Below are 144179 nucleotides of genomic sequence, written 5' to 3' on the forward strand. Positions count from 1 at the left end.
GTCACATATTTTTAACACTTAAGAATAATACTTTCATTAGGAAATCTAAGGATTCATTCATATATTAAGATTAGAGAGTTATGAATGAAGATATGACAATAAAATATGAAAATATATTTTATTATATTTGTAAGAATTATATCATTAATCCCATAATTACAATTGTCAGATGTCATCTAAATTTAGCATTAAGGCATTAACACTAACATAAAGTCATCAGAGGATCGGGATAGAGGAACACTAGCTCGAGTGATCGAGAGGCCTAAATGAGAGGCTAACGAGAGATTCACGAGAAACCTATGAAAAACTCTCAAGAGACTCGTGAGTGACTTGGGAGAAACTTACGAAAGACTAAAGGAAAAGATTTGGATGAAAAACTAGTATAGCATAGACATTGAAAAGATCGAATCAAACTTACCAATACACTCGCTTACAAATCTAGAAAAGAACCTGAAATGCTCATTGAAAATTGTGGCTCTCCATCCACCTTCCAGTCTCATCTCCCCTATAAATGAGAAACTCTTCTTCTGACAAATGTACGTCCCACAACTCTATTGGTTTTATACATTTCATCCAAAATACTAATTTAAGTATCAGAAGGCTTAAGTATCAAAAGACTAGCGAGTGAGGCTCACCAACACCCCTAACCAATTTATTTTTCTACAGGTCTTTCGGAGACTACAACCGAAACATTATCCTACATAAAAAAAATAAAAATTATTATTATATCTTGACAACGATAATAATAATAATAATAACAATTACTTTTATAATGTTAAATTACACTACACACCCTTGATTTTTGTTAAGAAGAGAGATAATTCTAACATTTGAAAAAAGATAAAGACTTTCTTAACTGTATAACTCTACCTACGCTTTTTTTTTCCTATTATTTGACAAACATTAAAAGTTTTAGTACAACAAAAATTTTCCCACATCTTCTCTTCTATTGTCTGACTGTCTTTCTCCCTATGATTAGCCATCGTTGAACCAAAAAAGGGAGAAAAAAATCAATAAGCTACTAAATTCTAACCAATTTACCAAACAAATGAAGTAGATAAAAGAAAGGGAAAAGGAAAAGAAAAAAAAAATAGAAGTATTTTTGTTATATTAATAATTCTAACAATGATAAGAAAAAAAATATAATTAAATTGAAAAGTGAAAAAAAATATTATTATTAATTTTTAAATATAAAAAATATCCATCTTTTTATTAAATATAAAAAATACTTAGTGTACACAAAATTTGGAGGTGGAGTCAACTGTCAAAGTAAGATCCCTAAGCTCCGCCACTTGCGGAGGCCCCAACGCTGCAAAATAATGCCGGCCGGCACCCACCAAACAAAACTTAGTCCCCCACCACCCATCAAAGACCCCTTCCTCACATGGGAAAATAATAACTTTTTAGTTAAAAAATTCAGTTAGTGGTACTTTAATCATACGTAATAATTATTTTTTCAATTAAGTAATATTTATTAAAATGAATAAGATAAAATTATATTAATATAAAGTTATAATATTTTTTGAACCAAAATATAGAATAATCAAAATAAAGTTGTGAAGTATTTTAAAATTGTTATTAAACTATTTGTTAATTTTTTAGAGTGCGCTAAAATACACATGCATCATTTTTTTTTATCTATAAGAACTAACATAAATTTATTTTAAGGGAGAAAAAATAAATTTATCAAGAAAAACCTCGATAAGAAGGTGCTTGACTTCTTTTATAAATGCCACTAGATAAATTTAACATATACAATAAAAAAAACTTTTGTCTAAAATTTTTTTTATATCCCATTTTTTGAATCAGTATCTTGGTCAACAAACACTATCTTAGTAAAAAAAATAGGTCCATTATCTCAAATCTAGTTTAATTTTAACACGGGATGTACACCCCTAAAAACCGTTGTTAGCAAGGGATAGAGGTCCATAGCATAAAAGGCATCTATTCACAGACTAAATAGCAGATGTGGGATGATTTCGTTCGACATTAGACACCCTAACCCAGAGAGTTTGATGCCCTAACAAGCGTCTAAGGGCTCTAACAAGCCCCTAGCAAGTGCACATGCCTACAAGACGTGGAGAACTGGATCGATCTGATACCAAATGACGCGAAACGTACACTCCTAAAAATCACAATTAGCAAGGGATAGAGGCCCATAACATATAAAATGCATATTTGCAAACTGAACAGCCAATGTGCGACGATTTCGTTGTGCATCAATTTTTAGCACCAATATTGATCAGAGAAGTCACTGAGTTCTCAAATTTGGTTAAATGTTAAGAGCGTGTACGTTATAAAATCTTTATTTCATGCAAAAATTGATGGATGCAACATAACTTGATGAATTATTAATGAAAGGCGACAAAAGTACTCCCAGGGGGCCACAAGAAGATGCAAAAACCACATGCGTGTCCATAATTATAAGCTCCCACTTCCTTCCTTCCTTCTTCCCCTATCAACCCACACGCTCTCTCTCTCTCTCTCTCTCTCTCTCTCTCTCTCTCTCTCTCTCATGCCAGATCTCATCTGCTTGAGCTCTCTGCACAAGTTTAGCAGGAAACTGTGGCAACAACTGATGAAGAAATGGAGGAAGGAGAAGAAGAAGAAGAGGAGGAGAAAGGGCAGGAGGCTGGTCTTGTCGGGTCTCAACACCTTGGCATCAGCCATAGAATCGTCCAGCAGCCAGTTCAGGCAAGTGTTCCGGTTCCTGGACGCGAACGGCGACGGGAAGATCTCTCCTCTGGAGCTCAGCCAAGTGCTGATGAGGTTGGGCCACGAGAAGGCCTTGGCCGCCGCGGAAGCCGAGAGAATGGTGAGGGAGATGGACTGCGATGGAGATGGGCTGGTGGATGAAGAAGAGTTCATGAAGATTATCGTTGTCAAAGCTGATGGTGAGATTGGAGATGATGATGATGAGGAAGATGGTGTGATGGATGCTTTCAATGTGTTTGATGCTGACAAGGATGGGTTGATTTCGGCCAAGGAGTTGCAGAGGGTGCTGCTCAGCCTTGGATGGGAGAAGTGCAGCCTTGGAGAGTGCCGTGAGATGATCAAAGGGGTTGATAGAGATGGTGATGGTTTTGTGGACTTTGAGGAGTTCCAATGGATGATGGCAAGCTCCAAATCTTGAGGCTCAAATGCCTTTCTAATTTCCTTTGTTTGCTTCTAATTCTAATGTGATAATTGAGACTCCAAATTTAAATCTATCTTTATGACTACTTATTTTCTTATTAGAATATAAATTTATACAAATGAATTCTTCTCTATCCTTATTTTTTTTCTAATTTAATTTTTCTATGTAAAACTTTTTTATTGATGATTTGACCATAATTTATCTTCTATCCTAAATTTCAAGAATCATACCTTTTAGGTTCTTGATATTGAAGCTTTTTTGATAACAACCCACAATCATTGATCTTGAGGTGTATAGATTACTAAGTTCATCCATCAGCTCTATTCTATTAATGGTCTATTACTCTACCCTTCTGAGTTGTCGGTTGCTTTTGCTTGTGTAAATGAGACGGGTGAGAGCATTTTCTTTTATTATTAGGAAATTTATAAAGGTACAGTTATTGAATGTGGTACTTACTTTGCTGTTTAAGACACACCAAACGGCAGGTGAATTAGGTTGCACATAAATGCATGCTTTGGCCAAGGTTGCCTTTGTTGCCATCTCAACCGCCTCCAATTTAATTCGAATAAGAATTACAAAAAGTAATAATTTTATATAATTTTTGTAAGAAAAAAAATATCATCATAAAATAAATTATTTTCAATTCTAAAATAATTTTATTAATACATTATATTTATCAACTGTTGCCCTTATATTTTTATTAAAAATAATAATTAAATAATAATAAATACACTTTATTTTTAAACAAATATATTTTTAACGTTGAAATAATTTTATTAATTAATTAAATAACTCAAAACACAAAACATTTATCTTTGATTAATAAAATTATTTAAATACTACAAATAAGATACAACAAATACATCATATCTAAAGATAACAAAAAAAATATCAAGTAACAGAAAATTTAATTTACCCGACGTGGGCAAATTGAGAGGGTGTGGATCCCATGGGGGTGGAATCCACGCACCCATCCCCTTACAAGCCTAGCCTACAGGCAACATATCAATCCTCTTAAAAAATACATTTATTATTACTTAACCATAACCCTAATTCTACATTTCTTTTTTCATGTCTTATGGTTCAAATCCATCATAAAAAATGATTCGTTTTGGGACTCTTGATGGATCAGAAATGATTGTTCAGAGAACCCGATTGAGTTAAAAAAACTGAGACACCCTAATAGACTTTTTCAATGTACCAAACTTTAACCTACAAAAGATAACTCACGATGTCTCTTAAAGAAATGCCAATGTATCGTTCTAATTGTCTTTTCTATCTATCCATCTGAGCACTTGACAAACTCTGAAATAACGATTATCCCTTGATGAGACTACCAATAAGCACAAGGGTCCACCATACTTTGTCTAATTTAAAGCAAATTTGATGCGACATGACCGGCCTCAATATAAAAAACATATTCCAAGAGGACAAGAAACAAAAATGGGAGTACTGGTACCGTATGATAAAAACAATCTAAAATTCAGGTTTTACAAAATCACACCTCATAATGCTTAGTTTGGTATCGTCTCCAATGAAATATCCTGTGAGACTGGATTTATTATGCTAGCATTATTTTACAGGGGATAAGGAAATTACACTCTCACTGGGGTTAAGCAAATGAATTTACACAGGACCAAAACTGGAGCAACTTCTTTTGGGGTGATTTTCATATGAATTTTGCCAACAAGCAGCAATAGAGGGGGCTACTAGGTTCAATGCGTTTTGACCTGTCCTATGGCCACCCTTGGACGTTCTCTAATTAGGGATTCCAGGAAGGACAAGAGTGCTCACCTTTAGGTGATGATGAAAAAATCATGAGAAAGCCGTTGTGGGATGACTACAACTCAATTCGTAGTCGGCGCAACTCGGCTTGGAAGGTTGGGCTGGAAGACAGAGTCCGACAAGCAAGAGTCCTTATGTCCTCCCGGGAGCAGTCCCGCGAGATACGGACCAGCTCCCAGAGAGCACCTCCACTGATCATGTCTTTGGCATTCACTTCTGGAATTATGTTTAAAAGAGGAGATTTAAGAATTGACATTGGCGTGAAATGTCGTCCGGCAAAAGAAAGGTTAAAGTCCTTACCATGTTGAGCCAAGTGGCAAAGCGCGAGCTCGGTGTGACGCCTGATCAATGATGCCTCGCTGTTGGCATTTTGCACAATCCATGGAAGCGCACCATCCTCTATCAAAAATGATCGTCCATTTTTCGTACCTGACATTGCAATTAATTAATACCATACAAAAGCCACGGCTTTATTAAGTCTTGTTCTTTAAGAATTTTTTCTTTGCCTACAATAAAATTAGGAATGATTGTGAATCCCGGATCCTAACAGCCCGAACAAGTCAATATTTTGAGTCAGAAATCAGGCCAAAACAAAAATCTGTTAATGGACATAAAAGATGCCTAAAACTTAGCATTTCCATGGCCAACACATTGGTAATAATAAGCACATCAATAGACAACTAAGGCGCTCACCATGAGTAGATGCCCGAGACTCGCATTTTGCAAAATTTGCAATTCCACGAGCAACTTGGGCCAGCACATCGGGATGTCTAGACCTCACCATTTGTAGCAATGCTTTGATGCCTCCTTCAGACCTCAGCCTTGTTTGCAGCTTTTCTGGAGGAGCAATATATAAATGAAGGAATTTAGAGTGACTCAGATTTATAGAATTGTGATTTAAAACATCAACAAAATTTTAATTTTGTTTGAATCTATCATTGACTGAGTCTGTTTTCTTCATCTACTACATTCTAGTTTATTGTGTGTAATCAAAGAGAATGAACAAATAAGTGCAAGTTGCAGAAACTGTCAGTTGTGTCTACGTGTTTATTTCACATCTTCCAATGTGTTCACCTGCCAAACTCTATCAGTATCGAAAAGTGTTCAATTTACATTTCTCAAAAGCTGTTCGTTATTAACCCCAGACGTCAACAAATTTCCTGAATTTAACGAGGGGATCACTCAGGGAAAAAATGATAGTGAACAGAAGATCAGGAAAATGCAATTGACAGAGATGAAACAGAGATACTAATATACCGTTCCCACAAAGATTAGCAATAGCTCCAGCTACCATGCGCAAAGTCTGAGGATCGTCAGCATCAGCTGCCGTCATTGCCAACAGACCGATTCCACCTTGACCCATTATAAGTTCCTGATTGGCTTCTGCAAGGACAAACAGCAATTGATGTATATGATACATGAAAAGAAAATGGACCACACCTGAGAAAAATCCTTCTCTCTCAGACATAATGACACAACAAAAAGGTTTGTAAATGAAACAATGTAACACTAACCATTCATAGCAAGGTTTGCAATTGCACCAGCAGCTACTCTGCGCACAGTTTCATCCTCCCAACTTCTAAGAAGCATCAACAAGGAAGTCAGACCCCCAGCTTCAACAATCCCTTCCTGATTTCCTTCTGCATTGTACATTGTTAGTCTGCAACATTTCTCATTAGGTGTAACAAGCTAGAAAACAGAAATCATCATTTACTAGAAATACAATCTGGACGATAGCCATTCTTTGCCAACAACTGGATCATAATATCAAGGAACTCATCAAACATGAGGTCACTTATAAAAGAATACACAATTAATCTAACAGTGAGGAAATCTGATGGAAAATTTGCACCTGATAGGCACATGAGAAAGTTTGCATTGTTTTCGGTAATTACGACAAAACAGGGAGAGGAAGACCAAAGAAAACCTAATAGGAAACCTTAGGCAAGATATAGGGTATAATGGCCTTATAAAAGATATGGCCATGGATAGAAATGGTTGGAGGCCTAGAATTCATGTACGCTAATGGGAATAAGGCTTGTGATTGCTGTTGTGCTTTGTTGTGTTTCAGTAATTATATCAATAATTCTTATACTTTGCCTCAAGTGACTACTTGATTTACTTGATGCTGAGAGGTAGAAAAATTTGACAGAAACAATGCAGTTTACAAAGCATGTCAGATAAATAATCCAAAAAAAAAAGGTGGTGCCTTGTTTCTGATGTAATGAAACAATATGCAAAAAGATGGTGCTTTCACTTCATAAGCTAGTAGGGGCAGTTGTATTTATATAGGATTCAACAACACAGCAAGAAGACCAATGAAAATAACCAACTTGCTTCATTGGATCTCAGAAAAAAGCTTTTACTATCACAAATTCCCAACTAGAGAATAATAATGAATACTTCACTGTCATCTTAAATAGAGTTCAGAAATATGAAAAACAAGCGATTCAAATCTTGAGGGATCAAGCAAATATAGACAAAACTACTTCTAAGCATATTCTAATCAGAAACATTCAAGATGAAGCTGGCATTATTTGTAATAAAGCATGAAACAGACAACAGCAAAGCAGATATCTAATAGCACAATCTTAGGAAGGAAAGAGAATGAGGACCTTCAGCTGCAAGGTTTGCCACCACTTTTACTGCATGAATCCGTACATTAGCATCTTCTGACTCTAGCAATGACAATATCTTTTGCAACCCAACTGTAAGATTGGTTGATAGGAAAAAAATATTAAAAACATATGCCTCTGACTGGATTTTCTACAAACTAGCCTAAGTTCCATTAGTACCTTGTTCATGGAGATTGCTGATCAATGATCTGTGTCCATTACCAACATCTTTGAGAGGTGAATGGCTAAGCTGAGAAAGATAATCTAAACCAGTAAAGCCATTCCCTGGCCTGCCTCTATCTAGAGGCCTAGTCTATGAACATGAACCTGACATTAGAAACGTTCAAAAGAACCCAAACATACACATGCAATATATTGTACAAGGATGGCACGCATACCTGGTCGGCTTCGAAAGTTAATTGTGACAATTGATTCTGTAATATGAATATTTCTTCTTCAAGTTTCTTTTTCTGGCGTGTTTCATCTTCTAGCAATCTTCGAAGCTTTGCTGTATCTTCAGTTCCACCTGCCTAGTACACCAAGGTAATCCATTATATCACATATTCACATGAAACCTGAACCATAACCAATTGAAGCAGAACATATCTTGCTAGAGAAAACTTAGTTGTACATGGAGAAATTATACCTCTGATGATGTACATTCAGCTAGTTGCTTCTTGAGATTGTTGACCTCCTCTTCAGCTGCTTTTCTTAATTGAATTTCATTCTGAAGCAATTTCTTGATCTCAGACACTTCCTCGCTAGCTGGGGCAACAACCCTCTAGATGCCATAAATATGCATGAGATTGAGATTAGATCAGTCAAACAAATAATTCTACCTAGTTTGAAATGTTAGATATGGTGTAGCAAGTAACCAAATATAGCAGACATAAAAATCAACCCTTATGCCTACATTATGGTACAACAGGTTATATATTCATGCACTAGTTTTGTTTCCCAGAAGTAGTAATTTGCAAAATTACTACTTAGAAGTGTGTTATCTATGTGCTTCATGGGGCACATATACTCATGCACTAGTTTTGTTCCCATGTCCCCCGAATTATGTGTTTCCCATGCATTTCATGGGGGATGCATATCTATACACTAGTTGCATTCCACTGATTCCCAACATCACCAAAAGTAGACCTTAATCAATGCAACATCAATATTGGCATTAAAACAGATAATATAATGCCTCGCCAATGGGCATTAATGAATCATAAGTTCAAAAACAGGACAACAACTGGGGGATGTGTTAAAAAAAGCATCACATCCATATTCTTCACCCATTTCAGACCCATTTACGCATTGCGTAACAAGATTGATGCACAGCAATTATGTTATAATTTGAAGACTAGTATATTTCTTGCACATAGAACAAAACAGAATTCAACAAATGCAGTACCTCTTCACTGCAAGAGCCATCAGTGAAGCCATTCTTGCCATTCTTTTGTTGATTCAGCATCCACTTTTTCTCAAGCATTTTAATTGATTCCATATAATCCATCTGACATTTCATTCTCTCTTTCTATATAGAAAATAAATATATACATTTAGTATAACCAGCATCAGTTTGCAAACATGTTTAGGGTGCAGTAGATGAAAGCATATAAAAAAAATCAATTAAATGAAACATATAAGAGCTTGTTTTTTTGTGAACTCATGATCAAGAATCAAAACTTTCTGTAACTTCTGAAATATTCATTCCAAGGGAAGAAATAAATACTTCAACTAACCTCTAATTCATCTGTAAAGTTTCTTTCAGCCTCCATTATACGGTAGTGTGCTTCTGAAGTTATTCTTTCGATTTCATCCTCAAAATACTTATGTTGCTTCTCATTCTCAGCAATAAGTTTATCAACTTGTATCTCAAGCCTTCTAGACAAACTTTTGTAATCAAATTCCTCCTTAATTTTCAACATATTCTCCACCTTCATGGCCTGTTAGAAATAGAAAAGGCCAACACATTCTCCCTTCAATAGCATGACACTAAATACTGACAGCTTTCCATATACATAAACATTTTATTAGTGGCACATGTAAGGAATTGCATAAGAAAGGCCACAACGAATCAATTATCCATTAATCAAAACATGGTACTTCATAAAAACAAGTATAGTGATTTTTTATTTAGAAAAATTTCAGGTAAAGCATTAGTATCATTAATCATATAAATAGTTACAACAGAATATTATGACCAAAATAATGCTTATTATTATTAAAGTCCTTATCATTGTTCCCAAAAAAGAGCAGGGTGAGGAGTAAGGAGTTTTCTAATATCAAACACTTTGGACAATTCTAAATGATTGAATAAATGAAAGGTTTCTTCAGGGAAAAAAACTGATAGTGAAGGAAGATAAAAAAGTACACCATATTCATAAATATCAGCTCAGATACAATTTTCTATATGGTTCAAAATAAAATAAATGGTTCTGTTTATCATGTTACAAAATCAATTAAATTTTCTCAACATATACCAAGATTTTTGCAATTTAAATACTAGAAGGATGTTAGTTTTAACATTAAATCATTAACACTTTTGAGGTGTTGTTTTTGTGTCAGATAATACCCCTTCACGCATCTTGGAAACCATCCAAATGTGTCATTATTTTACCAATTATTGTATACATTTGAACCTCCTGTGAGGAGACTGCATGGATGGAAGAAGAAATTTTTAATAAAAGAGGTAGATGAAGACCAAGAAAAACGTGGTGAGAAACTATTAGGTACAATATGAGTTAGAAGGACCTAATAGAAGATATAACAATAGATAAAGATGATTGGCGAGCAAGAATCCATGTAGCCAACGACACCTAGTGGGATTAAGGTTTGATATAACGGAGGCTGACATATCTCCACCTTAGAGATGCATGTTACAAATTTGAAAATAAAATCAATTAGAAACCAATGATAAAATCAAAGAAATGGAAATACCTATTAGTTCCTTCACCTTTAAACTTTTTAGCAGTAGAGACTCTAGAACCAAAACTTTTAATTTGTTATAGATGAAGTTCTCTAAAATAGATGGATGACATTTTGGCCACACTTCTTTCCCAAAACATATAACATTAATAATGATTTCATACTACTATTTTTGACAAAGTAAAAATAAAATATTCTTGATGCATAAAAATTAAGAAAACATTAGTTTCATTTAAACAAAACAACTACTAATAAGTGAAACTTCATTTAAACATATAATAATATATATTTATTTATCATTTTTGTTTGTGTCATGCCAATTTTTTCTTTCTTTTCTTCAAAAAATTACAATGTATGCATGCCAATATCATGAGTTCACACCTTGCCTCGTTTCTGTACTTCTAAGTATTACTTGAATATGCTATAATTTTAGCAAGTAACTAGGGCTTTAAATAATTATAAAATTTCACCTCATGTCATATTACCTAGAATATGCTTAAAAAAAGAAAAATAGTAGGTATTTCACTATTATTTAATGATGCAAACATAAAGACGCCAAACAGTAAACAAGAAAAGAAAATAACAGTATTGTTATCAACTGCACTTTATCCTAATCTAGTTAGGGTCAGTTGTACGCCATTCATAATGTCAATTGATTTCTAAAAGTCACAATGATAATACAAATCTATGTAAAAGAACAGTGTGAAAAAATTTATAAAAGAAGCCCTGCCTAACACAACCCTCTGGTGAGCAAATGAAGAAAAAGAATTTAATGGCAATTTTTAAAAAAATGAAAGTAAATAAAGGATATAGGGTAAAAAGATCTAGCACAAGTCATGTCCAAGTTACAAGAGAAGAGTTAGATGGCCACACAAGAAGTTATTTTGTGTGTGTGTGTGTGTGTGTGTGTGTGTGTAACTGTGTATTTTATGGAAGGTAAAATTTCTTGACATTTTGAGAGAGCGGGGGGAACAGAACAAGTAGTTAGCAAAAAAGGTAGAGGAAGACGCACAACAACAACATATCCAACCTTTATCCCACTATGTAGGGTCAGCTACATGAATTCTAGACTTCCATGTAGAGGAAGACGCACCAAAAAAAAAGAAGAAGAAAAGAAAAGAAAACTTATCCAGCAGCCCTTTTCTTTCATCAGCATGTTATATCATTAATAACTAGAGGATTCTACCCAAGAAATCTGAAAAGGTGAAGTGCAAAATTGACATTTGGAAACAGAGAATAATACATTTAACCTGCCTTTTAATCAGCCTAAAAGATCATGCTCGGTGTTTCCTCAAGACCATGAAAAATACAACATCAGCTAGAGGACAGAATCATATTCACCCATTGCACAAACTCTGTAGCTACTCCAATTTAAGTATAAACAGAAATTAATCTACCATTTAAAATGGAAGGTTTCAGATCTGACTACTCACTCTCTGTCCAAACAAAATGGTACTTGCAGTCTCTCCTCGATGTCGTGGAGATGGACCAATAGTTACAATCAAAGAAGTTCTTGCTGTGCCTGCCATGTATGAGAAAATTTAGGAGAAATCAATGGGTTTTTTTACTTTTTTTTAGGTTAAAGGAAAAACAAAATCCAAAACAGCACTGGTTACTATGGCCAGTGTCTAAAGCTTCCATTAGATTATGTGAAGAAGAAAAAGAAGAAGACAAACTAGAACTCTTTAAGTATGAAAATTTTCATCCTGAAGAGAGCAGGGGTAATATTAAAATTTTGGGGAAAAAGTTATAAAAAAAGTAGTTTACACATACAAACAATAAAAATTTCAATCTCATCAACAGCTTTCTTCAAGTTAAATCCAGATAATAAAATTATCAAAAAAATACCCAATTTTCACCTTCTTTTCAAATTTAGACTCAACTTTAAATTTTATCAGTTGGGGTATCCAACTGTTAATTTCATTTGAATTGTAAACTACCATTTAAGCTCATAATGCATGTCATTATCTAATGATGTGGAAATGATGACCCTCCCTCCCTCTTGTGCAAGCATAGGAAATGCAATCTCATTTCTGGCCCCAACACAATGGGGAATTCTGGTGCAAAACCCCCCATCACAGTTGGGGTCTGTTGCAGAATCCCCACCCCAGCTGGGGTCAATTGCAGAACCCCACATCTTGATGGGGGTTCTGGAATATGGTGAAGAAATAGGAGCCTTTGACGAAGGAGGCACAGCTGGACTTGTAGCAGGGTTGGTGATGGGAGGCAGCAGCACCAATGGTGTTGGAAGCAGTGTGTGTGCAGTTGGGGTGGTGGCAGGAGGAGGTGCTGTTGGCAGCACTGTTGGGACAATCGGGGTGGTGGTAGACGATGATGGTGGCATTGTTGCAGGCAAATTAAAAGAAAGGGAGGCAGTCGGCAATTGAGCATGGACGTTGCAGAGACAAAGCCCACCAGAGTGGAGCCGTTGGTGGATATGGAGATTGGAAGCAAGACATGATGGTTATATACAGTGCGTGGCAATTGAGCATGGATGTTGCAGAGCCAAAGCCCGCCAGAGTGGAGCCATTGTTGGTGGATATGGAGATTGGAAACAAGAAATGATGGTTATATACAGTTGAGGAAAGAGACAAATTTTGTAAGCAATCACAGTTCGGTGAAGTGTTAATCTGATCAGAATGCTACTCCTTTCTAATGATTGAAGTCCCAAAAAGCTTCAATTTTTTCATCAGTTAGGGTTAATGAAATGCCACCAAGGTGGGGATTCTGCAACAGACGCCCCACCACAGTGGGGTTCTGTGCCAGAACCATGGGATTTGATGGCGCATTTCCAGGGCCAGCATATGAGAGAGAGACAGACAGACAGACGTGGCAACCACCTCAGTTCAGTCTATAATTAAATATATGAAACTGAAAGTTGGATACCCCAATTGATAAAATTAAAAATTGAGTCTAAATTTGAAAACAAGGTGAAAGTTGTGTACTTTTTGATAATTTTCCTATATTCTAACGACAAGTAAAAATAAAAATACCTCCAAAGGAATCTCTAAGCAACCTTGTCAGCTTGGAGTCTCGAACAGGCACATGAGAGCTATTTTCTGCCAGTGCATTTATGCACTTGCCTAACGCACTTAGTGAGAGATTGATTGCTTTGGCTTCCTCTAACATGTGTCCTTCACTTCCTGCCATAAAGAAAAGAGAGAAATTTGTAGATGAATAAACAATACAATAAAACAAAACAAGCAAAGATCACAAAAGCCTTTGCACAGCTCTAACAGGCAGGGAAGAAGAAGATTATTGATATTCTTCATGCTAAATATTTTAAAGAATCGTGTTACAGGTGTTTTTCTACTTAGATGCTCTTCCATAAACTCATCTAAATCAATATTAGGAAGAGATAGCCCCCATCATTCACCTCCAATACTAAGTGGTGAACATGCTGGCAAGTCACTAAATATAAGCAGAATATACTTTGGCAATGAAAGGACTTTAAAACTAGCAAGTACTATTTTACATATATTTTTATAGGGAAACTGAAAGCACATCAATTTTCTTATGCACCTGATTTGTGAATTCGTTCAGAACCAGCAAGATCCACAAGAACCAGCTTGCCTTTTCGAATAACAGGTGGCTTAAATGAACTTACAGAATGGGAAGGATCATCATTTTCATTTGGAAAAGCAGCTTCTCTTCCCAAGACAGACTTCCTAACTTGTACCTGCATCAAGTCAAACCAATATTATATCCACCAATCATGTGTAAAACCACTTATTACATGATCAGATGAAAACTGGATGCCTTAATCAACGAAATTTTTTGATAAAATAACAGGTCCTAAATTCACCATTAGAATAGCATGACTGCGAGAAGATTCAGTATTCAACTTTGTGTTAGCAGCAACACGATGAGCTTCTCCTAACCGCAGCAATGCCAGAAAACCTTGCTGGTCATGAATGTCAACAATGGTAGCCCCTGGTAAAGAAACATCACCAGTTTTTGGATCTTCAACAATGGCAATATTATCATTTGATGGATTCAGGAGATCCTGAATCATCTCCATATAAAGCTGCACATGTGAGAATGAACTATTAGAAGAACAATAACAACATACCAAGCCTTTATCCCACTTCGTGGGATGGTTGGCAAAATGCATTCTAACTTCCCATTTTTTTCTATCTATGGCCTTATCTTTTGAAAGGCTCCTATAATTGATATCAAATGTAAGTGTCTCCCACCAAGTTTTTCTTGGTATTCCTTGATGTCTTTTGCTAAATATTTTTTCCATTCCATCCAATCTCCTTACAAGAGTCTCTATTGGTGCTCTTCTCAAATGACCAAACCCATCTTAATAAAAAATGAAATATTAGCAGATTTAGGAAGAAAAAACTTGACTTTTTTAATTAGTTTGACATGATGAACAATCCAAAATAGTTTGGCATCCACAACATACAACTTAAAAGAGATATATTATACATTACTAGTAAAGTTTGATAACAGTAGAAATTGTATGTTAAGGGCCAAACAACCTGCAGATATGAGACCGACACAGAATCAGTTTCCAAAGAGACATCTGCTAGTATATCCTCCATGGCACGAACCATGATACCACGAGCCGAAGTGTCTTCATCACCTAGCTGCCCGAGAGTATAAGTCTTTCCTGTGCCAGTCTGACCATACGCCATTACTGTTCCATTGTAACCATCCAGAACACTCTACAAAAATAGAAGCCACCCAATAAGAAACAGCTCTAACAAAAGCTCACAAGACTCACATAATACAAATATAAGACACAGGTAACACCATCACTGTTTAGAAAATATGGGGAAAACATATAGTTTCTATAAAGCATCCTAAGACATTAGACAGACAGATCAAAAATAAAGTTATATGCCTAACAATGCAAATCAGAAAAAATATTTTCTAGGGAGAGAAAAATTACAACCTTTTAAGTAAAGAAGGTCAGGCATTAAAGAAAGTTCATTAGTTGTGCAATGAAATGAAATTTTAAACAGTCCCAAGTAAATCCAGTATGTAGAAAACACAAAGTCCTCAACTTCATCAGATTTACTCAGTATCATAAATTTCCAAACAACCCATGACATACAACAAATTTTCAATTAAAAAATCACATTCTCCCATGCTTAGTCAGATTCCCACAATTTTCAATTAAGTAATGACATTTTCCCATCATTAGTCAGATTCCCACCTCAAGCCTTTTGCAGAACTTTGTAAGCCACACAAACTATCAAGCAAAACATGGTTATGCATAAGTAACCAACCATCAAGCTCAGAGAAAAGAAAGATTTTTTAGAACTGAACTTCTAACTCCAAGACCAACCTATTGATGGTCCAGTAACCATCATAAACCCATATAATATAGGTTGTATGTAAGTACCATCATAATACAATATAGTGGAGGTCTTATTGAGGCCATGCCTTCAACTTCCTCAGATAAGTGATTAACTTGAGGATTTTCTACACAAGCCCAAAAACATTGTCAACAAGCCCATTCAACAAAGCATTTTTAGAACTTGTGCATAATAGTGAGTAAAGAATCTCCTGAATCAGCTTCATTTTTCCTATGAATAATAAATTACTTATAGCTGTCCATTCCCATATTCTTTTCTTCGGAACGTATAATGTTGTCCATCAAAAACCACTAGCCAGATGTGAGGCATTCCTCCAACTTCCAGGTGAATTGATCCATACACCATCAAGGCACAAGTATGTTCAGTTGTCAAATGCATGATCTCACACTGCAAATCCTTCATTATACACAAAGTTTTTGGAATATTTATTAAACAAGAAAGAAAAATTATGGTTGACAAGTCCTAAAGAGTTCTTAAAGAGGCTGGCAAGTGAAGCTGCTCAGTCTCATTTAGCTCTCACACAAACAGCTCCAGTGGGGCCTAGAAGGGTACTTCCATGGCAACAATTCACTCAAAAAACAGAATAATATTTCCTGTGCAAGTGAATAGAAATCTTTTTAGATCTGAAAATGGCTTCAAACATAGAGGTAAGATGAGAGAGAAAAATAAGCACTTGGAAACATGAGTTTTCAGTTATGATTGTAGAGATTTCTAGAAGCCAAAGAAAGAACCAATTCTGAGAATATTAATTTCACTTGCAGTGCAATCACAAACCTCCACAACAGGCTTTGCAACAACTTCATAGACACGCTTCTGTGATGCAAATTCAGTGAGCACCTCATCAAACTGATAGGTATCAGAATCCCAGTTGTTTTTCCGAAGCTTCAACCTTTTAAGCTGGAAGTATAGCAAAATTTAGAAGTAGAATCATTAGAAGATTGAGTTTTAAAAAAACTGTGACCAAATGAGAGAAGTTCAGATTATTTTTCCAGACATTAGTGTCTGAAATCTCAATTGTTAAATGGGGACAATATTGTGCACCTCTGGCTGCAATTCCACACAATCTGCAAAATCTGCATCTGCCACCGACTCCTCAGCATTTCGTGGTCGCAATCTTACAGCCACTCTTACTCTTCCAGGAACTGTCCCAGCACGATCACCATATTAGTACAATCTCGTCAATCATTGTTGGGTGGGAAAACTGGAAAGGAGTAAGGACCAATGAACTAATCCAGCTAGTATAATTTCAATATAAAATGGTAATAGCAGCTAATCAAACATTATATAAAACACCCAGATACCATGCATTGATAAATAAAATCAGGATTTTGCCTTAAAATTAGTTGGTGAGAAATGTACCAACTCAGAGTTTAAGTCATAATCAGACAATAACCCATACAATTGAGGTTAAGGAATATGAGAATAAGTTATGCTGCATAATTTCTAAAATAAATTTTAGAAATTGAGGTTAAGGATAAACGTTCAAACTCCAAGTTGTGCCTTCTTTAATATAATTGATTCAAAATCTCTAAATTTGTGTGACTATCTCTGCATCCTTCACTCCTTGTGGCACCTTAAGCTTTATCTTGTACTTTTTTGCTATAGTACTTTTCAAGCGTAATGTCCCAAGTAGCTGAATAATTATATATATTGCATATATATCTACATATATCTTTTAAGAAGCTTCAATATCATGCCATGTACTAAAGCCATGGAGTCAACTGGGGCCAACCCAAGCTTGGCTAGGGTTTTACAAGCTCATCTTGATCTTGGGCTCAAAACTCCAAACCAACCAAAATGCAAAACTTGAACCAATTGCAAACTTAAATAAATTGAGGTCATATTCTGACCTCACAAGTTTTAGGAAAATGCTATGCATAACACTGAGAGCAAAGCTCTATCCTTTTTAACTTCATTGGTCCCGTATAAATATGGTACCTGCCATACTTCCTACAGGAGCTCCACAAGCCCACTCGCAGTCTCTATTAATGCAAACTCCCTATCCTCACTATGCAATGATCCTCCCTCACAAGCCTAACACTATTCAACATTTACTCAAAAGAGTTAAACTAAGTCATGGATGATTTGAATGGTGAAAGAAGGTACCATAAACACATCATCCCGATCTCCAGAAGCTTGCAATTGGAAATACTTCAGAACATCAACTTTTGGCTAATCTAGAATGAGGACTAAAAATGGAATTGTAAAATAAGTGAACCAGCAATGTCTTTCCAGTCGACAAATTTAAGTGGACCAAAGGCCCTCTATCATATTCATGCTCAATATGTTTCTACACTGAACAGACCAAAAAAAAAAAAAAGGAGAGATGCTAGTAAAAAAAGACTATAAAAATACAGTTTAAAAAGAAAACTATCACTACCTTATACAATCAAGAGTCCTTTTAAACCGAAGTACCAAAGTGCAGAAAAAGGGGCCTACCTATAGTTGTGGAGTTGAACCACCCAATGAAACCTATACAACTGTAGACATTAAGAAGCTTTGTACTTATGCCATTAATACCATAAAATATTAACTCTTCTCTACTCCGAAAATGCAGCATTACACACATGTGCCAAGATCCAAGACCAATCAGATCAACAAAAGAAGGAGCCGAATTCAAACTATGCAGATAGATAACAAGTTTTGCATTTTTGACTGCGAATTTCCACTCGAGTGAGAGCTGACAGAACAAGTTCCGCCCAGCCACATTGTCAAACCTAATCTACAACGAGAGCTCCTAGATAGCATCGTAAATGAACGTGAAGAAAAACATAAGAAACAAAGTTTCGAGAAAATATCGCGGAATATAACTCAATCAATAATTACAGGTTTCCAGATCGCAAGGTTCCAGACGACATTGGTGAATCCACAAGCCTCCTCAACAGCATCCCAAATCAACAAGAAAATAGAATTTACTAGATCGCACCGCGAAATCAATAGAGTTATCAATAGAGTAACTCAGAAGACAGTTAGCTTCCAGTCCACAGCAGCACAATAAAGTAAATTTGAAAAAAAAAAAAGAACTACGAAAAGAAGGAAGGCAAGGAGAGCGTGTAAGGAACTAACTGACCGGAGTCGTCATGGGCTGCGGCACCGGCTAGAGCGGAGCTGCTACGGCGAACAGGAGGCTTGGATTTGAAGGAAGATGAGGTTCGAAGATTCGCCGGCCGATCCACCTTCACGATGACCTTGTGAACTCCGTTTCTGTGGCCTGAAGCCATCACTCCTCCGCACTCTCCCTCTCTCTGAAACTTCGCTTTCAAATGCTAATCTTCTCCGTCATTCGATTCTTGCGGTACTTTTGCCGGTTAAAGTTGAAGCAGAGAGGTGAGAGCGAAGTGAGAAGCGAAAAGCGAGCGATTCGTTTGAGCTATTGAGAGGCTAATTTGCCGAATTCAAACAAAAAGTCACTGTGTGCTCGTTTGTGTGCGTGAGAGAGAGAGAGAGAGAGAGAGAGACAGGGGTGGTGGGGTCCACTGCATACTGTGGCGGTGATTTAGCGGAGAGGGTGGAAGAGACAAAGGCGGTCGCAGCGGCAGTGAAAATTTCAATTGAATGAATATCCATTTTGATTAAATTTAGCGCTTCAAGTCAAGTACCTCCTTACCAGTCTGTAAATATTTAATTATTTTAATTTATTTCCCGTCTTTAATCAAAATTTAAATAGTAATTTATTATTAATTTTGCTTCAATTCGTGTATATATTTTTAAATTTATATTAAACAAATATAAAATTAATTTATTAGATTGATTTAGACTAAATCAAACCAAGTCAAATCATTTCAAAAATTTAGTTTGCCCTATTTCGATGTCATCTTTAATTTTCAAATGAAAAGTTTTATGGCTCCAGACCGATTCCATGTCAAATTTTAAAAATTTTATATCTCAAATACTATTTAGATACTTAATTTTAGTACTTTAGATATTAATATATAAGTACATTGCACGTTTGTATTGATTTAATATATAATATAGCTAAATCCATATTTTTGTCCACTTTTACTCTATTTTTTTGTGTGAATTTTTATTATTTCAATTATATTTTTAAGGTATATGTTTTTAAATCAATTACACATTTCATTTAGAGTGTATAATACACGAACACTAAAAGTGTCCAAATTATCTTTCACGAGCATATAAACCCTCATTATTGAACTCTGTATCCACCATCGCTTTTCCTTTAATGGTTGATAATAAGTACTAAAAATGAAGAATAAAGTATAAGGCGAGAATTATAGCGAAAGATGAAGATGATTGTTTACATGGCATAGAGCAATTAATGGTAAAAAGACATCAAGAGTGATAAAAATATAGATATGTAAAAAAATATATATATATAGAGATCGTTGCGCCCACATGGACAGCCTAGTTGGTCAAGAAAGGGACACAAAGTGTCTTCTATGGTGAATCTTCAACCAAGACCAAGGATCGAGTATCGCAAGCGGTAGTGTGGGAGTAACTCTCTCCAAAGTGAGGGGGGCTCCTTATGCGCGGTGAGTCCGGGTCTAGCCATTGCGTCCGGCTAGATCACCATAATTAATCTCCTCCCACGTTCTGTTGAGCCGAGTATGGGGGACGTTCGGAATGAGCGATTTCATATTTTGGACCAATATAAATATCGTTGTTGACGATAATAAAATATAAAAAGACAAAGACATTAACGATGATAAAAATGCAAAGACCATCGTTGATTAAGAAAGTCTACACCACCACTATGTCATGTAAGTTGGTTATGTGTGTTCAAATTATAGTCTTAACTTTGACTGATTGGACACCAATTCCATTCTTAGGTCACTTGCATGTTTCAATCAGTTTGGTATGGGACTGGTTTGAGACTTAAATGGATATAATAATATTATTATTTATTAATAATATATAATATTATATAAAAATATAAGGAAAATATCTGGGCCTCGAAGGGAACGATTAAATTGCGCCGACCGGTCTTGTGTGGTGTCAGGGATAATCATGGCGTGCTAAATTACCATTTCAACCCTCGTTTAACCACTCTATTAAAAGAAGTGAGAGAAGACTGAGGCCCAGTAAACGGGCCCACACCTGAAGCAGGGCACGGGCTTTGTTGGGCCCAATTGGCCACACCACTTTAGCAGTCATTTCCTCATATTCCGCTACTTTTAATTTTCCTTTATTATTTGTTGGAAATTTCTAAATAGTAAAAACAATAAAATTTAAAAAACCAAGTGATTTCCTAATTATCTAATTAGAAACATTATAAAATATTTTCATCTTATTTTTTGTGTTTATTTTGTAAAATATGTTTTAAAAATTAGCTAATATATACGTAGATCTATATGAATACTGATGATAAGAAATTTCGATCACATACAAAAGTATTAAAATACTTATCTCTTTTGAATTCTTTAAAAGTGGCATGCCTGTTGAAAGCATCTTATGTCGGGCTAAGATAAATGGGCACCGTGGACCCGTAGGTCTAAGGCCTAAATCCAATACAACGAATACCAAACCCAAGTGAAATAAGTGGCTTTAAGAGTCAATTCAGACATAGACCTACACCTTTCACCAATCCACATGTTCAAATCCAACTTTTCACATGGCATGATCACAATCATCTATCAAGCTTGTATCGATCACCTACATGGCACAATTGTGGTCCTCTCTATGGCGCATATATATAAAAGTGTAAAGTCTAATAATCAATATATAATTAATATCATTATCATTATTATGTCATTCTATCTCCCGTAACTTAGAATGTTTGATGACTTATAGGAAAATAAAACCACACCCTCATTTTGTAGATTTGAGTAAGTTTTGGACAAGTTTAATATTGATGACAACCCAAAATAGCTTTGCGATTGAGAAAAATGTACTTGGATGCGATTCTCAGACAAACACACGGTGGTGATTGACTCCAAAACATCATTATACACATATACGTGTATATACATGCATGCATGTTTATTGTGTATTTATTACCAATATTTTAACCAAACGTTACGTTATACTCCATAAACGAAGTATTTAAAGTTCAACAAAATGTCTTGTTACTTATACAAATTATATTAATATAGTTGTGAACTTTATTGCTACTCATGTTACTAGCATTATTAGGAAGTTGGCAATTTAATTTTGGTCTTGCAACTGAATCATGACATTTTGATCCATTATTACTTGCTTCATAGAGTTTTTATAAATGTTATCTAATGTGAAAATTGCTCTTTTTTTTTAGATTGACAGGTCGAACACCACTAAATTCGTAATTTGTTCGTTTAATTCTTATATAGATCCTTAGTGAGAGATTGTTCAAGTCAATAGGCATGGTCACAAACGAGTCCTAGCCATTTTGTGAACGACTCGCGGTTCAGCTCACTAAAATTTTGTTTAAATTCGTTCGTTAAAGTAAACGAATCGAGATTGATGTTAACTTTAAAACTCAATTTTTTTAATGAGTCGAGATTTAATTCAGTAAAACTCAATTCATTAAATATTGCAAATATATTCAATTAGAGACTTATGAATACTAATATGCTTGATTAGAGACTTGTAAACACACTTAATTAGAAAGTTCACGAACAAGTTCGTTTATAAATATATTCATATATTTATTTATGATTTTAGAAATATATGATTTAATATAAAGTTATCTAACTTTAAATTAATATAATAATATAATTAATTTGAATATATTTAAAATTATTATATATTAATTTAATCATTTAACATAAAATAATATATGTATATATTATATTAATATTTATTTATTATTAGTCTAATTTAAAAATAATTTTAGTATATTAATACAAAAAAAAAAGAAAAAGATATAAGACATATACATACCCTTCAACTTGGCCTTTTAACCATTTGTGCCCCTAAATTTGAACGGAGACTTGTTGTCAACTTTCAAATTTAAACTTATTACACATCTCAAATTCTAAAATTGTGCACATGACATACACACGCTCATGTCTTATGTGAAAACAAATGGGATGTTGCCACATGGCATATTGACTGTGTAATGAAAACCAATGAGATATTGTCACGTGTCAGTGCAGACCAAATCCAGATCTCTGTCTTTGTACTGTCGTCGCAGTTGCAGCTACCGTCGTCGTTGACACTGACAGCATTAGAGCCTTAATCGTCGTTCGTGGTCGTTTCAGCAACTGCTGCTGCCGCCATCAACATATTGCTGTTCTCTTTATGTGATTTTCTTTTTCTTCTTATTCCTTTACACATTTACAAAAATTGTGTGGGCGACAAATCTGATTGTCGAGGCAAGCAACAGGTCAATCGCTCGCCTTCCTTGTGCTGCCATTGCCATCGCCACCATAAAAGTCTGTTGTTGTGGGTCTCTATGACCTGCATTGTTCACGCGTCGCCACCAACCGATGGAATGGTCTAATCAATCACGACATTATGGGTTTCTGTCGCCGTCAACTAATTGGTCTTACATGCCATTGCCAATTGAGTTGCCTTTTCATTATCATGGTTGATCGATTTGCTTCTTATCGGTCACGGTGATTAGACTTTTTTTTCATTTTTCCTTTCGATTGGTAACCTTAGTAGCCACCATTAAGGAAGATGGTTATTGCCGCTAATACTAAAAATGCGAGAGGTTACCCATGATAAGAACGGCGAGAGATTATTGGTATCGAAAATAAAGAAAAAGAAGATGATAGTGTTAACTACTAGTTGACATATAATTCATGGACTGAACAATGAAGTACACCATGGATCCAAAATTTTCACTTAAAATATGTAATTGATTCTGAAATACAGTTTTGAGGGGCACAGTAGAACGCCTCAAAATTGAGAGCACAAATGGTTAAAGGCCAGAGGACAAAAATGTGTCTTATCTTATGCCTAAAAAATATTATAAAAATATTACATATGAGCGTAGAAAAGCGGCGGCGGCGCAAGTAAACGGTCGCGTTTGATCTTCCCCCAAACCCTAACAAAATCCACGAACCATTTTCGGACTGCAAACGCAAATTTCACATCACCGGCACTAGCCTCGCCGAGATGCTCCCACCCGCCGCCTTATGCTCCTCTGACCTCTGCGAAGGAATCCGCACGACCGCCACCATCGTCTTGATCATGATTAGCGCCGCTATGGCGAAGGACACCATCGCAATTTGCTGAAACAACAATCATACGTGTTCTCATACAGTCCTAACCTGCTGAATCTATACATCAGTTTTTCGTTAAGGTTTCGAGTCGGAGATCGGAAATGTCGGTGGTAGCTCAACAAATATCGGCGTCCAAGACCTATAGCGTGTTATTGAGAGACTCTGCTTTCCAGTTTCGGCGTCCCAGTAGTGCCGATACCTACGAGAGGTATCGGCGCTACTTCTGTCGTATTGTTTTGTTTACAAAAATGGGTTTATCTCTTTTTTATACTTTGAGTGGCTTTTTTGACTGAAGCTATGATACTTTATAATTTTATGCTACGAGCTGCATATTGAGAGTTGCATATTGTAAAATAAAACAAGTGATTATTGTTTTTGTTGGGGTAAAATTCACTGGGTATGCAGTCATAGGATAGTTCTGTAAATATGTTGGGAAGGTGTTATTTTGACTTGAAGTCATTGAGCTTTGACAGAAGTAGGAGCTATCAGTAATACCAATATAAAAGAACTAATCTAGAGCTACGACGGTGTTATTTGTGCCTCAGGGAAAATTTTTTAAAAACTTCATTCTCAGAAAATATTATTCGGCACATGGATCTTTCATGTACATTTCGGGAATTCTGAGAAAGATACACTTGCAAGCACTTAAATCCCTGAAGAAAGTAGGAAGAGATTATTGCAACTTTAGACGTGCCCACTAAATGAGGAGATATACACCATGAGGTGCCTTTTAATTCTATGCTCAAAGCTGGGGCTAAACTAGAAATGATTTACATGATCAAGTTAGTGCTGTGGGATGCTGGGACATACCCACTGAATGAGGATACTTTACTCTATGAGGTGACTTTTAATTCTATGCACAAAGCTGGCTATAAACTAGAGGTGAAGTGCATGATGGGAACATAATTTGTTGTGTACAGTTACTATCTTCAAGCAAATTGTCATTAATTTGTAGTATTTGATACATCAGACTTGTTATCTAGAACTCGGGGTTTAATTTGTTAGATAATGTAATCTAAGAACCATTTTGGTACAGTTTAATTTTCCCTGTGGTAACTGGTAAGTAGAGGGTGCTTGATGGATCCATGCATCAACCCATAATTGGGGTTAAAGCTTGCTGAATTAAAGTTATTTACGATTGCTCATGTGAACTTTGCTGATTCTTCTGATATAGAGCATAATCCATTGATTGTGAATGCTATCATATGAAATACATATGCAGATGTGGTTCTGCATGTTCTTCTGGAAGTGCACAAGAACATTGTTCTACTCACTTTGGCATGCTTTAGAGACTATGGGTTGGTGCCTGAAGCTTATTGATGCTATTGTTGAAGGAGAGAATGGCTTATGAATGTTACATTTGTCTAAAGGAACTAGAGATCAAAAAGATTTGCCTGTATGGCCTGACAAAATTGTGGATTCAATTTACACCAGTATTGTTTATATTTGTTGCCCTGTTCTAGAATGATGGTTTAATCATCAATAATTGTACCCGGGCATGTGGATGATCGTCACGAGTTTGTGAATTATCATCAACTTGAGATAACAACAATACAACAGTTTTAAGCTAAGTGGGAGTGGTTACATGAATTTTAGTTCTTTGACCTTCTCTACACATATCTTTTGTAAGGTCATTATATCTTACGTCACATTTAGTTTGTTCACCAACTTTTCTTTGACTTTCCTCTTTCTCATTTGCAAAAAATTATTCTATTTCATCTATTTTCTTTATCATCAACTTGAGATACTAAAAATTATTTATCTAGGAGATGTAGAGAGGATGAAATGATAAAGATAATTTTCTATGCATCTTTTATTGGCAATCACCTAATGTTCCTTGATATTCAAGCTTGGAGTGATGATTTTGTTTGGAAATTCAAGTTTTGACCTGAAGGTTCATTGGTCATTATACTTGTGGTTACTCTTATCTTTATGTTGAGGCTTTAAATTAGATTTGTGCTTGCGTTGCTTCTTATGACATTTTTAAAACAACTGATAGGTAGAATGATGAACTTTTATTTATTTGAATATTTACATGTCAGATGACAGCCAAAATGTAAATGTATTTTTTAGCATATAAAAAACTAATAGCTTCTTTCAACAGAAAGTAGATGGATAAGTTGTTTTTGGCGTTAAAAAGGAGATGATGCTGACATATCATTTGATATTTCTGAAAGCTAATCCAAAGGTTTCTAAACAAGGGTGATTTTAAATGTCAAGATTAGGAAAGCCTCTTCACTATGAAGAGGGCCAATTCTTATAGTTTGTATTCTTTGCTTCATTAGTATTTTTGCTTTCTTGCTGTGTTATTTATTTATTTATTTCTTTTTGTTTTTTCACTTCTTTAAAGGAATACAGATTTAGAATCATGACTGCAACAACAATTACAAGCCTGGTCAGCTACCTGAATACTACACCTCCAACATTTACAATTCACAGTGTTTGATCCAATGAGTTTAACATTGGCTGTCAGCTAACTAACACAATCCTCCTTTATTCAGTCTTGGGGCCAATTGTGAAGATAACTCTAAAAGTGTTGAGGGGTTGGGGTTATTCAGAATCATGACTAATGAACAATATTGATAACATCTGGCTGTTATATCTGATCTTGAGAGTCAGGGTCAATGGAGGTCGTGGTTGTAGTCAGTTTACTTGAGTTGGTCACTTGAGGGGAAGTGACATGGGTGATCAATTAGGTTTTCTGTTAGAATGGTAGAATGTGCTTTTGATGGATCTATGTATAGTGTTTAGCAGGGCTGACTTGAATATTTGAACAATTCTCTTTGTGTAATATTGATATTATCATTACCATTATCAACATCTTCTTAGCGGTCTAATTTTTTAGTTTGTTATTGTGAGATCTTTAGTCATGTCTCTATTGGCTGATTTTGACATATTTCATGATGTTTCAGGCCTTTTATAACTCAATGACAACTTGGAAGCTGAAACTTTTTACTGTTGTTACTGAAATTATTTCTTTTAGCTGTGTACTATTCTAAAATAATTTTCTTTTGCTCCTGTGCAGGAAGAATTCAAAATGGAAGCCTCCACAAGCAGCTGTAATACCAAGCATTCATCTCCCTATGCGTAGCTCTGAAGTTAAGAACAGGTAACCTGCTATGCATACTTGTTCATGTTTAGTATAGGATCATTGAGGCTATGAGCTAGCCTGTATATCGACTCTGTCCCTTCCCCGAAATAACAGAGGGCAGGGTTTGAGGCCCCCCCGGCACAGGTGGCCCGTGGGAGAATGAGAAAGGGGTATTGCCAGTCCATCCTGTGGGCTGGTTGGTTCTACAGATTCAACCGTCAATGGTTTAGCATGACTTCTAAAAACATGAGCTCTGGCTCAATTTGGCGTTTGGATTCTAAAATTGATAATGAAAGTATTAAACTTCATACTATGAGAAAACATATGATGCACTAGGCTGCCATTATTTTTAAAAGACTGCTTTATGGCTTTGTACATGTTTTTCTTTTGCATTGATGCCACATTTTGCTGCCGCATTCAAATCTCTTGTATTTTGATGTGACATTTATAACTGCTTACTCTGTTTCATAATGTGTGGTGATGATGTGTTTGCAACCCTTTTCACATGGTAAGTGTCTCCACCAGCTCAAAGCCATGTGAAATCACATAGAGTGCTTGGGAAACTTCTGCCTCCAAGAACTTTCTTGTTGGACATTTGTCATAATGACCTGTGTCTGCATGCTTGAGAACAATTTGAGCATGTATATTAGTGGTAACTCTGGAATCTTTTAGTGGATTTCTGTTGAGTGCGCTTCTTCTTTTCATTATTATTATTTTTATATATCTTTTTTACCTATGTACCAATCGCAGGAAGAATTGGTATTAATTTACTATGCATGTTTGGCTTTGCAAAGTTGTGTACGGTTATACGATTCTCTTATGCATGCAGGACATACCCGGAGGACATAAAGTCTCTGAGACTAGTAACCGCGGTGAAAACCCCATATTTACCGGATGGCAGATTTGATCTTGAAGCATATGATGGCTTGGTGAACATGCAGATAGAACAAGGGGTTGAAGGTGTGATTGTGGGTGGCACAACTGGTGAAGGCCAATTGATGAGCTGGGATGAGCATATAATGCTTATTGGTCGCACAGTCAACTGTTTTGGTGGATCAATCAAGGTCATTGGAAACACTGGAAGTAACTCAACAAGGGAAGCAATCCATGCAACCGAACAAGGCTTTGCTGTTGGAATGCATGCGGCTCTTCACATCAATCCTTACTACGGCAAAACTTCCCTGGAAGGCTTGGTCTCCCACTTTGAAAGTGTTCTCCCCATGGGCCCGACTATTATATACAACGTGCCATCCCGAACTGCACAAGATATTCCTCCCAGTGTAATTCGCGCTCTCATGCAGAACCCGAATCTTGCAGGTGTAAAGGAGTGCGTTGGAAATGACCGGGTACAACAGCACACGACGAATGGAATTGTGGTGTGGAGTGGGAACGATGATGAATGCCACGATTCGAGATGGAACCATGGCGCTACTGGAGTGATGTCGGTTGTCAGCAATTTAGTTCCAGGTTTGATGCGAGAACTCATGTTCGGGGGGAAGAACCCGTCTCTGAATGCGAAGCTCATGCCCTTAATCGAGTGGCTCTTCCAGGAGCCTAATCCCATTGCCCTAAACACGGGTTTGGCTCAGCTCGGGGTCGTGAGACCAGTGTTCCGTCTACCTTATGTGCCTCTTCCTCTGGCAAAGAGGTTAGAATTTGTGAACTTGGTGAAGCAAATTGGGAGGGAGAATTTTGTAGGTAAGAACGATGTTCTGGTTCTTGATGACGATGACTTCATTTTGGTGGGCCGTTATTAGGTTTTGGTTTTGTTTTTTGTTTGGGGTCCTCTGCCCTCTTGGACAAACAATGTTTCCCTAACTTTTGCTTGTTTATTAGATTGAGTCAGGCGTATTACCATCTTGGGATTCTTTGACTGAACTAAACCGACTAAACTTATGAGTTCAGTTCGATTTTTTCTTGCATTAGTTTGATTTGCTTAATTTTTCTCAAAGTTTAGTTTTTAATTTTGAATTTGATTTTTTTGGTTAGAAGAATTAAATTTTAAAATGATATTTTAATATTTATAAAATGATGTTTTTTTTTTATCAATTATTTCAATTTTTTTTTTTTATGTTTCTTTGATATAATCAATTTGATTCAATTTATACAGTTTAAGTTTAATTTTGTTGGTTATTGATCAGTTTGATTCTTTGGTTTATTTGCTTTTCGGTTTGATTTAATTGATTAATAATTTTTAATAGATTTAGTAACAAAACTAATTATTTACACACCCTACAGTATCGATTATAAATTTTTATATTTTAAAAATACAAAGAGGCTCTTAGTCTCTTTAACTAATCTTTAGGAATAGGATGCTCCTATAACTAAATGAATGGAATTTTAATAAATAATGTTACCTGACCACAAGCTTATCAAAAGTCCATTTCTCTGCTCCCTCGGAAACCACAGTGGGATTCATATGGAAAGCCATCAGAATCACACACGCACGCAATTTAGATTAGGTTTCTCCCACTAATTATATATATTTCTCTTGTTCTTACACTAGTATTCACAGCAGGCTTGCCATAGAAGTCGTCCCCCAAAGAAATAAATATACAAACTCAAGTCTAGCCAGCCAACAGACTTAGCAAGAGGAAATTAGTGAAATCTTCAAACATCCACTTACATGCCCCTTTGCTATCCAACAGAATCATCTTGGGTATCTTCATCGTCCTCATCTACATCCATTGTATCATCAGGTCTTCTGTTATTTTCATACTCTGGGTCCTCCCTACTATGCTGTCTCTCTGCATCAGATCTTGATTCACCTACAAAATTTTCTTGGATATCATCATCATCATCATCATCATCATTGTCCTTGTCAGTGTAATCTTCAGTGTCTGAGTTAGAGACGAACCCCTTTTTGGGGTCATCTTGACCACGATCACCATCAACCGCACTGGCAAACTGCTCCTTCAGATCAGGAGCAATGATCCCAATCATTGCGCTTAGGGCTTGACGTTCGTTCTTCTGTTTGAATGCAACCTCCCCAGAAGGCGGGGCGGTGGTTTGACTCTCAGCTGCCTGAGGACTGGTGTCGGGTAAAGCTGCAGCACCTTCGGCGTCATTGTCTCTACTTCTGGGAGATTCATTTTCTCCATGGACTGACGGAGCAGTGCTGCAAGCCCAGCTTCCAGCAACCTCAGAAGCCACAAGATCAGCTGTTCTGATCGTTCCTGCGGCTTCAGTATCTTCCAAAGTGTTTTGAGCTTCCAAGGGACTGTTAGACTGGGAGTGCTGCAAATTCTCCCCAGAAATCATCAGAAGCCCCTCTGCCGCTTCCCCTAGATGAGCTTCATCATCTAGCTGCATTGTCTCCCCAGCTAATGTGCCAACCTTATTTAAATCAGTATTTTGATCGCCATCAGCTCCTGGGCTCTCTGTTTCCAGGACTCGTTCCGTCCCAATGGTGTCGCCCTCCTGAACAGGCGCAGTACCCACACCATCAATGTCAGAACCAAAGCCACCCTTAACCAATTGCCCTGCGCTTGTAAATTCTTCTTCCTGGGTGTTTTGGCAATCTTCTTGGCTTCTGACATCGCAGTCATGCTTTTCAGTAACACTGGCTTCATCACTAGATGTTTCAGCTTGACTTCTACCAAACCTATCGGTTGATGGACCCAAGCCTGTCCTAACAGCAGTATTGCTTTGAAACCTTGATGTTTCCTCTCCTCTTCCGAGTTTTCCATTCACATTTCCATTGTTGGGGTTGACATTGAGATCAATATCAACTGATGTGTTCTCGTAGTTCTCCTGATCTTCCAGTGTTCTCTGCATTGCCTTCAGCTGTTCTTGCTGCTTTGCAAATAAAACTGATATCTCCTCAGTCGTGGAATAGAATGCCCGCAGCTGAGTCTCCCTACACGAAAAACATATTTATATAATATGGTGACATGAACCGCCACTACATGAAACATCACAAAGATAAACATCAAGCAAACTTGAATTCATAATTATCAATGACCAGATACAAGCATAAAAACCCAATAAGTATAAACTATTTACGACAAGTACAAGTTACATCAACTTTGAGCAACGATCCTCTTTGTAGCCAACGCCACTCCAAAAGAGAACATTAGTTATTCAAATTTGCCAAGATGATGGATCCAATCTAGGAAATAGACTATTGGCAATGATGCCAAACGACTCGGTACTTTCTTTAAGCAAATTAGCAGCACAAAACGTATCTTTTGCCTTTGACAATATGCTCAATGACATTTTAGTTCTTGCTTTCCCCCAGTAAGATATTTAACGACCCTTGGGTAATTTGATAAATAGAGACTGGTTAGTGCTTTAATAAATGAGCAACAACTCTGGATAAATATAAATTCAAGAGTGTGCTCTTTACACAAAGGATGCCTGATGATTTGATTTCAATCAGATACCGTAATGCAGCCCGAATAATTTTTTAAAGGTGGCTGATTTCTATAACTTCCTTCTCACAATTTCAAACTGTATCATAAAGTGGGTATATAAAACAGTTATATGGTTATTTCCTTCCAGGATTTAGTGAGAACATAAAGTAAACAAAGCTGCTAAAAAGAAAATATAGCATCCAAAAACAAGTTTTTCTAGCCCCTCAACATGCCCCTGAACATTGCCGTTTGAGGAGACATTTCCATACTACATCAGAATGAGGTAATATCAACATGATTCATTTCCAAAAATACCATTGCAAACATACACTCTTTTTTGCACGTCAGAAGCTTAGCAAAAACGTTGAGGATTAGCAATTTAATTATCACATACTGACTTACACACATGAGGATGTTATCATTAATTACTAAATGAACACGAGATGAGAGACAAAATCAAATCTATACAAAGAACATATTTTGAATCCCCAATAACTTAGATTGAATTGGAAAAAGAGAATCATTCTGGATATATTTTTCAGCATATGTGAGAATTTTGAAATGATAGAATTATGAGTGAAGGCAATAAATCACACTTCCTAGTTCATAAAATGAAAACAGACCCAAAAGGCAGAGATATAGGATACAATTAAGCTTGGAGAAAACTAAATTTAGTGGCTTAGCGATCTGTAACATGTTGATGGCTATCCTAAATTGAGAGGGGAACCTGATGAATTGAACACCATATTTAACAGAAATTATTGAATGGTGGTGACCAAAAGCAATTGAATTCTTAATTCGAAACCCAGTGGAATCTTTATAGTTAACTACCAGCTTATTGCACATACAAATAACAAAAGAACCAATAGCTATATGATGTTAATGCTCACCGAAGCATAATTCTTTCCCTGGCACCTTTTAGTCTACGTCTCTCAAACTCAAGATCACACATTGCAGCATTGATTTCAAGTTCAAGTGCAGAAACCTTAGCCCAAGCTTCTTCCCGAGCTGCCTGCTACCAACATCAAGAAGAAAATCTCAGTTCATTTTGAAGGAACTTGAAAAATGTCTAAAAGAATTTCAGTGCCTCAGAAGCCCCATTGGTCACTTTAAGTCCACTAAATTCCTAAATTCTTAAGAATTAATAAGATTCCAGTACGGATTGTAAGTGTTAACTACCAGCTCAATGATATGTTAACAGGAAGATCTATAATCCAGAACTGAAACAAGAAATGACCAGCGAAACCAATAATAACTATGCACTAATCTTAACTTGCCTTTATAATGCAAGCTCCTGGGAGGGAAAAAAAACCAAAGGGCACCATTCTGATGACAAATTTGAGTAATCGTGCAAGTCAACTGCATGATTGCTTTTTAGAGACAACTTATCCAACAAAGTGCACACGCTAACAGAAAAATTCAAGCATTCATGTGATTGAGTCCAGGAGGCATGAAAAGTATGATTTGAACACCTCTGCATGCTACACTCATGGACCAACAAATCAAATATTTGGTTCACACTAAGTCATGATGAGGACAGCTGACAAGACATCAGACACTTCTGAGTATAAGGGTAAGGGAGGATGTAATACATTGGAAATGTCTGTCTTGACGAAGCATCATATCAGAGATTTGATCAGAAGGTAATATCAACTCCTACCTTTTCAGTCTCAAGCTCCTTCTTCAATTTTTTCCCTTCTTGTTCAAGTTCTTCAATTCTCTGTATTAAATTCAAAGCACCAAGATGAGCTCAGGTGTCCAAGAAAGAAATATGAACACACCAGAAACACAAATAATTGTTAGATATATATTAATATTCATTGATGCTCATACACACTTTTCTTCGACTTGCAGACACTAATTGCTCTTCACAAATTTGGGCTTCTAGCTGTCGCACTTTATTGTCAGAGATAACCAATTTCTGCCTAGTGTCTTCCTGTTTCACCAAAAAAAGTTAATAGACATACTTGGAAGATTGCAAAATTAAAAAGACAAAGGTGGACTTATCATTTCAAAATACAGCAAGTGATGCATATTTTACCAATTTGGATCTCAAAGTTTCCACCAATACACATCTTTCTTTCTCTAACTCCTGAAAATGACAAAAGTATTCACTTTTAATTAGCATTTGAGGCATATACTAATATACATAAGAATAATTAAACAGAAAAATTACCACCATACCTGAAGCTTATTTATCACTTCCTGCTGTTCCCTGTCACGTCTTAAGGCAGTGTCCTGAAAGTCGTTTTAGCTCCTCTTGAGCCTCTGCCTGAACTCTCTGTATCGATGTCTTTAGATCTACTGCAGCCTTTTCTCGTTCTTCTCTTCTTTGATCTCGCTCTTCATCTAATTGTGCCTTGAGTTCAGAAATAGATGTCTTCTGACTGACAGACACCAAAGATCATGGGATTAATTCAAATTCCATTAAAGTATACCATCTTTTTGTTAGGACTCCCATTAGTCAAGGAGAGGAGCAATAGGGGTAGCCAAGGGAATTGAGTCAGGGGCAAGAGAGTCAGAAGTTGGTTAGAGGGGAATATTCATTCACGTGGCTGAAACAGAATGGAAAAGAGGTATAAAAGGGGAGGAGGAGGAGAGAGAAGACATCTGGAAAATTGTTGAAGAAATCGTTGGAGAGTGAGACCCTCTCGAATAGGCCTGTTTTTCTTTTGTTTTCTTCCTTGTAGTTGTTAATATCCATTGCTGTAAGCTACTATAATTGAAGAGTTCCTACAGTGAGAGCTAAAATTCAATCAATTGTGTAAGATCCTATCAATTTGGTATCAGAGCAACTGATCCATGGGGGTGATTGTCTCTGAGAGAGTGGGGGATCTGAAGGGAAAGAATGGAGAATTATCAACAGTAGATTGAAGGGAAGATGGAGGGATTACAGATGGGATTAGAATCAATGAAAAAAGAGTTCCAGAGGGTACAGAACATCGAGAAAAACATGGTGATGATGATGGAACAATTTGGCTTGCTGATGGAGAGATGGGAGGATTAGCAGAAAGGGAGGACGGGGAAACAGTCGGGCGAGCACATACTGGTGGGTTCAACCCTCACTAGGGAGGCCACGCCAAAACTGGGAAATCGGCATAGGGAAGCTAGCGGTGAGTTCGATTCATATGGGAGGTCAGATGGAAGGGTCTGACGCCTGGAGATGCCAGTGTTTGAAGGTGACAACCCAGGTGGTTGGGTGTTTCGAGCCGAGCAGTACTTCTCCATGAATCAGCTATCAGATGTGGAGAAGTTAGACTCCACTGCCCTTTGCTTTGAAGGAGCAGCTCTTGCTTGGTTCTAGTGGGAGCAGCGAAGGTGACGGGTGAGGAGCTTAAGGCAATGATGAGGAATAAATTCAAGCCCACGTAGGAAGGCACAATGGAAGAATGGTTCCTGGCGCTCCGGCAGTGGGGGTCTATCAAAGACTACCACCTCTGCTTCGAGACTCTAGTTCCTCCTCTTGAGGACATGCCAGAGGCGCTGCTAGAAGGCCATTTTATAAATGGATTGAAGGCTGACATAAGAGTGGAGATGAGGGTACTGAGACCAATTGGGCCTGGAGGAGATGATGGACCTACCCCCAACGAACTGAGGAAAGGAATCTGGTGGTGCGAGGGGACCATTCCAATCCAGGCGCAATCAAGTCACAGACCCCTGCAACTCCAGCCGCCAACCACTAGCGAGTGTTGGTCTCGCCTCCCCCGGTGGCGTCACCCCGATCGACTACCACCATCCCTGGCTCCTCTCACCGGCCTCTTAATGTCGGTAAGTGGAACAATTCCCCGTTTAAACAGCTAAGTGAGAGTGAACTACAAGCTAAACGAACTAAGGGGTTGTGTTTCCATTGCGACGAGAAATATACGTTTGGGCACAAATGTAAGAACAAGAAGCTGAAACATGATAGAATTCAAGGGAGGAAGGCGGAATAGTCAAAATGGGGGAAGTAGTGGAGCTGTCTATAAACTCGGTAGTTGGTTTAACCCCTCCATAAACCATGAAGATCATGGAGAAATAGAAGGCCAGGAGGTGGTGGTTCTCATTGACAGTAGGATTCCCATAACTTTATAGCGTCAGAATTGGTGCAGAAATTGGGATTGGTCAAGTCGCAAACGAAAGGCTATGGTGTGATCATGGGGTCGGGCATAGCTGTTCAGGGGGCTGGAGTGTGTAAAGGGGTAACCTTAACGTTGCAAAATGTGGAAGTAGTGGAAGATTTCTTGTCATTGGAGCTAGGGAGCTCGGACGTAATCCTTGGAATGAAGTGGTTGGCCACTCTCGGGGAAACACAAGTGGATTAGGGCTCATTAGTCATGAAGTTTAGAGCAGGGGGGACTACCATCACACTGTATGGGGATCCTAGCCTCAGCAAAACTTTGGTAATGTTGAAGTCAATGATGAGGGCCTTTAGAGAGAATGGAGAAGGGGTGTTGTTGCAGTTGGGGAGTTTAACTACCCAAGAAAAAGATGTTGGCTAGGCAGTCCCTGGCAGCTTACAGGAGCTGCTAGCGAGTTCAGGCATGTTTTTGAGGAGCTGTGTGGGCTTCCCCCACACTGGAGGCGGGATCACGTGATTATATTGCAACCGAGAGTGTCACCTGTGAATGTGTGCCCCTACCGTACCCTCACCTTCAAAAAAACGAGATTGAGAGGCTGGTTCGAGAAATGTTGGCAGCAGGACTTATTAGGCCAAGCGTGATTACGTTTTCCAGCCCGGTGTTGCTGGTCAAGAAGAAGGATGGTGGCTAGAGATTTTATGTTGACTACAGAGTTTTAAACAAGGTAACAGTTCCCGATAGATTTCCAATTCCAGTTATTGAAGAACTATTGGATGAGTTGAATGGTGTTGCTATTTTTTCTAAGTTGGATTTGAAATCGGGGTATCATCAGATTCAAATATCACCTAATGACTGTTCCTAAGACTGCTTTCCACACACAGAGGGGCATTATGAATTTTTGGTTATGCCGTTTGGGCTAACAAACGCCCCCGCTACGTTCCAATCTTTGATGAACGAGGTCTTTAAGGAGCATTTGAGGAGCTTCGTTTTAGTTTTTTTTGACGACATTCTGATTTATAGTAAGGATATGGCTGAACATAAGAAACATTTGAGGTGTGTGTTGGGGCTCATAACAGTCCACCAGTTGTACACCAATGTGAAGAAGTGTCAGTTTGGGCAACGGGAGATTTGAGTATTTGGGGCACATCATCTCTCAAGATGGGGTGATTGCGGATAGCTCTAAGGTTAAGGCGGTAATGGAATAGCCTAGACCCAAATCCTTACGTGAACTTCGAGGATTCATGGCCATTGACAGACCGCAACTGGAAGGATAATTTCTTTGGGATGAAGTGGTGGAGCAGGCTTTTCAATCCCTCAAAAGGGCAATGACCAATCTGCCCGTGTTGGCTTTGTCGGATTTTTCGAGGGAATTCATTGTTGAAACTGATGCATCTGGGTATGGATTAGGGGCAGTGTTGATGCAACAACAACGACCAATTGCCTTTTTCAACCATTCCCTAAGCCCTAGTGGTTGAGTTAGATCTGTGTATGAGAGGGAATTGATGGCAATAGTATTTGTAGTGAGGAAATGGCGACATTACCTACTTGGGTGTAAGTTTGTTATTAGAATAGATCAGCGAAGCCTTAAATTTCTTATGGAGCAGCGGATGGTTAGCCTAGAGTGTCAAAAATGGGTCATGAAGTTGATGGGGTACAATTTTGAGATTTAATATTGTCCCAGATTGGAGAACCGAGCAGTCGATGCTCCCTCACGCCTCCCTTCTTCCACCACCTTGATGGCTCTTTCCATTCCCCAAATAGTGCAGCTAGACCAACTAAAAGAGGAGGTGAAAGGAGATGCTACACTCCAACAGATTGTTAGAGGGTACAGGCGAATCCTTCTAGCAGACCCAACTATGCGCTGGTGGATGGCCATTTGCTATTCAAGAGCAGGTTGTATCTTCCTAAAAGGTCGGGATTAATTCTGTTAATGTTGAAGGAAGGGCATGATGGACTAGTTGGGGGTCATTCTGGTTTCCTCAAGACTTATAAGAGGATAGCCACCAGTGTGTATTGGGTGGAAATTAAGCGAGACATTCAGCAATATGTCCAGCAATGTCATGTGTGCTAGCAGAATAAATATGAGGCTCTATCACCCGGTGGATTGTTGTACCCACTTCCAGCTCCTAGTCGAATTTGGGAAGATGTGTCCATGGACTTCGTCGAGGGGTTACCTAAGTCAGCTAGGATGCATGCTATCTTGGTGGTTGTGGATCGACTAAGTAAGTATGGACATTTTATTGCCATGAAACACCCTTTTACAGCGGCTAGCGTTGCGGGGATTTTTGTGAAGGAGATAGTCCGGTTACATGGAGTTCCAAGTTCTATAGTTTCCGAAAGTGATAAAATTTTTGTTAGCCATTTTTGGGAAGAGTTATTCAGGCTGCAAGGCACTCACTTGAGAAGAAGCACATCCTACCACCCACAGTCCGATAGCCGAACAGAGATCTTAAATCGCACCTTGGAGACATCCTTCGCTGTTTTTCCTCGTCCAAGCCTAAAGCTTGATGCACCTGGCTACCATGGGCAGAATATTGGTATAACACTTCTTTCCATGTCTCCTCTAGATTGACTCCATTCCAAATAGTTTATGGGCGTGAACCTCCCCTACTGTTTTGGTTTGAGAAGGGCACCACGGCTGTTTCGATAATTGAACAGCAGTTGTTGGAGTGGGATTCTGTTTTGAAAGAGTTGCAGTCCCAACTATTGCAGGCACAAGCGAGGATATAAGAGACAGCAGATAAAAGGAGGAGGTGTTGAATCTAGGATCGGATTCCTCACAATTAAAACACTCTCTCACACCCAAATGCTTACTCGATAGAACTAGAAACATAAAAGAAATGCAAACAAAACAAATAGAAAACAATAACAGAAATAAGAGAGTCAATAACTTATCCTGGTTCAGATGCCCTACATCCAGACTGTCGAAGCCTTCAGAAAATCCACTAGAAAAAAAGTTCAAGATTACAGCAATTCCCTCTCTCTCTTACACCTAGCTATGAATCAATAGCCTCACCTCTAAAGAATACCAAGGACCGAGCCTTAGCTCTCTCTCTATTCTCTAAAATTTGCGTAAGACAGAAAATCAAATGAATGAATCGCTGAAAAACTCATACCTCCTGAGAACCTACCTGCCTCTATTTATAAGATATAGAGGCGGTTACAACTTAAGGACTGAAATGCAATAATAAGGGAATACAAGGCCTATTCAGAAATAACTTAAAAGTAGATATTTCTGTTATATTCTAAACACATAAAATATAAGAATACAATCATTCCCCAATTAAGAATCATGTCCTTTACCGAAACTAAACAGCTAGACTAATTCAAATTCTAACACGAGGGATGTGGAATTCAAGGTGGGTGACCTGGTTTATGTTAAAATTAGGCCCTACAGGTAGAAGACTTTGGCTACTCGGATGAATGAGAAGCTGTCACATAAGTTTTACAAGTCCTTTACAGTAGAGAAAAGGATTGGGAAGGTGGCCTACAAGCTATCCCTACCACCTTCTTGTGCAATCCATCCAGTATTCCATGTCTCCCAGCTTCACAAAGCGAGGGAGCGGTGTGGGAAACGATCGAATTTCCCGACCAGTTAATAGCTGAGTAGGAATTGAAGGTACATCTAGAATTTTTGTTGGGTGTAAGGCCGGGCCGGAGAAAGAATCTACGGAACCTTAAGGTCCTGATACAATGGAAGGGATTGCCACCCCTAGAGGCCACTTGGGAACCCTATCAACAGATCCTACATCAATTTCCAGAATTTCACCTTGAGGACAAGGTGAAACTTGTGGATGGGAGTATTGTTAGGACTCCCATTAATCTCACCTATCAAAGGCGTAAAAGGAGAGGAGCAATAGGGGCAGCCAAGTGAATTGAGTCAGGGACAAAAGAGTCAAAGTTGGTTAGAGGGGAATATTCATTCACGTGGCTGAAACAGAATAGGAGAGAGGTATAAAAGGGGAGGAGGAGGAGAGAGAAGACATCTGGAAAATTGTTGAAGAAATCGTTGAGAGTGAGGTCCTCTTCGAATAGGCCTGTTTTTCTTTTGTTTTCTTCCTTGTAGTTGTTAATATCCATTGTTGTAAGCTGCTGTAATTGAAGAGTTCCTACTGTAAGAGCTAAAATTCAATCAACTGTGTAAGGTCCTATCACTTTTCATCTGTCATTGCATATATATAAAATTACAAACTACAAACAGCATTGATCTTTCTAACAGCACGCTCAAGTGAGGGGGATGGAATAGAAATGGATGGAAAATGCTTGTCCTTGTTTGGGAGAGAATATTTATGGAATGGAAATGGAGAGAATACTTTCCATCCATTTTCTACCAAAGATCATTTTTTTCCCCCTTGGGGTTGGTGGAAAATGGATAGAAAACTTAATTTTGCGTTTGTCACTTTACCCTTGAATCATTTTCTAAATATCACATTTGCCCTTGACTTAATTACACTACCTTTCCATTAAGAGGGTATAATGGTTATTTGTTATGTAATAGTTGTCCATTCCATTCACTTCAATGGCTCTCCCAAACAAGGAGAAACATTTATATTTCTATCCATCCCCTACTCTCTCACATGAGGAGAAAATATTACATTTCATTCCATTCCATTCCATTACTAACTCTCTCCCAAACAAAATCTAAAAGTCTCCATTTCTAATCAAGGAAAAGGAAAGGATGATCATCATGCTATTCCGAAGGACAATATGGGGAAACGGTAGTCTAAAAAAGATTGACAAAAGATCAAATTGGATTAAGAAAACTCATAAAAGCATTTAAGGTCCCTTGTTAGAAAGGGTTTACATGGGATTTTAAAGCACCCAACAATGTACTTGCCATATTGGACCCATGTCAAATATCCATATATTGGCCAATCCCCAGCATTTTCTACTCCAACCAAAATGGATGCCACATTTGAAATTGCCTCACCAGCTCAATGACAACTACTGCTACACTTATATATACCCTTAACCCTTAGATTTACGAAATGGATGCCGCATCATAACAAAGTCAAGAATTATAAGCAATGCAGATGCCAAATTCAGCTAGCCTTTACAAGTTTGGCTGACTTTATAGACAAAATAAATTTCATATTCAGACAGACAAACATAAGCATTGACCCCGTGGAACTAGTCTGGGTTCCCAAGACAAACAAAATGGAAGAGCTTTCAAAATGAAAACCTAGAACATAAGATGCAATTAACCTGTTTATTATTTCATTTGCTTCAGTGCATGTCTGTATTGATGCACTAAGTCTTTCATTAAGGTCCTCCATGGCATGCTTTTGTTCAGATGATATTCTCTGAATATCTGTCAGCTCCTTCTGTTTGTTTTCCAATGAATGTTGCAACTCTTTGATTTGATCAAGATAAGATTTTGAAACCGATTCTCTCAAATCTTTTACTTCCTGCAGAATAAATTCAGTGGTGACAAGGACATTATTTAAGATAAACACCTGTCAAGCAGAGTTGTTCATAAGAAAAACAGAAACCATTTATAATCATTATAATGTAAAGAAGCCAATAACTGTCATGTGATCATATGGTGTAAAGCTCTGGTATATAAACGCTTATAAAGTGAAATTTCCAGGGTAGCTACAGAAGAGAAAAAGGATGAGTCAGGATGTGTATTATATGGAAATGTCGGCAGTGATGTTCAAAACAGGTACGCACAGAGGAGAAGAAATCTCTAGAAGTTCCAAACATCATCCCATGATGTTATGGTGCTGCATGGATATACATTGAACAGGTTTGCACAAACTGTTCTCCCAAAGTCAGAAGTTAATAAATTAATAGTTTCAAATTTTAATCTACTTTACAGTAACAAAAAATTAGTCTTCTATTTATTTTGATTATGAAAAAATCTGATTTTAAAGTTATAACCATCTGAACCTGCACAACCTATAAACTAGCAGCCCTATAAACTCTTCATATCATAAAAGTGAGCAAATATATGCAACAAAAGGAAACTGATTTATTTACTCATGGATAAATACTGAAATAAGAAAACCTGAAAGCTCCATTGTCATAAGTTCCATGATGTATTAGGATGTAGCTTCCACTCATGAGAAATTACAGGTCACTAGAATCATCTCTATTGCAGTGTCCACAAAAAAATAAGTCTTTGTAAGGCAAATTACATTATGATGACATTCTTTGAGAATATACATCCCTGCTATTAAAGCAGGAACTTGGGCATCAAAAGAAATTTACAGCTCAAGGATATGGCAATTGGAAGGCATCTGCAATGAATTAAACATGCTTAAGGCCATAAATAAATATTATCTACTCAAGCATTACTGACATCCAATGTCCAAGTAGGCAATGAATGAGATAAAAAAGAGACAGGTCAAGGAATAAACAGAAAATACATTTTCATGATGCTCAACAGCTGCACGATTTTCACTCCGCAAAGATTCAATTGCAAGTACCTGACTTTCCAATTGTTTCCTCAGTTCCTGCACATGTATCAATGAGTCTCAACAATGAAATCTCTATTTCTTTAGCTCAAGATAGCACAATGTTCTAAACTTATATACCATATTTGATCTTTGAAGGCTCCGAAAATCATCAAGAGAAATAGGGCCTTCTGGTGCACCAATGCCAATCCCTTTAAGTCTCTTGCTTTCAGAGCCAAACTCCTCTTCACAGAAGAAAATACAAGTCTTATCAGGATAGAGATAAATTTAAACCTAGATCCAACGTAACAATGAGCATCATAGCAATGACAAATGCAACGCATCCACATGATGTTACATAGCTTCTTTGTCTAGTATTTGAAAATATGAGTCAAATAAAACTATTTCAATGATTGCAATAGAATCCAAGTCAAGGCTATCTTAAATACATCAATCTTGTAGAAAGCACGTCATAAATATAACTGCAACAGCTCTATGTCAAATAAATGAAATGCGTCCATAATTGCAAGAAACTAGAACTATATACAAGTATTTTTCACATCCAGAAACTTCAAGAACCTCACTATTGCTGCTAGTTCCCAGTTGTCTAATAACTCTGATAAGCAATTACCCACACCTGAGCACAAAATACGATGAAAAATGACTAACTACAATCATGCGACCATCAAAAACAAAAACAAAAAAAGAAGAAAAAGAGAAAGAAATGAATGTACCAGCTTTTCTCTTCAAAATAGCACCATCAGTCAAGAAATTGGACTTTAGAACTTCTCGAAATACAAATGCAAATGCAAGTTCTGTAATCATTGTATAGAAGGAAAGTTAGTAGCAATAAAATTGGCACATCAAGTATTGTAACCATCCAACAAAAAGAAGTCATCTAAAATTACCATGAATGTGCCACAGTGCAAACCATCTACCAAGTATGGATTAGGGCATGGAACAGGATATGGAAAAATATAAACTTCCCGAAATTGTTAAGTTTCAATAAGTGGGAAATTAATGTAGTGAGTAATTTATAATAATACATATTAATTGTTATACAAATTAAACGTTTACAAGATTGCATGCAATAAGGTTAAAAAGAACACCTATTGAAGATAAGAAGCATTAGATGAAATTAAAATGGTCTGAATATATGAGATAAGACCAATGGATGCAAACGCGAAGTGAGTGAATAGAATGGAAGAAATTTGCAACCAATGGGGTAAACAAAAACCAAAGAAAACTTGGTGGAAAACCTAGACAGAACATAGGATATAATGGCCCTACAGAAGATATTGCCATGGATAGAGATGCTTAGAGAGCCAGAATGCATGTAGTTAACCCCAACTAATGAGCTTAAAACTTGTGACTTCTGTTGTATACATGCTATTCCTTTCAGTCTAACTCTTTCGACAAGAAACCCAAAAAAAAGAACATCAATAATAACCATAACCATAAAATAAGATTAAATAAAAGCAGTAAATTATATCTAGATTAATGGAGACAGTTTCCCTCACATTGAACACCTTCTGGACATTGTCTTTGGTTATCCTAAACATTAAAGCAAGGTTCTAAAAACAATAAAAAAAAAAGTGAAGAGCTATTTCTTTATTATCACCAATAAGAGGGAGAAAAACCAAAACTAGCTTAGATTTCACATTACCATGTTGAGGTGGAGCAGCAAATGATACAATATCTCCATGTTGGAGTTTCGCTTCAGGGCTGGTCTTCTTCAACTTCTCCCAGTTGAGATAAGTTCCATTTGTGCTGCAGAAGATTCGTTATTCAGTCAAAGAATTAAATTGCAAACATCAGGCAAACTCTGGAAAAGACACACAACCTAGTATCTTTTAAGAAGATAGATGCAGATGGACTATCTGTATCTTCAGCAGCAATTTTCTTCCTATAAATTTTGCAGTGAATTCCACTAACAGCATTTGATTCTATCTGGAAACGTGCATCATCCACTAACCGGCCGATGCGGTGTTCATCAGAAGTCAAAAGCATATTTATGCCCTGCTATGCCAATTTTCTCATCAGCTTTGGCATTGCAAGAACAAGTTTCATTGACAACAATAAATAGAAGTTTCATGCTACAGGCCAAATTATTGTGCCAACAGTCAGAAAATTACGTCAACATATATCCAAAACCAACAAAGCATGAATCATCATTTAAGAAAGAAGTTGTCCTGTTAACGACAACATTTGGCATGCTTCGGGAAAAATAATTGTGCCAACAGCCAAAAAAATTAAGTCAACATATATGCAAAAGCACCAAAGCATGAAATCATCATTTTGGGATGAAGTTGACCTCTTTGCACATCAATTGAATAAATGTAAGTAACAGGCTAAGCATTTTATTGAAACAAACCACAAAGAAAACATAATTTCTGAAATAGGCTAACATAAGGGAAAAAAAACACTGGTGGTCTCAGAACTTTGGGGTAAATTTCAAGGTCAATAAACTTTAATTTGTAAATAATTAGTCATTAAACTTGTATTTTGTATCATAATGTCACCACCTTATTATAGATGAGAAAGGCTTTATTGTCTGATAACATTTTGTAAAAAGGACCCCATGGCCACAATTCAAGCAAAAAGCCGTTGTAGAATATAGTCTTCCCCATTCATAATTGTACCTTTTGATTTGTCTGACATGTTACATTGTGACTCAAATGCAAATTCAGTAACTAACTAGTTACAAATTAAAGTTTACCAGGCTACCTGAAAGTTCAGTGACCCCTAGTGATTTTTAGCCCCGTTTAAAATATACAAAAAAAAATGACACTGACAATAACAACAGGCATAAAATGATTCAGTGTCCACCGAACACATAAAACCTTATAAAAATTCAAAAAAGAACTTTAATCAACAAACTAATTAAACAAAGGTAATTTAAAATGCTTGCAAAGCCACTTGAAAGGGGTAAGCCAGGTAACCTGCATTCTTTCTACCCAATTTTCGTGGCTCAATGCAATGTTTGTGAGCATGAACTAGAGTATTGGCATAGCCCAAAACCGTCAGAAAATGTCTCTTTTGTTGCAATGTAGCACAACCGTCGGACTATTCTCGAGCAGTCGCGTGACAATTAATTATTTTGTTAGTCAAAAATGTGTGAATTCCACAGCAAATCCAACCAGTAGCGGCAATTCGATCAATTTCACTCAGAATCAAACAACAAGGAACGGGTTATTCGCACGAGTGTATTTCCTTACCTGATGACGTTTCCGGGCGTTATTGGAGATGGCGGTGAGCACGCCCCAGACGTTGGGGTCGAAGGAGTTCTGGAGAGGCTGGGATGAGATCCTGGCGGCGACGGAGACGATGAACTCTTTGGGCGTCGGAGGCTTCTTCGGCTGCGGAGAAGTGTCGTCGTCTTTGTTCGGGTGGGACGAACTGGCCTGCGACACCACTTCCCTAGGGTTCGGGCTCGGCTTGGAAGCCACTGGGGTTTGTGGGCTTTCGTCTACCTTCACCATTAGAGCCGCGAGCTACGGAACAGAAACGGATCGATCAAGAGATGATTACTACATGAAAATGCGTAGGTTGGAGAATCGGAACGGCGAGGGGGTCGTTGAAAAATGGCGGGGATTTCGAAACCCTAGTTCGGTGGTTTGGTCTTTCTACTGAAACACGACTGTTCTTCGCCGTTTGATCGTCCCATTTGGAGAAGAAGACGAGGCTCGGTGTGACTAGGGCTAAATTACCAAAATAGGTTTGTTTTTAATTTTAATTTTTTTTGTAATAATTACGTCATACTTATTATTTAATTTCAATTATAGACCCCTTTAAATATTGACATTAAATCAATAACGTGACAAGGTAATGTGGATTCTTTAATCCCAAACGTGTTTTTTATATTTTTTTATTATTATTATAAAATGGTCTTAAAATATTTTTAAAATTATAAAAAATTATATTATAAGTCATATACAAAAATTATTAAAAAAATTTAAATATTACGTACATACTTCAAAATTTTTATGATATTCATTTCAATTAAATATTCGAAATTGAGCATACCTATAAACTTATCGTCAAATTGCAAGCGTATTAACGTGTCAATTTAGATTTGACTCTCAATAAGAGGAAGACCCTCGGACCATACCTATGAACTTATCGTCAAATTGCAAGCGTATTACTCTGTCAATTTAGATTGACTCTCAATGAGAAGAAGACCCATGAAGCATAAGTTAAGGTATTAGTGATGGACTTTCAATTCCGTCTATAATTAGAGATTTTTGTCTTTGACATGCAAAATTTTGCCTATGTGTTTATATTAAAATCAATTTCTAATTTCATCATAAACAAATTTAGAGTTGAAATTATTTATGTCTCTAAAGACAAAATGGATATTAGAGATTATAACATATTATGTCTTTTAATTTTGTAGACAAACTATTTTGTCAATAGGTTTTAAAGTTTGCATTTAGAAATGAAAGATATTTTGCCTCTAAATCATTCTCTCAATTAGAGATAGAATTATTTTCGTCTCTAATTGTCAAATATCATTTAAAGATGAAAATATTATATCATTCGAAATTATTATAAGGAATTTCTAACAATTTGCTTAGGTGGAGGAATCGCCCATACATCTATTTTAACGGGCTAACTAATTAGCTGACTCTCACCTTAAGGATCATTAACTTAACCGACATAACTCGCATATAATGTATAAATCGTGGGGCAATATTTTATAATATTTTCATTATTTGTAAAATTTGTACACTTTACTTTCTTTAACAAAATTTGACTTAAATATCAAAAGACAATTTCGACGATATTCGGAGCAATGTTAATCTTTGTTATATTAAGAGAATTAATAGAAAAATATACTACTAATCCTCCATGATATTCATAAGTAAACAAATTTATTAGTGGGAAATCCTAAATAACATCAAGATTTGGAAATTTTTTTCTCCTAATTTTGAAATTGCCTGACAACTTTTTGGTTATTACTCAATCACCTAATTATCTCCCAAAATTCCACATCATACCCTCTAAATTAGAAATTTCTTCTATTACATATCCTAAAAAAATATAATATCAAGGATATAAGGTATCATAATTCCTACCTTAATGGCTAAATCTTATGGACATACTTTTAAAATTAGTGTATATATTAAGAAATTAATTATCACAATCAAACGTATGCCATATCAAGGTAAATTAATCAAATCATATCTCCAAATTTAATATTAACCCAATATCTAGTATTTGTTAATTAAGATATAAACTGAAAAAAAGTATAATATAAAAAATATATCGAACAAAGTGCATTTTATTATATTTGTTAAATTTATCTGAAAAGAAGTCACGTGACTTATTATTTTAAATTTTTTAGATAAAAAAAATTTTCTCACCATTTCAGATAAGTTTTGGACCGTACAGATAAGTTATCTTAATATAATTTTATTTTACTAATTTTAACAAACGGTACCTAATAAGAAAAATAATTATAAAAAGTCATAAACTCTTAAACACATAAATACCACTTCCTATGCAATCAAGATTCATATAATCTATTATCTTTAATCTCTTAGGTCACCCTTCATAATGGTCTGTACCTATCTTGGACTAGCCTGACTTTTGTTCATCCAATCGCCAAAGGTATCAAAATCTTTCTCCACTTATTAACTTAGATATCAAAAAAGTATTTTCAAGATTGTTTCTCATGCACCCTAACATTTGTTTCATAAACATACCACTAGTGAAGTACAAAAATGGCTTGGAGATGTCGTTTCGACATTTTCGAACCATTTTCAAAACTGTTTCAAAACTACTTACACTTATTTTTTTTTATAAAAATGTTCGTTTCTCTGATTTTGTTTTATATCGAAAATATTTTCTACTTTCATTTTCGTGCAACCAACATACCACGTGTATTGCGTGAAAAGTCTTGTTATCGTCAAGGTGCAACCATTGAGTCTTAAGTAATATAAACTCATTAATGATTTCTTTTACACGGTGAAGCTTAACATAGGAAGACTAAAATTGTAATTTTAGGCATAAAAGGATAATCATAAAGGGAATGGAATCACCCATAAGAACAAGAAGAACATGGACCAATCAATCAAATTGAATAAGGATTGGGGTCCTGTTTGGTTGGTTGGTTTGGTGGACACAGTGGAGACATATATATATATATATATATATAATATGGCCTACTCATTATCCTGGCTATCCAATAATTATCAAGGCTAGGCAAAGATGATGATGGGGTGGGTGGGTGCAACAATTTTTTTTTTTATATATATATAATCACCATCAAACTTTATAATTTCTATTAAGATTATATTGAAATTAAACTTATTAATGTAAATTTGATGAATTTATCCTTCTTATGTTAAATATACTAAGTTTTTTTTTTTTTACGTAACGTTTATTAAAATATCAAAGTTTAAATGTTAAATTTACTTGAAAATATAAGTATAGATATATAATTAAAACAACGAAAAATTGATGTAATCTCATGAATTTAGTAAAAAATATAAATTCACAAGCAAAAACTCCAATCACGATGAATCTTACTATACATGGTAATGTGTATATAATGTAACTTGTAGTAAAGTTTTAGGTCACAAATTAAGTGATTTAGTCATGATAAGTTAGAATTCACACTAATAGATCGTGGGTTCAATTTCTTGTCCCGTATAATGTGACAAAATTATCGTGACCACAATTTTTTAAAAATTATGACATTTAATATATGAATGGATTGATGAGTCTTCTAGGCCAATCACATAAATTTTCTCATTACAAGGTGGACTCATCAATCATCATGATAATGCCACCACACATCAGACCACATTATTTTCATTTTCAAATTTCAACTTTTCAAGAGGCCCATCCATGTACCGCAAACAAGCACTTGTTTGTGAGTGCAATTTTGTTCACCCTCAAAAACGGGGGTGATGGTCTCCCTCACAATTTATGTGAGGGTGAAAAAGCAACGGAACGGCATTTAATATTTTCATGCCGTTCCGTTGTTTTTAAATTTAATATTTTTAAATTTAAAAACAAAGGGGGTGAACAAAATCGTACTCCTTGTTTGTGGGTATAAATTTAATATTTTTTTATTGGTTCGAGAAAAATATTAGAGAACATATTGAATTAATATTTTTTAGGATAAATTATATGAAATCCCTTGCACTTAGGGTCATGTGTAACTTATCTCATGTGCTTTCGATTGTATCAAAAAATCTCCTTGTACTTTTAAAATGTTGCAATCAGCTATAATTTGTTATTTTTTTACATAATTTTGTACAATAATCTATATACAAAATACATAATTCTACATATATAATTTTAATATATCAAAAAATACAAAATTTTGCATTAATCAACCAATAAATTGCATAAAATTATGTAAAAAAATAATAAATTATGGTTGATTACAACATTTTGAAAGTGCAGGGGAGTTTTTTGATATAATCGAAAGCACAGGAATAAGTTGAACATTACCCTAAGTGTAAGGGGTTTCATATAATTTACCTTATTTTTTATATAGTAATTTAAAATTTTTATTTTAATTATATCTATTAACTTATATTTTTAATTAATTCAACTCTTAAATTTTTATGTATAAAAAAATATGTCACACTCTATTTATCTCATAATATAAAAATTAAATTAATTTAATAATATAATTAAAATAACATAAAATTTGAATTATTATATAAAAAAATTAAAATATAAAATTTAAATTAATTTAAAAATTAAATTTAAATGTGTAATTAAAATAAAAAGGCCACCATTAAACAAGTGGGGCCCAGCGCCACTTCTCTCCACGTGGCTTACCTGTCAAATCCTGCAACTCTAACGGATCTCTATCTTTTAATATTTAATTTAATAGTAATTAAATTCAGAAATGAAGGGCACTCTATTTCACATTAATTGAAAATCCATAAATGAAAGAAAAATATAAACACTCACTCAGGCATAATAAATAAATTAAAAATGAATGTCCAGAGGGTAACCGACGCCCAAATTAAAAACCGAATAATAATAACTCGCAGAATAATAAACAAGGCCGAAAAGGAAATCAACGAAAACGTCGTCGTGGAGGGGAAGCCAAATTACGTCTTAGGACAAGAAGATGGAGATAATTACGGACCCTGACACTGTCAGTATTGCGTTCAATAATGCGGCCGGAGAGGCGGGGGATTTCTCCGACTCCGACGTGGTGTTTTCGGAGTGGCTAGTAGGTGCTCCGGCTGGAGATTTTTCAGGTGACTCGGTCGGTGGCGCTGGTGGAGAGTCAATCGAAGCCGGGGCATCCGCGGGGCTCGGGGCCGAAGCTTCCGGTGCCGGAGCGGGAGAGGTCACGGGCTCCGGGGCCGGTGCAGGAGACGGAGATTTCCCGAACAACTCGGCCGGAAGGAGGACATTGTCGACGGTGAAAATGCAGAGCGGCGTGGAGTCGACGACGGTGCTGGCGACTCTGGACGAGTCGACGCCGGTCTTGAGCGTGACGTCGTCGCCGGCTGTCGAGACCTTCAAGTCGAACTTCCCGGCGCCGTTCGTGGCCAGCGTGCTGATCGGATCCGTCGTCGTCTTCAGCGTTCCCTTCGGCGAGTAGCTAGCGACGGCGTGGTACTGCAGCAGCGACACCAACTCGGCGTTGGTGAGCTTACTCAGATCCGGCACATCTGCCGCCTTAAAAGCCTCATCCGACGGCGCAAACAGCGTGAGCCCCTTCTCCGCCGCCGTCTGGTACACCTTCAACACTCCAGTCTTCACAATCAACGACACAAACGTCTTGCATCCAGCCTTCTCCAACGCGCCAGTAATGTTCACGTCGGAAGCCGACGGAGCCGGCGCCGTCAGAACCCCCGGCGCGATGATCGGCTGGCTGATCTCAATCACCGAAATGTTGTACGGAATCTTCTTGACCTCCTTGGTGTAGGTCGAGTCGAGAGGGGAGCCTGGAATGGCGGAGCCGAAACCGACCTTGCCGCCTTTCAAGTCGGTGATGTTGACGGAGCCGATGTTGCCGGGGGCGTTGCCGGTGGTCTGGAAGAGCGTGGTGGAGGTGGTGGAGCCGTCGGAGATCTGGTGGAGCTTGCCGGCGTCGAAGTAGTCGAGGAGGATGTGAAGGCTGAGAGCCTTCTTGATGACCGGGAGGGGGTGCTTGGCGGCGAGGGCGGACATCTCACCGTTGTTCAGAGCAAGGATAGTGATGGTCTCGCGAGTGTTGATCTCGTCGGCGAGCCTCGTCTGGGAGAGGTAGGAGTTGAAGAGGCTGTACTCCGGGAAGCCGTCGAGAATGTCGGTGATGTTGTGGGCATCGGAGACGGCGAGACAAACCGCGACGAAAACCAAGAGGCGGCGCATTGCACCCATCGGCGTACGGTAGCACAACCTGGAAGCGCAGAGAGAGGGAAGGGGAGACTAGAGAAGAGTCAGAGACTGGTGGAAGACGAGAAGAAAGTAGGGGTGAGATATAACTGGAGACCAGAGAGTGCTGGGATTTAACTAGGGTTAAGAGGAGAGGGTGTTAAGTGTTAACCATGGTTAGGGGTAGAGGCCACCAGATGACGATGCCCAATGCCATGTGAGGAGAGGAGGGGCTTTGGGACAGGACAGTGGAGAGTGAGAGAGAGTGTGCGGTATTCCTTACTTGACACAGCTAATCTCCTAACTAAAAGCGGTTGGTTTATTTTATTCCCATCTTTTGTCCCTTCCTTTCCTTTTTCTTAAATGCTTAAATCCCATCTAATTATGTGATTTAAATCATTATTTTTATAAGTTTCAAATATGCTTCATTTCAAATTAGGGTTTTGGTTTTTTTGAGTTTTAATTAAAGAGAATAACCAATCAATTTTATATCTTAGTTTATCAAATAAGTTATTTTATAGGGTCAGACAGATTGACAAATAGACTTACAGAATGGAAGTTAAAAGACTAAAATACTCTCACCCATATTACATTAGAAAAAGTGCAATTCAATGTGAGCGATGACATTTTAGTCTTTTAACCCTATTTTGTAACCGTCTGTTAATCTATCTGGCTCTCAAAAATTTTCTTTATCGAATTATGAAACCGAAACTCAAATTGATCCATGGTCAATTTTTTCAATAGTCCAAATTATTACCGATTGTCTATATATATATATATAAAAAGTAATTTGAATCAATTATATGTATTTAAAATATATAAAAAATTAAAAAATATATAAAAAATACTCAAATTAAGGAGATTTAAGTAAAATTGTCTTATTGAATCCTTTTGTTTTTAAGTGCTATAGCCTCATAGGCTTTCCTTTTTTTAAGTTCCCAGACCTTTTTTTCAAGCCCTAATTGGAGTGAAAACGAGAAGTGTCCTTCACACTTTCTAAGGGTTTTGCTAGCGAGGTTCTAGTATAGTTAATATATTTTATTTTTAATATTTAAATATTTTTATTGATTACTAAAATTTTAATGTCTACAATTTAATATTTTGTGGTTTAGAAATGTTATACCCACAAATAATTTTTATAAATTGACGTGATATATATAAAATTTATAATAATTTTATTCAAAATTAATAATAATACATAACAATCTGACTAAAAATTAACCATAAATATGCTCACTATTATAAACTATGGATAAAGAAAATTTGGGTTAAATCGAAATGACTGAATCAAACAGGCCAAAATTGACGATCGATTCAATTCAATTTATAGATCAGTTCAGTTCAATTTTTAAATTTAAAATTTTCAATTATTTTAATTAAAAAAAATGAAATAACCAAATAGATCGAAATCTTTATGCTGGAACTATTAATCAATTAAGAAATTATTTTTAATTGAATAATATTATACTTAGTTGAGTAACTAAATGCTTTAATTGAGTAACAATTGTTAGACAATGGTGTTAGTGTTTGTACTCAACTTATCAATCGACTAAGAAAAACTTTCGAATCCAGTAATATTTTTGAATTAGATCTACTTATAAAGATTAATTGAATAAAAATTGTTCTTAATTGAGTAATATTCTTTTTACTTGAAAAATAATTATTTCACTTATTTTTTAAATTACTTATATCTGCTTGCACTTTATTATTTTTATTTTTTAAATTTAAACAACTATTCAGTCAATTCAATTTAATTTAAAAAAAATCAATTTATTTGAGTTAAGCAATTCGATTTGTTCGGTAACCAAATCAATGAATAATTATCCCATAATAACTATTATTAATTTATGATCCACAATGCTATGTTGCCCGGTAGGCAACATAACATTTGCTTGATAGTGAGATGGGCGTGGACTCCATGCACATGGGGCCATGTGAAGGCGCGGGCCCTTTTATTGTCGGACAAATACTATGTTACTTGACAATGGGTAATATAACAAAGCCATATTTATGATATAATTATTATAAATTTATTAATAAATATAATATTTTCGTTCAAAATTATCTGAATTTTTTATAATTTTGGTTAGAGATGAATTCCAGCCTAGAATTTTGTAACGGCTGGTAAAGGGTGGAATCTATGCTCCAAGGCGTAATAATTACACATGTTTCACCCCACGTCCAAGTCACCCACTTACCCTTCAAGAGCCTTTACAAAATTTTAGCTTTTATGTACATCCATACCTTATATAATAATAATATCAAACATATAATTTATAAAGGAAATCGTAAAAACTAACCATATCTTAAATAAAAATTTCGTTTATAACTTCTTTCTTAAAAAAAAAATATTTTAAATCTCTCAAATAAATTAATTACATTCTATAGCCACTTATTCAATTTTAACTTACCAACTAATTTTATAAATATGTCATTTTATTTAAAAGTTTTGATCTTTGCCAAATTACCAACTATAAGGTATAATTAATTTATTTGATGGGTTAAAAATATTTTTTTTAAGGAATAAGTTAAGAATAACTGTGTCCATTTTTTTTTTGGTTTAATTATATAACATGACAAGTGTAACGTATTGTATAAAAATTTCTTATATCATATAATATAAAAGTAATGTGATTTATAAATATAAGTTACTATTCTTTAGGAGCTTCTTTATATGATTTAACACTGTTAATTAAATTGAGCCGTTCAAATAAAATCTTCCACTTTTTAAGCACAGTATCTTACTACTTCGCATATAAACGAGCCATCCCATTCACTGCATGGACTGGCTTTATTGTTATTTTTTTATTATTATTATTATAACCTATTATTGACGTTCTTAACCATCTCGCCCTTAAAATTACATTGAGAAGGTAAATTGATAGATATGCCCGAATGATTAGAGTGGTAGACCTTGACATCACTAATATCACTTCCAAGATTCTCTCTAAAAAAGAATCATTTTGTTTCTCTTAAAAATTAAACATACACTGAGAGCTCCTAGACAAACTTTTAGTCTGTCCCTTTGTCACTCAACTATGCTATTGTTATTTATTGGGGGAAAGACTATTTCTTATGCAGTTCTACTATTGAAATTCAGTACCCTAAAAATGATAGTACTACTAGTAGTTTGGAGCCATTTTTAAGAGCTGTTCTAGAAATCTCTTAAAACTTCAAATTTCATCTAACTAACCCTTAATTTTTTTAAAATTGGTTATGACACGTGTCAAAAGGTAGAAGGTTAAGGGTATCATTGTTGGCCTATAGCCATAGACTTAGCAGCTCTGTGACACTGTCTGTTAAGAGATTTAAAAATGAGGTTACAAACTCGTAGTGTAGATAAAGATAAAAAGTTGCATCTCTACTAACAGTTATAGCTTTTGACAAGGTATTAAGCGTTCAATCTTGAAAATTCTTAATGGGGTCCAATAATTATGACTAATAATTTATGGTGTGTCTTAGTCAATTTTGAAAAATTAAAAATTAATTAAACAAATTTTAAAGTTTAAGAAGTATATCCAAATAAAAATACCAAAGTTACATTGATCTTAAAATTTCAAGTTTTCATTAATATAAAAAAAAAAACAAAGCCAAGGTGTAAAGCATTTAAGCATATCATTGTTAGTCTATAACCATAGACCTAGCGGCTCCGTAAGATTGTCCGTTGAGAGATTTGGGAATGAAGTTACAAACTCATAGTATAAATAAGGATAAAAAATTACGTCTTTACTAACAATTATAAGTTTTAGCACTCAATCTTAAAGATTCTTAACGGGTCCAATAATCATGACTAATAATTTAAGGTGTGTCCTAGTCAATTTTAAAAAATTACAAATTAATTAAATAAATTTTAAAGTTTAAGAAGTATCCAAATAAAAGTACCAAAGTTAGACTGATCTTCAGATTTCAAGTTTTCATCAATATAAAAAAAAAAAAAACAGAGCCAAACAGGGTGTAAAGCATTTAGAGGCAAAGCACATCAAAATTTGGAACTAGTACAGACCATGCATGCAATGTGGGCAATAATAATAGACAATGAAACAAGTTGCAATTCTTAAGTGGGAAGAGTGTTAGGGTTTATATTCCATTTTTATGCCATGGCAACCTAAACTCCAAGAGTGTCGGTGTCCAATCCTGTACAAAAATTTCTATTTATTTCCATCAAGCATCAGCTAGCCCAATCAATTTCATCCCCAAAATATATATGTGTACTCCATTTATACAAAATCAACATACCAAAGAGACCCCATCCATTCTACAATTATAGCTCATTCGAATCTCTGGTGTCACATTCTAACAAAGAGTATAAAATTCAGAATAATATATAATAGAGTAACATTATTATAAATTGACATGTTCCTCATACATTGGGACATGTTTGCTAGATTTATGGATTATTCTCCAGCAAAACATATAATGGCAACAATATTCTTATGAACTCTAAAGAACTATTACAGATTAAAGAGTATAAAATTCGGAAAAATCATAGAGTAAAATGATTATCTATTTGCCCCACCCCCATGAGCTTCTTCTCAATTTCATTGCAGAATTCCTGTTTATTTTTTGATCAAAAAGTTGTTTAACTGAATGTAAAAGTGAACATTTAAGGCCAAATTCACATTTTTTCTTCTTATACTTTTATATATTTTTTGTTAGTACGATTGTATAAACTTATATTTTTGAGTCAATTTAACCTCATGTTTTTATGTTTTTTTTGGTATGATTGTATAAACTTTTTCTTTTTATATATATATATATATATTTTGTGAGTGTGTGATTATTTAAATTTTTTATTATTTTGATTACACCCATATATTTGTATTTTTTAGTCAATTTAGCTCATTGTATTTTGACATTTTTTTTCGTGTGGTAATCTGAACTTTTGTTATTCCAATTGTACCCATGTACCTACATTTTTGAGTTAATTTAACTTTATAATTTGACATGTAAAAGAAAAAAATAATTAAATTAATCCATCTCACTTTATTTTTTTTTTATACATCAAAATATAAGAGTTAAATTTACTCAAAAATGCAGGTACATGAGTCTAATCAAAACAAAAAAAAAAAATTGGATTGTCACATGAGAAAAACATCAAGGTACAAGAGTTAAATTGATTTGAAAATGTAAGTATAAGGGTATAATTGAAACAACGAAAAATTCAAATAACTATATAAAAAAATATGAAAATAAAAAAAGGCAAAAATATGAGTTTCGCCAAATATTTAAGTTAGCTTCTCAAAAGGTTTCACATATTTTAGCATTGGCAATAGGTAAGAGTGCAAATGGTCAGTTTGATCAGAATCCACTAACCAATTAAATTGGATCGAGAAAAAAAAATCGAAATGAACTGACTGATTAATCCGAAAAATTGAACTAATTAATAATCGAAAAAATCGAAGTCAAACCGTATAAAGCGAACAAAACCAATTAGACTGAAGAAACACAAAAAAAAACTAAAGAAAACTGAAGTAATTGGTAGAAAATTCACAAAACCAAAGAAAATGACATCATTTTATAAATATCAAAATAATATTATTTTAAAATTCAGTCGATTTGATTAGTTCAATTCTTTCAACCAAAAAACTAAACCAAAAACTGAACTTTTGAGAAAAATGAATCGAACTGATGTAAGAAAAAAATCAAACCGAACCGACAAAATCAATCGATTAGTTTGATTCAATTCAAATAGTTCAAATAAATCAAACTTTTGCTCTTTAAGCAGGTAAACTACTCAAAGGAAGTTGAGGGCTTTGCCAATGGCTATTTTCTGGAATTAGTATGGTCTGAACTCATACGGTTCCTTTTGTAAAAGACACTGCTATTCCAAAATGTATACCCAAAAATGCTAATAAGTTTATAAATTCGGATATTCTATTGCTTTTAACAAGGAAGGTAGCATTTGATTTAAAGACGTTCGTATATCTAAGCAGCTAAGCAACCCAAAACTTTTGGTTTATTTAGAGGCTAAATATCATAATTAGTCACTTAACTTTGAATTAAGGTATAAAGGACCGTTATATTTTAATTTGTAGTCAAAAGATAATTTAATTTTAATTTAGTATATAATTTTATAATTACCATTAATTATCGTTAAAAGAATCTAATGAAACCTTGATGTGTCTAACAATGTAATGATTAAATAGCAAAAATGGTTCTTTGATAACTTTATTTTATTTTCAGCATTGCTTTTGATTTTATATTTTTTGTCTTGTTTTGTCTTCTTCTAACCTCTCCACCGCCAGCTGGTCTCACCGCCAAATGAACGTCACCAATCATGGGAAGAGGGAGGGAAGTCAATGGGTGAAGAGAGGAGGGTGGAGAAATTAAAAATGAAACACTGGAAATACTATCAATTTCTCTTCTACAAATTTTCAAAAATTTTGAAAGTAAAATGATATAATTAAACGTTTTTTGTTTTCATTTTCAAAATTTTAAAAACAATAACTGGAACCTGAAAAATAGAAGCCGACCAAACAGCCTTAGTAATTATGACTGACTAGGAATTGTGTAATGTGTACTTCGTAGTTCGTATTGCACCTTCAGTGATCAACTTTGCAACCTTGTTTCTCAATCTCGACATAGGAAGACAATACATCTCTATATCTGGCAGTTTGAGTTCTCATAGGTCTTCTTAACTTTTGCATTATTTGTAGTTCATGAAAATTACCCTACTCATCTCTTCAAACTGAAGTATGAATGTAAACTATTGTTTAGCTAAAGGACCTTACAAAAAATAAAGAAATAGATAGGAATGATTGAGGAGTTAAAATTTATGCAGCGAATCCCACATAATGGGATTTAGGCTCGATATGTTGGTATTTTCTTTTCTTTTTTTGTTTATACCTGTGCCTTCTATCCCACCTAGAATTAAATCTAATACTTGAAGTAAGTAATTGCATATATCATTTGGCCAGTGTTGAGGATTATTGAACTTCGGCAATTGATATGAACAAAATTCTGACCTTATGAGCATGCATCTCTAGACTCAGTTCATGAGCAGCTGTTTTCTCCTTGGTTTTCGTATCCTATCTAGATGCTAAATAATGTAGAAGCAGTGCCATATCCATACTTCGCTCTCTACCATCTCCACTCTGTTCTATTGTTCGCATAATACAGATAGTTATCTGCTACTACCTTTCTTCTTTCCTAAGAGGTAGACAATTTATTACAGGCTCAACCATGTTCCTCTCACTTATAGAATACTCAACCAGGATTGCCACAGCATAAACTAATGTATACCTAGTGGTTAAATTCAGTATCCAGTAATTTTCAGTGCGTGAACGCACCAAAATTAGCAATCATTTTGAGATTAAGAACCACGAATCAGTAGTCCACAAAACTACATGTATAAACCAGGAGAGAGGTAGCAGTTGCAAAACTGAAAATACTTGTGTATAATGACTTCTATGTATATTGGCCTTTGCGCAAAGTACAGAACATGATGATGGCTACAGGTAACAAGATGGGACTCTAATGTCACTTTGTTCCATTGCATAGCTGTAGTGGATCTAAAATATAACGGTGCTGATTGCACAGGCCATGGAAGAGTCTGGAGGAAAGAGCCTTCCAAAAAATAATAAAATTAATCAAAGAGCAATTTAGAGCAGGTACCAGTAGGATCAGCATTCTTAATTATCCAAGGGTGCTCCATTATCTTTTGAAGAGAGAGCCTTTTGGATGAGTCCTTCACAAGAAGCTGCAAAATTTTCAGGTAACGTTTTCTAAGTGAATACTTACAGTGCAATCATTCTCTGACTGAAATAACGATGAGAAGATACAGATAAATTAATGAGCTTACCCGGCTAATGAGATTTTTAGCTTCAGCCGAAACTTGAGGGGTGGAAGGGAAGCTGAGGTCCACCTTCATAATCCTGCAATCAAGTCGAAGTTACTTCATTTCTACAATTGATCCTTTTTCTGTTAAATCTGATATGAACACACCTAGTGCAGCAAAAATACATCATTTACCTTCTGAATGTATCAGTTTGGCTCTCAGCTTCAAATGGAGGGACGCCATACAGAAACTCATAACATAGGACACCCAAAGTCCAATTATCAACTGCATAGTCATGAGCTTTGTTCTCCACCATTTCTGGTGCTAGGTAATCAAGAGTTCCACACATGGTGTGCCTCTTGCTTCTGGATTGTACAGACCACCCAAAATCTGCAATCTTTAGACGACCCTGCATTGTTTCATAAAATTTGCTTAACGTTAAAAACTGTTTTATTGCTTGTCTAGACCTAAAAATTAATATGACCTCGGATGACTTCTTAGAATTTGTAAAAATTTATACAAGATAAAATAAGAGAAATTTCTGTATTAGCAAGGTAGCATATATGTCAAAAACAGTTGGTCACCTTTTTGGTAAAGATGCTAGATGAACCCTCTTCCAAAATTAAGGGCACCATTATAACTCAAGATAATGTAGAAGTGGTTAAATCGTGCAAATCAAGATGTTACGACCCATTCCTTCTAGCCTATATGACATTTGCAGGTTTATGGTACAGACTATTCAAAAGTACATCCAGTCAGGGTCAAGAATCTGTCCAAAGCCAATGTTGGACCAATTTGGATCACCTATGCATGCCTTACTGAATTTAAAATAAAATCAGTTGGAAAGGATTTGCAGTTCTTGTTTTCAAAGTGAATATGCAAAAGTACCTAAATAATTGGCCACGTTGACATCGAAGTCATAGAAGAAGTTTCAAGCAGGTTTTATGAAAAATCTAATCATTGTTGACCAAATCTCATTAGCCGGGTAAGCTCATTAAAATTTAAAAATTCACAGTTCCAGCAGAATAAATTAACAGATTCCCTTTCATTGTCCTTTTTTCTCAAATACACTGACATATTACTTTTACAATACCTCATGATCAAGTAACAAATTCTCTGGCTTGATATCCCTGTGAATCACATCCTTCTGGTGACAATACGCCAATGCTTGGGTAAGGCTTGCAATGTACTACAAAATGTTCACAGCCAACAGGTAAAATTCAAAGTTTCTAAACCAAAATTTTCTGAATGTAAAAATAATTCAAATAAAAATAGCACAAAAACTACTTCAATTTGAATAGTGAACTGAAAAAGGACTGAAGTGTATTTCAAAACTTAATTGGTAATTCATATTATAAAGCAGAAAAATAGAACCCAAAAACATAAATCCAGTAGTAAATTTCATCAAAAACAAGGACATAATACAGCAAACATCCCATGTATGTATAAATAGAAACAGGGATTTACAGTGGCATTCTGTTTATCCCATGTATGTATAAATAGAGACAGGGATTTACAGTGGCAGCCTGTTTCTCAGAAAGGTGGCCAGTTTTTCGAAGCTCGCGATAAAGTTCCCCTCGATGAGCATACTCCAAAATCAAGTAGATTCTCTCATCATCATGGAACCAGCCATAGAGCCTGAGCACATTGGGGTGGTGGAGACCGGTCTGAATCTCCATTTCCCTCCTCAGCTGGTGGTGCAACCTGTACTTCTCTATCTGCTCCTTGAATATCACCTTCAGTGCCACTATATACTTGCTCTACATTGAAACAAACCACATTCTCATTCTGATCATTTTCAGTTCTCGTAAATTATATTCAACTGTACTAATTTCAAATTGTTAAAAACAACAGATCGCAATGGAGTGAAAATGCACATATATATAAAGCTAAAATCTCACAACATATTCGCTATGCTCTAAAGCAAACCATGTTGGAAATTTCTTATGATTAACTATTGTCTTAAATTACATTCAAATTTCACACAAAATGGAAAAAGCTGCTAAAAGAAAAGACAAAATCCCTCTGGGCACTTGCTTCGCATCTAAACCGACCACATTCTACAAGTGATACTTTGCAACCATTGTCGTTACATTCAAACTCCAGTTTCCTGGAATTCAACAGATCACAAATCAAACTAAATTGCAGACAGAAAGCAAAACCCCACTTTGTAAGTCCTATTCACCCAGGCAGAGCACATTCAGCACATATAAACTCCAATTCCCTACAAATCGGATCACAAATCGAACTCAATTGCAAGAGAAGCTAAAATCCTACATTGTACTTGCTCTGAGTCCATGGTCCAACAATCCAACAAATCACAATTCGAATTTCGTTTAAATTAACGGGCTAAAATCAAGAGGAGTTGGATAAACAAATGAATTCTCGCAATAATAAATCCTCGTTTCCATGTGGATACAAAAGGCGTTATTCACCTTGGCTTCGCGGGCGAGGTAGACGCGGCCGAATTTGCCCTTGCCAAGGGGTCTTCCGATCTCGAAGTCTTGCAGCGACCATTGCTTTTGAGACTGTTTCTGCTTCTTTGCTTGGATTTCGGCCGCCATTTGGTCGGAGCGGCAACTGAGACGGTGGATGAGAGAGAGAGAGAGAGGGAAATCCCGAGAGTTCAAATTCTGTGAGAGAAAAGAATCCACGCCTTTTAAAAGCCCTAAAATTATTAATTTAGAATATTATAATACATAATATAATTTATAATTTATGTATAGTAATTTTGTTTAAGTTATTCAAAAAGGTTTTCGATGGTATTGGCGACGCAAATATATGGAAGAATCATTAAATTCATTGGTTGAGTTTTTTGAAATTAATTTTATTTAATCATATTTTAATAATAAATATTTGAATATTTATATTAACTGATCTCGTTATTTATATTAGACTATGAAATTGATACATAAAGGGTCGTGCCCTTTGATATGAAAAAAACAATGTGTCGCCAACACAATTTCAGTGACAAGGTGCAACTTTACAAATTAATTTTCTCTTATTATTATCACAATTTTTAATATTTTCTTCCCTCAATCAAGACATTAGTATTGTGTAAGAAATTGCAAAGAGCATCATCAGCAATGGTAAACAAGACCTATAATGCCAAAATGTGATATAATAAGTATAAGAAGTAGCAATGGAGAGTGTAATAAGACAATAGTTTGAAAACCTCAAATGATACTTTTGAATCAAAATTGTCAAATTATGAAATTACAAATTCACCTTATAAAACATACATCTCAAACAAGATATCGTGTTTGTTAAAGGGGTTAAGAATATGAACTATCGTGGGGGATTGTCAAAGTTTGGAGCTATGCTTCTGTTTTTTGACCCCTCCCCCCATCTCTCTCTTTCTTCCCTTGGTTATGTTGCCATCAATGAGTCCCAATGATGCGATCGATAGAGTTTTATAAAAAAACACCACAAGTCATAATGGGGTTCTGGATCATTAGACATCTTAATTGGTAATTGTTATCATTAAACATAGGATAGTTGTATTTTTCTTGATGTGAGATGGTTGATCACGGTACTATCACATGGGTGTCAAGGACAGACATGCACGTTAGTAGTAATCGGACAGGCTTGAGAAAAGAATCCTTCCCAAAGGATTGAACTGCCTAGGGGTTCCTCTGGGAAAAGGTGAGTCTCACGACGAGTTGTCGAAGCAGGTTCTCGACTCGTATGGGGCCTATCCGAGCAAAGCCCCGTGCTTAGTAGGAGATGCTTCGAGGTGATACTCACTCAACCACCACTCCCTTAAGGACATATTGCACCCCCTAGACATAAACATATTGCATTACATCTTATAGGCATATCACATGTGGGATAATATAAACATTATATATATATATATTATGTTGTGGAATATGTTGTTACATAAGGACTTCAGGGTACATCATAAGAGCATAGTATGCTAACACCATATCACAACTCATGCGACCCATTTATATGGTTGTTAATAGCGCATGAATACATCTTATATACACATATGTATATATGTATATGTTATACATTGGTTACAAGAGAGAGAAACAAAGAGAAAGAGAGAGATGGATGGAAACAAGTATTCCCGAGAGATCTCATAGAGAACATCTCCGATAGGTCCCTTGGGAAGAGGTCTCAGCCAAAGACCTTGCTGGAGCTCTCTGGAAGAAGCATTCCTTAGAGATGGCATGCAGCAGAGGATGATGGGCTTTCTGAGGGGCGAGTTGTGGAGAGGTGCGACCACCAACGGGAGGCCAGCCACCGTCGCCGAGAGGTTTGCTACTGTCGAGAGATGTTGCCCCTATATGCATTGTCGAAAGGTCCACCATGGCCGCTTTCGGGAGCTTGTTGCTCATTCTTCGAGAGAAAACAAATGTTTTTTGATATAGCTTGATCTTGCCGAGAGAGAGAGAGAAGTATCGTCAGAAGGGGAAGGATCATCTCCAAGAGAGGAAAATCTCTCGAGGAGAGAGATCGTCAGAGAGAGCTTTCCAAGCCCTCTCTAACTTTGTCTTCTTCCTCCTTTATACCCTTGGCCCCATCTTTGGTTTATTATACTTTTACTCCTCCTAAGTTTGACCAATTGCACTTTGGTCCTCCATATTGGTTATTTAGCTATTTGACCATAGTTTCTTTTTGGAAAACGTGTCCCAGCTCGGGACCCACATTTGGGGTTCGCTTGCCTAGACTTAATGACCAAAATATCCTAGGTGCCTAATGATTGAAATATCCCTAAGTGAACACTCAAGAATTCTATGGCACAACAAAAAGTAATCTAACATAAAACTAATTTGGTTTTCCAACATTTTGATTTATTTTCTCGATTGTTCCCTTAGCACTTTCTTCCAAAAGTTCTATGACATAGCTAATTAGCTTAATTCCTTCACCGAATATTTCTTCCAACGCGTTATTCATCCAAGTCTAACATTAATTTTTATCAAGGATCATATTAAATAATTTGATAAATTGCATTGAGTTCTTTTAAGATTAGGTTTTTGATAATTTTCTTCATTTTCAATAAAAAATATTATTTTATTACATTTTTAAAATTATTTGTCAAAATAACAAGTTGACACTTAGAATCTTAGGCTCTTAATCGGTGACTCTTTAGTGAAAAATAAATGAACTACTGGTTTAACTAACAACTTTTGTATATTTTAAACAAGATCAATTAGTTTCACTAATAGTTTTTTAAAAATTCTAAATTCTAAATCCAAACATGTGGTATTTTGAGAAATAGATTTGAAAATATGGTAAAGTAAGAATCTTTATTAAAAAAATGGTTAATCTATAAAAAATTCAACCTTTTCACTATTTTGTGAAATTATACGAACATTTACTACCACTAAAAGAAAGGTGAAGTAGCAATTTTATTCCCAATAATTTTGTCTAACCTCTCTTTCTCTTTACATTATTTTAGAAAAATTAAAAGAAATTAAGATGTTAATAGTGGTGGTTGTTTCACATGGTAAACAATGACTAGGGATTCAATCAATTCAAATATAGGGGGTTTTACAATGAATCATAGCTCGAGTTCTTTTATAGAATCCCAATAGTTGATGGTTATGATTGTAAATGAGTTAAGTTGCTCGTGAATGATTCAGTGTTTGGTTTGGTAAGAGCTCATTTGTGTTATAAACAGTCGAGATTGAGCAAGACAAAACTTGTTTCAATTCAATTCATAAACAAGCTCGTGAAATAAATATTTTTTATTATTATTTTAATATTTTATTATTTATTCTTTTATTTATGATAAGATGTTTATATTTGTTTGAAAAATGTTATTATATTTGTTTTGAGAGCTTATGCCTATATTTGTTATATTTTTTATTATGTAAAAATAAGTTTTAGTGGTTTTAATTAAAAAAAAAATGATGGCAAGATTGAGCTTAAACTTGTATTGTCATAAGCTTATTTATCATGTTAAATAGGATGGCTAGAGCTCAATCTTGTTTAATATGACAAACAAGTTTTTGGCAAGCGAAGTTAAAGCTCAGTAAATTCTTAATGGGCTCAAGCTCAAACATATTTTTTGAGCTATAACCCAGCAAACCTCGACTCAGTTGCAACCTTATTGATGGTATTTCAATGAAGAAAATAAATTAAAAGGGAAAAAAAATGAGATAAGGGTAAGAATAGATGGAATGGGAAAGATTAAAGAAAAGGATAACGAGAACGTGGTTAGCTTCAACAAAGTCATAGTTGGCGATCCTACATCTAGTCATTACTATCGTGAACCCGACAATGTGTTGGTTACAACCCAACCATTGCTTGCTTGGTGAAGAGATAAATATAGGGTTGCAATCGAGTAGAGCTTCGCTACGTTCGACTTAGCTAGGCAAATTTGAGCTTAGGTTTGAGCTCGGTTAACATAGTCCAAGCTTGAGTTTGGCTCAAGTTCAGGCTTGCCACTAGATTTAAGGCATAAGATTTATGTACATATTCCCCTTTCATCCAAAAATAAATGGAGAAAAAGAAAGATAGAGAAAGAAGTACGTACCGTTTCTTGTGTCTTTTTATCTTGAAATGTTCATCCCTCGTGGCCACACTAGCAAAGTATCGACTGGATAGATTGACCAAAGCAAACAAATTTAAACCAAAAGAAAGCTCAAATAATACAAAAAACAAAGAAATTGTTTTCAATTTCAAATAATTTACTCGTAGTGCAAGCAGTAGTATAGTCATTCTAGGAAGATCTTCATCAACGGGCAAAGACTTCCCTTCGTCTACCTTTTGAAGCTTATCATACACATCATCATCACATGATCAACCCCAACCCATAGTCAAGGACATCACCATAAAGAATGAAAATCTTAAACAAAACTAACGTAAAAGAACAAAAATCGCATGAGTTACAAGTCAAGTTTTATTGACTTCAAGCTTGGGTCGTTAATCTTAATGAACGAATTCTTAATGAGCTGAGTATCGAGTCACTCGTGAAGGGCTCAACTTATTTGCAACACTAGATAAAGAGATTATGAGAGAGGGACATAGAGCAAATATAGTGACGTTGGAGTATTTGATACCTAATAATAAGGGGAGAAATAAAAAGAGATTTAGAACAAAATGAAATGACACTTGGCATAAAATTGAAAGAACACTTGGCATGAAATTGTTCAGAAGGTGTGATTGGTTTATAAATAGATGTTACTAGAATAACACAAAATGCCATTGTTGCATTTATGAACGAATTTAAAGAGGTGGCTTTTGTTTGCGATGGAAGACACTTTTGGAACACTTTTAATAGAAGGGTAAATAGTTAATTTTGAAAGAATTTATTGTCAACCTCTTTCAAATATGAATTTATCTGATTCAAAATGAGCGATTATTAATAAATTATTATATCACTTTATATAAATTTTTTATTTTATATCATTATCTTACATAATTGAGTTATAAAATTGGTCCTATTAAACAAGAGACACACTATTATAAAAAGGGTCATGATCTAAGTATCAAAGAGTGAACAAGAAAAACAAACACAAAAATAAAAAAAAAATGATTATCTTGCCATATAATTTATTCATGTTTTATTTTTATCCATTTATTTACACCATTTAAATATTCATTACTTTTTTTACTTTTCTTGACTACTAAAATTTAAGTATGAAAATGTCTTTTTCAACAAACATTAGGGTCGGTCAGGGGTACACGACATTTCGGTTAAATTGAAATAATTGAACCAAATCGATATAAATTGTTAGTTAAGTTTAGTTCAACTTATAGGTCGATTTAGCATAGTTTTTAAGTTTGACAATTTTAGTTATTTTAGTTTAATTTAGTCTCCGTATTGAAAAATACTGAAATAATTAAACCAATCGAAATGTCAAAAATAATGTCATTTTTTTGATTGATTAAGTTTTTTTTTTTCGATTTGTTTGGTTAGAGCATTTATTTGGTTGGTTCAATTTAGTTTTTGACATAAATTTAATCCATTTAATTTGAGCAATTTGGTTAGCTCACTTTAGGGTCAACCATCCAATTATTTTGTAAATTGTCTTTTCATGCAACATTATCTATACTTTAAAATAATTAATTTCTCAAAATCTCCATTAAAAATATTTTACAGTCAAAAATCTTTTTTTTTTGAAATAAAGCTCAAGAAAAAATGTAATAAAAAAATATGGTGAACAGTCTTTAAAGATAATGGTTAAATGATAATAAATTTATATTATTTTTAGATAATGTATATTTATTATATTATATTTTAATATTTAAATAATTTTAGTATTAATTAAATTATATTGTATTTATTATCAATTAATAAAATTATTTAAATATTAAAAATAAAATATTAAAAATATACTTTATTAAAAATAAAATACATATATTACTATTTAACTCTTACCAGCGTCTAATGGACGAAAAGGGATAAGAATGGTGAATTTATCCGTTACGTCGTGTTTGTTTCTTTCCTTTTTAGGAAACTATCGTCTCGAACGTGAAACCTATCTAAAACTTCCTCAAACTCACCGTTAAATGTCCATTTTTGAAGAGCTGTCGGGAACGACGTGGAAGATGTGAAATTACGCAAAACTTGAGGGGGCACATCTGGGAAACCCTTGGTTGAAACGGCCACAAGAAGAAAGACAGAGAGAGAGGAGAGAGAAATCTGGGAATTCAATGCGGTGTAGTTGGATGGACTGGCCTACAGCCGACTTTTAATTATCAAAACTCTGTGGAGAGAATGCCAAGAGCTCGAAGACACAGATAAGATTGATCCCTTTGACGGAACGGATAATTTGATTAAAAAATCTGATCAGTGTAAGAGGTTCTTCATGCGGAGACTTGATGTTGTTTAGTTTTGATGATTTTATGGTTTTTAGGTTGCGAATTTTGGTATTTTGACAGGGGGTCGGGCCGAAATCGGGTCAGGATGGGATTGATTTCTGGGATTCTGATGGGGACGATCTTCGGGATCGCATTAATGGCGGGTTGGCGGCGCATGATGATCCATCGGAGCAACAAGCGCGTCGCTAAGGTTAGGGCATTTTGCAATTCAGTGTGATTTTATCGGAATTTGATCCGTTGGGGGTTTTGGGTTCGGTTTGTAATTGGAACAGTCACCGTCAGCCTTATGCACAGTTAGAATTGTGGAAATGCTCAATGAATTAGGGCACGAGGCCTTGGTGTTGTGGTCAAGGTTACTCTCTGCAAGTTTGTTCGTGGTTGGTTGGTTCTTAGAGGGTTTAGAAATCTCTGCTTAAAAGGTGGTTGAAGTTGGAAGTCAAATTACTGCCCCATTTTGTAACTATTTTATTTGTATACACAAGTAATGTAAGGGTTTTTGGTTGATAAGTGAATATAAGTATCATTTACTTAAGAAAGTATATGGAAAGTGGTATATAAACAGTGTTTATGCGCACAACACGTATTCTGAACTCTTGATACTTCTTCAAATTAAGTGCCTAAAGGTGGCATCTTTTTCTGGGAATGGGAGAAACATAAAAAATTTCCATTCTGGATAGAATTCTGTACAGCTAGAAGTACTCTAGAGTATACAGGTTAGCATGCCCAAATATGCATATTTGTTTGTTTTTTAGTACCATTAGCTTTGATAACTGTGGATATCATTTTTGAAAGCAAGTTGGCTTTTATGATTGCAAGACACCCCATCTCTTCCAAACTGAAAAACTACCCAGTGGGATTATGGCTTGCTGTGATGTTGTGTTGTTTTTGTAGTTGTGAGGACTAAGACTTACTAATTCATGATTTTCCAAGGATGCACCCTGCTATGATGTTTTTCTTTCACACTAGGTCAATTATTTTTGTCCTCGACTTCCATAACAAAAAATTAAGAAGGAAGGATGATAAAAAGTGAATCTCGAGAATAAAATGGTGGCAAACAACAGATTATTTTCAAGAAAAAAGTGTGATAGATGGGATCGGATTGTAAAAGTGAGGCAAAATGTAATTTGAAATGAGATTGCAGTTATAATTTGAAATAAAACAAAAGTTGTTCTAGCAGAGTTGAAAGGAAATAAATCATAAGAAGTCGTGGTGGTGGAGGCATAAGAATGAATCAAGATTAAGAAAACTTGCTACAAGACTTTGCAAGTTTGCATATATGCCTTAATGAGAAAAATTTAAAGATGTACATATGAACTAAAAAAAAAAAAATACTAAGGCTGTTAGTATGCGCGGAAGCACAAGGGGCAGGTAGGCCACTCCCCCCACCCCACCAGTGCTAGCACACCCCCTTTATATATGTCTGTACATATAGTTATATAGGTTATTAGTTCTTAAAACATTGTACTTGCCCCTATATGAGGTACAAGTAAATATCTGTGTGTCCCCCATATGTTTCCCATTACCAAAAACTTTTTTCCTCCTTTCTTTTTAACCTTAATTACAAATCTTGTCCTATTAGGCTTCAACTTTCTCACTTTCCCCACATATGTTGAAGAAATTGCAGAAACCTGTAGTATAGATTCAATTATAGATGATTTTGCTTCTCAAGAAGAGTGCAGAGTACAATTTAAGTAAATAAATGTTAGAAAACTGGTACTGCTATTGCTAGAAAACCAGCACAGTAACAAGCATTAGAGAAAACCAAAATTGAATCTAGTGTCAAATCTCTTGCTAAGAGGCATGATGACGCTTCTTGAAGATAGTTAGAGCCTCCCACTGTGCAAGGGATCTGACAACTCTATCTCCAGGATTCAACTTAGCTTGAATTTGATCCCATTCCCTCACAGTTTTGCACTAACCGATTGGAACTAAGTATGTCTCAACCTCTTATCTAGATGCCCAATATGTAATAATTTATGCAGATATTTTCTTTATGAATGTTTTAATAAAACAAGTCCTTTGGACTTGTTAACTTATGTCTTTTAGGATACCTTCTTAATTTCTAAATGTCTTTTGGAGTTCTTAATTAATGTATAACTTCTCCAGTTAATGTATGTCTTTTGGATGGACAAGCCTATTGGGTTCCATCTCATTAATTTAATGTACTTAATTAAAATCATTTTCCAACAATAAATATGATATTTTAAGACACAGACATGTTGTGAACCATTAAATATGACTTGTATTGGTTAATATTCAAAATGAGATGAATTTACTGTTTTAAAATGTACTTGAGGTAAATGGAATTTGGAGTGAAGATGAGATTTCATCTCTTATCCATGTTAAAGTATTTAAAATTTTCTTTGGTATAAAATATGAGCTCCTTTTCTTTCAAATGTTGTTAAAACCAGAAGAGCCAGTAAGGGTGCACATACCCCATGTATTACCCCTTGTCATATATGGTGAACATGGGTAGACAATGGGGAACATAAGAGTTAAATTGAAACAGGAGTAGGTATAAGTCTCTCTCTCGCTTGCTCGCATGTATAGAGTTTGATCCACTTTGATGTCTCCTGTCCTTTTAGGTGACAAAAAAATGCAAAATGGAAAAGAAAATGTGATGTTTAACTGTAGTTATGCAGTTAAACATCACTTGTTTTCTTGATAAAAAAACAGTAGTTATGCAGACAAATTATTAACAAATAGATAAAGAGATACAGGTAATTCTAGAGGCTTGAAAAAGATTATTGGACAAACTCCCTGAAATGGATAGTATAAAGCCTCCTCTGAATTGCTGAAGAGTCTTAGCTCATCTTTATCTCAAAAAGGTCATCCTCCATAATCACTGGGTGGAATGTCTACTCCAATATACATGTAAGCAAATGATGGTGAATGATTGTTTTGCACCCTGACAATATGAAATAAAAGAGAGGTTATGACGGCATGAAAAATAAGAGTGGAGTATTTAGTGAATAATGTTCAGAATCTTCAGATATAAATCAGAATTCAAGATTTTTTTTTTCTCTGATCATTGCCTTACTAAGATTATTTTGATTGCTGAACCATGCTTCTATTAAAACATTGTGCTCAAGCTTTGCATGCCATTGTGTTCTCATTCATTTTATATATTTCTCTGATAGGCTGTTGATATCAAATTTCTTGGGTCCCTCAGCAGAGATGATCTGAAGAAAATTTGTGGTGAAAACTTTCCTGAATGGATTTCTTTCCCTGTCTTTGAACAGGTTTGGACATTTTGAAGTTCTGAATGGGAGCCTTTTTGTATTCAGTTCGTTCAGTTACTTTATTTGTGCTATCGTTAATCCTGAACTCTTAAATCTTTGGATATTAGTTGAATCAATACAACATGATGTGGACCACCTTTGCTTATATTTGCATTGCCCTTAAGAGGCAGCTTATTTGTAATATTCTGGCACTTCTATAATCTTGGGACTTCATGACTAGATGAATAGATTAAGAAGTTTGTGATAATGTTTCTAATATAATTGTGAGAGAAAATTTAACAAAAGTACTCGTGAACAGTGCTGCATACAAGATAGAAGAAACTCAAATTGAATGGCATGCTAACAAAATTATATCAATTGAAATTTGGAATTGCATGTGATTTTGAGTGTCTGACTAGGGTATAAGATATATGATGTGGTGGACGAATGAAAGAAAGAAAGCTCTTTTTTTATTTACCAAAGAAGGGACATGACCATCTCCATCATAGCAATAAACAAATTATTGATTTTTTGGGTAATCTTTGAGTATTTTTATTTTTTTCTAAAATTGTTGGTTGAATTTGTTGTTATCTTTTCTTTACAACCTTGTTTTGGAGAGGGTTAGTAATGGAATAGAAGGGAAAAGAGTGGAACAAAATGTAGAATTTTTTCTTGTTGTGTGGTGGAGTAGGGGATGGAGCGTAATGTAAAATGTTTTCTCTTTGTTTGGGAGAGTAGTGGAAATGGATGGAATCATAGAATGTTGAAAAACAAATGACAGTTATACCCTCTTAATAGATATTCAATTAGATGAGATTAGCCTATATTCCATTTTATGCTTTTTCTGCCATGAACGAGAGGTGTCATGAAATCTTATTTCTTAATGGATGGAACGGAAGAACTTTAGCATAGAGAAGAGAGAAGAGCATTGAGAAGGTGTTTAGGAACATGGATAAGGAGATTGATTATGTGGATGAGCTCACACTTAGTAGCAACAGTAAGGCTATTCCTTTATGACCGAAGGCCATGAGTCTGAGTTTTCAAAACAGATTCTTTGCAAAAAAGTAAGGGGAAGACTGCATACAAATACAACCCTCCCTCAAGCCTCGCAAAACCGGTGGGCCTTGTGTGCTGGGGGAGCAGGGAGTATAATCATTCTGCAACAGGCAAAGAGATAAGATCAGAGAAGGGAACACTGAGAATCTCCCAAGCACAGGGCACACTAGAAATGTTTTTGTGATTCAAATTTGAAATGAGTTGTGTTGCTCTCTTCTTTCTTCTTTGGTATACTTTTTTAACTAGTGGACTAGTCAGTTTAAAAGTTCTATTGAAATGGTTTTGAATGTTGCATGCTGCATGACATCATTTTAAGGTTTCTGGATGTTTATAGTTCTATGAACATGTCAGTGTTGGACTGGTCTTATATTTTTGGCTTCCTCTTTCAGGTAAAATGGCTGAACAAGCAATTGAGCAAGCTGTGGCCATTTGTTGCAGATGTAATATTCTTAACTTATTTCCTGTATCACACAAAGAAGATATTGATGAATTATTAGCTGCATGTTTTTATCTATCACTTTTGAGATACGCTTCTTGATTGCACTAACAAACCTTGCAGTTCTTCATGGAGTTTGATCAATTGCAGAGGTCAATTGCATTACCTCTGCCACTGTATTGCACCTGTCCAATGACTCCAATCCCATGCATTCACTGAACAATTGTATCTATAACTAAATGTGGAAGTATGATAGTACTTCTGGTAATCTCATATCACACATCTTGCATTTCCCTCCTTTGTTATGCCCTCATGATTTAGGTAAAGGGTTATTCTATCCCTCTAGGTTGATAGCTAGAGACGCCGAGACAGTTTCTTCCTTTTTATGTTTTTGGAGTTTGTAAAGGAAGTCTTATAGGCCATGCATGCAATTAATTTCTGATTTAACCAAGTTCAACATTTCTGAAAAAAGATGAAACTTTATTAGACGGCATAATCAATATTCAGATGATCTGTTATTATCTTTTAGCTTTTTATTTCATGCATCAAATTAATAACTCTTGGTGACAAGATTTGATAAACCTCAGCAAGAAGGATGTTAGAGTGAGTGCCAAGTTTGTTAAAGAAGGGGAAAAGAATACTTGGAACTGACCTAATTATGATCCATCTTTCATAGAGGTACATTTCTGATAGCCACATGACACACATTTTTGATCATGGCTGAAGCCCACGAAAGAAGACATGCTGTGTTGGTTAACCCATAAACTACCCTGCTTATTCTGATTTTTGTAATCCGATGGTCATCTAAATTATTGATTTTAGAGGTGCCTTTGGGGAAATCGTGTAAAGTTTGGCATGATGCACGTCTGTATGTCAAATGGAAGATCTTACTGTCTTGAGTAAATTGATGCATGGAAGTCTTTCATCTTGTTATTTGAAATATGATCTATTCCATTATAATTTGTGCTTTCTTTATGCTGCTAACTGTTGCCATGTTTGTTTAGGTGGTAAATTCCACGTGACACCCTTGAGGTTTGGTGAAATGGTAGTGACTGTCCTTGTGTGTTCCAAAATAGCAAAAACCTCCCTTACCATCAACAAAGCATGGGAATTGACCATTTTGACCCTGTATTTAAACTCTCTGATCTCTCTCCTCTATGTGAGGTCTCTCTATCCTCCCCCCCCCTAGCTCTCTCTTTCTCTCTCCTCTCCTCCCCAACGATGATGAACCCCCTACCTCCCCCCCTTCCCTCCTTTTGATAGTAGAAGTGTTTGTGATGTGATCTTCTTGAACCCCACTATGTCTGCAGTGGTGGTAGGGTACAAAGAAAACCAATTTGTTCCCTATTGATTGTTGGCACGGTGGGTTTAGTCAGTAAAGAGATGGATCGTGGTGGGGTAACTCTCTCTGCTGTTGACTCCCCCCCCAACACCCCCCCCCCCCCCAAAAAAAAAAAAAAAAAAAAACACACACACACAGACACACACACGCACACTTCTCTCATCTGGGTTCCAGTCAAAACCCAACATCATAGCCATGTGGGATTCAACTGGAACCTAATGTCCATGATGGGTTCTGATTGGAATCCAGATGGCTGGGTTCAAAAGGAGGGAGAGAGAGAGAGAGAGAGAGAGAGAGAGAGAGGCAACCATGGGTTTTTGATGATTTTTTGGCAGTTAGGTGGAGAGGGGAGAGAGATAAAGGTGGGAGAAAAATTGAGGTAGTTTGGTCATTTTAGAAATTTTAATGGCAGTAACTAATGATGTGGGAAAGTTTTGCATGGTCATGAAAGTTAAGGCTAGTCGGTGTTATTTTTGAATACACAAGGGTGTTTAGTGCATTTTTATTAGACCTCAAGGGTGCTGTGTGGAATTTACCCTTGTTTAGGCTGGCAATTGTGTGATACCCTGACCCTTTTAATATATGCATGGTGATTATTTAAATATCTAATAGAGGTCATTTAGATACCTAAGGGGGTATTGGGATTCATTTTGGAAATGTGATCATTCTTTCAAAAACAAAAACATCTAGCCAAAATGACAAAATTGGGCCGAGATTTGGAGAGGCACTTCATATAAGATCATGATGAATGTCAAATTGAGTAGGTTGAGATTAGGGGTCTGTGATATGTGAGAAGTGTATTTTTCTGCAGTTGATGAGACACTTCGTTTTACATGGCACCTGCTGTAGGGCCCAAAATTCAAGGTAGGTCAAATGGTGGAATTTTGTGACAAAATTTGATGTGAGATTAGTGAACTCAATATAATGAATGAGAAGTTTTCAGACTTGAGAAAGACTCTCCCTGTAATACCCCAGTCTTTTGTGTGTTAACTTCTCACAAACAGAAAATTAAATGTTTGGTTAGGAGAAATTTAGTATTTTGGTAAAGTGAGTTTAGGATGTGTTGTATTGTTCTGGAGTTGTCTAAATGTGATATGGACCGAGGAAAGGAGAATTTAAATCTGGAGGCATTCACTCGACTGAAAGTATAGACTCAGTCAGTCAGCTGGGAGGCAAAGACTGGAAGTGACGGTGAGATTGACCCAGCCGACTGAGAGGTGCAATCTGAACAATATAGCTCACTGGTTCACTTTAATCAATTGAGAGGCTTGGCCCAGTTGATTGTGCATTGCAAAAAAATGAGGAGATTTAGTGAAAAAATCGTCAAAAGTTGCTGATGTGACAGGTCTATTGAGGTAGGGGGGAGTGTTATGATGGAAAAATAGAGTTTAAACAGTGGGTATGGGTCTTCCCCAGGGGGATATGAATGAAATATTATTATATAGGCAAAAGTTTCCCAAAAGGTGCAATAGTGTGACAAAAGTGGCTGAGGTAGTAATGGCTTCTCAACTATATAAGTAAAGAAGGATAAAAATAATAAGAGAAAATGTAGAGACCTTTGGGGGCTGTTCAGTTGTGGAAAACAGCCCCAATTTTCTAGAAAATTACTCAATAGAAGACAGAAAATTGGAAAACTTGTTTTATACAAAAATTTTCCAAACAGAAAGTGGAGATTTGGAAAACAAGGTTTTCCAAAATCAAACTGAACTTTGAAAACTCCTAAAATTAGTTTTCTAAGTTTTCCTTAATCTTTGATATTTGGAAAACATGGTTTTTGAAAAATTTCCCCAAATCATCTCCGTCTCCTTCTCTAACGCAAGTTGCACAAAAGAAATTAAAATACCTCTCATTTTTCTAAACCATATGTTCCAATTTTCTTGGTTGAAAATTAATTTTCTGTATTTCTAGCATTTGGTTGTGTTTTTTTGGATTTTCTATGGAAAATGAAAACTAGAGATTTTGTAGAAAATTGGAGACAAAAAACTGGGAATCATTTTCCACAAGTAAGCAGACCCTTTGGTCTCCCCCAAGGTTTTATGCATATGTAGATATGCAAGGAGGACATGTAAATGCCCTTATTAAATTGAGAGCACTGGATTAAATAAAATCATGGTCAAGATTGCTCCTACATCAAGGATATAAATATTCACCAAAAAGTGGTAAGAGAGCATAACTTAGCTCATTTTGTCTCAACCCAATTGAGAGAGGGAGGGAGTATTCAAGCAATCTCTCACAAAGCTAAGGAATTTTTATTGAAATCTTGTGCATTAACATGACTTGCATGTGAATTTTGTGCTTTGCTCTCATGAAGAGTTTTTTTTTTTCTCTGGTAAGTAGTTCTCATTGATGCTGAACCTGAAAGCAAAAACACAAGAACAAACTCAAAAACTCAAATAAGTTCAATAATCGATGTCAATAATCAAAAGCTAACTTCAAGCACAACCTAGACTACCATATATAGGAAACTTATAACTATAATTCTACTCTAACTAGGATTCCACAATCTGAGTCTAATTAGAATAGTAATGGAACCAAATAACTAAAGGGGTCAAAAGAAATTAGGAAACAAAAGAAAATAGGAAATAAACAAAAGAGATAAAATTAACAATATGTCACAAGCATGCAATTTGTAATAATTAGGGGGAAAATTGTGGTTAATTGATTGTTTAGGTAGGAAGAGTACTTAGGCAGTTAGGCCTAAATTTAAATTTAAACTACTCATGTAATTGTGATCAAGTGGGCCTTAGCGCTACTAGTAGGAGCTAGATTAGTATATAAACTCACTAATACTGCGCTCCCAAGGCATTGAAGATCAATACACAACTCATTTCTCTTGCCTAATTCTTTTCTCTCTCACGTCTATTATCTCTTAATTCTCTCTGTTCTTCCCCCTCAATTTCCTAATTCTCCCCAATTCGAGGAGAAATCAAAGTTTGGCTCTAACATTCTGGTATCATAGCAGGATCCTTGGGCAGTTATCAGCACTAGAATTCGCCAGGGCTGACGGCACATGCATGAAGCAAATGGAGGCACAATTTTAGGCAGTCACCATGGTGGTGACTGATATGCAGATCAGGATGGGAAGTATGGAATCCTCCATGGAAGCAATGGTGGAGAAGAGGATTGAAGGAGCCATGGATCGGTGGCGGGAGGAGAATCGGAAACAACACAACCAACTGAAGGAGTAGATGCAATTGTTCATTAGGATGGTTACCAGCTAACACCAGGTAAGGCTCTCCCCAAAATTCCCTCCTCGGGAGAGATTCGATCTGATCTTACCGGGGCATACTTCGGCCCCACAAACAGAGGACGCCTATGAATTTGAGGCAGATCCAGTGGTGGTAGGGTAAAACACCATGGAGAGGAGACTAGGAACTCAGGCTGCTCCCCATCAGCCTAGATTTCCATTTCCTAAGTTGGAGATCCCTATGTTTGATGGAGTGAATCCGAGGTGGTGGGTGTGTAGGTGCGAAAGGATGTTTAATTTCTATGGTGTGCCAGAACAGCAGCGAGTGGCCCTCGTGGCTGCATACTTGAACGACGCGGGGGATGCATGGTTTCAAGGATGGATAAGATCTAAAGAGGGTTGTCGGTGGGCGGAGTTTGTGGAGGATTTATGTGGAAGGTTCGGTGACAGAAATATGATGGATGTGGTAGAGGAGTTTAACAACCTCCGTCAAGAGGGGATGGTGCAATCGTACCAATTGGAGTTTGAAGAACTCAGATCCCTTATGTTGATCCTGAACCCACACTTGACCGAGGGGTACTTTGTCTCTAGTTTTGTGAGTGGACTAAAGTGAGGAATTGAGGCCCACTGTAAAAATGCAGCAGCCTAGAACGATAAAGTAGGTCGCAGAGTGTGTAAGGCTGCATGAGCTGATGATGGAGGCGTTAATGAGGAAGCAAAGGGGACAAATGAGGGCCATGAATTATGGAATGATCCAGATGGGGAGCAAAGGGATAGGGAGAGAAGGGGCAGAATGAATCAAGGGAGCATAGGAGGGGGTCAATCCTCTGCCTTAGTCCCTGTGCCCATAAACAACGAGAAACTCGTTGAGCAGAGGAGGAAGGCGGGGCTATGCTTCCATTGTGGCGATCGGTATGGCCCTGGACATCAGTGTAGGAGGCAGCTTCTGTTGATAGAAGGAGACTAGGAGATGGAGGAAAATGATGATGGAGAGCTTCCCCAAGGTGATGAAGAAGGGGAAGAGAATGTAGAGATATCACTCCATGCCCTCAGAGGTCTTGCTAACAACAAGATCATATGGGTGGAGGGAAAGGTAAAGGATCACCGACTAATGGTCTTGATTGACAGTGGAAGCACACATAGCTTCCTCGATGAAGGGACAACCAAGAGATTGAGGTGTGAGTTGATAGGGACTCATCTGCTGTCTCTGACTTTTGCAAACGACAACAAGGTGATGTGCCGGTCTGCATGTGAAGGGTTTTATTGGGAAATGCATGGAGAGCCTTTTGAAGCTGACTTGAGGTTGTTGAAGTTAGGGGGTTGTGACATAGTCCTTGATGTGGACTGGATGAAGGGTGTTTAGCCCTATTAGTTTTGACTTTAATAAAATGGAAGTCACGTTCGAGAAAAATGGGAGAAGGATGACTCTTATTGGTAGCCCCAAGATAGGGATCTGTAAGATGATAATCGATACGAAGCTACAGAAGATCCTAAAGTCCAAATGAACTCAAGTGGCCTAGCTATTTTCAATTCATGTAGTGGAGCATGAAGGAGGTGAGGCAAAGTAAGAGGAAGCAGGGGAGACCATCCACCAGCAACCGTGGAAGGTACACGAAATAGACTCCCTTAATAAACTATTGCTTGAGTTTAAGGACCTATTTGAGGAACCCAAATCATTGCCACCCCCATAGACAATTTGATCACTCCATTGTTTTGAAACCCAACACTAAACTCATTAATATTCGAGCTTATTGGTATCCATCTAAACAGAAAGCCAAGATCGAAAATTTGATCAAAGACATGTTGCCAAGGTCAATCATTCGACCAAGTTAAAGCCCCTATGCCTCACCCACACTTCTAGTTAAAAACAAGGACAGGAGTTGGTGTCTTTTCATAGATCATCGCCAACTCAATTCCCATACAGTAAAGAACAAATTCCCTATTCCTATAATAGAAGGCCTACTTGATGAATTGAAACATGCCATGGTATTCACTAAGCTGGACTTGAGATTTAGATTTGAATGAACCCTGATGATATCCCTAAAACAACCTTCACCACTCATCAAGGGCATTATGAATTTTTGGTAATGCCCTTCAGCCTAACAAATGCCTCTGCCACATTTCAGGCCTTAATGAATCACATTTTTGAACCCTACCTCCTCAAATTCGTATTAGTCTTCTTTGATGACATTCTTGTTTTCAGCCCCTCGTTCCAACAACAACACCTAAGTCACCTAAAAATTGCCCTAGAGGTCTTGAGATTCAATCAACTGTTTATTAAGAGGTCTAAGTGTGCTTTTTCCCAGCCAAAGGTGGAATATTTGGGACATGTAATATCCAGTGCAGGAGTGAGCACTGACCCTAAGAAGGTGTTTGCTATGTGGCCTACATCAGTAAAGGCCTTAAAGGGATTCTTGGGCCTAACATGCTATTACAGGAGGTTCGTGAAAGATTATGGGGTGATTAGTAGGCTCGTCACCAGTTTGCTGAAGAAGGAGGGATTCAGATGGGATGAGAAGGCAGAAGAGGCTTTTAAGCAACTCAAAAAAGCGATGAGTGAAATACCTACCTTGGGACTCCCTGATTTCTCCAAATCATTCATTTTGGAGACTGGCGCTAGTAGTATAGGAGTGGGGGCAGTGTTATGATAGGCCCTCGGTTTTCTTGACCTACCAAAGAAGGTCCAAGGGGTAGGGGGCAGGGGTAAGGGGGTAAATTGGATGGCTGGTATAATAGCCAGCCATGTGCGTAAGGGTAGGGAAGGGAAATACAACCCAGCAAGCGCGTGGAACAGAATTTGGTTGGGAAGGAGCGGGGGAAGAATATGTAAGGGGGGGGGGGGGAGAGGAAAGAGGAGGATAGATATCATTCTTGTATTAAGTTTTGGGAGAGTTAAGGGCCTTTCGAACGCCTAGTTCTTCTTGTAATCGGACTGTTGAATTCAGTTTCAGTGAATCATTTTTGGGTTCCCATCATTTTGGTATCAGAGCGTCACCGATCCTAATGGTGAACTGGATCGACCGAGTGGGTGAATTGGAAGGGAGGATGGAAGGTATGCAACAGAGTGTTTAATCGGTGGAGACGAATGTCGTGAACTTGTTGGAGTAGTTCGCATGGATGAGAACGAAGTGGGAAGAGCAAAAACGTGAGCAGAAAAGCAAGGAGAAGATGAGAGGCCAGCCGACGGAATTCTTTCAAGATTTCGAGGCGACCCCGAATGTGGGGATGCGGCGCGCCGAGATAGGAGGTGGCGATGGGAGTTGGCGGCTGGAAATCAGAGGGTGACGTTTGGAGATGCCTCTCTTCAAAGGCGACGATCCGGACGGCTGGATATTCAGAGCCGAACGATATTTTGCTATGACGGGGATGACTGATGAGGAGAAGGTCGATGCAGCTGCTTTGTGTTTGGATGGAGCTGCTTTGTCGTGGTTCCAATGGGAGGAAAAGCGGCGAAGGGTGAGAGGCTGGGAGGACTTCAAACTTTTGTTGAGAAGTTGCTTCCGACCAGCCTAAGAAGGCTCTGTTGAGGAAAGGTTTATAGCCCTTCGGCAGAAGGTAACTGTCATGGAGTACCGCCAATGCTTCGAGACATTGGCATCCCCCCTTGAAAACTTGCCGGAAGCCATGCTGGAAGGGCATTTCATAAATGGGTTAAAACCTGAAATCAAGGCTGAGTTGAGGGTGTTGAGGCCAAGGGGTTTGGGGTAGATGATGGACTTAGCCCAACGGATAGAGGAGCGGAATCAAGTGGTTCGGAGAGGGGCGGTTGGAGAAGGTTCAAATAAGGGATCGGCCGGGCCAAACCCAATCTCAATTCTCCAGCGAGGGGAAATTCTGCCACCCTCACAACAGCCCCCAAAACTGACAATGGTCCATCCTCCTAACCCACATCGGCCACAAACCTATGGGCGAGGGGATAATCACCCTTTAAGCGGCTTAGTGAGGCGGAGTGGAAGGCAAAAAGAGATAAGGGCCTATGTTTTCGTTGTGATGAGAAGTATACTATAGGCTACAAGTGCAAAAACAAAGAGCTGCAAGTAATGATGATATATGATGAAGAGGTAGAAGAGGTGGAAGGGGAAGAAAGGTTGGAAGAGTTAGTAGGAGAGCCGGGGCAGGATGGGGAGGTAATTGAGCTCTCTATGAATTCTGTGGTTGGTTTGACTACACCACAAACTATGAAGCTCAAAGGGGACATCAAGGGGCAGCCGTGGTGGTGTTCATAGATGGTGGGGCAACTCATAACTTCATAGCAACCGAGCTGGTGTGACATTTGGAGTTACCAAGGGAGGAGATAGCTGGTTATGGGGTAATTATGGGGACTGGAATAGCAGTGTAAGGGGCTGGAATTTGCAAGGGAGTGAAGCTTAATCTCCAAAATCTGCAAATCATAGAGGATTTTTTACCTCTGGACTTGGGAAGTTCGGATGTGATTTTAGGGATGAAGTGGCTAGCGGCTGTTGGAAAAATGAATGTGGATTGGAAGGCTCTCACAATGAAATTTCAGGTAGGAGGCATAACAGTAACCTTACAAGGGGACCCTAGCTTGAGTAAGACCTTGGTATCCTTGAAGGCGATGGTGAAGGCCTTTAGGGAAAGTGGGGAAAGAATGCTGTTAGAGTTGGGAACCATGGCAGCAGAGATCAAAGAAGCTCAAGAGGCAGTTCCAGAGGTGCTGGGGGGGGGGGGGGGGTGTTGGCTGAGTTTGAGAGGGTTTTTTAGACACTGGAGGGGTTGCCACCTTGCAGGAGGAAGGATCACATCATCAACCTGGTTCTGGGAACCACACCAGTGAATGTAAGGCCCTACTGATACTCCTATTTGCAAAAAAATGAAATTGAGAAGCTGGCGGTTGGAATTATACAGCCTAGTTCCAGCCCATTCTTGAGTTCGGTTTTATTGGTTAAAAAAAGGGATAGAGGGTGGCGATTTTGTGTGGACTATAGGGCCTTGAACAAGGTCACTATATCGGATAAATTTCCTATACCTGTGATAGAGGAGTTACTTGATGAGTTGCATGGTGCCAAGGTCTTCTCCAAGCTCGATTTAAAATCTGGTTACCATCAGATTAGAGTTAAGTCGGAAGATGTTCTCAAGACAGCTTTTCAGACTCATGAAGGGCATTACGAGTTCCTAGTAATGCCATTCGGGCTGACGAATGCGCCATCCACCTTCCAATCTTTGATGAATGATGTTTTTAGAGATTATTTACGACGTTTTGTGTTGGTGTTCTTTGATGACATATTGGTGTATAGCAGGGATTTCGAACAGCACGCACATCATCTATGTTGTGTCTTAAAGGTACTAGCGGACAACCAGCTCTTTGCCAATAGGAAGAAATGCGTTTTTGGATAGTTGGAAATCGAATATTTAGGCCACATGATATCTCATCTCGGGGTTTTAGCTGATCAAAGTAAGATACAAGCCATGCTAGAGTGGCCTACTCCCACATCGATTAAGGAATTGAGGAGGTTCCTTGGCCTTACGGGGTATTATAGACGATTTGTGCGGGATTATGGCAGGTTAGCAAGGCGGCTAACGGAGAGGTTGAGGAAGAATAACTTCTTTGGGGACAAGGTAGCTGAGCAGGCCTTCCAACAACTTAAGGCTAAAATGGTATCCTTACCCGTTTTAGCCTTACCGAACTTTGGGAAGCCCTTTGTTATTGAGGCTGATACATCGGGACAAGGTATGGGGGCTGTATTAATGCAAGAGCAAAGGCCTATTGCTTATTTCAGTCATGCTTTCAATCAGTTGGGGAGAAAAAAATCTGTTTATGAGAGGGAATTAATGGTCATAGTGTTTGCTGTCCAAAAATGGAGACATTACTTGTTAGGGCAGAAGTTTGTGGTGCGAATAGATCAAAGGAGTCCCAAATACTTAATGGAACAGCGGGTAGTGAATCCGGAATACTTGAGATGGATGGTGAAATTGCTAGGGTTTCAATTTGAGATACAATACCCGCTCGGCTTGGAAAACAAAGCTGTTGATGGGCTGTCTAGGATCTGCCACCCAACACAAATACTGGCCTTAACAGTGCCTAAAGTGGTCCAAATAGATAAGTTAGCCAATGAATTGAAGGCTGATGCAAGACTGCAAAAACTTATTCGGGAGCTTCAGGTTGATTCTAATTCACACCCTAACTTCCAACTAGTGGACAGTTTTCTCCTTTATAAGGGCAGGTTGTACTTACCCAAGGGCTCCACTCTCATTCCATTGTTATTTCATGAGGGGCATGATGGCAGCATAGGGGGACACTCTGGATTCTTAAAAACCTACAAGAGGGCAGCAGCAAATGTTTGTTAGCAGGGGATGAAGAAGGAAATACACAAGTACGTAAGTGATTGCTTAGTTTGCCAACAAAATGAGTGTATGGCTTTAGCCCTAGGGGGACTCTTGCAGCCTCTCCCGATCCCAACCCAAATTTGGGACAATATTGCTATGGACTTCATTGAAGGGTTGCTGAAGTTGGGCAAGATGGATTCCATTTTGGTGGTGGTGGACAGACTTAGTAAGTACGGGCATTTCATTGGGCTTAAACACCCGTTTACAGCTGGGGAGGTGGCTGAAATTTTTATTAAAGAAGTGGTGAGACTTCATGGAATTCCAAGGTTCATTGTATCGGATAGAGACAAAATTTCATGAGCAAATTTTGGGAGGAGATGTTTCGACTACAAGGTACCGAATTCAATAGAAGCATGGCCTATCACCCTCAAACGGATGGGCAAATTGAGGTACTTAACCGAACTTTAGAAACCTACCTTCGCTGTTTTGCTTCCTCAAAACCGAAAGCTTGGTACATATGGCTACCTTGGGCTGAATTATGGTATAACACCTCCTACCACATTGCTGCCAAGGTGACTCCATTTCAAGCAGTGTATGGGCGAGAACCACCACCCTTATTGAGGTTTGAGAAGGGAACCACCCCTGTTTCAATGGTGGAACAACAGCTGGTTGAGAGAGACTTAATTCTTGATGAATTGAACCCAACTGATGAGAGCACAAGCTGTGATGAAGAAGAGGGCAGATTTGAAAAGAAGGGAGGTGATGTACAAGGAGGGGGACTAGGTTTATTTGAAGTTAAGGCCCTATTGACAAAAATTGTTGGCTGCCCGTGCAAATGAAAAGTTGGCTACCCGCTATTATGGTCCATTTCAAATTGAGAAGGAAGTAGGTCCAGTAGCTTATAAGCTGATACTTCCATCTCATTGTCCAATTCATCCGGTATTTCATGTATCACTGCTACGGGAGGCAAGAGGGGCATTAGAAGCTAATGTGGAGCTTCCTCAACAGCTTACTGAAGACCTTGAGATGCTGGTGGAATCGGAGGCAGTGCGACCAAGGTCTGGAAAGAACTTACAAGAGTTTGAAGTGCTCATACAATGAAAGGGGCTACCCCCATTGGAAGCTACTTGGGAACCTTACCACTTAATCCAGCAGTAGTTCCCTTTTTTCCACCTTGAGGACAAGGTGAAAGTTGGGGGGGGGGGGGGGGGGGGGGGAGTAATGATAGGCCCTCGGTTTTCTTGACTTACCAAAGAAGGGGTAGGGGAAATGGGGTAAAGTGGATGGCTGGCATAACAGCTAGCCATGTGCGTAAGGGTAGGGAAGGGAAATTGTTGGGTTGTGTAACAACCCAACAAGCGTGTGTAACAAAATTCGGTTGGGAAGGAGCGGGGGAAGAATATGTAAGGGGGGGGGGGGGGGGAGGAAAGAGGAGGATATATATCATTCTTGTATTGAGTTTTGGGAGAGTTAAGGGCTTCTCGAACGCTTAGTTCTTCTTGTAATCGGACTGTTGAATTTAGTTTCAGTGAATCGTTTTTGGGTTTCCATCATGTTATCCCAAGAGGGAAGGTTGTTGGCTTTATTAGCCAAGCCCTGAGCCCAAGGCATCAGGGACTTAGTGTTGATAAGGAGCTAATAGCAATGCTGATTGCAGTGGATAAACGGCGCCACCACTTGGGGGGGGGGGAATTTGTCATAAAAACAGACCACGAGAGCCTAAAATTCCTCCTGCAGCAGAGGTTACACACCCATCTTCAAAAGAAGGGGATGGCAAGATTGATGGGACTGGATTATGTCATCCAATATCGAAGGGGAAGAGAGAATAAAGCTGCTAATGCCTTATCCAGATGCACTGAAGAGGCTATGGTGACCTCCATTATAGGGACAACTGAAGAGGCTGTGGTGACCTCCATTATAGTGGTTGTCCCTGATTGGTGCCAAGAGGTCAGTGCTAGCTATGAACATGATGAGTGGACGAAGGGGATTATGGAACAGCTCATTCTTGACCCTATTGCTAGACCGGGGTTCACTATCCATAATGGAGTGTTGAGGTACCAAGGGAGATTAGTCATTGGAGATAGTGAGGCCTTAAAAAGGCAGATTTTGGACACTCTACATGGATTCCCACTTGGGGGCCATTCTGGAATATAGAATACTTCCCAGAGGGTCAAGCAACCACTCCATTGGCCTCGGTTAAAAAAATGGGTAGTGGAGTATGTGCTGTAGTGTGATATTTGTAAGAGGTGCAAAACAAAGACAGTTGCAACCTTGGGCTACTGCAACTACTCCTTGTACCTACGCAAGCGTGGTCTAACATCTCTATGGACTTTCTGAAAGGGCTTCCAAAGTTCGAGGGGGAGGATTGCATTTTGGTTGTGGTGGATAGACTCACTAAATTCTCTCATTTTATCGGAATGACCCACCCTTTCACTGCTCCGGAGGTAGCACGACTTTTCCTAGACAGGGTGGTGCAATTGCATGGAGTACCCTAATCCATTGTATTTGATAGAGACAAGGTGTTCACCAGTCTCTTTTGGAAGGAATTGTTCAAGCAGCTGGGAGCCAAGTTGCACATGTCCTCAGCCTATCACCCAGAGTCCAATGGACAAACTGAACAAGTGAACCAATGCTTGGAGACCTACTTGAGATGCTTAAGCTTCCTACAGCCTAAGGAATGACACAAATGGTTATCATTGGCTTAGTGGTGGTATAATACCTGCCATCATAGTTCTATCCGGATGACTCCCTTTGAGGCTTTATATGGGTACAAACCTCCCCTACTCCCTACTATATCAGGAGAAACCACAATAGCTATGGTGGGCTCCTATCAACAGTAGAGACAACAAGTGCTTCAAGTTCTATAGGAGGAATTAGCTAATACCCATAATAGGACCGAGCAATTTGCAGACAGGAAGCAGAGTGACAGAGAATTCACAGAAGGAGATGAAGTTTACCTGAGACTCAGACAATCTCACTTAAAGGCTTGAGCACTAGGGCAACACTCCAAGCTCAGTCCAAGGTATTATGAGCCCTATCCCATTGTAGTTAGGATTGGAAAGGTGGCTTACAAGCTTCAGCTACCCCCAAACTCTTAGATCCAACCGGTATTTCATGTGTCCTTATTAAAGAAGTCAGTAGGAGCCAACTCAGTAAGCACAACCCTGCCTCCCTTATTGCCACACCTTACTGAGGCTGTTGAACCCATGGCCGCCCTTGATAAAAGGATCTTATACCAACAGGGTACCCCCTTAACACAGGTCTTGGTGAGATAGTCTAATCTACACCTAGAAAACAACACTTGGGAGTACCTCCCTGACTAGTGTTCGAAAATGCGGCCTAGGTAGCCACTGGTTGCCGTGACTAAGGGCTGCTAGGCACCCCTAGGCGTCGGGCCCGATTAATCGGGCCACGGCGGTTCCTAGGCGGCCCAAGCTGCCTAGGTTGTGCGCAGCTAGGGCCAACCTATTTCCCTTTTCCCTCTCTGGTCGTTTGTCGTGGGTCATTTCTGTCTCTCTCTCTCTCTCGTCGCCACCGCCGATCTTGTTTCTTGGTCGTTCGCTGCCACCATTGATCTTGTCTTTGGGTCGTTCTCTCTCGTCGTCGCCGATCTCATCTCTTGGCTGTTCTTTCTCGTCATCGCCGATCTCATCTATTGGCTGTCCTCTCTCGTCGCTGATCTCGTCTTCCTCCGGTGTGTATCCATCTTCCTCCGCCTCCTATAAAAAAGTAAAAAACATTGCTCTTTGCTGCAGCAAGCAGCAAGTTGCTGTTACTTGTTGCAGCGAGCAACAAGCAACAATGTTCCCTAGCGAGCGACAAGCAGCTTTTTTCCTAGGCCTCGCCTAGGCCCCCTAGGCGCTAGGCCCCAGCTTGGCGCTTGACTAGCGTCTAGTGCGTTTTAGAACATTGTTCCATGCTTAAATAGTTCCCAAAGATAGCAGGACTACTTTAACCTTCTTGAGGACAAGAAGGTGCTAGGGGGGGGGGGGGGGGAATTGTCACGGGCATGCAATTTGTAATAATTGGGGGGGAAATTGTGATTGATTGATTGTTTAGGCAAGAAGAGTAGTTAGGTAGTTAGGCCTGAATTTAAATGTGGGCCTTGGCGCCACTAGTAGGAGTTGGTTCAGTATATAAACTCACTGATACCGCACTCCCAAGGCATCGAAGATCAACACACAACTCATTTCTCCTGCCTAATTATTTTCTTTCTCTCTCGCGTCTATTTTGTCTCAATTCTCTCTGTTCTTCCCCCTCAATTTCCTAATTCTCCCCAATTCGAGGAGAATTCACCCCTGTCAGAGTTTGGCTCTGACACAATATTAATGCCTAAAATCCATAACCTCCATATATATCTCTATGCCCATTTCCTTCTCTACTGACATGACCATTTAAATCATCTTATGTAATGATCTCTTTGCACTACATATTAGTGTACAAAACCTTCTAAATCTTCCCAAAATTTTGCCTTTATCTCCTCTCCTCACCCAACTTGTGGTGCATATGTATTAGCAATATTGTTATGTTCCTTTGATTGATTTTGTAAAAGTTTAAATGTTGGAGTCTTTGACTCTCAACCCATGATGTCCCTTAACCCACCATTTATAGGAATTCTAAAACTACCAGTTTTGATGAGGTTCTTACACTCAAATTTCACATGGACATCATGCAATGCATAAATAAAATCATCAAAATGAATCCAATACCCTCTTTAGGTGTCAAAATGACATTGATGCATATAGTATACTTTTAAATCATCACCATGCATATATAAAAATGGTTGGGGTATCAGATAATGTCTCTGATGCCTTTCTTTTTATTATGTCCTAATTTTGTTGGTTGCATTCATTCTCAGGCCGCAACCATGGTAATAAAAGAATCTGTTGAACCACTATTGGAAGAATATCGACCTCCTGGAATTACTTCATTGAAGTTCAGCAAATTGTCTCTTGGAAATGTAGCACCTAAATTGAAGGTAAGACCTGCAGGAGATCTTAATTTTGCACTTGCTATTGCTTTAATGTCGATCAGCTGTTCTGCTTATATATCTTTATGTCAATCTTTTCCTTATTCTTAGTTCTTCAAATTTTGAGGGTCAAATGCATTTGACATAATAGTCATATGCAGCTTTGTAAGAGGAATCATCGGTTTGAAACTGCCAGTTTTTAGTTCCCTGGGATTCCAAGAGATCATGTCTTGTTGGTAGGCCATGTTTTTGACTTTTTTTTGCATGAATTTCTATTCAATGGGGAAGAAAATCTAGCCCTCCAAAAGGGTGTCCCTAGTGCACAATGCTCTGCATTTGGCAGGGGATACACAGCCTTCCACATTTTTGTTATTGTTTTTTTTAGGCTGTTTCCACAACTTGAACCCATGGCCTATCGGTCGCAAAGGAGTAGCTTTACCATTGCTACCAAGGCTTGCCCTTAGGAAATCTCCCGCTCTAAGTTAGTGTAATTGAAGGTGGAGTGACAATACTTAGACATACTAATTAAAATATCATATAGTATAAGTCAAGTTGAAACTCATTATTTTTATAATTTAGATTCTATAATCATCTATGATAAAACATAGACCGTATCTCTATTTTTGTTTGTTTTTCGATTTCAATTTCTGTATCTTTTGAAAATTATGGTGTTGTGCTATATGTCTGTTGCTTGTTGACGCCCATGTTTCTTGGCTTGTATCAACTTATTAGGATTTTCATGTTTGCAGCATACTCATCTCCACCATAGTTCACAAAAAAATATTTTATCCAAAACGGGAAAAAAGAAAAGTTTGACAAATAATTTATTGTTGCTTGATCTCAATGATACTAAGTACAATATCAAGTTTCTTTGTTTTGGATTTATTCTTAAATAAGCAGGTAATAGATTGCATTTTTCTTCTTGTTGCATTGAAATTTCACGTAGGATGAGGGCTTGTATAGTATGCCCTACAATTAACTATGGGACTTAGGGCTGTAAAGTTAAGGGTTTATGAATAACGAGACAATAGTTGGGATTTAAGAAAGAATTTAAACTTGAATAGACTGATACTTAAGATGCTTTATGGTCAGATGAAAAGCTTAGTTTGCTTGGAAACATTAAGGAGTGCTTTACCGTGGGTTGCTGGCCTACCATTATTGGGAAACTGAGGATTAGGTTTAAGACTTAAAAGATCAAGATGCTAGGGTTTAAAGATGAATTTATACAAGACAGTTTGATTGTGGATGCTGCACACTTCTAATTTTATTGTGGATGCTAGAAACCCTATCACCATCTGCAAGGCTTTTACGAGCCTTGTCTAGAACAACTCAGTGGAGTCTTGCAATTGAGAGGCATCAAAATATATAGATTAAACTTTGTTATTTAACTTGTCTATTTCCAACAGTAAAACTAACTTGAACTCGAAAGATTACAGGGGCAGTAAACCCTAGATTGAACTTATAACCAATTAATTGAGAATTTTTGACAGAAAGTAACCAAAAAATTGCTAAAATCTTCTTTCCATAAAATTTTAATATGCCTCATACTAGATTTTTGGTATCTTCCAAGTATGCGACACCAATTGTGAAACCCATTGCCAATTGGTTGATTGGTGTAAGCTACAAGGTTGGCTCTTTTATTCCCTCTTCGATGCATTGCTGTAAAAAGTTGATCTATGGCAGTTTAGTTCTTGGATTAACCTGCATACAGAGTTTCCCCCCTTACTTTAAAAAGTTAAGGAGTTCAAAGTCCTAGGTCATCAGGTTTCGAAAAAGATTTAAGTTGTTAGGGAAGGTGCTAACTATGTATGTCACGGTTTCTAACAACCCCCTCAAATGCAGCTATGTACATGTGTCTAACATTTTTTTATTTTTGGCTAAGTGTGGTCTGACTTAACTAAAGGTGCCAATACACAGAACAATGGTGCATGACCAGATGAATAATGGAAACAAATTCACACAAGAAGACAAACCTAGGGTTTCCTAGTACTAGATTTCTGATACCATGTTATGTTATGACTTGTTATAGGAAAATGTTAAGCTATTAGGAAATGTGCCCAACAATGTGTATCAAGCTTTCTGATGCAAGGAAACTTCATGAACAGGCCAAGAAGCATTAACCCTCAGAGCTGCTATACTCCAATGTGATACCATGCTTTTGGGCTTTTCTGTAAAGCCTTGCACATTTTCTCTATAGATTTAATAAGTTCATATTACTTGAAATTGCAGGGATCCGTGTTCAAAGCCTTAAGAAAGGTCAAATTACTATGGATATTGACTTCCGCTGGGGTGGTGATCCAAGCATTATTTTAGGTGTTGAAGCTGCAATGGTTGCTTCAATACCCATTCAGGTTGGCAGATTAAATTTTCTGTAGTTTTATTTTAGATAATCTGTTCTCTCTTGTTATTTAATCAATGCTGTGGTATACCTTTTTTATTTGTTTGGTTATGAAAAATGGAGAGATTGATTAAATGTTGTTGATGAGCTATTTGTTTTTCCTTTTGCAGTTGAAGGATCTTCAAGTGTTTACTGTTGTTCGTGTAATATTCCAACTTGCTGAAGAGATTCCTTGCATATCTGCTGTTGTTGTTGCTCTGCTTTCTGAGGTATGCCTCTAGGCTATATGGATGCCTAGTCTTCATGCTTTTTGTCTGTTATAGTTACATTCTCTTGTCAGGGGAGGTTCAGGTGCCCATGCTTAGTGACTCTGAATATCATAGTTTCTAGTAAGGGGCTAAATGAAGTGTCTATTATCTACTATAGTATCAGGGTAGGGAGAGTGTTATGCATCTACATTCACATTTCTTTAGGTATCTCTCAATTAACTTTTAACTGGGATGAGAATACGGGAGTGATGCACAAAACTGAAAGCTCTGAAGGTTTTCCTTATTTCATTTCTTATATTTAAAAAGATAATGCACATATAAAGCTCTGAGAATATGGTCTCAGACTGATACACAGTGAGAAAGAAGAATAAAAAATGAGGGAATGAGAAAGAAGACACAGAGAGAATTCAGAGAAAGAGGGGAAGGTAACCATAAATTCTTATTCAATTTTCCCAAATGGTTACAACTGATCAGATCTATATATCCGCTTACAAATTGGCAACTGCCATTCCCGCCCCTGCTGTATTAAGAAGGCAACTGACTAACCAAAAAACTAATTTCCTAACTGTAGCCACAGAAACTCTTGACAAGTGTCTCCTAGAATCACCGGCCACTTGTCACAACATTAATCAGTCCCATTCAGCCCTAGCCAGCTCCAATTCAGCTTCCTAAACAGTCATACATCACAGACCAGATCAAAATTGGTGATAAAAGTTAAACTAGATTTTCATAATGTCACAACAACTAATGATGCTTTTGAGTTGCATATGATAATTACAAGTTTACAGTCAGTGGTGGAGATTTTATATATTAGAACAGTTAATTTTCAGAAGACATACAAACGATTGCATGATGTACACAACATCATATCAGGCCTTTATCCCTCTGTGTGGGGTTGGCTACCTAAATTCTAGCTCGCTAGTCATTTCTTTCAATGACCTTATTTTTTTGTAAGATTCTTATAACTCATTATATCTAAAGTGTTTTCCACCAATTTTTTCTTAGTCTATCCATACATTTTTTGTTATATACTTGTTCCATTCCATCCACTCTCCTCGTTGGAGCTTGTATTGGTCTTATTTTCACATGACCAAACTATCTTATATCATGTCTCATACATCTTATCTTTAATAAGAGCCATTTTGGCTTTATTATGAGTAACCTTATTTCTAATTTTATCTTTTCTTATTTTGTTGTACATCCAACCTAACATCCTCATCTTAGTTATGCTTATATTTTGCACATGTTGGTGCTTTATTGTCAAACATTCTATTCCATATAACAAAAGACAAGTAGAACTATGGAAGAACTTGAAGTCAAAATTGTTTTTGAAGAAAATTAGAGAAAAGAAAGCTTGTGTATCTTACTTTCTTGTATATTCTATTACATTTTGAATTATATTCAAAGTTGACTTCATTAGGGAATAGAAGGAGTTTGTAGCAAAAAGGGTAGAGGAAAACCAAAGAAAACTTGGTGGAAAGCTGTTAGCCATGCCATAGGATACAATGGTCTTATAAGGATATGACCATGAATAGGGGTCATAGTTGTTAAAGGCTCAAGGCGAATTGAGGTGCAAGAGTGCTTGGAGCCTAGGCGCAAGGCACACAGTGCAAGCTCGAGCCTTTTGGATGTGATGTGCACATTTAAAAAATCTGTATGAAAATACTTATACACCATTATTTTCAATATATGCCTATAAGGAGGTAAATGCAAACCTATAAAATCATCAATAACAAATAACTGACACTGTTTAACTAAATAATGGGGGTGTTTTTATTGTTTTCTCAAATTTCTGTTTTTTTTGGGTTATTATTGGTTAGATTTTAACAAGCCAACCAAAAAGCAAAAAAGAGATTACATAGGAGCAAAAGGTGTGTGCCTTGCTCCTCAGTATCAGGTGCACCTTACCACCTATGTGTGCACCTCATAGAGTAAGTTGCCTTCAGCTGAGACTTGAGCCTAGGTGGGTGTAGGCTTGCCTCAGGCGCACCTTTGACAACTATTTTAGGGATGATGAGAGAGCTGGGATTAAGGCTTTCTGATGATGATGATGACAATGAGAGAAATGAGAGTGTAAGTGAAATGACCACATAATGGCATAAACAATGTACATACACATCAATCAAAATGTGCCCCTGCTCTCTGTATTAACTGTCTGCCCAAATTAAGAAATCAATTAATAAGCAAGGAGGCATGGTGGTTCAAAGCTGAAGCTCTTGTTAGCGCCTCCAACAATCAGAAGCCCTCATCAGCAGTTAGTAGTGTCTCCATCTTGGGCCAAGAGAATCATTGGCAACATGAGAAGCTGGCCATGGGATTGCTGCTGTGACAAGATTCCCAAAAGGTTTTGAAGGATTTAGTCTTGGTCATGGGAAGTGTCGGACAAATTCTGAATTGGGAGCTTTATCTTTGAAACAAATTTTGAAATTGTTGAAATGTGCTGGAAGCCTGGAGCAGTCTGGTAACTTGACCTGTATGGAATTTAAAGATTATCCGTATTTTTCCTGCCAAAAAAATACATGGCAGACCATACCTACCAACCAGTTCTATATGGAATTTAACAACCATGCTTTGAAGTTGGTTTTCATGTTTTAGATTCTCAATATTTTTAAACCAATGAAGTAGATTCCATTTTGAAACAAATAGTTAGTGAATGCAGTTGGCTAGGAGAGTATGCTATGGATTATGATGATTCACAATTCAGTAAATTACACTTTTTCTTTTTGAAAATGATTAATGCTTATTTGTGTTCCGTGTTTTAGTTTTATCATTTGCAATAAATATTAGTGATGCTATGTGCGTTAATGCAGCCAAAGCCTAGAATTGACTATACATTGAAGGCAGTTGGTGGAAGTTTAACCGCCATCCCTGGAATTTCAGACATGATTGATGTATGTTTGATTATGATACCGAATCTTCTACTACCACTGTTTCCTTAGAGGTTGTTATTGTTATGTAAACTCATTTGCTTGTTGTCATTTGGTAGGATACTGTGGAATCAATTGTAACAGATATGCTTCAATGGCCTCATAGGATTGTTGTTCCTATTGGTGGTATACCTGTGGATACAAGGTACTCATGTCTTTTATTTTACATTTAAATTTTTTTTTTTCTCCTTAAACCTGTATTCATGAGAGTTCCTGAGCTCTCTCTCTCTCTCTCTCTCATGCAGGGCCAGGGGGAGGGCTTTAGATGAGTCAATTATTATACAAACATAGATACTTGGTGGATTTGTCAGATTGATAATAACTAAAGTATATAATATGCTAAATTATATTTTCCTATGGATATTTTGGCAATATATTCAATAATTTTAGAACATAGAGCTGTGTCATGGGCCAACACTTGCCAACCAACCTAGAAGTTTAAACTGTCAGGTGGTATTGCTTACCCATTTAAATGGGCCATGATCTTTATTCTTTGATGTGGGACTGTGACACACTCTTCCACACAAATTATGTTCACCTTCTGAGCAGGTCAGACCTCCCAACCTACTCCCTGTTATAGTGCGTGACATGGAATTGAATTAAAATTGGGCTGCTCCGTTGCAGTTTCACTAGTTGGGCTCTTCCCACTAACGCAAATGTTTAAGCTGTTAGGTGGTGTGGCCCAAGATCTCTCCTTTCTTCTTGACTGCCTTTGGGTGAAAGAACTGGGAAAAAAGGAATCCTAAAATAGTCATTGTTAATCATTGCCTATCCCTTCACTATTGCTTTCTAGACATCTAAAGACTGCCTTCTTTAGCAATGAACATTCAGGTGTGGTAAGCTTATGAAACCTTTGGCTTCTTGATAATATTTAGTTTATTAGGCCTTTGTTATTACATATCAGCACACTAAGGTGCTTATCAATGAAAATAAATAGTTATAATACGATGAACTTTTGATCAGATTTAACATAATTAATTATGAAAACAGTGAGATTACCCCTGGATGATGGCTTTTTGATCAGGAAATTTGTTGTGATCCCAATGGCAGTGAACATTTATCCACTGGCATAAGGTCTTTTTACCATATATAGAAGGCTGAGAGAACCATTGATTATGCTAGTAGGCTACTTGCTCATCTGCCATATAATCTTTTGGCTTTGATATTGCCACCTCAGCTGCTATAAATATTTTTGAACATTGACATCCAAGAATGTTCCATAGCAAGCCTCTACTAACATAATGGTTCTCTGATTAGGAAAAAATGTCTTTCCTGTACAAATTCCTGCAGATATCCCCCAAGCAAAAACTTACAAAGAAATAAAACTAAATTAACAACAACTAATTGACAATCAACATGACTTAAGGACTCTTTTCTATGTCTCTGCCTTTTCTCCAGTGGCCAGGAAAAGCTTATTGTACGTTGGAGGACCAATAACCTTTGTTTTCTCTCTAAAAGTCCAGCATATTTATTTGTCCATTCCATATAGCACTAGGCCTGTTATGGTACTTGTTTTCTGGTAATCATTCAATTATCTTGATTTTATGATATGCAAAATCTTTGAAAATCTATAAACTCTCCGGTTATTCAACAGGCCTGATAGGCTTGATACTACCATAAGTCAGGGCTTTCTTGATTTGGCTAGATGTTAGCACATTAGGTAGGCTTCATTGATCTTGCTGTTTTAGGTTGCTTTGGGCCTCATCACTTGTTTGTTCTGAAAGATATAGTTCAATGGTTGGGAGGAAATGTTGCTGAAGGTAATCATTTGAAGGGAGTCCAGTTACTTTAATCTGGAGTACTTTCTCGTTTGATCTGCCATATATAGATGTTGGAATCAGTTTGAAAGTATCTCAGGAAAATACATGTAGGATATATGAACCTGCAAATATGCTAATTCAAGAAGTTGAATACAACTTCATTATTACTGTTCCATCTTTTTTTTCCCCCTCCTGCTTATATATATATATATATATATTTTTTTTTTTTCTTTTCCTTTCATTTGGGGTGGGGAATGTGGTTGTAGGGAGAGGAGTTCTGACTTTCTGTCCTGGTTAGGGAGGGTTCTTCTTCAACTTACACAGGTTGTTATTCCACTTAGTTAATGCTCATGTACACTGAGGAGAGTAAGTATTTGCATTCTTTAACACATATCTTGGTCTATCTTTCTGAGTTTGAGATGTTTATTTAATGACATAAATCTAAATTATACACCCTTGCTCAGTATTTTATATTTCAAGTTAGAGCTAACTGTTCTTTCTGCCCCTATAATACAGTGAACTAGAGCTTAAACCTCAAGGAAAAGTTACAGTAACAGTAGTGAAGGCAAATGATTTGAAGAACATGGAGATGATTGGAAAATCTGATCCTTATGCTGTTGTGTATATTCGGCCATTATTCAAGTTTAAAACGAAGGTTGTTGACAATAACTTGAACCCTGTTTGGAATCAAACATTTGAGCTGCTGGCTGAAGACAAGGAGACACAGTCTATAATTTTTGAGGTGGCTACCTTGGTTCTCATTATATTTACCAGAATGATGCTTTTTCTATTGGTTTTGTACTGTAGCTTAGGTACATACTGAGCCTTCATGATAAGAATTAACAGCTGACAACTTTGAGAGAGAGAGAGAGAGAGAGAGGTTCATATTGTAGGATTCATTTGCACTTAAAAGGATTACAAAAAACCTGTTGTGGTTAAAGCTGGTGTTATACCTCATAGAAAAAAAATGATCAAGGGAACCACGCAGGCCTTCTATATTGGTATTTAGTTTGTGCTCCTCCTTTTCCTCCTAATTGAGCCTTTTCTAACTTGCAGCATATGGTCTGTATTTGAAGTAGCTTTATTCTAAACTTCATATGTAAATTATTCTCATTTGTGCATTACATATTAATCTAGCTTTTTTGTACATATAGTTTATTTTTAGTTTCCCTCTGTTTGCATAAATGAAGATAGTTGTGACAAGTAGTGGGTATAATCAAATATAGAGTAGAGATGGGCAACAGTATAAAGTGTCCTTGCTGCAGTAATTTTTGGAAACAGAAGAAACATGAAACTGTCTTCTATTCAATTTGATCAGTTTTAAGTTTTGTGTGCGTTTGTGTGTCTGTGCTCTTCTTTCACAATTTCAAATCGGTTTAAGTTTTATCTCTGAAACAACAATCAAATACTGGTAAAATTTATATGAACATTGGAATTCCAGGTGTAGTTTGCTGGTAAAAAATGAAGAGATTCTACAACAACAACAACATATCCAGCCTTTATCCCACTATGTGGGGTCGGCTACCTGAATTCTAGACTTCTATGTATTTCTATCTTTTGTCATATCTTCATTGAGATCCATACATTTCATATCAAACTTTAATGTCTCCCTCAAAGTCTTCTTAGGTCTGCTTTTACCTCTTTTTTTGATTAATTGTTCCATTTCATTAACTCTCATCACAGGAGCGTCTCTTGGTCTCCTTCTCACAAAAAAATGAAGAGATTCTTTTTGCTTTTAATCCCTCAATACATTCTCTGCCTTTGAAGCAGGTTTTTGACCAAGACATTGGGCAAGACAAACGGTTGGGAATAGCGAAGTTACCTTTGATTGATCTGCAAGCCGAAACTCCAAAAGAGGTTGATCTGAGACTCCTTCCAGCATTTGATATGCTGAAAGTAAAAGACAAAAAAGATAGAGGCACCATTACAATTAAGGTAATACTTAAACTTACCATTCCAAGTGTTCATTGGTCATGGTTTTGGACGTCTCCCCCTCTTACATATTCTACCTTGATTGTTATTTGTTACAAGGCAAAGTATGCAGCCTAACATTTAATTTTCTTAACAACTTATCTCTTCTCCAATATATGATATCTAGTTTTTTGTTTGTTATGAAAAGCATGTTGCTGTTGTTAAAACACTATAAAAATCATGAAATCCCAGGTGCTGTATCATGAATTTAGCAAGGAAGAACAAAAGGCTGCTCTTGAAGAGGAAAAGAGGATCCTCGAAGAGAAAAAGCAATTGAAAGCATCAGGAGTCATAGGTAGCACAATGGATGCCGTTGGTTCAGGGGTCGGGCTGGTGGGAACTGGTATCGGTGCTGGAGTGGGGCTCGTAGGAACTGGTCTCGGTGCTGGAGTGGGGCTTGTAGGAACTGGTATTGGTGCCGGAGCTGGGATCGTTGGCAGTGGCTTCGGAGCTGTTGGCAGTGGCCTGAGCAAAGCTGGAAAGTTCATGGGAAGAACCATCACGGGGCATCATTCTAGCAGCTCTGCCAAGAGGAGTGGCACCAATACTCCGGTTAACTCTGTCGAAGAAAATGGCGGAGCAAAGCCAATGTAGGCCTCTCTCTCTCTCTCTCTCTCTCTCAATAATGAACTATGTGAATTAGACCATCTATTGTTCCTTTCTTTTTAGGCTCCATGTCTGGAATAGATGTTATGAACTGTTAATTCTTCAAAAGAACTCTAGATTGTGAATTGAGTTGCATAAATACTAATGGTTATCAGGTGTTATAGCTTGAGTTGTATTGTATCATCATCCTAAATCTAAGTAAGTTTGTATTCCAACCTATCCTTGTTCTGATCTGACTTCACTGACTATTAATGGACATGCTATGCTCATCTCTCTCTCTCTCTCAATAATGAACTATGTGAATTAGACCATCTTTCTTTTCTTTCTTTTTAGGCTCCATGTCTGGAAAGTTTAGATGCTATAAACTGTTATTCTTCAAAAAAACTCTAGATTGTGAATAGTGTTGCATAAGTACTAATGGTTATCAAGTGTTACAGCTTGAATTGTATTATATCATCACACTGAATCTAAGTTTGTTTGTATTCCAACATATCCTTGCTCTGATATGACTTGTAACTGAGTTCTTGAAGACCTGTTAAGTGTTTTCAGAATAATGTTCAAAGATAATACGATTACTTCATTGTTTAGGCCTGCCTGTAATGCAATCTATTGTTTTGTTGCTGTTTGGTTTATCTACACAGCTTTGATATGAATTGTTTGGTTTATCTTTTTTAATTTTAATTTTTATTAAATAATCAAATCTCTAACTAGAGAAGAAAAAACTCATTTTTTATTTTTATTTTTCTACTTTATATGATGACTCGGAAAATATCAAAAAGATGTTAAAAAATGAATGTTGTTATTTTTGAAATACAAAATTAGAGTTAAATAATTTAAAATTACCATATTTGTAAATAAAATCTAATCATAAAATTATATTTCTAAATTAATTTTTTATCCGATACAAAATAAATGCTATAATAATTATGTTTTCTAAAATTTATATTTATTTTCATATTTTTCAGTAAAATAAAAAAAATTCAATACACAACATTTTTTATTATATTATTAAACAAACTGCTTTTTATTATTTTTTAAAATTTAGAACAATAACCAAGTGGACAGGGCCGTGTGCTGGGCCTGGTTGGGCCGACACGACATGACCCAAAAAAGGGCGGTGCCGGGCCATTAGTAAGAAGCCCATATTTGTTTAATTTTCTATGAGAAATTATTAATTTCCATTAAAGGCTTGATCTAATAAAGCATCCTATATATAAAGCAAACTTTCTAAATATATAATAGATAAGGCTGACTATTGCCTTTAGCTAATGGTTAAGAAATAACAAAATGTATTTTATTTTTAATAATTAAATAATTTTATTAATTAATTAAATAATTCAAAATACAATAAATTTATCATCAATTAATAAAATTGTTTGTTAGTTGAAAATAAGATACAATAAATGTACATTATTTACAAACAAAATGCATTTATTGTTATTTAACTACTACCCTCAAAACAATATAGTTGGTATCACCCATATATAATTTAGATGAAAAACACAAGTCACAATAATCAATGCAAATTATATATGATCGAATTATTTTTCTTGGTTTTAGGGTTCAAGGTTGATCTAATTATGTTGACTTTTGTGTTGATGTTTATGGTTTATGGTTTAAGTTTTGATGCCCATATTTTAGTGTTTTTATCTAAAGATTTCTTCTAGTTTGAGGGTTGAATGTGTTGGTTTGTGTGTTTTTTGGTTGTTGTAGATATTTACATAGATTCTTTTGAGATTTGATAAAAACTTCTCGCACCATTGACTAATTGAGTAAATCGACTATTTTACCTTTATTTTTAATCTTTTTTTTTCCTCTTTCTTATGTAGAGATTGTACAAACAATCACATTATAGAGAGAGAGAAAAAAACCCAATTGTTATCATTGTGAAAGAGAATCGTCACTAATGTGAAGGAGAAATTATCTCTCAACAACCATATCCGACCTTTTTATACACACACACACATTCTCTTTCTCTCTCTTTGTTGCCTAATTTTTTAATAAATTATGTGTTAATATATAAATCATCTGTGTTGCCTAATTTTTTACCCACCCCACTCATGAGATCGAGCATTGTACGGTTAATAGTCATATTGCTAGATTCACAAAATCAGGCAACACTTAGGTGTTTTCTATATATAAGTATATTGACGTTTCGCTTCGACAACGTCATTAGTCCCTTCATTTTTTAAACTCAATAAAAATATAACGAGGACAACATAAATTGTAGAAGAAACTAGTGTATGAATCTCACTAAACTCAACTTGAAACATCATACTCAATATTTCTTTCTACCCACTAGTGGAATACCACTCAAACAATGTTCGGTGTCTATTTCAATTATTAGCAGCGTACCTCTTTATCCTTGTTTGGTATGATCTTTTTTGTGCTATATTATCAAATACTAGTGTTTGGCTATATTGTATATCAAATAACAAATTGAGAGATTTAATTATTCATATAAAATTGAAATTGAAAAACAAAAAATATTTTCTATAACTAAATATGTCCTAATCTTTTGAAGAAGAAATAGGGACTTGAAGTCTCAAATTCTTCCTTGGCTCACTTAGGGGAAAGGTTGCACTTAGAGTCAAGTGATAAAAAGTCTATGAACTCAACTCCAAGCCGTATAGCTTGATGGATTTGGACCTGATACATGATTGATCATCGAGGTTTTGAGAAGTTGATAAAGGCCTTTACAATCGTCTTGCATCCATCTCAAAAATAACTTCTATTTGGTGGGCACTACAAAAGATGGACTCAAAGTTGCATTTGTTGAGATGACGATGGTGGTGTGATATCCATCTAACCATTTCATGGTCGACTATACTAATTATATTTGAGTTTGACTCAATTAGATCTTGTGTCCCCAAAGTATTGTTTAATGCTTGGGCAAATAGCAAAAAAATCACAATTTTTTTTGCGAATTTATAAATTTATTCAAATGGTTTAATTTTGACAATTATATTTTAATTGATTTAATTAGGTATAATTTTATCTAACACCTGAAATTAATTTGAAAGACGTGTGTTATTACTAACATGTCACGCCACTTGTTATTAAAAAAATATATGAGAGATCTATATGTACACATATAAAAAAAATAAAAATAAAATTATATATATGAGCTCCACTCATATATGCCATGTTAGCAATGACACAGACTTTTCAAATTGATTTCAAGTGTTGAATAAAATTATACTAAATTAAGTCAGTTTGGATAAATTTATAAATTCACGAAAAGATTTGAGCTTTTTTTTTTACTATTTGTCGTTAATTTTTTGATTAGATCTGAGGTGGATTCAATTAAAATAGCTTGGGAAATGCAAATACAATTCAATCTCTATCAAGTGGGATTTTTTAAACAATGACAGGCAATTTAATTTGACTTATAGTTTTGTTCTTTATTTTTCAATTTTTATAGCAACTTGAAACATTACTAATCACACATATCAGCTTCTACTAATACGAATTAGGCTTAATACATTTTTTAATTCCTGGACTAATCAAAAAAATAGCTTTAAAGATATTATCTAAATTGTACTCACTATTCATCATTGAACAAAATAATTTTATACACTTTTAGTTCCTGATTTAACCGACGTTAACTGAGACGTTAACTTTGCCTCGTCATGTTGCCATATCACTATCACGTCATCACGGCTTAATGCATTTTTTAATCCCTAGACTAATAAAAAAATAGCTTAAAAGATATCAACTAAATTGTGCTCACTATTCATTCCTGAACAAAATAATTTTATACACTTTTAGTCTCTGGCTTAACTGAGACGTTAACTTTGTCTCGTCACCCTGTCACGTCACTCATAATACCCACGTCTATTGTTCATATTTTTATAAAAAAAAAAAAGGTCTCCACAGTTGGGCTCCCCGACCACGACTATGGGGAGGTTGGGTTCCTCGACCCAACTGTGGGTGGGACCAGGAACCTAGCAGTTTGGCGATTGGCCGCCATGGCCGTTAGCTATTGGGAGTCGGGGAACCCCAGAACCTTGGTCCCCGACCCACAGTCGTTTCCCGACTGCTGGGTTTAGGGTCCTCGACCCCCAGTTGTTTCGAGGCGACCGGCATGGTTGAATCGACGATGGGTGCAAGGGCAAGAGCGGTCTAGAACGAGGAGAGAGGGAGATGAGGGAAAAAGGGCTCCCCATGGCAGCCATGGTTGGGTGTGTGTAGACGTTTTTTATTTTTATTCTTATAAAAATATGGACAGCAGACATGGATATTATGAGTGACGTGGCAGCGTAACGAGGCAAAGTTAACGTCTCAATTAACATCAGTTAAACCAAGGACTAAAAGTGTATAAAAGTATTTTGTCCAGGGATAAATAGTGAACATAATTTAGTTAATATTCTTAAAGCCATTTTTTTATTAGTCCAGGGACTAAAAAATACATTAAGCCATGGTCACGTAGCAGTGCTGATGAGTGACGTGTTAGTGACGTGGCAGCATGACGAGGCAAAGTTAACGTCTCAGTTAACGTCGGTTAAGCCAGGGATTAAAAGTGTATAAAATTATTTTGTTCAGGAATGAATAGTGAGCACAATTTAGTTGATATTTTTAAAGTCATTTTTTTTATTAGTCCAGAGACTAAAATATGCATTAAGCTTACGAATTATTAATGTGCCCATCTTAATTAAGAACAATATGATGATGATCTAAGGATAGAGATGATTCTCATGGATGGAGATAGGTATTTGAATAATAATTTATTATTGTTCCTTTCGACTCAAAACGGGGTGGTTGGACGTGGGCTATCGCAACGACTGGGAAATGATTCTGGGGGGTGGTTGACACCTGTAAGCATTCCGACGTTCAAGTAAGTAAGAGAGTAAATTAACAGAGTGTTAATAGATTAAAAAGAACATACTTTAACTCTTCATAAAACTGGGTTATATAGAGGGAGGGGAGGTTCTCCTACATGAAATGTTTGTATCAAGTGCTGCATGGTGATGAGATTGAATATCCGACCCCGACGAAACTTCCTGATGGTGACATGGTATTGATGGGATTCTCATTAATAAGGATGGAATCTGTCATTAATGAGAATGGGGTGGAAGCATCAAGCACACAGTGGTGATGATGGCTGTCATAGACTAGCGCATGGCCAAGATTGGGCTGGGATCAGACCGTGGGTCGAGAGTCGAGATTGGCCGGTACGATCTAATTATATTTAATTTGAAATTGAATTCAAAATTAAGTTCCAGTAAATAGATATATATTTTTAATTAGGCATACTTAAATAGATAATTGAAAATCGAATCATACTTAGTTCATAGAAAGCCTTGATGAATTTGAAATGTGGCCGTCATTATTATTATTGTTATGGCCCAAAATACTTGGCCCTTACATCTAAGCTCTAAATTTAGAGCATTTAATTATAACAAAATATTATCATAGATTCAATTATTTATTCATAATACATAATTATATAATATATTATGTATTCAATTTTAAATGGATCTAGATCTTAATTAGATCAAAGCTAATAAATTTAAAGTCAGATATAATTTATTATATTTATAATTGAAAAAAAAATCGAATCCAAGTAGCTACCTAGCTAGTCAAATATATATAAATTTAGTACATCCAATTTGCAAAAATGAATCAAAATCGAATCAGACTCGATTCATTTCTGTTCTTGGGGATGCACACGAGTCTCTAATTAAACCATTTACATACTTGTTTTAATAAATTTTTAAACAAGCGTCACGCTTGTTATATTCCTTAATTATAATTATAAATTTTCATACTTATATTTTGATTTTAAATGGGGTTAAGTAGGACCCGTTAGAAACTCATTTATATCCCTATAAAAAAATAGTCAATCAGTTGCTTTCTAGATGTAATTAATTATATAATTAGTGGCTGCAAATGATCTGTTGAAAGAATTAGGAAGGATTAATATGCCTCTTTTGTATCAATCCTCTTGTTATTTTATGCTAATGTTCTTGTTCCTTGTGTTTCTAGAATGGTCACAATCAACAGAACAAAGCAAATAGAATTAGGTTATCCTCTTGGAACCAAATAGGGAAATATTAGCCCTATATATAGAATGGTCACAATGGTTACAAGCAATTAATTCCCATTAGCCCTAATGGCTAGCTTTTAGCTCATATATATATATATATAAGATTGAGTTGACAAAAGCTAATATAAATGCTTAGAATTAATCCACACTTTTTCTATGATTAGCATATCAGCTTTTCTAGGTTGGAAAACATACCTTTCTTTTAGCCATCATGTCCAAACAATGAGATGCAAATAGCTTTTGATATGCTAATGTGCTTCCACACTGGGGAATTAATCAAATTCAAATTCATATAAGATGGAGGTTTGAGATTTAATTTTCAGATAAAATTCAACTTGATTGTAGGTAGGTGATAGAGATAAATGTGAATGGCTTAATTCAATTAGAGTAGTTGTTATTTATAAATAAGCACCCTCTAGTCTACTTGTGGATGGATTACACTATGATCTTGTGCCCCAAGTGTGTGCTCACTATCAAATAAACAAAGTCCTCAAAGGGTGTGACCAATTTTTTGGAGTAGTTGAGATTTGGAAGATTTCTAGTTTTATTCGACACAATCCAACTAGAGTTATTGCCTATTTATCCCTCATTTATAAGAAGATGTAACTAAATTACTATAAGAGTGCGTTTGATAGAGTTGAAAAATGAGGGTGGAATTCTAATTTCATGAAATTTTAATTCTCACCCCAACCCCTAAAAATTTCAATTCCTTGATTTCAAGGAAAATATTCACTTTTTGAACTAAAATGGAATTCGAATTTCATAGAATTGAAAAGCTGTTTAATAGAATTTTCTAAAATTTAGATGAAAAATGAATTCTACCCTCATTTTTCATGTCTATCAAACGCACCCTAATTGTTTGTCTTGAGTGCGTGTGAATGCTAGGGATTTAAAATCCCTAGATTGTGTGTGACTAGTTGTTTGGAGTAGTTAGGATTTGTTCAATTTTTAGTTCACTCGACCTAACCCAACTTAGAGTTATCGGTTATAAATAGTCGATTCTAATTTAGTTGTTGATTAGATCCCACTGGCAACCTACAAGATGATACATAAAGGTAGTGAGATCATTTATATATCTAGAGCAGTTGAGATTAATTTGGATGAATATTTCTAGTTATTTTCGTAACAAAATTACAATAGCAGAATTTTATAATTTCATTTTTGTAAAATTATACATTACTAGATTATTCCCTTATGATAAGATGGTGAATATAAGCGCCACTTAGCTTAACCAAAAATCTATTTAATTAGGTACCCAATACTACTAGAGAAAGGGGTCTACCTATCTATAAAAAGTGGCTAACCTTACAAAGTGTTTGGCATGTTGAACCTTTAAATCTTAAGAGGATAATATTTTGTAGGGTATGCTTAAGAAAAGTAGGCACCCCATCTAACAACAAGCATCTCTTCTAAAGTTTTGTTCTAAGCCTAATTGTGTGGTCAATTCCTAGACAATCTAGCTACGTGTATTGTATATTCAAAAGAATTACTATCACTCTCCTGAACTCATTAAATAATTAGTGAATAGTAATTGTTATCTGTTTTTGACACTTACTCATTGAATATTATTTTTGTTCCAATTTAGGCTTTTAATATTTTTATTCCAATATATACACAGTTCCATTTCCCTAGTTTCTCTCACTAATTCTAATCTTAGTATTAATTGATACATATATAGTAGTATTAATCATTAAAAAAAAAAAAAAAAAACTCTGGAGCTAGATGCTTAATTTGGTAGTAGTTAGTCGGCTAATATGGACTTTTAGTTATTATGAAGAGTCTCTTCCTCTCATCAATGATTCTTTAAGGGTTTTTTGGGTTTTTTTTTTTAATCCATTGTGTTTGTAGCTTTGTTGTAATTTATTAGGATTGAATTAATCGTACAAATTATACATAGAAATCAAGAGATCGTAAAAAATTTAAAATGTTCAACCTAATTGCTTACGTCCATAATTGTATAGTAATGAGATAATCTAATAATTCTATAGTTTTTCATGGACAAATTACAAAACCCTCTCGTGACATAATTCATACACAAATAAAACTATAAACTATCTCAATCTATTTATAAGTGAGGTTTGGTTTATTTGCGAGACTCAGATCTATCCCAATCATATTTGAATTTGATGAGTTATATATTTAGCACATTTTGGCATTGCCACAAGCATGTAATTTCACATTTGAACACGATGAGACTAACAAAGGGCTAATATCAACCCCCTGATATACTTTCAAAAGGGCTAACAAAGCCCTCCTACTTTTGAACCAAGGGCCATATTAGCCCCCGAAGGGGCAGAATACGAAAAAAGAGGAAGGATCCATTCAAGGAATTGGTTGCACCATTGTTGGTTCCAACCAGAAGAAGATGAATTGACTAGTGAAGGGAGGTGGGACGAAGCTTTGGTCGTCACGGTACTTGGTGGTTGAGAGAACATCGAATATTGAGGACCCACACAACCGTTGTGTTGTTGAGATCTCCAGCTTGTGCCATTGTCGTTGCAAGAGGAAGCCACCATTACAAAGATTTGTGTGACCACTGTCATTACAGTTTAAGGTTGTAGAAGGATAACCAACTATGATGATGATGATTGAAAGGAGGGGGAGGGGGAGGGGTGTGTGTATCGAGAAGACAACCATTGCAAGGAGACTTGATATAGTTGGTGTTGAGAAGGAGACTTGATATAGGAGGAGCAGAGAGAGAATCTCATTGGAGAAGACAACCTCTGGTCGACCAACATTGTGATAATTAGTAACCTATTGTTGTCATCTACTTGAAGAAGGGAAAGCAGCTCTAGAAAATCCTCAGTTATCATCGTTGGATCGCGTTTTAAGTGTTGTTTATGCCAAACAAACAGAAGGCCTCAAGCCATAGGGAGGGACAACTTCAACACTTAATTAACTTCTTTTATTTTATTATGTTATGTATAAGAATCTGTAGTAGAAAGTGAATACAAAAGATATAGTTAAAGTACAGCCACTAGCCAGTGTGGGTATCATCAATTATTAATTATGATTTATTTGGGTTTTGCAAGGACAACTAAATTGAGAACATTCTCTAATTAAACCATAAAGATTAATGAAGTTGGAATGGAGTTTTTCCATTGCTGAGCTCAACCTGGCAGTGATAAAATTTTATTAATTTAGAACAAGATAAAATCATTATCCCTAAAAATGCCCAGGACAGGACCAAAAAAATCATAAAACCACTAAGAGCTGCCACAAAAGCCACCAAACAAAGACTGAAACTACCACTGATAATGAGCTTACTAACAATGATAATAGTTACCCCTCGAACTGAGACCAAATCATCACAGTTTACTACAAGCAAAAAAAACACAATGAATCCGCACTCATAAGAAGTTGAGAACAGGAATATGGGAAAGAGGGATCTCGTGCTCGAACCCAATAAAATAGCTACTCAGAACAAATCAGTTGAAGGAACAAAAACATTGTTGAAATCACTCTATTTCTTTTAAGCCACCATTATCCACGAGAAGATAGAGAACCACCATCTTCCATAGTTTTTCCAAAGACAAAACCCACCCCAAGTTATCAAATAGCTCCAAAATGTTTTCTAGGGAAAACCCAACATAAACCCCACCGCCAATTGAATGGTGAAGAGGAAGAGTTACAAATAAATTCGATTAACTAAAGAATAAGGTACACACACACATACATACATGATCGAAAGATTCCTCATTTTAAACCAAGAGAGATAAAAAAAAATTGAAATGCTTTGTTAATTAGGTAAAATAATTCATGAGGCTCAATATTATATAATTGTGCCGTTCCAGTGGAATCTAACATTGGTACTTGTATAAATATTTTTGAACAAACAATATCACAACATAGCTCCATTAATTGAAGTTGGTGCCATATATATATATGTGTGTGTGTGTGTATGTGTGTGTTATATATGTATGTATACACATATATATGCTTCTTTCTATTTCCAAAAGCTTGAAACATAATGCCCATATCAATAGGATTACAAAAGAAACGTCTTTTCAATGTATAAAGTTTCAAATGTAATATTGCTTCAACTGTGCAAAAGTATTTTTTCACGTGTAGAAAAGAAAGGGACCAAATTAAGGGTAGCCTTCAATAGCCTTTGTTTTTTTTTTTTAAACTTTACCATATCAATGTCTAAAATCACATTGCTTTTTTCAATATTTAGGCTTGACAAAGCCTAAAGTATCTATTTTATAGATAGATTGCTTAATCAATAATTAGTAGCTTAACTAAATAGGAATTATTTATAAAAGAAAGAGTTAGAACGGTGATATTTTTACAACGAAAATGTTGTTTGGACATTCAAGTTTGACATCTTTATTAACACTCTATATTGACATTTTGTATATTTATGAGACACAATGCAAAATATCAATGCAAAGTGTCACTATAAATACAAAACGAAAATGTCCAAATAGCATTTCTGTTTCCACAACAATTGATGGATAATTTCAAAAGCAAAGACAAATTCTTTTGATTAATTATTGACTCTATTTCAAGAATAAGGAAGTTGCTTTATGGCAGTATACCCAACCCAAATGGACCTGTTCCAGCATTGTATACATGCTTTCTGAGCCGGAATGTGAACAAATGGAATTGGGGGCAGAAAGAAAGAAAGGTTCCATAACCTAAACTCACTAATTGTCTCTTCAATTCAAGGTAATCATATGCTGAAAAATTATATTATTCAATGCCAGATTTTGTCACAAAGTAGCCAGCTAATTAGTATCTGACCATAAGGTATCAATTTATTTTATTTCTGATCCCCATTCAACAAGGTTCCCATTGGTTTGGAAATTACATTCTTTTCTATGTAACTTTGTTTTCTATAGCTTTGAAAAAAGTTAAAAATTTTGGCTTTCTGTTAAGATGTGGCAATGTGTCCAGATGCTCAGCATTTCACTGATTGCCTTTTTGTTATTTTTTTTAATACATAGTAATTAATAACATTTAGCTAAACTAAACAAAGACTGCATTAACAGCAGATTTTAAAAATTTATTTTATTTCTCTTCTGAGTAAACATTAATCTATTGAAGAAACAGAGGAAACAATAGGTTTCTACAGCTCGGCAAAATTCTGGTTCAAATGCTTCTTTTCTTTTCTTTTTCTTTTTTTGGCTAAGAGAAGCCCTATTTCTTGCCTGCAAATTATATTTATTCAATGTTTCTAAAGAGTTAAGTTGCAAATACTTGATTATTTGCTCAGAAGAGATTCCTTCTGTAAGCTCTAGCTTCTGTTTTGTCATGCCCCATATATGGAGTGAATTTAAATTCACTTTCTCAGTGATATGACCCTTCAAGAACACATATGGAATCATATATATTTTTCAAAATATCCCAAAAATGAACGTATCATCAAATCAAGCAGTGTATGTGATAACACTAGCTAGGAATCATATTGCATTTTATGTCAAAAAATAAATGAACGTCACAGTCACCAGCCTGATCAAATATGTATGTATGTGTGTATATATATATATATATATGATATAATGAGGCAACTAATCTAGTTTACTGGACCACTAGTTAAAGTGGTTTATATATATATATACATATATATATATTATTCTTAAATGGTGCAAAACAGCATGATTAGATGGGAAACTTCATGGAATTGTAAGCAACCACACATTAATTAATATAATTAGAATAGTCCCAGACAAGAAATTCAATGAACAAAAACAAAAGCCAACTGAATTTTCTAGTAAGAAGCTGATTCCATCAGCCCTTTGATCCTACAAATCGGTTCTTGCATGGATATAGATTCCCTCCATGATCACTAGGATCCCTAAAACCCTAGCTACACAGGCCATATAACCTTTCTCTTTCTTGGTAATTAACTTCTCTCCTGGAAGCATTGATGTACCCAGAAAGCAGTAGCACCAAGAGCTCTCCTCATCTCTCTGATATTCTCTATCTAGATAATGGACAAAATGGATTTTTTTTTAATTTCTTTTCTTTTCGGCCACCACACAAAGGGCCGGGAAGATGCAGTGAGACTAACTCAGGCGGAAACTTCAAGAAGCACAGACAAAATGGATAAGTACGTAGTTGTCATTAACGTAATGTGTTGTCTTGGGATCTTCATCATATATGGTGGGTTTTGGATTGAAGCCAGGTTGAGAAGGCATGGAGGGTTTTGCCATCAGCCCTGTAATGTTTCTGAGTGAATTCAAGAAGGGTTGGCCAGGTGAAGTCCGGGTAGATCCTTGGATTGTTAGCATCAACCAGCACATTTGGTGGCCTCACCACTTTCTCCATCTTTGGACATAGAAAGAAGGCGAGAGACTTTCTTGGACTTTGGCTGTTCACAACAGCTCTGTGCAGGCAACTTTTGTAAATCCCATTTGATAGAGCCTGAAATTGATACATATATCATGCTATAATTGTATATATAGATAAATCAAGTTTCAGCATTATAAGCAAGTAAAGTGCCGGCTACGACCGACCACCGGAATTGTAACCTAGCGGGTTTGAGGGCTCTCCCTCAGTTGTCCCCACTGGATAGGTTTTAAGGGATATAATCTTATTCTTTTCCACAAAAACAGAAAGGGTTACTTACCATGAAAGTGTCCCCAATGTTGACCACAAAAGCCTCTGAACTGGGACAAATTGAATGCCATTTGCCATCAAAATACACCTCCAGCCCACCAACATCATCTTGCTGAAGGATGGTGAGGGAGGTGGGATCGCAGTGAGGCCCAGTTCCTAGGGTTTGATCAGGCTTTTGGCAAGGTGGGTAGTAGTTTAATCTCATGATGGACTCATTTTCTTCAAAAAATTCCCTGAAATGGGAAGCTCCAACCCCTAGGCTCATCCCCAGAAGCTCCATGATCCCAAGAGAAAGCCTGCTCATTGCTTCACAGTATTCTTGGTAAACCCTCCTAATTAACAAATTATCCACAAAAAGAAACCAAGTTCATATATATATATATATATTCACAAACACATATACTGGCCAACAAATTAAAGTTTCAGAGAGAAAAATTATGTAATATATATCAAATTAAATACTATATATCAGACTGATATATGCCTTGCTGTACTTACTTTTGATGAAAATATATATAAACCATTATGCATATAATTAGAAAATCTTGCCAATTTTTACATTAATCAATTACTTTAAAAGTTTTGTTTATACTTCATAGTTGCCATGGTAGCAATGGGTTATAGAGACCTATTTCACTAATATTAATTAAAAAAAACAAATTAATTATACCATTAGTTGAATAAATTTAATCTACAGCGTTAAACTCACCTCTTATCATAGTTAACCCACCTGGAATATTTTGCTAACTATGGTATTGGCATTTACTTAGTCTACAATATTTAGGTAGATTATACCTATATTTATAATAATGTAATAAATCGTATATTAAGCATCCACATAGATATATATATATGTATATGTTTGAATAATTTACGGTATTTTTCGTACCCGAAGTGTCTAAAATCTTCCCCCATTTTCTCCAAGAAGTAGTCGCCGACAAGGTCCGAGGAGTGATGATCAGCAGAGAACCGAAAGCTCAGAGTTTCCTTCCATGGAAGCTTGGAGGAGAATCTGCCGGTGAAGCTACTGGCATAGCCGCAGTGGTCTCCGGGCATTCTCTGAGCTCTCTGCTTCTCCGACAATGGCATCCCGAAGAAGAGCTCCATATTCTCCAGAGCTTCATCGTTCAGCCGCCGGCTGACGCCATGGTTGACCACTAGGAAGAAGCCGTGCTTCCGGCAAGCCTCATTGACTAGCCGGATGGCTGCCTCGACGGCGAAAGGGTCGCCGGAGAGGAAGGCCGCCAAGTCGATGTGCGGCGCCAGCAGCAGCGGCTGCGCCAGGCCGGGCTTGTCTTGGTCCGGCCAGATGAACTGTGGAGGTATGTTGGGTTCGTGCCGGAGAACAGACGCATCGAAGAGTACCGGAGGGTCTGGTTCGTCGACTTGGGGTGGCGGCGCCATTGTTGGCAAGTTTGCATGAAGATTAAGCTGTAATCAGTGAATTATCGGCATTTGGGTACAAGGGTTTGGATCCAAAGATGATTGAGAAGAAGTAGATGTTTCTGTTAGCATATGTGCATATATATATATATGTAATCGATCGAGAGAGAGAGAGAATGGGAGATGAGAGAAAAGCCAAAGGCCGTTCATTCATTGTTAGAGTAGAGTTGGCTAAATAATAAAAACTTTCAGAATCTTGTTTCCATTTAATTCACTGTTGCGTCATTCCTCTCTCTCTCTCTCTCTCTCTCTCTCTCTCTCTCTCCGAGTATATATAAATAATATATATATATATATTTATATGGGTTTGTACGGCGTGTCCTCCATGTTCTGTAACTCTCGTGAGGAGAAGGACAAAGGCAAGTGTCTCCGCAGAAATAATTTTTATGAAGACGTCTTACCCATAAACTTTCATTTCATGTTGTATTTCAATTCATGTTTTATTTAAAAGGTCAAATTTATATTTTTTTTCCTCAACTTTTACTAAAAAGTTTATTACTTTCTTGAACTTTACATCTGACCTATTAAATATTTAATTTTTATAATTTATATGTAAAAGTTAAGCAGTAAAACAAAGTAACAAAATACCATACCCAAGGACGGTTGAAGCAAAACAAAGATAGTTTGTGAGTTATCGGTCGGAGCAAAAAAGAAGAGGAAGGGTGGGTCAATTGCGAGCCATTAGTTGGAGCAATGAGAAATTGTGACTCATGGGTCATTGGTCAGAGCAAAGAGGATGGGGAAGGGTGAGTTGGTCGTGGGTCACAGATTGAAGTAAGGAGGAAAGGGTGAGCTAGTCGAGGGTTGCTAGTCGAAGAAAGGAAAATGTGGGTCGATCGTAACTCACAGATCGCTAGTTGGAGCAAAGATGAATGGTTGGGATATGTCAAGACGGTGATGGCCAATAGGAGATTCGATTCTTTTGTCTAGGTCAACGGGAGACGAGAGATGGGAGACAAGAGACATGAGCAAAGATGATGACCAACGACCAAGGGGAAGGTGGAAGAAAATATCAGATCCATTGGATTCTTCTTTTGTTTTTGTTTTTTTTTTTGTATTAGTCTTCTTTCCAATTCACCTTATGTGTAACTATTGGGATCAATCGAGGCAGCTACAACCAACATGAAACTCGGTTCTTTCGTTCTGTTAGATAGGGTACAAGAGACAAGAGCAAAGACGATAGTCGAAGGCGAATGGGAAGGCAGAAAGAAGGATCGATTCGATCAATTTTTCTTTTGTTCCTTCTTTCTTTTGTTTTCTTCTTAGCTCACATTATTGTAACTCACGTATTATTTTAAAGCAAATTAGGTAGTCAATATGTCTAAATTATAAAGGTTAAGTATTTAATATGTCAGATTTGAAAATCAAGAAATGATAGGCTTTTCATATAAAGTTCTAGCGAAAAATATAGGTTTGGCCTATTAAAAATTAATATTAGATCTATTTATTATTATGAATTATTTTTAATTTTAATTAAAACTATTATAAATTTTATGTGTTATATGAGAGCTATTTGTCAAATTTACTTGTGGGTATGGCATTTTTGAAAGTAAAATTCTTTAAAAAGATTTTTTTTTGGTTGTTTTGAATTAAAAAAAATAAATTCTAGGGTAAATGACAAATTTATTGGTGTATTTTGGTTTAGAGATTAAATTAAACTAATAAATTTATTGATGGTCAGTTACCTTAGCTCTGTTTTAATGACTTATTTAATTATTTTTAAAGTTTAGTGACCAATTTAACCCTTACACCAAAATGTAAGGGTTAATTTGTCTTTTTTTTCTTCAAAAAGAAGAATCATTTCTTAAAAAAAATGTCAAATTGACTACTAAATTTTCATAAATGAGAATGCTCATTACTTTTATTTTTTAAATTTGAGTTTAGAGTAAGCTATGTAAGCTACAATTAGGGTGTTGAAATAATTGATTTGATTATTGAACCGATCGAAATTTATTAACCGATTAAACCGAACCGAGAAACAAAACTGAACCAATTGACTAATTAACTTAAAAAATTGTACTAATTGATAATCAAAAAAATTAAACCTAAATCATATAAATCGAACCAAACCAATTAAGTCGAAGAAATGCAAAAAAACTAAAAAAAAATCAAAGTAATCGATAGAAAACACATAATTGAAAAAATCGACGTCGTTTTATAAACATCAAAATAATATCATTTTAAAGTTTGGTCGTTTCGGTTAGTTCAATTATTCCATAAAAAAAATTGAATTGAAAATCGAAAACCAAAATTTTGAAAAAAATTAATTGAAATTAAATCGATACAAGAAAAAAATTGAACCAAATTGATAAGTTTGATGAATTAGTTCAGGTAAACTGAACTTTTGCTCTCCCCTAACTACAATGTTTAAGTTCTCCTAAAAACTAGTTAAAGAGTTATTTTCACTTAGCAAAAGGAAAGAAATTAGTCAAGCAAATCTTTTTGCACATTCGAAGAATCTTTTTCCCAATGTTTTGTTGGCATGGATAAACGTTTTTGATTATCAATGTCGTTGTATGAAAAGAGATAAAAATAAATGACACGTAATTTTTCTAATACGTTTTCAAAAATCTATTGCTATGATTTAAGATTTTAGAAATATATATATATTTTTAAAAAACGAGAGTAAAGTGTCAAATTATTCACTATAGTTATGCTCTAATGCTAAATTGTCTCTTAAATAATAAAATAAACCAAATAAGTTACTGAAATTTCTTAAACCAAATCTTGTTAGCCAATTATTAACTACGCTTGACATCGCTTCAAGAAAAACTCAATAATTAACATAATTATTTGTTTGGATTTCTTATACCATCTATTGAATCAAATAGGTAGATGTTGACATCAAAACCACTCATCTATATCCTCACTCAATTAGATTAGATAAAATTAAAAATATTAAATTTTTTAAAAATATCTTTTATTCCAAGGCACATAGTTTTATAAAGACATTTTACACAAGAAATTAAACAAACCAACAACGCTAAAACAAAAACTCGATAATCGTTGTAATTGCTCGTCTAGATTTCTTGTACCATCTATTGAATCAAATAGGTAGGCAATAATATCAAAATCGCATCGTCTATAAGGTCATTCAATTAGATGGAATTACAAATATTAAATTTTTAAAAAATATATTTTATTCCAAGACACATAATTTTATAAAGAAATTCAACACAAGAAATTAAACAAACCAACAACGCTAAAAAGAAAACTTGATAATCAACATAATTGTTCATCTATATTTCTTGTACCATCTCTTGAATCAAATAGGTAGATGATTGATATCAAAACCACATCATCTATAAAGTCATTCAATTAGATGGAATTACAAATATTAAAATTTTTAAAAATATATTTTATTTCAAGACATATAATTTTATAAAATTCAAAATACCTAGCACCATACCTTTCACCCCATATCCCACCCCAATAGGGCATGAGGATAAGGTCAAAAGATATCGAACTCAATCTCTTTTGTTAAAAAATTCAAAACACCATATTATATATACATAAATAATTTTTGAAATAATTTAAATCTTAGGGGTATATTTGTATTAGGAAAGTGCAAACAGAAAAATGTATTTCAAATCATACTTATATAAAATTTTATTTTTTAGTTTAGTAAAATAAAAAATAATATTTTAAAACTCACCTTATTTGTTGGCCTTAAACTAATTAACGATTTAATCTAAATTTTTTCTAATAAATAAATAAACACAATTATATTATTACAAGCATATTACGTTTCTTGCATGCTACACAAATGGGAAAATTATAATTACACAATAGATGTAGCTGCCTTTTCCATTTTGAGCATGCATACTAAATAAGATAATATTGAATTTACAAATACATAATTGAATGAGATAAAGTGATAAAATATGTATAGAGAAGATATAAACAAAAATTCAGCACCAAAACTGCAATGATATATCAGATTTGAATGACACCCTAATAGCATACACAAAGAATGTGTATACCACTCAAGATATGCATATATACTTGGTGATTAGGACATGAGACACGCACGACTAAAGGACGCGTAGCTCCTCCAATTTCGAATTGCACGACTCTCTCAATCGCAAGCAACTTGTCTTGTGGTTAAACTCAAAAGGACCTCGGTGAGAAACTCCCCTAAAGGAAAGAGGCCCGAAGAAAGGCATGCCACATTATGCAGAGCAACGTGGAGTAAAACAGTGTAGGAGATGAGTCTCCCTAAAGGCTTGCCCAAGAGAATTGCTCGACTAGGTGATGCATGCGAAACAAGTCTTTGGGGAATTGGCCCCGAAGACCTCTTCCGGGAGAAGGTCTTCTCTCGAGATCGATTATTCCCCCCTTCTCAAAACTCTTCCCCGGAGAATTTTCTAAAAAAAACTATCCTAAAGGATAAGTTACAACAATTCTTCACCCTTTTCCCGGCATCTGTAATGTTATCTTCAGATCAAAGTCAACTAACAGTGACCTTGATCAATCCAAGAGACGCAGGGCAACCCAACATTGCCGTTTCTATTAATGAGGAAACAAAAGGCACAAACAGACTAACAAACAAATAAAATTAAGCTTAAGCTGACCACTCAGCATTGCTGTTTACATTTTTTACAAAGGATTTGTGTAATCAAAGGAAAAGATTAAAAAGAACAAAATATTGTAATTAACATGTGCTTGAATTTGTCCCTTCATCATGGCCATAAATAAAGCAAACTATAAAGTCATTCCAAGAAATTAGAAAAAAAAAAAATCCAGAAGAGGGGTATTAGAGAAGTTGGGACCTGGTAGAAGTAAAAGGAAAGGCAAAAATTGAAGGTTTCTTGATTTAGACTCAAAATCAAAAGTCACTTTAGAACCATGCTCAAAACAAAAAGTAAAATGTTCAATCATTTCCACTGTTCAATGAAAGACAAAAGTGAAAAGGCAGCATGCAATGCATGTAAACACCTGACATTACATTACAGTCTTGAGTTGCATCATTTGTATTTTCAAATCCTTTGACTGATCTGATCCACAGGACACACGTAGCAAAATTTTTGTCAAATTTATAACATATCAAGTTTTTATTCCATTACATAAAATTATAAACTTTTATCAATTTACTGATAATAAAAATGAAAATAAAAGGACACCTCTACGACATGAAATTTTAAATTATTTTTGTACGCACTTTCAATTTTTACAATTTAAACCCGTGATCTGTCTTCTCTTTAATGGTATTTTCTTTCCTTTTTTGGGTTAAGTTAGTAAAACCCAAAAAAGGGGGGAAAAAAAAAGTAAAGGAGCATTGGGTAACAAACAAGGAGGGCCCAAAAGCAAACAGAAGAGAGAGGAAAGAGAAAGGGATACTTATTTTCTGTCTGAATTTTCTTTTTCTTACAATCTTTCCCGGTCATCTTTAATGAAATTATTTGATGATGGGGACAAAAGATTGTTCAGTTTTCAGGTGAATAGAAGTCATTGTGAAGTAAAAATGGCAGTAGATGAGACCTAGAGTATAAAGCTCTTATTCTTCTATACGTGTATAGACTATTCATAGAAACTGTTCGCATATTATCAATAATAATCTGTCATACTATTTTCATGGCCTATTCACAGACTTAACATCAGTTCCATACAGGAAGAGACAACTAATCTGATTTGTTTCTTACTTGGCTGAAGCAAGGAACAGTCACAGTCACAGTCACAAAATTCAATTTTGAAGTGTGAAGTTGAACTTGAAAATTATATGCTCAGGAATATCAGAAATCATAGGGGTATTTGGAAGTTCTTATGATCAACTAATGTCTGCACAAGATAGATTTTTCTCAAGTCTTTCGGATCTTTTTAATAACATTAAATAAAGGCATGCATAGAGCTGCAGAAGATACCACAAATCCATAGATTAACAACCACTTCTAAGTCTTAATTGCAGGGGTCAGTTACATGAATTCTACCTCATTTGTCATTTCCACCTATAGTATTATCTTCTGTAAAACCTTTATAATTCATATTATACCCAAGTGTTCTCCGTCAAATTTTTCTTGGTATCTAAATCCATATATCAAAATGTGAAAAATGTTCATGTAATCATCACTAAAGGACTGAATTCTCAAAATGCAGCAACTTCTTGACATGATAATTGTAAAAACGCAGCAATATTCAAACGACATAATCTTGCAAAACCAGCAAAGCAGATATGAATACTGGGCAACCTACCCGCTTTTCAAGTTCAAAATCACAACATATTCCATTATCTGAATCACCAATAGGAGTCCTGATCTTACTGCAGCTTTGACTGAATTATCCTATGGTTGGTCGTTAAAATGTGGCCATGGCCACTTTATCTTTTAAGCATGCTGAAATGCATTGAATGCAACACATCATATAGAGACACTCATTTCACTTGAGAAACATCCAAGCTATCTTGGTTAACAGTTTTGCAACTAGGAAGTTACCATCTTACCTTCAAGTCATCCAAGTTAGACAAAATACAAAAGCTTTCGTGTTTTAGGTTATGCAATCCAGTTCTCCATGTAGAACTGCATATTATGATAATGATACTCTCTTTGACTTTTTCTTTCAACCCTTTTTGATAAGAAAGTAACGTAAAAAAGAAGTTCCTATAACAAGCTAAAAACATCAGAAGCATCAGAAATATGCCAGGTGGTGTCCTCATAGCATAATGATGCAGAGCGTAGACTTTGAAAAGAATGGATTGATGGGGGGATATGAATCCTTGGCTATGTTCAATGGCGGTGAAGGGAAAGAAAACAATAATCATGAGGTGGGGGAAAGAAAGCAAAGAGAGGAATGAGCCCTCCAATATTATTGCTAGGAAAATTTTTGGAATGAAAAAGTAAGGAAAAGAAGGGTTGACTGTTATCACTAGAAAGAGCAATTCAAGAAATAAATCTTAATAAAATTGGGACAAAATGCATATTCACTAGGTCACTTTTGCCCTATCCTTCATTTCCTCCTACTTTTGGAAGAAAAAGAAATTGGGATTGAAAATTAAAACTTCTACCACCTGATTTTTTCCTCACTTCTGACCAAAACCCACTCCACTCGAACATTGTTGATTTTCATCAAAATACATCAAGAGAAAAGGGGAAAAGGAAAAAAAAAAAAAAAAAACAAGAGAACACGACAAGGATATCATATAATAAATGAAGAATGCAATCAAAGGCTCGAAGCACAAAGTGAAGAATATTTGTTAATATGATATCTGTTATTATATTAGTCTTCTTCACCAAGTATAAATAAGCAAGGCAACTAACAATCTAGTGCTTCATCAGAACTTCCACGTCAAAGTTTTGCATTGAGCACCTCAAAAGCAGCATACAACATTTATACAAGAAGCTTTAGATATTTTGGGCTTCTACGAAGACTTTAGACAATAAGAATCTTACTTTAAAACAGACCAGTTGATGCACCACCTTCAGTAACTATCTCTTATACTCCACAATAGAGGATTTGACACTGGTGGGGCTCCTTGGGCCAAATCTTTAGTTCTAGTGATCTAAATATGGTCACGTAAACTAGGAAATGAAATTGGAAAGTATCAATCTCTTGGCACTTTCAATCCAGAATTTTACATCAGAATGACGTGGGAAGTACTATTTTTTTTTTTGAAAGTAGACTCATCTTGGTAGATTATTTATCCCCAACTTTAAAAAATTCATCTGCACCATGTAGTCTTGAATGAATAACAATAGCACAAAGAGATTTGAGGCATTAAAGTAGGCTGAAAAGGTTATTCTGTGCAAGATACATTCGAGAGAGACAAATTCGAATAGGGGCAGACAGAACCTAATCACATCATTGGACTAGAGATACTAGAAGCTTAGAAGTGACCTTTTGAAAAGATTTTATTGAGGGACAAGAACCTGACTTTTGTATTGTGGTTTTTGGGTGGGTAGATGCCGGGCCATGGGGCCACTGGAAGTTGACTGAACCGTAGAAGTGGCTTAACCGCCCAATAAGGTGAAAGATTTATGGGGGGTTCTACCACATGAACTATCTCTAAATGAAGAAACAGTGGGAAATGCCTGCTCTTAGCATCAACATCATTCTGGAACTATATACATTGGGGCATCTGAAACAGTTGCAAGGATCGGATAAGTAGCATTCGACCAGATTTTATGTTGCCTTTGATGATTGCAAGTATAGGGTTGAGATGTGGGGATTTACAATCAATCGGGTAATGGAATAGCAATTTCGGGAGGCGAATATTGTATGCTAACAATCATCTAAACTCAAATGCAATGCTAGGAGAATAGAAAAAGTAAAGGTCAATAATGAGCCAAGCAATTTTCAGCAAGCATTTTGGATTCTAACAAAATATCAGGGGATCTACCAAAGAAGCAGCCAAATGTCAACTGGGTTATTTTATGTGCAAAATTTCATAATTTTCAAGATCGGATTTCACATAATTTAATATCTTGAAAAAGGTTCCCTGTGATAAGTAGGACTCAATATAATTCAAGTGAAAAATCTACAAAATGCATGTGCGGTTATTTGAAGAATAAAGAACATACAAACTGTGGCAAAGACTGAGGGTGAGATTTATTTACAAACAGAGGTCATACAATCAGTGACCAGTACCATATGAACAACCAACATCATGAAAAGGCTAATCCAATCACTTGATCCATATTTCCAGGTTCACTAAAATTGAAACGTTACAAAATGCAAGTGCTGTCATTCAAAGAATATAGAATACAAATTTGACTCCTCAAGTAGGAGGTTTACTTTTCTTGTCCAAATCAGCAGTTGTTACATGTTAATAGCGGGCCTAATTTCCAGAGGAAGATTGATGAAAAACGAATAAATTTGAATTACACAATTAAAAAACAATGAAGAATATAGGAAAGGGGAAAACAGAAGAGCATTGGTAAACCTCACCCTTCTCCTAATACTAAATCTAACAGAAGTGACTAAAAAGGGAAAGAGGGGGAGCATTTTGTGGTACCTTCATAATCTAACATCCCCTTCATTCACTTAAGTTGCAGCTCTGTATGTAGGGGTGATCAAACTTGATATACCTGGTCCAGTATGACCTGTACTTTGTCATTGCCAATTCTAGCCAAGGTTTCATGTTTCCATTATAGTGTATAACTGCTGCATTCTCAATTTCTGACCGATCAACGCTTGGATTATACCCCAGACCAAGCACATGCCAATACTTTTCAAGCGGATGTGTCAGCCCATAAAATGTCATCAGTCCGGGAGGCAAAGTTCCAAGTTTCCATAGTACCCTATCTTCATTCTACCACCATAAAAAAAAAAAAAAAAAAAGAGGGGGAAGTAAATAAAAGAAAAAAGGAAGCTCATAGCATTTGAAAGACATTAATGAAGGTATGGTACCAACTAGTTTATTTAATAAAATGAATCACCATGTTGAGACAGTTGTCCACCAAGCTCAAATGGTAATTTCTAACAAAAAGTTAACAAATATATATTTCTAGGAGGCACAAATATGACAAGAAGATATGGACACAATATGACAAGAACAAGCTTGCAGACTGGATTATCAGAAAGTGGAGGACCTGAATAATGCAGACATTATAAAAGAAAAAATATTTTATATTATTTACCATTTTTTCTATGCAAATATTTTGAGATGCACAAGATCCGAATAGGATGATTTTCTCATGTGAGAAAACCAATGGGTTCTCCTATGAGGAGTGTAGATGGAATGGAAGAAGTTTGTAAAAAAGGAGATAGAGGAAAACCAAGAAAAACTTGATGGAGAACTTTTAGGCATGACATGGAATATACAATGATAGCAAGCTAGAATTTTTGTAGCTGAAGTTGCCTACTGGGATTAAGGCTTAGCATGTTGCTTTTATGTGTACATATTTGATTCGAAGATAACCAAAGAATTATAACATAAACTATTGAAGATTTTTTTAAAAAAAAATCATATTAATAGTTAACATATACATATTAATCACAAGGCAATAGCATTCCATCAAAATGATAAGCATACCAGCATAGAAATGGTATGGAATATTTTTGCATATTTCACGTGCAAACAAGAAGAAATTAGTTTCACATCCTTCATGTTGGAAAAGAAGTAGAAACAGAAAACCAAAATCACCTTTATCAGAAAACTCCATTCATGAACAATTTTTTTTTTCCTGTAAGTACATTCATGAACAAATTGGATTTTGCATTTTAGAATGCTAAACATAACCTATGAAAGAAGGATATAGAGATATACATCAATATTGTTTTATCTTAGTTATTACTATGAGAAGTTATTATTTGAACCTGTAATTTGTTTTATGTTCTAAAAAATTCACATGTTACCAAAAGTATGCAGATGAAAAAATAAAATTCATGCTTGGACGAATGTTCTGACATTTGTTGAGAAGTGCCATAACAGATTATTCAATACAGAAGGTATTTAACAGACACGATAAGGACACAAAGCCTTCCAAAAGTGTCTTGCTTCTTAGCTGTTTCTTTTAGTAATTAGCAGTCTGTGTGATGTTTGGCAGTGCCAAGAGGCATCAAGTTACTGATCTCCAATAACTATTGCCAGAGTCACACCCAGAAAAGTCAGAAGTATCCTAGTTGTAGTAGCACATCAAAGAGTTCCTACATAGTATAAGAAAAGACAGAGCATGGAAAGAAATGCAAGCTTTTGAAAAACTCACCATATTCTGCCACTTGTGATATATTCCAGTGATATCTTTTGTTTTCCACTCCTTAAGATCAAAGATGTTCATCCCATATGCCCACCCACATGCATTAGGATCAAAGTTTTTTGCAATATGAGGATTTGAAAAGTTAAGATACTTGTCAAAACGGTGAAAGCTTGCACCACAGGTTTCTACAGCACCATTCACTTTTCCATGGAGATCAACTGACCACAATCCTGTTAAGTCCTTCTGGACAACAATGTCATCATCAAGAAATAGGATTTTATCCAATTTGGGATAAACCTCTGGGAGATAAAACCTAAGGTGGTTAAGCATTGAAAGATATTTTGGGTTCCTGTACTTCAGGTTAGAAGAGCCAGCAGAGAGTGTATTGGGATGATCTGCCTTAAAATAGTACTCCTTCATGGCAGCCGATTCTAACTGCCTCAAGACTGGGCAGTATGATGAGTTAAGCCACTTAAATTCATCAACATTCTCAACATGAATAGTTGCTTTTCCTGGAGGGTTCAACAGGAACCACATATTCATAGCTCCAAAGTTCAGCTTATCAGTAACAAGATGAAACACATGTTTCTCTGGCTCCTGCAAAACAACCAAGTGGTATATTTAGGCTAGCAATGAAAATTAAGCAAATCTTCATTAACTTGAATACAAAAACTGAGTTGTCAATCACTATATCAAAGACATGGAATTGTAATAGTCAAAAATCACCTAAAGGAAGAATAAATGTTAATGCCAAAAATATCAATGATCAGAGGCCATTTTGAATAAGATGATTCACAGCTTCACTGGACTTTTTGGAGCATATAATAGAACCTTCGCAACTTTATTCCTGTTCCATCCGTGGAACTGTGCAAGGCTAATTTGTTGTCAAAGAAATTTTTTTTTTTTTATTTCAATCAACCTGAATCAGAGTATTCTGAATCTAGGTCACATGACTCAAAGTAACAAATATGTAGTGTGCACAAAAGAGAAGTTAACATGTAGAAGAATAGACCATGGTCTCAAGGAATGTCAAATGATGCTATTCTAAAACTAACCACAAAAAGTACTTGATATAATGGTAAAATTCTTCTACCTTAGCATTCATTATGGTTGAGTTGACAACAACTGATGCAGCCAGGACATTGTCAGAGAAAAGCGCGTAATGGTAAAGCTTTGGATTCTCCAAATTCTCACTTCTAGGGAACTTTCTTTTCTCTGGTGGAAGAAGGTAATACTCTATAGTTAAGCGCATTGATAAGCAGTGAATTCCATTAGGAATGGTCTTGGCTGCTAACTGGCTAAGGAATGTGCTCTGCTTCTTCAAGCTCCTAACTTGCTCATCTGCTGATTGAAGCATTGCTCTCAGCTTTCCTGTGACCAGTTTGCAATCATAGAGTTGCTCTTTAGCTTTTGAGAGCACTTGACCCATAGCTTTGATTCTCTCAGATGCGCTGTACAAAATTTCTTGGTCAAATAAAATGAAAAGTGTACCAGAAAAACAAATTAAGAAATGCAGAGAACTACATGTTCAGATGGACAATATACTCTCCAACCTAAAGAAAAAAGAAAAAAGAGGACAATGTACTCCCACAACCTGCGAGGCAAATCGACATCTGTAGTTGCCTCCCCTACAACATGCTGACTCTCTTTGATCCGATTCTGCAGTTCTTGGGCCAAGTCACGTTTATTCTTCATTTTTGCAATGCTTATGTATACCCTCGCCATAATAATTTGATCCCTCATCAAGCGTACTGTAGAATCAGTATTCTCATTCTCATTTTCTTTCCTCCATATGCTGTATTTACCCAAAACTGCCGAATCAACTGATTTGGTACGTTCAATAGCTGCATTTTCAAGCTTTATATTTACATCATCATCATGCTTTACCAACTCAGCTGCACGCATTTCGCGTCTTTTCTCTCTCAATTGCTGCATAAAAGATCTACTTGATAAGAATACATGTTCAGAAAAAGTAACATAGTAGACAGAAAGCAAAGAGCTATGCAGATGCAAGAACTAAGAAAATTAAAACCCCACAACTATTGCATATGGTATTTACCCTTCGTGGTGTATCATAAAATTGAAAATGATCATCTGCAAACACAAAAGAGTAATACATTTAATTTTTGTAAATATGTAAAAGTGGAAGTTAAAGGATTATAGGCACAATAAAAATATTACCACCAGAAGTATCATCCAGTTTGCCTCTAGGGGTTCCATGTTTGATGTTTGCAGCTATTCGGTTTGGCTGTAAACAGAATCACAAAATAAAATGGATAAGGAAACAAAATTGACAGTTTTTGCATCATAGAAGTGGAAGTTGATCCCCCAAAAAAACAAAGTTAGGGAAAAAAGCAGGAGTGGAAGAATTAAACTAAAGCCTGTCATTCACCTCAACAGATGTGGCATTATCCTCCAGTGAAGGTCCTATTCCAACAACTTTCCAAGAAGCAGACAAATTGTTTTTTATGAAAGAATCAAGACTCAATGGCCCCAAATCATTTGTGTTGGCTTTAACAATGTCAATCACCTAAAAACATACATAATTATTGTCAGATGATAAGGAAAATGATAAAAATGCGAAACTAGAAGGGTGTCTGCAGTGCATGAGGCTCCCTGTCTTGCAAGGATCGAGAGAGGGTTGTATTTGTACACAGCCTTCAACAACAACATATCCAGCCTTTACCCCACTATGTGGGATAGGCTACATGAATTCTAGACTTCCATGTATTTGTACACAGCCTTCCTTCCTAAAAAATGAGAAACTAACAAAACTAAAGAAAGGTTGGCTCAAAGCAACAGGGAAGACACTTGCCACACCAAATCAAATCAAACTTGCCTCTTTTGAGAGGAGGGATTTAACGTGTTGCAAAGCCAGCCTTCCTCTCCAATCTATACCCTGCACATCCAATGTTTTCCACTAGGTAAAAAAGGGTGCATTCATTACAATCCAAAGTATATAAGTAGCAAAAACAGGTACCTCTTTGTCATAACCAGTTAAAGTATCACCTGCATCTGTAGATAAGACAGATTAATTTAACATTACTGATTTTTAATAAGAAGAAAAACCAAATTGAAGCAAGTTGGAGGCAATTGACAGGAATCCCATGAAAATAAATAAAAGACAATTGATTTAAACAGTTATTGCCAAATAGTGGTTCTTGAATGGATTTTCCACTCTCTGATTGACTTGAAAGTAGAAGTGGCAACAGAAAAGACCATAGAACAAGGTCAATAATTAGTATTGCAGTACACAAGCTGTCATTACTAAAACAAGAAAATAGTGACAAATTCAATGAAGAAGAAAACTTTCTTGGGGATATAAACCAAGCTCACATTAAAGCTTAAAAATTCTGCAGAAGAACAGAGATCAGAAGTAAATTACAAAAAGGGTTGTACCATACCACATCACACAGACATTCCTCTAAGAACAAAGGCAGCTTAATCTTCAGATTGTAAGCCATGTGACCATATAAAAATGGGGTCTCCCAGCTGATGGAAATTGCATAACATATATATATATAGAGAGAGAGAGAGAGAGAGATAGATAGATATAGATAGAAAAGACAAAAGAAGATATACACACACATAAAGCTAGCCCAAGTAAAAGAAAGGAAAACAAGAAATTGAGCCAAATAAATTGCGTAAGAGATGAAAATCAAATGATGCTGCTAAGTAAGGGGCAATGAATGAGAGATGAAAGAAATATTTCTCAAAAGTATTCAATGGATGTGGAGCCATACTATGAAATTTTGGGACAGAGTGATTGTGCAAAGATTAAGAAGAGAAACAAGGTGTCTGAAAACCAATTTGGTTTCATGCCTGGTAGGTCACAATGAAGCTATATACTTGCTTAGGTGCCTAATGGAAAAGAATAGAGATAAAGAAAAGGTTTTACATATGGTGTGCAGTAAAGCATCAAAATATGCAAATATGAGTGTAACAAGATGAGGATGTTAAGGTGGAAGTTCAACGATAAAAGAAAAGAAACTTGAAATTTAGAAATGAGATATTTATAATAAGGTTGAAATAGCTCTTATTGAAGATAAAATCTGTAAACCATTAAGATGGTTTAGCTATGTGAGAAAAAGATCAATAGAGGTTCATGTGAGAAAAGTGAATGGAATGAAATAACTACCCAGCAAAAGAGGTGAGGTAGAGAAAGACCAAGAAAAATTTGGTGGAAGACTCTTAAGTATGATATGAGTTATAGGGGCCTAATAAAAGATAAGTCCATGGATTAAAAAAAACAGATGAGCTAAAATTCATGTAGCTAATCTCGCATAGTAGAATCAACACTTTATATGTTGTTTATTCATGATTCAGGAAAAATAAATTTTATGTTTAGACATTTCAAAAATTTTGAAGAAAATAGGAAGTATATATTTGAATAAAGGGAAACAAGCTATTGAAAAAGATGAAGAACAACAATATAATTGGATCAAATGATATCTCAATAGAAGCATAAATTATGCTTGGCATTATGAAGGGAGACTTTTCAATCCAAAGGCTTCGAGTTGAGTGAGTCAATAGTTGAAGATATGCAATGTAAGTCTAGTAAGTAAAACTAGAAGTGTGGATGATATCACCAATGACACTTGAAAATCAAATTACTATAAAAAAAATTAGTTTAGATATCTCAAATCAATTATTCGAAAAGAAATCGAGATTATTAAGGACATTACCCATAGAATTAAGACAAAATAATTAAAATAGAGAAATGTCACCAACATCTTATACAATCACAAAATTCCTTTAAAGCCGAAAATGAATTATTATTGGACAATTATAGACCATCTTTCTTGCATAACTCATAATGTTTGTTAGGACACTGATAATCGAAGGAACAACAAGCTGGAAATTGAAAAAAAATGAAAAGAAAGTGGACTTTCGAGAGGTCCACGCTCTCCCTCTATACTCTCCAGAAAATTCCCTCCCTTCTACTCTATCTGCTTCTCTATTTAAAGGAATCTATTGCCCTCACATGCCTCCCCCCTCTTTGCTCTTCCCATTCTATCCCTTAACTGAATTTGTTGGCTGCACATGCACCACTTGCCTTCTCCCATTTCAATATCTCTATTCTGCCCTTATTTCTTAGGTCTTTGGTAGGGGAATGTTATGGGTTGCCTATCAATACTCCCCCCACGGAACTCACCTTGTCCTCAAGGTGAAGAACATGGAACTATTGTAGGGTTCACAAGTAGTTTAGGACCAACTTGGACTTGGAGTATGTGAATCTTCTCTTCAATTCGTTAGGCTGTCTCCATGATTTGCGTTAGACTCGATGGCTGTAACACCCTAACCTCTGCCCTAATTTTTGGCTTCAACCCATTAACAAAGAGGCCCTCCAGTATGGCCTTTGAAGCTTCGTCCATCGGAGCCGCCAAAGTCTCAAAGAGGAGGCGGTATTCCCGCACGGATTCATCCTACCTGAGGGCCAAGAGCCTTTCCTCCAATGATCCCTCCCGCGAAGACCGGAATCGTCTACGTAGATGGATCTTCAACTCTTCCCAGCTCTTGACTCTATGTCGCCTTTGTTCCCATTGAAACCAAGTGAGTGCAGGCCCATCAAAACAGAGAGATGTTGTATCCATCTTCTCAGCCTCCATCAACCCATTCACCGAGAAGTATCTCTCGGCCCTGAAAACCCACCCATCAGGGTCGCCCCCTTCAAAGATCAGCATCTCTAGTCGTCGACTTCTACCATCTTGCCTCTCGAAAGCTCCGTGCTTTGTTCTGACCTCACGGCTACGATTGCCCTGTGCTGGCGAACCTCCCAAAGCAAAGGATGAGTCCACCGGTATGTCCTCCTCGCCCCGTTTCCCTTTTCGTCCCCTCTCCTGCTCTCCCCACTTCTCCGCCAGCAGGTTAAATTGCTCCAGCACCGTTGCTAAACTCTTCTCTATTCCTTGCATCCTTTGGAACTTGTTCTTTAGCGAGTCCATTCCCGCTTCCAGACCATCCATCCTCCCTTCCATTTGCTACTGGTAAGTTTCCAACCTCCGCTCTAGCTTGCCCACCCTCTTCGATACAAACCCCCCCATGGATCACGGTTTGATACCAAATGTTAGGACACAAATAATCGAAGGAACTACAAACTGGAAATTGAAAAAAAAAAAATGAAAAGAAAGTGGACTTTCGAGAGGTCCACGCTCTCCCTCTATACTCTCTAGAAAATTCCCTCCCTTCTACTATATTTTCTTCTCTATTTAAAGGAATCTATTGCCCTCACATGCCTCCCCCCTCTTTGCTCTTCCCATTCTACCCCTTAATTGAATTTGTTGGCTGCACATGCACCACTTGCCTTCTCCCATTTCAATATCTCTATTTTGCCCTTATTTCTTAGATCTTTGGTAGGGGAATGTTATGGGCTGCCTATCAATTTACAATTAATAACTACATGTGCAATCAGCCAAAAATAAATAAATAAATAAAATGTGCAAACTATGAACCTAACTGAGATAAAGGGGTATGATAGATGTGCTGCCATACCAAAAAAGAAAAAAAGAAAAAAGAATTGGAAACAAGATTATTCGTAAAAAGAGTGGAATGGCACTTAGGATAAGATGTACAAGACACAACTAAGAAAGTTTGAACATGTGAATAGAAGACCAATAGCTGCAACCTATGAGGTGAGTGAATGGAATGGAAGAAGTTTGTAACAAAGAAGTGTCATGGTCTACTGTATGGGACTTGTCCCACACTAGAAATTTAGGCTCCTGATGTGGGGTTTATAACCTCTTGAGCACCCTCCCCTTAACAACTAGCTTTTGAGGGTGAGTTCTACTCGAGGGTTGTAATAGTGGTATTAAAGTTGGCATGGCTCCCAATGCAAGCGAGCGGCGACGGAGGTGACGCCGGCATTGTAGTATTCACCTGGGACTAGCAGCGACTAGTGCATAGCTTGCCGTTATGGGCGCCGAGCTACAGAGCGTGGTGGTATGTTATGGTCCATTGTCTTGTCCCACATTGGAAGTTCAGACTCCTAATGTGGGGTTTATAACCTCTTAGACACCCTTCTCTTAATAGCTAACTTTTGAGGGTGAATTCTACCCGAGGGTTGTAACAAGAAGGTAGAGGAAGACTAAAAAAAAACTTGGTAAAAAATCCTTAAGCATGACATGAGATAGAATAAGTTGAATAACCTTGTAGAAGATATAATCATGGATAGAGCTTACTAGAGAGATAGAAATGTAGCAGACCCCACTTAGGGAAATAAAGGCTTGCAATGTTGTAGTAGGTTTTGTCCTTAACTATAAGATGCACTATGCCACAGTACTTTTAATTGATAAATTAATTTAAATTCTCATCAATTAACAGAATAAAACAGATTATAACTATTGACAAATTGCTTCAAAAGCTAAGCTACACGTACTGTAAAAATTAGAAGAAACTAGTCTCCAAGCTCTAGACAAGGGTAATTCAGAAGTTTACATCTAAAAGCATTAAATATTGCATCTCCAAATAAGCTAGCTTGGAAATTGTGAAAAGTAGCATCAACTTAACAACCAACTCTTCTAATGAGGTTTGCAATAATTCAACCCTAATTCGAATAGGAAAACCCGCTCCTATATGCGGCCCACATGCACAAAGAATTTTATTGAAAAACCCTACTTGTTTAGTTTTTCTTTTTTTTTTTTTTTTCATTAGAAGTAAAACCCATTATGTTAAGTTAAATGAATTTGATCATACAGGTTTAAGTCAAATATTTAACACTAATATGAAACTAGCAACATTGTAACAAATTTTAATCTTACATAGGAATAGTATTTCTCTTATTAATAGAATATTAATAAACATATAAATAATTATTTAATCAGATTAAAAACATATTATACTCAAATTTGATACCAAGTTCAAAAAGAAATAAATAAATGTAGGGCTTTGTCTCCTTTCTAATTTTATGTATGGAGGTGATTTAAAAAGAAAAAGGAAAACAAAGTTATATATGCCGATGCAATATTGAACCTAGAATACTCTAAATAAATAAATGTATTTCCAATTCATTCATTTTATTTCCTATCTTTTTACTTCCCTCTTCCTCTCTCTCCGCGAATCCAAGTTCAAAACATTGCTTGCGAAACTGAAATGACAACACTTGCAGGGTGAGATCAGAGAACTAATGTTCTGTCTAGAAACTGAGATTTTTCAAAGAAAAAACATGAAAGAAAAATAAAATCACTATAAAATTTTTTACGCGTTAATAAACTGCAAAACAAATTGAAATCTTTTACTATCCATCTGATCTTCTAATCCAGCAAAAAATTAACAATGATAACAATAACGATAACAAGTTTAGATTCAAGCTTCATTTTTTCCAGGTTCTATCCCTCCACAAATCCAAGTTCCAAACACAATACTGACCTATGGGAGCTGAAATATACAGCCCTCGGCCGACGAAGAAAATCAACGGAGCGAGGAGCGAAAAGAGGACGAGGACCGCAATTGAGAACGCGGATCCACCGCCTCGGTTCCTGTGGATGCCCGCACCCGATACTCCCCTCTTGATCGCCATTTTTGCCAATCAGAAACCTGAAGATAGGGAACCAGATCAATCCAAACCAGAGCTTATATTTAAACTACTGCGTACACATACACACATACATACATACATACATACATACATACATACATACATACATACATATATATAGAGAGAGAGAGAGAGAGCGAGAGAGAGAGTTACAGGAAATTTGGATTGAGAGTGGTGCTCTTGTTGCTATTGCAGATTCGTGAGGGAGCATTAGAGGCGGCTTGGAATTCGATTTCTTGCCGGGAAACGAAGAATTGGAAAGGGAAAGGAGTTCGATTTTGCTGCGATCTGGAAGGAATCCTTCTTCGATTTACGTCTTTCTCAATCTTTCTTTTCGATCGCCAATCTCTTTTTCTATGAATCTCTCTCTCTCTCTCTCTCTCTCTTTCTCTCTGATTGCTTTCGTTTTCTAATCATTTGACATTTGCGATTTGCCCCATTCTTCCTGGAAGACCTGCCAATACGACGTCGCATCGCCACGCCTCTCGCTCTCGGTCCGACGCTTATTTCTGGATCGGCCCGGCCCAAATCCAGCCCTAAGCCCATTTCCCACATTCACTACATTTTTGTCTTTTTCGTTCTTATTTTCTCTTTTTTTTGTTTTGTTTTGTTTTGAAATTAAAAAAAAAAACTAAACTTTTGATAATAACAGATATTCATAATCATATAAAAAATTTAAACCGAAGAGCATTTTGTTTAGAATCCACGATATTTTATTTAACAAAGTTTACTTTAATTAATCATTCATTATCTTGTAGAGTTTTCTTTCTTTATTTGGGTTCAAAGCCGATTATAAATTGAAAAACACTTTTAATGTTATAAATATAGAGACTTAATTCGTGTGGAGTTGAATAGTTTAAATCAATTAAACAAAGTGTTGATATTATTATTTGGGTTCAGGGTTCGGTAATATTAGTTGGACACTTAAGAGTGACACTTAATTTTACACTTTTTGTATTGGTATATTTTATCGTACGTTTAATCAATATAAATATACAATACAGTTACACAAGAATATCATTTTAAGTGTTCAAATAACATTTTCATGTATATTTCGCAACAATGAATAATGCCCCATCTAACCTTTGTCATCATAATTTGTTTTAACCTTATCAAATTGTGCGCATTTTAACTGTATTATCATACTCGACATATTAAAACGTCTTAATAATATATAGTCTATTGTTTATTATGTTAATTTTTGTTAAATAATAAAACATTAGATCAAAATGAATAAGCTGCGTACCTTTCATCTTAGTCGAGTCCCTACTAAATAATGGTGAGCAAAAAAAAAAAAAAACTCAAATCAATCAAAATAAACCACCCCAAACTACTAAATCTTGATTTTACAAAACTAATAGTTGGTTATGATTTGACAATTTAAGAAATTAGTCAACAAGATTTGATTTGATTTCATTTTGTGTTTAAGTAAACTCTTAAATTAATCGACCACCCTAAGTTTTTGATGGTTTAAATTTTCTATTTAGTCATGAAACTATGAATTATACTTGGTAAAATAAACCAAACACAAACCGTATAAATTGAATCGAACTAATTAAACTAAAGAAACGTAAAAAAAAAAATTGCAAGTAACAGATAAAAAATACACAAAATCAAAGAAAACGATGTCATTTTATAAACATCAAAACAACATCGTTTTAAAGTTCGGTTAGTTCGGTTTTTTTAACCAAAAAGTCAAATCGAAAAACTAAAAATCAAACTTTTGAGAAAAATTAATCGAATCGTACCAATATAAGAAAAAAATCGAATCAAAATGACAAATTCGGTCAGTTCAGTTTAGTTAGTTCGGATAAACCGAACTTTTGCTCTCCCTAATCTCTATGTTTATTTACAACATGTATGCACATTAATTATTATTTTTTTATTCTTCTTCAAACCATTTAAACTGTTCAAAACACTAAATTATAGTTTGGGTGATATTAAACATGTAACGATATCGTTATAATCTCAAAAATAGTCGAACTACCATTAATAATTTAATTAAAAAACACCTTTTAAACCGTGCTAACATATCATTTGCACATCTCTACTTCTAAATAATCAACAAATAATATGTTTTCTTACCTTATTTTCAAATTTAAAATAATTTTAGTTTTTTTAATATAATTACATCTAGTTAACTTGTTAAACATAGGTTTATTGTCTACCCCAATAAGGCATCATGCTAAAATTTTGTTTTTCATGCCTTATCCATGAATATTCTTAATCAAGAATATAAAAAAATTACTTTTTAATACTCGAAGAGTCGAGAGAATTAAATTCACTAAACCCTCTATATGGTATGCACAAGAAATATTTTAACTTTGGGTAGAATTATATAAATATTATTTCTTAGAATTCTTTAGAAACAAGATGTGTCACATAACACTCAAATTTGGACTAGACAAATAATAAGTACCTAAGGCTTCAGATCTAAATCAAAATCTAGCCTATGAGTACATGTACTAAACTCAAGTAAAAGACCTAACCCAAGTGGTTGGATCCAAACCCCCAATCTAGACCTAGATCTCCACCACCTCTTGTCAAGACTAACTCGTAGGGCGAGATCTAATCATTCATTTGGCATGATTATAGCTTTTTGTCGACTCCACAATACATGTATGTCAATTATTGCTTACCATTACTCTATTCCACCTCTAATATTGAGATTGACAATTAATCATCAAAAATTATATCAACGGATAGTATTGCTTGTCTTGGAGGTCTTGAATAAGTTCAGAGTCACGAAAAGCTACCAAATGTACTTGAGAGGGTTGCTAGTGATCAACCCTATCCATCATCAATCACATTATTTTTTTTTAATCCAATTCTATGTATGACTTTCTAGACTATTTTTTTTTTTTTAATCATTATCTCAATCACATTTATCCTTTTGGAGACAATATATATGGGCTCAAATAGGCCTTCAATACGACTAAGTCCAAACTAATGTGCATAACCCATCCAACATACATTCTAACTTATTACATTTCATACTTTTCAATCTTCTATCACGGGTTTAAAATCCAAATCAAATCAAATTAACTGGCAACTAACCTTATCAAATTTCATGTTATTTAACCTTTCTACCATAGGTTTGAAATCCAAATCAAACCAAGTTAACCCACAATTGGTCATTGACTAGATTGACCAACAAGAGAAAAAGAAAGAAAAAAAACAAAACTTCGATCAATCGATTTATCATTTTAAGACAAAAACTATGACTAATTAATTAATTGTTGGAGCATACAACCAAGAAAATAAAATCAAACCTAGCTTTACTTTTCTATACCAAAATTTAGTATGAAGTATTGGAGCACACTTTTTCTTGATAAGGTGTGTAGCCACCTCTTATTCCAAATCCTAGGCACCAAATTCCATGCTTTTTGGGCACAATAATTAACTACCAAACAATTAGCAAAACATGAAGCCTAATTAATCAAAGTTAGCAATTGCAAGTGGTGGATGTTAAAGTTGGCTGGCAATAAGTTCACACCCAAAGGGGGTAAGAAGCCAACCTACTCTTTGGACCCTATTTGTTGTGCCCAAAACTATCTAACACCATCACTTTTTGGGTAGATGGAAAAATGTTAAAAAAGAAAAAAAATGATATTTTTACATAATTTTTATACATAAATTATCTTTAAAATGATTAATTTTAAACGTTTTGATAATTATGAATGAGTTTGCATATCGATTTTTGTTCTTTTATATTTTACTTGTAGATTAAGTAATTCTTTCAATATTTCTAATGTTGATGGCATTTCTCCAATTTAGAGTCAATTTTAAGGAGAAATCTCGTGTTGGTAGCCAATAACCATGGCATAAAATTTGCAAGATCAAATATTATGAGCTCTAATCGATGAAATTTGGGTTGGTGGCAAGGGAGAGGTCCGGAGACCTTTGTGCTTGGGTTAATTATATTTTACTAATTCTATTTATAGCGGAGCAATTAACGCACTTTGAAGTGAATGTGTGAAGAAAATTTTAGTTAACAACACTTAAACACGACATAAAATATAATAGTTTTACGAAGAATGAATATAGCCAATAATAAAGATGCTAGATATTTAGAATTCATCTCATCTAGCTAATCCCTTCATTTTAGTATTTAAAGCGAGACGAACGATGTGACTACTTCGATAAGACGAAAAAGTGATTTATCAAAATGGTTTTTATCTTTTATTTACTTATCTTCATATAGCACAAGCCACCTCTCTAACATATACGATAACATTTTCGACTAGTGAAAGGTAGAGATATCGAAGCATGAAATTATGCTTTTAAGTACATGAAAATAACATTTTGGAAAGGGATAAGGAGACAGGACAATAATTCCAAGATAGTTGAGTGTGGGCCCAATTTAGTTTTGGTTTTAGTTTTGATATCAGTGATGCACAATGAAAGCTGATAAAGAAAGCTTGGCTCTAAATGGAAAGGGGGTGCATTGAAAGGGCCTCCCCATCCATCAAAACCTTCTCTAAATGGGAACCCCTAACCACCACCACTCCCTCCCCATTATTACCCCTATTTGGATCTCATCTCATTCGGCTATAATATTACATGAATTCTCTCATTTCATATAATTTCTAATATTTATTTATTAAAAAATATTATTTTTTATTTTTACGATTCGTAAGAATTATTTCTCAAAAAACCTAAATATTAGATAGTTCCTCAAATTTAATTGTGATAGAGATAATAGTCCCTTGATAGAACTTAATATCAATTGAATAATAGATAGAGATTATAATAGAAATAAGTATATGAGACCTAATTGTACCTTTAATCCTAATAAGTAATATAAAAAAGTACCCTAAACGCTAACCTTTAGATAGTAATACAATAACAAAAGGAACATTTGGATAAAGGAATAAAGTAATTAATAGTTCCAAATTAATTGCTTTCTTTGTCATAAGGTACAAAGGTAGGGGTAGGGGTACCCCCCACATGCATATGGGACACTCTGTGCAACCTTAAGCTATTACTGTTACTTTTAGACCTTTTACCACTCCATTTCCTTCTCCTCTTCTGTACCTCTTTGTAGAAATTTTTTTGTGATGGGAATCTTTGTTTTGTGGGGTTTTCTTGAGATAAATGAGGCATTCATAGCCTTCCCAAGTATGCTAAATCATCCACATACTATATTATGGAGAAACTTATATTTTTATCCATGTACCTTTATTTTTTTTTATGTAGTTATTTAAATTTTTTATATTTTTAAATTTATATTTTTGAGTTAATTTAATTTATATATTTTGACATTTTTACGTTTTTTCATGTGACAATTCAAATATTTCATTATTCTAATTATACCCTTATACCTGTATTTTTAAGTTAATTAAATTTCTATATTTTGATGTGTAATAAAAATAATAATAAAGTGAGATGAGTCAATTTAACCTCTTTTTTATACGTTAAATTATAGGGGTTAAATTGTCTCCAAGAGTATAGGTTGAGCGGTCAAATGAGCAATATGCCAGTGTCAATCTAATGGGTTGTGAGTTCGATTTTCACCCTACGTAAGAGTCAAATGCCCAACTTGTAATTTACTTTTTCTGACATAATCGAGGGTACGAGCAATAGGGGCCACGCAAGAGTAATTATCCCGAATATAAGGGTTAAATTGATTCCAAAATGTAAATACAATATTGTAATCAAAACAATGAAAAGTTCTAATACTTAAAAAGATTTTGTTGTCACAAAAAAAAAAAAATCAAAGTATAGAAGTTAAAATGACTAGAAAATACAAATACATGTGTAATTAAAATAACAAAATTTTTGAATAATTACGCAAAAAAAATATGAAGCAAAAATATAAATTTGGTCCATAATTTGCATAGATATTGGCATGCATACATACATACATACATACATATATATGTGTGTATATTGCAAGTAATCACTTAATTAAGTTATCGAAAATATTATTTTAACATTCAATTAATATTTTTCATGACTCGTGTATTAACATATTATATGTTACAAATATAGTAACTAAGCATTTAAATGATATTTTCGTAAAAGCCAATATCGTGAGGATGATGATGACCCATTGACCAAGAAAATCCGAGAAAATGACTAGAGAGGGCTTGGGGAGGGACAAGTGAGAGGTGGCTTCACAAGGGTTAGTTTGGAATTTCACCCCATCAATGGGTACCCAGCTGAAATTAGAGGCTCGTAGGGTATCTGTACAGGAACAGGACCAGCTTTCAACAACTTTGTTTCCATGCCCATTTTGGTATAGATGGTAGGACTTGTGGGGCAGCATTATTATTAAAGGCCTTAATTTTGCTCTTCCTGGGTGTTGTGGTTTCGAAAACTACACTTGCAAGAATTTGGAAATTACACTTTTGCTTTTGGGTAGTGTAGCTTTCATCTTTGGGCGACAATACACTATTCAAAACAAGTGGGAACATTTGTAGAAATGGTGTTTTTGAATCGAGTGTTTAAAAATAGTACTGTTTGTGTGTTAATTGATTTGACGGTGACTGAGTTATAATTAGAGTTTTTATAATTTAGATTACTCGTTGTTTAGATGTTTATATCGTATAAAAATGTTATTTTTAAGGTTTCTATGGTTTTTTTTTTTTTTTCTTATTGAGGGGACGTGGGGAAAGAGGTAGTATAAGAATCATTTTCGTTAAATATGTACCTAAATTATATTTAAACTTTATATGATTTGAGTTATTTATGATGAGACCCTTCGACTCATTACGAATAATCGAAACTATAAGAGATCTCATTACAAATAGCCAAAACTTTCAGGGTTCAAGTGCAATTTATTCGTACTTGTGTAAACAATAAAATTGCAAGAACCTTAAAAGTTATTTTTGAACTACTAAGGATCATATTGCAAATGGAAGAATGTGTAGGTAATTTATCTAATTTGGCCGAAGATGCTCAATATGCATCAAGAATTTGATAATGCCTTAGACGAGTAGGAGAGAGTAGATGGTGAGTCAAAAAATGCTTCTTGTAAGCTTGAAAAAGGAAAATAATTTGCCTTAGACGTCTTTTGAATTAGGCTTTCAATGCCTTTGTATTCGAGGACTCTAGTAACCTATTCTTATATGATTTAGTGAGATGTTCTTAATTTATCGATAAAATCCTAATCTTAGGAGAGAAAAATTTTATGTCTCTAATAATACTGATCAAACTATGAGTACTTTTTATTAAAGAATATCAATAATTTAGTATATTTTCCTACTTAGGCAGCACTAAAAAAATTTACAAAAATACTATTTGGACACAAAATTATTACATTTCATCTCACATTCTATGTAGAGTTATTCATTTTATGTAACATTATGTATTGATGTGTTGTACATTTACTTGCATGATGTAACAATTTTGCATACAATTATTCTCATCAAAATTAAAAATTTGGGTGATCATACAAAAAAAAAATATAATAATAAAAGTACAAATGTAAAAATATAAATTTGGCCAAATTAAAGAGGCTAGCATGGTTTTGAGAATTATTAATTACTCAAAATTAAGGAATTCTTTCAATCAATACCCATATTAATTTGGTTTTTAGAAATACAACACATAATTTTTATTTTTTTCTGTAATATGAGGTATTTAATTAAATTTTCAGTCTATCTAAACATTTTTCTTAGGGTTTTTGTCGTGTTCTGTCTATCATATGATATAACTTTATCATATAGACTCCTACCATATAACGTGATGAGTGAAGTATCGCATCAACTATACGTGAAACCCAAGTCATATAGATGCCATAGAAAGTTAAGACGACTAGCATAACAATCTTTTCTAACTCCAAAATGTTCTGTTTAAGTCATATTCGAAGAGATAATTAAGTTATATATATATATATATACATATACTTGCTGTTTTGGTGGCTGCTAGCGTGTGGCACCACGCCTCTATGCCATGCCAAGTATGGAAAGACTTGAATTTATTTTGCAATTTAGCAAGTCAATTGTTTTACATTTTTGGTAATTAAAATTGATGGCTTCACTTTTGCCTTTATGACATGCCTTGAACCAATCTGTTAACTGTCATTCAGAAGTGTGAGTTCTCACACGCTACCAAAAGCAAAGGTAGCCTCAAACCCCACAGCCCATCTCAACTCATGTACTTCATATATATATCTATATATATGTGGAATTAGATTAAAAAGAAAATATTTATAGTGTTGGTCTAATATTACAATTTAATAATAATTTATTAAAAAATTTAATTTATGATATTTAAGGGTGTCGGTGCTCTGTATAATGTAAGGAGCGTGACATATAATATGAATGATGCGCCGTACTCCTTAGTATCCTTAGATATATCATAAAATTTTTTCAATTTAAAATATTAAATACATGATAATAAGTGATTTAAATATTTTAAAATGAGTTTATCTTTAATGCTTGTTATATATTTTAAATTACATCTTTAATGTTGTTATTGGGCCATGACATACATAAGCATGATAAAATAATATTATTATTGTATTAAATATTTTTCTTTTTTAATGTTTAACAAGACCAAAAAAATCATTTTCTTTTTCTTTTAATGGAATTAATTTGACATTTCATTGTTCATGTTACATGGAAGGTCCTGTAATTCATTTATGATGGATAATTTTTGACCATCTTATATTATTGACAATATTATTAATTTTTTTATTTTTTAATATATATTTTAATCTCTATAATTATATATATTTTAATTTAAATATTTAATTTTTTTATTATTTTAATTACACCCCTGAATTATGCAATTTCGAGTTAATTGCATTTTTAAACTTTTTATTGTTTTCAAATATATTTTTGAATTATGCAATTTTGAGTCAATTACATCCTTGAATTTTTTATTATTTCAATTATATCTCTGAACTATACTTCATTTGTTGTCCTCAACAAAGTTATTAAAATATATAATTGAATCGAAATTGTATAGATACAATTGAAATAATAAAAAGTTCAGAGGTACAATTGACTTAAAAATTATATAATTCAAGAGTATAATTGAAATAATAAAAAATTTTGGTTTATAAATAAAAAAATAAAAAAATACAAAAGTTAAAATATGTATTTTTCCATCTTCTCATCTTTAAACCCAACTTAAATAAGATAAATAATTATTTAAATATCTCATATAAAACACCATATTTGAGCTTAACCTCTAATCACCTCTATGGCCAATTACTCTTGTTACACTCCCCACCATTTAGGTTTTATTTGGGTCCCCTTCACACCACACATTGTAGGATTCGTCTTCTTCTACAAGAGATAATGGTACTAAACTTTTTTTTTGAAGCATATCGCATCCCCTTAATTAAATTATATCATACTTTTTTTTATATTATATCACATAATTTTTTTTTTGGCATTATATATACCCTTTAATTTAATATATCATCTGGGTATCGACCTCAAAAAAAATATTGTATTTGTAGTCTATATGAAAAAGTTCATTGAAAGAAAATCACAAAATATGCACCGTTTATATCCCGAAAGAAAAATGCTACATACATGTACACATTAGGCTACAAAAAGTAACTCAAATGATAAAAATTACCCATGCTCAATTTGCAAAAGCCCTTTCCATGTTCTTTCTCTTTCTCCTCTCGCTTAGCGACACCATGGCCGTCTCATTTCTCCTCCTTCTCATGGTCGTCTCCAACAATCGATTGTTGCCACTTTCACCTCGTTGCTTCGCCATCTCGCCTTTCGTGAGTAACGGTCGCTGCATCCTTAGCAATAGTTGGTGCATGAGAGGTGAGGCAGTGCGAGATAGCCATGAGAATGGGGGAGAGAGGAAAGAGAAGGCAGCCATGGGTCGTTGGGTGAGGGGAAGTGAATTTGTAGATAAGATAAGGGTATTTCTATTATTTTGACATGTATATAACTTTTTCTGTAGTTCAAAGAGTACAAGTAATATGGTTCATCCGAAAACATAAAAAGAGATTGAAAGAAAACGAAAAATTGAGATAATACAAAAAAAGAAAAGAATATTGTAAGAGGCCCCACATTTTAATTTAAGATGAGAGGTAGAATGGGCAAGAGTTGACTATTGAATCATGGAGATGAAGAGAACAAAAAATTGTTGGGAGCCCACAAAGATCATAGCTACTTTCTCTAGCTAGATTATTCAATTCCAAGGCCAGTCCCCCACTTTGTTGAATATTCTTTTTAATTTTTAATAAATTTTAATATTTATTTAAATTAATCAGTGTGTCACGTCATCACCAAAAATTGAAAACCCAACTTAACTAATTAATTAACAATTATAATTTTTTTTATTCCTAAGAATAACTAAGGATAAGCAAACTTTCGATCAAATTGAAATAAGAGAATTGAATTAGTTGAAATTGTTATTCTGATTTGGTTCAATTTGTAGATTGGTTTGATTTAATTTTTAAATTTGAGTTTTTTAATTATTTCAATTCAGTTTTGTTCGATCTCTTTATTAAAAAAAAAATTGAAATAATTGGTTTGGTTCGATTTTTAAATTTGAGTTTTTCAATTATTTAGGTTTGATTTTGTCTCCTTATTCAAAAATTAAATAAAATTAAATAATTGAATTGACCAAAATATCGAAAATAATGTCGTTTTGGACCAAAATTGGTCGATTTGGTTCGGTTATTTACGGTTTAACCAAAATTTTGCTCACTAGCTTAATTATTTCTATCTACTTACACTTTGTTATTTTTGATTCTTTTGTCGTTTTGATTTGGGTAACTAGTTGGTTAGGTTGATTCGACTTTTGAAAAAAAAAAAAGAGTTTAATCCATTTAATTTGAGCAATTCGATCAATCATTTACATGTAAGAGTAACTCAAGTAACAATTGACATTTTATAACAAGTATTAGTTTGATAGTCGTCGTGGGGACTATCAAAATGTAGCCTAAGAATCCTAGTGTAAAGTATGGGAATGACCTTGAAAGACCGCAACACAATAAAAGGCAAGGGAGTGACCCATGAGGGTTGACGTTCGCAAGGCATAATAATCCACTTGACAAAAAATCCCAAAACCAAATGATCATAAGGGAAAGAGCATTACATAGATAATAAGCAAAGCTTAATAAGTGGGATGAGAAAGGGGAATATCACTACCTAGTCGGAATGGAGAGATTGATTGTAAGAGCTTGTAGGAATCGAAATTTGTTTGGTTGTAGAAACATGAAAGAATATTAGGGAGAGCGGTATGGACAAATAACTGGTGAGAAGAGAAAAAATAGAGATGAAAGAGAGAAAGAAGATCAATGGCAATGGTGAGATCAACATATCGTTAGACAATAGGATTAACAATAGCGTTGAGGGGGCAAGAGTTAAGGTTTCTTTCGAGAAACAAAAGTCTTAATTTTATTAGTGGAACAAGCTCAAGTTTTATCTTATTAATCATCTCTATGTAAAAGAAATTTATACTAATTAAAGTCACAAAAGCATTCTTCGTGCTCGAGTAGGAAAAAAGAATCGAAAAGAACTTCGACATTTATGGAATAACACAATTAAGGCCACCTAAAATGCACTCAATTCTTTAACTACTTGGAGTGCATTTAATAAATCACAATTAATGATCACTTGCAACTTAATCCAAAAGTTGAAATTTTTGGATTGTATCAATTAGGGATTGGCGATGAGTACTTATTATATGATTATTCCTTAAAATTTTATTTTGATGAGAGAGTATAGGTATCTATAGGAGGCTACAAGTGACGTATTTAAAATGTCTGTTAAATATAAGCAGAATTGATAGGATAAAGTCTCATATTCATATTCTACCTTAATATAATTATATATTTACATATTCATACTCTAAGATGGTTTGATTATGTGAGAAAAAGACCAAAAGACGTTCATGTGAGGAGAGTTGATGAAATGAAATAATTAGTCAAAAAAAAAAAAAAAGTTAGAGGTAGACCTCAAAAAATTTTGGGAAAGATATTAAAGTTCGATATGAAGTGTATGGACCTAAATGAAGATATGATAAAAGACAAAAATATATAAAAATCTAGAATTTATGTAGATTATTTTATCTAATTATATATTATAACTCATATATTAAAAAAAACCCAAATCAAATATATTTTCAAGAATTTGGAAGCATCGACAAATCAAGGTGATATTTTTATTATTTAATTTATTGAAACAATTTAAAATATTAAAATTATTCCTTTTAACTTCTTACTCGCACCAATATTAGATTCTTTTATTGTCAAATTATCGGGATGTTTTTTAAACCATGACTATGAATTTATTAAAATGATACATATCGAGTGTATAGATACTCTTCGACTACCCAATACCCATTGCTTTACAAGTATGAAAATGGGGAGTTAAACAAAATATCTTGAAAAATATAGGTATAGGGTCAAGGACAAGAATTGAGATACAGGTACTGGTATAGGTAGAGTGGTCCTTTATCCATACCCTATGTTGCACGGAAACGAAACTGGAAATGTTTTCGAACTGAAATGTTGAAACGAACATTCTTCTAAAAAAATAGACATAAATAGGGTCCGAAACGGGAATAGAAAATGTTTCTGAAACGTTTCCAAAACGGGGAAAACGGTTCCTATAAGGTGTTTTCGTGTAACATAGTCCATACCCTTCCTATTGCCATGTCTAGTATCTATAAAAATACTAGGTAATATTAACTAGTGTTTTTATAAGCATTTGTTAAGGTGTAATAAATATATATTATTTTTAGTTAGTAATTAAATGCTCTTATTGATTGGATACCATATATTTTGAATACTTCATCAACCAATATAATTGTTTTGAGTTTAAAAATATGACACATGCATCATCAAAAAATTTAAAAACTTTATCTCGTGGATTAAATATATAATGAACTTTTAACTTTTATCAAATATATACTTTACCTTTCATATATAATTGTAATAATTATATTACATCGTTATATTTGAAG

At 35.7% G+C, this 144179-nt stretch overlaps 9 protein-coding genes across 10 annotated transcripts; 3 read left to right on the plus strand and 6 right to left on the minus strand.

The window, feature by feature from the left end:
• The first annotated feature begins 2443 nt into the window (after window positions 1–2443).
• LOC127787081 (uncharacterized) lies at window positions 2444–3525 on the plus strand. Its single transcript, XM_052314938.1, has one exon. It carries the CDS (start codon window positions 2516–2518, stop codon window positions 3131–3133), a length of 618 nt encoding a protein of 205 aa, XP_052170898.1. The 5' UTR covers window positions 2444–2515; the 3' UTR covers window positions 3134–3525.
• A 1055-nt stretch (window positions 3526–4580) lies between these two features.
• On the minus strand, window positions 4581–19202 carry LOC127787386 (kinesin-like protein KIN-UB). 2 transcript variants are annotated; one of them, XM_052315405.1, is made up of 19 exons: window positions 18859–19202; window positions 16830–16930; window positions 16563–16685; window positions 14946–15131; window positions 14264–14485; window positions 13981–14137; window positions 13452–13601; window positions 11892–11980; window positions 9273–9476; window positions 8942–9064; window positions 8183–8317; window positions 7935–8066; window positions 7717–7786; window positions 7537–7629; window positions 6436–6561; window positions 6179–6304; window positions 5615–5758; window positions 5222–5350; window positions 4581–5137 (listed from the first exon to the last, which is right to left on the minus strand). In XM_052315405.1, exons 1-19 carry the CDS (start codon window positions 19007–19009, stop codon window positions 4977–4979), a joined length of 2622 nt encoding a protein of 873 aa, XP_052171365.1. In that variant the 5' UTR covers window positions 19010–19202; the 3' UTR covers window positions 4581–4976. The 2 variants fall into 2 exon arrangements, with proteins under 2 accessions (XP_052171365.1, XP_052171364.1); XM_052315404.1 differs by having other exon boundaries at window positions 7717–7849; window positions 18859–19201.
• A 4451-nt stretch (window positions 19203–23653) lies between these two features.
• Window positions 23654–28912, plus strand: LOC127813932 (4-hydroxy-tetrahydrodipicolinate synthase, chloroplastic-like). Its single transcript, XM_052355073.1, has 3 exons — window positions 23654–24104; window positions 26922–27005; window positions 27817–28912. The coding sequence occupies exons 1-3, from the start codon at window positions 23998–24000 to the stop codon at window positions 28742–28744; spliced, it is 1119 nt and encodes a 372-aa protein (XP_052211033.1). The 5' UTR covers window positions 23654–23997; the 3' UTR covers window positions 28745–28912.
• Window positions 28913–29345: 433 nt separating this feature from the next.
• On the minus strand, window positions 29346–45469 carry LOC127813931 (uncharacterized). Its single transcript, XM_052355072.1, is given in 14 exon segments — window positions 29346–30846; window positions 32233–32354; window positions 33003–33062; window positions 33180–33278; window positions 33384–33434; window positions 33527–33586; window positions 33588–33729; window positions 40606–40808; window positions 41772–41858; window positions 41940–42043; window positions 42533–42613; window positions 43465–43568; window positions 43642–43817; window positions 45017–45469. Coding segments are annotated over 14 exon segments (2775 nt in total). The 5' UTR covers window positions 45281–45469; the 3' UTR covers window positions 29346–29624.
• Window positions 45470–49686: 4217 nt separating this feature from the next.
• On the minus strand, window positions 49687–51370 carry LOC127813857 (fasciclin-like arabinogalactan protein 8). Its single transcript, XM_052354949.1, has one exon. The coding sequence runs from the start codon at window positions 51144–51146 to the stop codon at window positions 49887–49889; it is 1260 nt and encodes a 419-aa protein (XP_052210909.1). The 5' UTR covers window positions 51147–51370; the 3' UTR covers window positions 49687–49886.
• A 7096-nt stretch (window positions 51371–58466) lies between these two features.
• LOC127787140 (serine/threonine-protein kinase Aurora-3) lies at window positions 58467–61531 on the minus strand. The gene is made up of 6 exons (XM_052315027.1): window positions 61353–61531; window positions 60435–60677; window positions 60011–60106; window positions 59112–59326; window positions 58942–59014; window positions 58467–58839 (listed from the first exon to the last, which is right to left on the minus strand). Exons 1-6 carry the CDS (start codon window positions 61479–61481, stop codon window positions 58726–58728), a joined length of 870 nt encoding a protein of 289 aa, XP_052170987.1. The 5' UTR covers window positions 61482–61531; the 3' UTR covers window positions 58467–58725.
• Window positions 61532–67419: 5888 nt separating this feature from the next.
• LOC127814148 (calcium-dependent lipid-binding protein) lies at window positions 67420–98283 on the plus strand. Its single transcript, XM_052355432.1, has 12 exons — window positions 67420–67671; window positions 67759–67888; window positions 70839–70940; window positions 72365–72415; window positions 88084–88192; window positions 90412–90545; window positions 90703–90801; window positions 93612–93692; window positions 93788–93873; window positions 96005–96230; window positions 97259–97423; window positions 97652–98283. The coding sequence occupies exons 2-12, from the start codon at window positions 67784–67786 to the stop codon at window positions 98051–98053; spliced, it is 1560 nt and encodes a 519-aa protein (XP_052211392.1). The 5' UTR covers window positions 67420–67671; window positions 67759–67783; the 3' UTR covers window positions 98054–98283.
• An 11471-nt stretch (window positions 98284–109754) lies between these two features.
• LOC127787000 (gibberellin 20 oxidase 1-D-like) lies at window positions 109755–112335 on the minus strand. Its single transcript, XM_052314823.1, has 3 exons — window positions 111568–112335; window positions 110689–111010; window positions 109755–110483 (listed from the first exon to the last, which is right to left on the minus strand). The coding sequence occupies exons 1-3, from the start codon at window positions 112080–112082 to the stop codon at window positions 110214–110216; spliced, it is 1107 nt and encodes a 368-aa protein (XP_052170783.1). The 5' UTR covers window positions 112083–112335; the 3' UTR covers window positions 109755–110213.
• Window positions 112336–120635: 8300 nt separating this feature from the next.
• LOC127787077 (polygalacturonate 4-alpha-galacturonosyltransferase) lies at window positions 120636–131684 on the minus strand. The gene is made up of 11 exons (XM_052314933.1): window positions 131436–131684; window positions 131114–131281; window positions 125730–125764; window positions 125589–125648; window positions 125142–125279; window positions 124931–124997; window positions 124809–124843; window positions 124344–124678; window positions 123843–124200; window positions 122759–123346; window positions 120636–121362 (listed from the first exon to the last, which is right to left on the minus strand). Exons 2-11 carry the CDS (start codon window positions 131262–131264, stop codon window positions 121087–121089), a joined length of 2043 nt encoding a protein of 680 aa, XP_052170893.1. The 5' UTR covers window positions 131265–131281; window positions 131436–131684; the 3' UTR covers window positions 120636–121086.
• Between the last annotated feature and the right edge of the window lie 12495 nt (window positions 131685–144179).

This window comes from Diospyros lotus, chromosome 12 (assembly GCF_014633365.1).
Source record: "Diospyros lotus cultivar Yz01 chromosome 12, ASM1463336v1, whole genome shotgun sequence".
NCBI lineage: Eukaryota > Viridiplantae > Streptophyta > Magnoliopsida > Ericales > Ebenaceae > Diospyros > Diospyros lotus.

What these genes read in the sequence shown, in the direction of transcription:
- LOC127787081 (XM_052314938.1), top strand. Translation starts at nt 2,516, where the DNA reads ATGCCAGATCTCATCTGCTTGAGCTCTCTGCACAAGTTTAGCAGGAAA.
- LOC127787386 (XM_052315404.1), bottom strand. Translation starts at nt 19,009, where the DNA reads ATGGCTTCAGGCCACAGAAACGGAGTTCACAAGGTCATCGTGAAGGTG. An exon ending in GCTTAGAGATTCCTTTGGAG is followed by an intron (nt 11,981 to 13,451) that starts GTATTTTTATTT and finishes CATACATGGCAG; the next exon opens with GCACAGCAAGAACTTCTTTG. An exon ending in TTGCCACTTGGCTCAACATG is followed by an intron (nt 5,138 to 5,221) that starts GTAAGGACTTTA and finishes ACATAATTCCAG; the next exon opens with AAGTGAATGCCAAAGACATG.
- LOC127813932 (XM_052355073.1), top strand. Translation starts at nt 23,998, where the DNA reads ATGTCGGTGGTAGCTCAACAAATATCGGCGTCCAAGACCTATAGCGTG. An exon ending in AGTGCCGATACCTACGAGAG is followed by an intron (nt 24,105 to 26,921) that starts GTATCGGCGCTA and finishes GCTCCTGTGCAG; the next exon opens with GAAGAATTCAAAATGGAAGC. An exon ending in AGCTCTGAAGTTAAGAACAG is followed by an intron (nt 27,006 to 27,816) that starts GTAACCTGCTAT and finishes TTATGCATGCAG; the next exon opens with GACATACCCGGAGGACATAA.
- LOC127813857 (XM_052354949.1), bottom strand. Translation starts at nt 51,146, where the DNA reads ATGGGTGCAATGCGCCGCCTCTTGGTTTTCGTCGCGGTTTGTCTCGCC.
- LOC127787140 (XM_052315027.1), bottom strand. Translation starts at nt 61,481, where the DNA reads ATGGCGGCCGAAATCCAAGCAAAGAAGCAGAAACAGTCTCAAAAGCAA. An exon ending in ATTTGTTACTTGATCATGAG is followed by an intron (nt 59,327 to 60,010) that starts GTATTGTAAAAG and finishes GAAACAATGCAG; the next exon opens with GGTCGTCTAAAGATTGCAGA. An exon ending in CAAACTGATACATTCAGAAG is followed by an intron (nt 59,015 to 59,111) that starts GTAAATGATGTA and finishes ACTTGATTGCAG; the next exon opens with GATTATGAAGGTGGACCTCA.
- LOC127814148 (XM_052355432.1), top strand. Translation starts at nt 67,784, where the DNA reads ATGGGATTGATTTCTGGGATTCTGATGGGGACGATCTTCGGGATCGCA. An exon ending in TTGTTGCTCTGCTTTCTGAG is followed by an intron (nt 90,802 to 93,611) that starts GTATGCCTCTAG and finishes GCGTTAATGCAG; the next exon opens with CCAAAGCCTAGAATTGACTA. An exon ending in GAATTTCAGACATGATTGAT is followed by an intron (nt 93,693 to 93,787) that starts GTATGTTTGATT and finishes GTCATTTGGTAG; the next exon opens with GATACTGTGGAATCAATTGT.
- LOC127787000 (XM_052314823.1), bottom strand. Translation starts at nt 112,082, where the DNA reads ATGGCGCCGCCACCCCAAGTCGACGAACCAGACCCTCCGGTACTCTTC. An exon ending in GAAGATTTTAGACACTTCGG is followed by an intron (nt 111,011 to 111,567) that starts GTACGAAAAATA and finishes TTTGTTAATTAG; the next exon opens with GAGGGTTTACCAAGAATACT. An exon ending in ACATTGGGGACACTTTCATG is followed by an intron (nt 110,484 to 110,688) that starts GTAAGTAACCCT and finishes TATCAATTTCAG; the next exon opens with GCTCTATCAAATGGGATTTA.
- LOC127787077 (XM_052314933.1), bottom strand. Translation starts at nt 131,264, where the DNA reads ATGGCGATCAAGAGGGGAGTATCGGGTGCGGGCATCCACAGGAACCGA. An exon ending in GTATATTTCAGCTCCCATAG is followed by an intron (nt 125,765 to 131,113) that starts GTCAGTATTGTG and finishes TCTTATCTACAG; the next exon opens with ATGCAGGTGATACTTTAACT. An exon ending in GATGTCGATTTGCCTCGCAG is followed by an intron (nt 124,201 to 124,343) that starts GTTGTGGGAGTA and finishes AATTTTGTACAG; the next exon opens with CGCATCTGAGAGAATCAAAG.